Source organism: Pezoporus wallicus, unplaced genomic scaffold, assembly GCF_028554395.1.
Source record: "Pezoporus wallicus isolate ANWC-B61680 ecotype Strahan unplaced genomic scaffold, APGP_CSIRO_Pwel_v1 contig_161, whole genome shotgun sequence".
NCBI classification, from domain to species: Eukaryota; Metazoa; Chordata; class Aves; order Psittaciformes; family Psittacidae; genus Pezoporus; species Pezoporus wallicus.
Window position 1 is genome coordinate 5,284,187 of NW_026642654.1, and position 143,844 is coordinate 5,428,030.

The 143,844-nt window shown below is 41.3% G+C and overlaps 3 protein-coding genes across 3 annotated transcripts; 2 read left to right on the forward strand and 1 right to left on the reverse strand.

Annotated features, from left to right (window-relative positions):
• Positions 1 to 15,374: 15,374 nt before the first annotated feature.
• On the forward strand, positions 15,375 to 30,784 carry PDIA6 (protein disulfide isomerase family A member 6). The gene is made up of 13 exons (XM_057431815.1): positions 15,375 to 15,451; positions 17,910 to 18,051; positions 19,214 to 19,271; positions 20,012 to 20,138; positions 20,577 to 20,683; positions 22,049 to 22,182; positions 22,574 to 22,688; positions 23,620 to 23,760; positions 24,919 to 25,003; positions 25,089 to 25,161; positions 26,218 to 26,376; positions 28,340 to 28,436; positions 29,167 to 30,784. The coding sequence occupies exons 1-13, from the start codon at positions 15,418 to 15,420 to the stop codon at positions 29,233 to 29,235; spliced, it is 1,341 nt and encodes a 446-aa protein (XP_057287798.1). The 5' UTR covers positions 15,375 to 15,417; the 3' UTR covers positions 29,236 to 30,784.
• Positions 30,703 to 48,591, reverse strand: ATP6V1C2 (ATPase H+ transporting V1 subunit C2). The gene is made up of 12 exons (XM_057431816.1): positions 48,261 to 48,591; positions 46,728 to 46,795; positions 42,786 to 42,871; positions 38,016 to 38,110; positions 37,239 to 37,330; positions 34,988 to 35,086; positions 34,299 to 34,367; positions 33,276 to 33,368; positions 32,772 to 32,865; positions 32,367 to 32,464; positions 31,834 to 31,963; positions 30,703 to 31,077 (listed from the first exon to the last, which is right to left on the reverse strand). Exons 1-12 carry the CDS (start codon positions 48,387 to 48,389, stop codon positions 30,982 to 30,984), a joined length of 1,149 nt encoding a protein of 382 aa, XP_057287799.1. The 5' UTR covers positions 48,390 to 48,591; the 3' UTR covers positions 30,703 to 30,981.
• Positions 48,592 to 54,012: 5,421 nt separating this feature from the next.
• Positions 54,013 to 106,237, forward strand: NOL10 (nucleolar protein 10). Its single transcript, XM_057431811.1, has 21 exons — positions 54,013 to 54,151; positions 54,665 to 54,710; positions 55,081 to 55,179; positions 55,944 to 56,021; positions 57,857 to 57,894; positions 60,900 to 61,036; positions 61,748 to 61,813; positions 63,267 to 63,327; positions 63,832 to 63,917; positions 64,285 to 64,363; positions 65,315 to 65,464; positions 67,756 to 67,822; positions 73,300 to 73,352; positions 91,721 to 91,847; positions 93,492 to 93,571; positions 93,774 to 93,872; positions 94,502 to 94,591; positions 96,228 to 96,401; positions 96,776 to 97,023; positions 102,450 to 102,552; positions 105,823 to 106,237. The coding sequence occupies exons 1-21, from the start codon at positions 54,086 to 54,088 to the stop codon at positions 105,940 to 105,942; spliced, it is 2,067 nt and encodes a 688-aa protein (XP_057287794.1). The 5' UTR covers positions 54,013 to 54,085; the 3' UTR covers positions 105,943 to 106,237.
• Positions 106,238 to 143,844: the final 37,607 nt, after the last annotated feature.

Consider the following 143,844-nt stretch of genomic DNA (forward strand, 5'->3'; position numbering starts at 1 on the left):
AGAACCCCACAGCACCCAAGAAAGCTTGCGTTTCTTTCTCATTAGTTGATGGAGACATTGCTGTTATCTTGTTGATCATATCTGTGGGGATCTGTCTACGTCCATCTTGCCATTTTATTCCCAAAAATTGAATCTCCTGTGCAGGTCCCTTGACCTTACTCTGTTTTATGGCAAAACCAGCTTTCAGCAGGATTTGGATTATTTTCCTCCCTTTCTCAAAGACTTCTTCCGCTGTATCGCCCCACACAATAATGTCATCAATGTATTGCAGGTGTTCTGGAGCTTGCCCCTGTTCCAGTGCAGTCTGGATCAGTCCATGGCAGATGGTAGGGTTGTGTTTCCACCCCTGGGGCAGTTGGTTCCAAGTGAACTGGACACCCCTCCAAGTAAAAGCAAACTGTGGCCTGCACTCTGCTGCCAAAGGAATGGAGAAAAATGCATTGGCAATATCAGTTGTGGCATACCACTTGGCTGCCTTTGACTCTAGTTCATACTGAAGTTCTAGCATGTCCGATACGGCAGCACTCAATGGTGGTGTGACTTCATTCAGGCCACGATAGTCTACTCTCAGTCTCCATTCTCCATTAGGCTTTCGCACTGGCCATATGGGGCTATTAAAGGGCGAGGGAGTCCTGCTGATGACTCCCTGACTCTCCAGTCTACGGATCAGCTGATGGATGGGAATCAGGGAGTCTCAGTCGGTGCGATATTGCCGCCGGTGCACTGTTGTGGTCGCAATTGGCACTTGTTGTTCTTCGACTTTCAGCAACCCCACAGCAGAAGGATCTTTTGAGAGACCAGGCAAGGTGGACAGCTGCTCAATTTCCTCAGTCTCCAAAGCAGCAATACCAAAAGCCCACCGGTACCCTTTTGGGTCTTTGAAGTACCCTCTCTTGAGGTAGTCTATGCCGAGGATGCATGGAGCCTCTGGACCAGTCACAATAGGGTGCTTTTGCCATTCCTTCCCAGTCAGGCTGATTTCAGCCTCCAGCACAGTCAACTCTTGGGATCCTCCTGTCACTCCAGAAATATAGATGGGTTCCACCCCTTGACAGCTTGATGGCATCAGGGTACACTGTACACCGGTATCTACTAGAACCTTATACTTCTGTGGGACTGATGTGCCGGGCCATCTGATCCACACGGTCCAGTAAATCCGATTGTCCCCTACCTCCACCTGGCTGGAGGCAGGGCCCCTCTAATGGTCATCACAGCTTTGGACACTTAAGTCGTGGTAAAAGGGATTATTCTTCGTTATCACAAGAGCTGGAGTAAAATCAGCTCTTCCACTCCATCTGGTAAACTCCTCACCAGAGACTGAAGCCGTAGATCTCATGGGATGATCAGTCTTGGCCCTTGCTCCCCTCTTCAGTTCACTCACCTGTTCCTCCAAAGCTGAAGTAGGTTTTCCATCCCACTTTGTCATGTCTTCTCCGTGATCCCGCAGGTAAAACCATAGGGTACCCCGTGGCGTATACCTCCTGTATCTCCTCTCTCGAACAATAGGACGCCTTTGGTTAATAGCTGAGACATGTGTTGGTACACGTGAGGAGCTGGGTAAATCAGATAGATCGTCCCTCAATTGTTTGAGGTCCTGGGACAGTTGTTCCACAGCTGAGATGATGGAAGGGGTGAGATTGTCTTCGAACTCTCGGAGTTTATGAACCATTTCATCCACTGTTAGTGGTACTATGTCATTCCTGGTTACTGTTGCCAATGAATGGGCATACGATGACGGTGCATTCCTTGTAAGTTTTCGCCACATGGGTCGTGTACATTCAACTTCATCTGGATCTATGGGTGCATCCCCGTTATTCGGCTTGATGTGATAGATCATCTCTACAATAGCTGATTCCCTCAGAGACTGGATGCCTTTTTCTATAGTAGTCCACTTGGCCGAACGACTCGTAACATCGTCCTTGTACGGAAACCTTTCTTTCACAGCTGCCAAGAGCCGCCTCCAAAGGCTGAGGGACTTTTTCTCTCTTGCAATTGCTTTGTCAATTCCCCCTTCTCTAGCAAGTGATCCCAGCTGCTTGGCTTCTGTACCTTCTAATTCGTGACCATCGGTCCCATTGTCTCAGCATCGGAGTAACCAGGTGATGATGTGCTCCCCTGGTTGACGGGTAAATTCTTTTCGCATATTCCATAGCTGGGTTGAGGTCCGAGGTCGAGAAGTTACCTCTTCTTCTTCTTCTTCGTCATGTGATGACTCCTGATCAGATTCTGGACCGGGTGGTGAATTCATTGTTTCTTCATCTCGCTTCACCCTTCTTGTCTCTTTTTCGCTTGTTCTCTTGCGTACAGGGGCAACCGATATTGGTACGAATTGGTCCTCTGGTTTGGCTGCAGTGATTATCACTGTGGTTTGAGTAGCAACTGTACTTGTTGCTGGGGGTGGTGTAGCTGCTGTGCTTGGAGCTGGGGTAGCCGGGCTGTCTGTTGCAGTTGAAGTTTGAGCAGCTGCTGTACTTGCCGCTGGGGTAGCTGCGCTGTTCATTGCAGCCAAAGTTTGAGTAGCGACTGTACTTGTTGCTGGGGGTGGTGAAGCTGCTGTGCCTGGAGCTGGAGTAGCTGCGCTGACTGTTGCTTTGCCCTCAGATCCGCAGACATTCTTTTCCTTTTGAAGGTGCTGGATAGTGTTGAACAAGGCCCTGTAAGCATAAGCTAAGCCCCAGCACGTTGCCATGATTTGTCCATCTCTGGTATGGCCAGAATGACCACACACCTCATTTAAGTGTTTTACTAATTATTCTGGATTTTGCAGTTGTTCGGTAGTGGAATTCCAAAGTACTGGAGGGGCCCACTGACCTAGATACTTGCCCATACTATCCCACACACCCTGCCACTCATGGCTGTCCAGACTCAGGGAAAATCTCTTGGTCCTCCTACATCGTCGTTTGACCCCAGACAAGACCCAAACCTGACTCTGCTTAACTCTTGAAATCAGTCGTGGGCAAAACACACTCTGTATGCGTGCCAGCATGGTGATTCCCATCACGATCAGCAAACAAGTCTCAACAGCATTAAAAGGCCATTCAAAAACTTCAAAACTCTCAAATGTAAACGGTCTGGGGGCAGGACTGGGAGGATAAAAGGATGTCTCCTTCACAGGTTGAGCACCTGAGAAGGAGAAAAAAGATGTGTAATTGCTAAGCACTTCTATTATATACCTCCCAAAGTATAAAGGTGGTGACCACACTGGGAACATAAGCCAGATCAGTTTCATGATCAATGATTCTATTGTATTACAAGTCATTACCATAAAGTACAATGAGACAAAAACCTTAGCCCAAGCCCCACACTTGAAAAACGCTAATACAGCAAATACCGGATGGAAGTAAGATACGATATACTGAAACTGTGAGATCAAGAGAAACAACCTTGAGAGCCAATAAATCAGCATTGTGACGAGTGACTATTAATCCAGTCAGATCTGTCGTTATCTCAACCCCTCGTGCCCCACGTTGGGCGCCAAAAAGAACTGTCGTGGTTTAAACCCAGTCAGGCAACTTGTTCACTCACTCCCAGTGAGTGGTGCCAGGCTGAGAGCAGTCGAGGGTGTCGTCCCCCCCGCCCCGGAGCTCTCCCCTTCCCCACTCCCAGAGGAACGGGGAGGAGGATCAAAAGAGTGCAACTCCCACGGGTTGAGACAAGAACAGTCCAGCAACCAATGTACAACACAAATCACCACCGCTACCACCAACGACAACAATGATAAGAGAAAATAACAAGGGAAGAGAATACGATACCACCGGCCAAGAAAGGAGTCCCACCCGGAAGCCCGTGTCCTTCCGGGTAACCCCCAGTTACCCCCCACCCCAGGCATGACGTGCTGTGGTATGGAATACCTCCTTGGCTAGCCTGGGTCAGGCGCCCCGTCTCTGCTTCCTCACGGTTTGCCCAAATTATACCTTGCCCCCTAATAAAACATACTTGGATATTGAACTGTGTTTGGCCAGCTAGAGTGATCATCCTGTTCATTTCCCATGAGACACCTGCAAAGGCTAAGTAGGAGAAGGGGCAATGGCCTTAAACTGATGCAGGGTAGATTTAGATTAGGAAGAAATTCTTCACTATGAGGGTGGTGAGGCACTGGCACAGGTTGCCCAGAGAAGTTGTGGCTGCCCCACCCATGGCTGTGTCCACTCAGGCTGGACGAGGCTTTGAGCAACCTGGTCTAGTGGAAGGTGTCCCTGCCTAGGGACCTTCTAACTCAAACCCAGACCATTCTGTGATTTTATGAACTTTAAGCGGTGTTGCAAGGACATGTTCTTGCATTCCCCCTCATAGTCATCCCCCTAAATTAACCTCCTAATTATTTAAACTAGCCTTCTAAATTATTTCTCTCTCATAGATTGAGCTGTCATGAGAACTTGTGGTTTTTGATTTGAAATATTGCCCTGTTCTCTGAAATTAGGTCTGTTTCTCTAAGTTGGGTCACAAGGAAAACGTCTTACCCTGGTATGTCCATTTCCCTTGTACCTGGTGACTCTGTACTAACATTTGCCTTATTTAAATAGTGTCCCTGTATGACATCAATGATGTTAAGATTTGTAACAGAAACAGTAGGATGGGTTCAAGGTGAGAAACAAAGGAAATGTCTGAATGTGGATGCATCAGAACACATGGAAAAAGTAGAGGTGTAATAACAGCATATGTTGATGGCACCTAGATTAACACGTCATCAAGATCATAGCATATCTACCAACAGCTTCCGCATGATTCACATTCAGGTTGAGTTAAAAAAATGAGAGCCTAAGAACAAAGGACAGCCTACATCAAGACTGAAACAAAGACTCGAGACATTACAAGATGATGGTGATAAGATAAGGAACATTTAACTCCATTTAAAATAAATAAAAGAAAAATGTTTAAACTTTACCATTTAAGGGGTGGCCAATAACGGTAGTTGTAGAGCTTCCACTCTTGGAAATAACCAAACCCCAACTTGACAAGTTCTTAAGCAACCTGATTCAGTTAAACCTGCTTTGAGCAAGGGTATTGGACTAGACAAGCTTCAGAGGTCCCTTCTAACCTCAACCACTCTGGAATTTTAACAGAGCTGAACCCTTAAAATGCCCTCATAAAGAGGCAAAGGACCATAGGTAGATAGATTCTAATGAGTGAGATGCAATGGGATGTTAAGGCAAAGGATCAAAGTCACCATCAGCTTCTATGGCTGCAAAAAAGCTTATCCAAAACTATCAAATGGTCATCAGCCTAAGGAGAACCCAGGAGATACGACAGGTACTCAGTAATCAGAGTCTTCTCTAGAATTCTTCACCAGAAGAAATATAGCCCAGACCACCTTGTCCACCTGATCCACTAGATCACCTTCTAGACACCCAAATGCTGGACAGCCTATTTGAACACATACGTCTTGGTACTTGAGATCAGGAAGGTATGATGATGGGAGAAACTAGCTTTTTTTGTAAATAAAATAACCTTTCCCTCCATATAACATCTGCGTTTGAGCTTTAGAATATTGTTTCTACAACAGTGCAGCATTATTTCTTACAATGATGTTATGTAACATGAGGCAATGTGAGCTTTTTCTTATACAGAAGTACTGTAATATTCAGTGCAAAAAATGTAATGTGTCATTTCCTTAAGTCAGCCTAGACTGGCAGAATGAACCTTTCTTACCCTAAAGTTTATGGCTACATCAACTTATGAGTTAAAAATATGACACCATATGTCTAATTTTGCACATGTGAGTTTCAATTTTAATGTTAGCAAACAACATAAGTTGTCATGTTAGCTCCAGCTAATCTTACTTACATTATTCTTGATCAAAATCTTAAGCACTGTAAGACTGTAAGACTCACTCCTGTTCATTCCTTTTTACTCTCTCCTCCTCCCTTGATTTCCATTCTCAACATACAACACCTGTGTGAACAAACTGTTCTAATAGTACCGAGTACAGTGATAAAATATGAAAGGTAAGCAGCACCATCTGCCAGCTCTTTCAGAGTATTGCAAGGAACAGCAGGTTCAGACTGAACTTGGGCAATCCTGCAGTAGCAGCAGTTGAGAAAAGATCACATTCCCCACACAATCCCCACTTCCCTGTAATGTCCTATAGTAAAGATACCTATTCGTGTGCCATTGACTCAGCTTATGAGTCAAACTAATCAAGAATTTTTGAAATGCATCAAATTACAACATATTTTGATTTGCTGCAATAAAAAAAAGTATTCAAAGGAATATATTAGTTAAATTTAAAGATTTCAAGTTTCTTTTCTATGGTCCAAGATGGGTACCTGGTAAAAAACACCATGCCTCCACCTGACCACAGGCATTCATAATCAATATTCTCTTGGCCCAAATAATTCTCTAACTTCTATCTCAGAGAATACCTAAAATAGGGCACAGGGAGGGGGTCTTGAGTCCATCCATTTGAATAGACAGCTGCCACAGCTCTGATCTCCTAGCAAATACCTTTTCCTCAGCCTGCTGCTCTGTACAGTAGTGAAAATTAGTTTTCTCATGGATGACATGTTTTAATTAGTAACAATAACAGACTGAGTGAGAAAAAAAGAAGATCATTTAGTCTGCAGACTTGTAAACTCTGGCAGGGAAAAACGTGGCACCGCAAAACCTAGAATCCAGCAGGATCCAAACATAATGATGAAAATGCATGCCTTTTCAGATGCTTAATACAGATTTCTCATACTTCTAAATGCCATCAGTTGAGTACCAGCTGGTGTCTGGAGATAAGGTGCTTTGATTTCTTGCTTGTCACTCATTTGTCACTCAAATGAAAAACTGCAGAAAGAAAACTGAACCAATATTTTAAAAATAAAGGGCATCACTCCAGAGAAAGACTGGATTCCACCTGTTAAGAGGAGGAGCACTGAGTTAAGACCACAGCTAGTTCTGGTCATATAGTATACATCGAGTTATTTGAATACTAAATAAAACACAGTAGTAAGAAATATGCATATACATCTAGGATGACCAGCTTCTGGCCATCACAGGACCAGGCCGGTGAACTGCAAAACAAGCTTTCATGGTGGTTCTGAGTTGTCTTGCAACCTCACTTATGCTCAGCCTCTCTTTCCATGAGTCTTCTGCAAATTGCGATGTTATTAACACCCAATTGTCTATATATAAATGGTTTTGTACTGGAAGGAAACAAGTGAAACTGGCTGCTGTTTCATTTTAGCATCTTCCCTCAGAAATTCTGTATCTGTCACATCTTGTCTTTGTCACAGTATGAAACATACATGGAGTTTCCATACAGACATGTGCGTGCACTGTAGCCCTCACTGTCCATACACTCACAAAGATATGCATGGGGCCAGCAAGACTCAAAGCAAAATGGAACACGCAGGAGAGTGACACAAAATCCTTTACAAGATACAAGCCTTTTTTTCTGTTTTCCAATGTATAACGTTTACATTTCTCATCTAAGTATTACCTTGATGAGTAACCTGTACTGTTTGGGTTTGATTTTGTTTTGTTTTGTTTTGTTTTGGGGGGGAGGGGGGTTTGCAAGTTTGCGAAGTTTTGCCAATTCTCCGGAACTCAAAAAATGTGCACACATGCACAAATCTGTTACAAAGTCTTCCTGTCAGAGATCCACGAGCTAACGTGCTGATTTCATCCCCATATCTAAGTGGGTTTTGGCCAAGGGCCCATTCTAGCGCTGGATGCTCAGAGACAGAGACAGTCCAGAGCTGCAACTGGGGTGGAGAAGGAAAGGAGCTGCCAGAGAAAGCTCAGAGCTCCAGAAAGATATCCCCATGGCAGCTGTTTAGCTAGAGAAAAGGCTTGGGTACCTTGTCTAAGGTCCAGCCAAGGCTTGTGATTCAGTTCAGAGCCAAGAGATAATAAAGCTACAGCTATTAAGAGCTTTAAAGTGTCTTTCTAAGTAAACCAAGGGCTGACACCAGATGTCACTTTAGAAGACTGCCATCAGCCCTGCTCCTGCAGCTCTGGGCTTTCTCTTCCTCTCAATTTAACACTGAAGTAAAACACTGGCTTTACTAGAGTTCTTACCTGAGGAATAATTAGTCCCTGGATTGAGCAGGGCCTGTGCTCAATGTGTCTATGGCTCATCTTACTGCTAGGGTCAGGACTAGGTCTGAGAGCAAGACCACAGTTGGAGCAGGGATGGAAGAAGACAGAAAAGGCTGTAGAAAGTATCTTTCCTTGGACATGGTGTAACTAGGAGAAGGTTTGGGCTGCCCTGACAGAGAAACACTCTAGGATTAGGTTTAGGATCAGGCTGAGAGAGAAAGTCAGCACAAAACTACATCTATAGGGCAATTGAAAAGAATATTCCAAAGCAAATTAATGCCCTAAATCTTCTCTAAGGAATATTTAACCCCTAAGCTCTTAGCTTTGGAAGAGTATGGTTTCCCGACCTCTCCCTCCTTCCTGAACTTTCTAAACCGCACTAAAATCTTCTGGTTTGACAGTAATTAAAGAGGTTGCATATAACAGCACCAGTAACATCACAAGGCAGTAATATGTCACAACAGAGGTAACATGAAGCAATGTTAAATAGGAAACAATTCATTGGAACATGGAAGAAAGTGCCATCTATAGGGTGTTTTTTTTTAATAATGCTTAGGTGCATAACAGCTTTTGTGCATTTGTGCCCTCTCTTGGTAGCCCTGACTGAGGATTTTATTGACTGTCCCCAAGCTCACAGACATAGGCATGTGGCAACTCAAACTGAGCACAAAGAAGAATTTACAAGAAAATATTACACACTTCTTATAAATTAACAACCATTGCTGCTTTCTACTGTGTAACAACTAGTCTTGTTAGCATTACCTCAGTAATGAATAACCTATCCTGATTTTTCTGTGACAGTGTTGTCATAAGTCTCTATTGGGTCATATGTACACAAACCCACTCACACACATTTTCAAATGGTCTGCTGAGATCACCATCAGCTAAAAGCATCAGAGCTGCCACTGAAAGGAACATAATTCTGCTCCAGGCTGCAAAGGGCACCTAGTCTTATATAGACTGAGAAATGGCACAGTGGCATCTAGTGGATATTCACTGCATTAGCTGATACCTCGCAAGAAGTCCTAATTCATTAGGGCCATACCCTGCACCAGTGCTGAGATAGAGGAGTATAAAGACAGCTGAAGGGCAGGTGGAATTGGGATTTCTGCCTTTCTGCCTCCCTCTCTACCACAGTGAAAACCTTTGGCATCAGGGGCCAACCCCACGTATGGCCACTCTCAGCTACTCTTCCAACATACAGCTTTCATGAACTGGTCCTTAATTTCTTCCCATCTCTCCTTCTGCTTCAACACACTCCAGCTAAAAACTTCCTTCATCACCTGGCTATATTTACTATACAGATATATTATCTATTTTCACCTACCTATGCAGCATTTACTTGTTACTTAGGAAATTGGTCATTCCAGCTCATCTTTCTAAACCTCTGTCACCTTGAGGCCTTCTCTAAAACAATTCCAGTCTATTGGTTAGGGGTGGGAGTTAGCAAAACAGTTCTTTTTTCTTGTTGTTATAGTCGTGGCACAAATAAATGCAGCTAATGAGGGAATTTCTGTTGCCCAGTAGCAACTCGGGCTAAGAAATTGCAGAAGAGCAAATAAGCCTGGTAGTAGCTGCCCTACACAAGCTTTTTCCAACCCCTTCCCCAAAATAATCAACTTCTTAGTGAAAAATAGGTAATGATTTGACAACATAAAACAGCAATATGAAAGCAGGCCAAAAAGTTATTCAGCACTGTACCTTGGAAGAAGCTAATAACAGCAAAAATAGATACATTTTCCCAGCACAGCCTCAGCCACCACCATTTGGTGGTTACGGGACATTCCAAGACAAGAGTTCATGGCTAACTAGCCATGGGTGGCTTTTCTTTCCAGAATTTGTCCAGTTACGTTTCTAATCCCTTTAAATTTTTACCTTTCAAAAATCCTGCAGCAAGTAGTTCAACAGTTTAACTACCCAGAGGAAAAAGTAGGAACCCATAGGAACCCATCTGTAACCTATCACTCTATCCATGCCACTCATAAATTTACTCCTTCATTTTTACTGTAAGTTAAAATAAAACTTCACAAGGTTACACAGAATGCCTCCTTACCACCACATTAATCTGTAATGTATCAATGCATTGCTAGTGAGGCAGTAAATTACAATTTTTAATCATTATTCTTCATCTGAGTCATGTCTCCTTCTCCTGGAGTCATGTCGGAGCAGAAACCAGCTCAGCTTTTCCAATTCATATAGTGCCTTTATCTTTGCTTTACATTTGCTGTTTACCAGAACTAATTGAACAAAAAAACTTCCTCTGCTGAAGCCAGGGGAAAGTTGTCATGGCTTGTAGTGGGGTCAGGTATTTCTAGGTTTTGATGGCTCAGAGTGCAAGAGGTTTAAGCCAGTCTGCCAGGCAGGCTGGTCAGCAGTTCCCCAGGCTCAATCTCACTGATCTTTCCCATAGGTCTTTGATTTACTTCTTTGTATTTAGCAGCTTCTTCAAGAATAATACTGCCTGTAGATACCACCAATGCACTTTCTTCTGGATACTGGTTCTAGCAGAATACATTTCTGGTTTATTGTGACCTTGTCTGTACTGTTGCCAGCCTGATGGCCAATATTCAGACTATGTATTTAAAATGATGACTCACATTGTTTAGTCCTGATGATAATTTTTTTTAGTCCGAGTTTCCCTTCACTTTCATAATTTTTTATAGTGTCCTGTATGCTATATGTTCCTGCCAGTGCAGTAGATGAGCCATGTGGAAAAGCCCATGCCTTCAGGATAAGGCAAAGCAGGGCAGTCAATCACAACAAATATGCAGCCTTGCTGGCCAGCCAGAAATAGAGCCTGGCATTGTGCAGAAATACTCTGCTGGAGTGCTCTGCCAGCCTGAACTGATCACATTGAAAAGAGAGGAGCAGGACAGTGCCATAGCACCCTGCTCTGTCAGCCAGCACCCTCAGGGATAAAAGGACTGCTGGAGCTGGTTTGGTGTGCAGGCTCCCCTTTCCAGCCAAACTGGGCTTCCACACCCCCATACAAACAAGCTAGTAGAGATCTACTTCTATAAAACATCTGAAATACTCCCCTCCACTGCCACGTTTGGTATTTTTCCCTTTTTACAGTTTCCCTTGGTGTACATACACGGTGGCGTTTTTCAACTCTCTCAATATCTGCTTTCTCTTAGTCTTGTTCCACCTTTTACTCTTCTTAATTAACCTTTAAAATCAACATTTCCAAAAGCTCCAATATAACACAAGCAAAGCCAGGCTGCCCTTATGAGATGTGCTTATCAGGGTTTTAAGGTGAACTCCCCTTCCCAGGGGCAAAAGAGAACCAATATAGCCCAGAGAAGCTAAAGGAAACAGGTTTCTATATTCAGTGACTTACTAAGCAAGACACAAAGAGGGGGAGCTGAGGCAGACTCATAAGCTGCAAATGAGATGCTAAGAACACAGATTTCTGCAGAAATACATGTTTGTAACAAGATTTATGTATCTGCAGCCCTTCAGGGACAACTAGATATCACTTGATTTTCTTTTAACTTATTTACATTCCCTTAAAACAATCTAACAGGAATGTTAACTCAGGTCTGTGGTGCTGGCTCTTAGCTTTTCAGTGGGCTGATGTTTTGACTTTATTGAGCAGAAGATGCTGTGCATACACATGCAGTGCTTGTCTAGCAGAGTTATGGTGATTAGATGTGTAGAACTATGCAGAGCTATAAAGAAAAACCCTTGCATGGTAAAAGCTTACCTCACCAGAAAGCCTTGTACAGAAATACTCTTTGTCATAAAAAAAAAAAAAAAACAACAGCTTTAACTACTCTAGCAATGCTGTGTGCACTGCACAGGGCAGATGCAGGGACAGGCCTTCTGAGAGCTAGTTAGGACCACTGGAGGTGGTCCTCAGAGACAAAGTTTGATTGCTCAGGGTCATATTCAGCTGTGTTTTAATAGCTCCAGGGATGGAGGTTCCAAAATTTCTGTGCTCCAATGCTCAGCCATTCTCAAAATGAAAATTTTTTTACTAGCATCTAACCAGAATTTGTTGCAATCTTCCTTGGTTGCAACGTTTCCCTTGGTTCTTTCTCAGGATAGGCATAGTGGGAATTCAAGCTGCAGGACTGAGGTTCACTGCAAACAAGCTGTGCTCATAGAAATTCACAGTGAGCTCTAAGGCCTTTCTATACAACAGGTCAACCTATATGTGATACATTTAAATCAGACCATTTTTCTTAAAGAAAGACAGCTATGCTTACTTTATTACAATAGCTTTTTCTCCTTGCCACACTGGTCAAATAAAATAAGCCAGCCATTAAACTGAAAAATGACAAGAAGCTTACTGGGCTTCCATAACATTTGGTATGTATTACACTTGTCTTTTACTGATAATCCCAAGGTGACTTGCAAAGTGACAGGCAGTCTGGCCTTCTGTACAACCATACACAACTTAGTCATCCCAGAGATTCATGAAGGCTGAACTTCTAAGTTTAGCACAAAAGAGAAGCAAACTGAAGTAATGTTAATCACCTGGATCCTGTGGTCTGAGGTATGGTCTCCTCCCCACCAGGCATCATGTTGTTTCCCCAAAAACTTACTGGTTTAAATGGTTTTGTGTATTTTGTTCTTTTAATTCAGGATGTTCTAGTGCATCTGTCACAAAGACGCTGAATATTTTATTAGCTGCTCAAAATGCTGTTTCTGTGCTGTCAAGCCGTGTTAGGTACTTCATGTTAGAAGGTTTAAGACTTACTGCATTTGCAAGTAGGCTGGTCAAGCTGAAGAAAACAGAGAAATGGACCCGGGGACACCTCCAAGACAGTTGTTCCTTGTTCCCATCACTTTTTACTAGTTCTAAGGCTTCTCCTGCCGTAAAAGCTGTCTGCAGTAAACGCTTCTGTCTGCTGCCTTCCGGTAATTACAGGCCACTAAGGTTAAATACCTGTTATTAACATAAATGAAAAATGCTACTTCAGGCGAAGCTTGCTTTACTGTAAACTGCATTCCAAGAACACTCAACCATTTCTGAGTTTTGGAGTCAGAAAGTACTTGTAAAGCCAGAATCTATGTGTGTTATGCACCTCCTACTCATCTGACAGGGCAGGAACCAGGCAAGATCCCTGGAATGTGGAATACAAGATTATTCCTCACATTTACATTTATAACATTAATCTTCTCGCAGTCTGTTCTGTACAAGTGTTCTTCAAATACTGTATTACCTTTCTCTGGTAAATATTCGTGGGTTTTGTATCAGCCAGCTTCCCTGCAGGCACCCATGAGGTCTCATGGACTCATGTACGGAACGACCCCTGCTGTACCAGTGTGCTGACCTTGGAAATCTGAAAGTCCCTTCTAATCCTGTCCCTGCAATTACCTGTACGTTTTTAAATATAGACTCAATAACTTGTGTCATTAACCTCTCCAGATAAAGTATCTTCCCATTATTCCCCTTTTTACGTAGCCATGAGTCACGAGAGGGTTTTTTTACCAGTAACACCACAGAAGTTCATGCTGCAATGGCGAAATAGCACCTAAATCTTCTTTCAGAGACTCCATTCAAGTACTGTCTTCACTGAGATAGTAAAGCCCTATGTGAACTTATTAAAACTTTTAATACATTTTGTCTGAAGGCATTTATCAAATACCCTGTATTGTTCTGTTTTCATCATTATTCATCACTCTACTAATATTTATCTTGGTGCAGGTTTTATCAGCACAATCTTACGTGTTTTTCCAGAACACACATAAAAATGTAGAATTGCTTCTGGTGTACAATCATTTCCTGTAGAAACTCACTAGGAATTTACTGAGTCAGTAAAGATCTGCATTAAAAGCTTCTTACTTGGCAATACATACTTTAATACATCCTTCTTGGTGCTATAGAAGTATTAAGCACAGCCATTCAACTTACTGTTGCATGACACTGACGAAAAATAAAACACACTACCTCTATGCTGTTCCTTCTATTAGCCACACATCCCCACTTATTAATTTTCTCTTCCAACTTACATGTCATAAAACTATCATTCTATTATTTCTGGTGTTGAGGATTTTACCTGGAGTTAATGTCATGATAACGACTCAACAGTGTCCCAAGGTGTCATGTTTGCTTTTTTCATCATATTGGTGGAACTTAAGAGCAATTTAAGAAAAATACTTATTCCCGTGGGAAGGCTGATCAGCAAAGCAGCTCCCCTTTGCTTTAGGAGTATCTAGGAACAGACTTGAACCTGCTTGCTCAGCAGTCTGCCTTTTATAGATGGAAATGAGAAGATGTTGGTTACTTTGTAGCTATTCTGATTAAAACTTGTATTCATGTGTCCCTGTTCCTCCACTTCTGAAACAACTTGAGAGTGAAAATGGCTGCCTGTCCTCACTACAGTGCTAGCAATTTCATACTCTTAAAAAGCAGGACTTAATCGTACTGAAAAGTGCTACTTCTGAAGCAATGGGTGTGGATCCAACTGCTGGAAAACTATTTCAGTGGTACATTAAGCTCAGCTACTACCTACACTAAAAAAATTCACAGCTCACTTAACCATTGAATCCTAGCTCTTCAAAGCTTTTGGACAGATCTATGCCCACCAACAACACAGCCCAAGCTCTAGTACCCTCCTGCAATGTGCCATCACTGAAAAGGATGGAAATAACCAGCTTTTTGACCAGCTGTTTCTAAAGCTTTTTAACTAGGTTGCTGATTTTTCATACTAAATAGCCATACATATATTGTGCTGCTGAACCCAAGCTTCCCAAGTCTCTGTCGAGTGCAAGCAGGTTATCCAGGCTTTAACACCGCTTGTATCAGCGTTCACTAGCACTCCCCTCCCCCTATAATTATTTCCTTGGCCTACAGCAGATGCAACCAGGCTGATACCCGCTTTCACATGCACGCTTGTGACTTGCAAACAGTTTATTTTTCAAATCTCGATGCCTGCCTTGGTTTTCACAGCAGTACTGTTTAGGCTGTCAAGTCCTGGAGGCTGATGTCTGCACTTAGAGGCAGCAGAGAAGAAGCTCGGGCACCAAACAGGACCTTCTCCCCGAAGACCTGCGTGGGCTCCAGCCGGCACCCCCAGCACCGGGAGACAGGCAGTGCCTCAGGACCCTGGGAAGCTGCTAGAAGGAAGCTGACCGCGCTCTTCCCGGGGCTGCTCCCACCATGCACACCTCCGCCTCCCTCCTGCCCATGGCACCTTCCGGCCATTCCCGCACCCCAGGCCCGGCCCAGCCCTGCCACCCATCTCCGTCCCTCCGGGGTTGCTTCGACCACCCGCTCCCCGCACCGGCTAACGCGGACCCCTCTCATTGGCTATCTCAGTGAGTGAGCGTCGGGGCCGCCAATGGGCGGCAGCCACGGCGGGAAGACGCGCGGCGCGTGGGCGGTGGGACGGGGCGGGCAGGTTCTGGTGGCGGTGGCCTAAGGAGAGAGAGGCAGCCATGGGGGCGCGTGCAGCGGGCTGCCTGTGGTGGGGTAGGATCCGCGCGCGGCGGGGCCGCTGAGGGGACGGGGCGGGCGGAGGGGCGGTGGGTCGCGGCTTCCCTGTCCGGCTGCTCTGGGCCCGGCGGGGGTGCGGGCCTGTCGCGGCCGGAGGAGGCTGGGCGGCCATTGGGCACGGATGCGGAACCGCCGTGAGTCCCGGTCGTGGAGGAGCGGGGCCTTTGAGCCGTGCGAGGCGGTCCTCGCGGTGGCAGGCAGCGGGGCGGGTGAGGGCCCCTGCCGGTTCCGGCCGCTGCGCCCTCGGGGTTATCAGTGCCTCGGTGGGCTGCTGAAGCTCAGGGAGATGATTTAAAGGTCTCGGCAGCAAAACCAAACAAACGGTGCTTGTCTCTAGCCCTAATAGGACCAGGCAAGCTTTAGTTTCCATTGAGCGGTGATGTTTACTTGCCTGGCTGTCCTGACGCGGGAGCTAGTGCTGTAAGAGCAGCAAGAAAGCAATGAGTGAAGACAAAAGGAGGAGCCCGTAGGGAATTGTGCTGCTTCTTCCCCTGCTGCTGGGTCTTCTGTGCCAAATAAATCGGTAAACCTGTGAAGCAGTCCCACTCGGGCTCCTCTGCTGAGGAAGGAGTGGATATTTTAAGGAGGAAGCTCACAGAATCATCATCCACGTCCCATAGCGAAAGGTTTTTTCTCTCTCCCCTCCCCCATCTGCATTTTCCTAGCTTAGATGCTTGTAGGAAAATTATCCTTTTATTTCCTAAAGATTAATTAAACCTTGAATGTTGCACTGTAGAAAGGAAGATTATGCCACCAGTTCATGAATGGCAAAACAAAGAGCAGTGATATATGACTTGGTGAATTTCACTGTGTGCTTTCTTTTGTGAGTTCTCTTCAGCAGGTATTTTTAGGTAAACTAGGACTTCTCTACTTGAAGTGGCAGAAATGGCTGAGGGAAGTCTGTTCAGCTTCTGAATGGATTTTGCTAGAGGTTTCCTTAGGTGATGCTAAAATATGCTGATTTAAATATAATGGTCTCATTCCACCTAAAGAAGGGTTTCTTGCTTGAGAGTAACTGTAACATTCAAGTAGCTTTTTCCACCCTTCTTACTCTACCCCAGTGGCAGCTGCTACTGTAGGTCACCGTAACATGCTGTGACAGCCACAGATTGCATTGGAAGTCAGTTAATCAGTTCTGATGAAGTGCTCTTTGTACATAGGCATGCTGAATGAAGACAGCCAATCTAGTGTATAAATCTGGTAATGTAAACCGACTAGGATCGCACCAGAAGAAAAAGGTTGGGTCCTAGGGCTAAAAGAAGCATTTAGAAGAGGGAGTATGCAATGGATAGGGTGGTGGGCTGCAGCACGTCAGTTCAGTCCAGATCTGTGGTTGAGTAACCTGGAAGATGTCAGCTTCTCTCATCTGCAGGATAGAAACTGGCTTTTTGTGAGCAGGACTAATAAAGCATAGGTGGTACTATGCAGTCTGTGTACCATGTGCTCTGAAGTTTCTGCATCATTGAATTGCATCTTCCTCCCACATTCAGTCTTGAGAGAGAATATGCAGCTTCCTATACAATTTACTAACCACTCACAGCAAAGCTAACTACTTTATTATGTAGATCTAATTTAGATGTCTGAACTCTTACTCCCACCAGTCTTTGGTGGGTTAAGGAAAGTCTTCTGTGTGGATTTTGTTACAGAGATGGTTGTCATATTTCAATCTCTCTGACTTGGTAGAAGGAAGGATTATGAGGTTTTATATGCCAAGTCTGAAGAGGTAAGATCCAGAAGTATGAAGTCTTTCTTCAGAGAAAGCAATTTCCTTGTACATTTCAATTTTTTAGGATTCTAAGAGTGCTTGAGTTGTTAACCAGAGATTTAGCTGTTCTCCAGTCTGTTGCTAGAGAGATAACTCAGTGGTAGACTAAGATCCTGATGAGCAAGAATGAAGGATCTCCTTACACTAGCATCAAGTCAGTCTTCAAATCAGTGTGACTATACTAAAACTAGTTGGGACAGTCCTGAGTTATATGGTCCTATGAAAGATGTGTTTGCCTGCTGTGCAAGAGGTGTGGGCTTAAGAGGTTCTATGAGAAAGAACTGAAAGAAATTGAAGCTAATTGTGGGGATCCCTGTGGAAGTTCTGCTGGTCTGGTAGGGTTAGAGTAGCAGCTTTGACAAACTGTTCTTTGGAGAGTTATAGTGGGAGTGACATAACCCTAGCTAGCTTTAGGCGCAGTGAATATATTGCATGATCCTGTGGAATCCTGATTTAAGTGAGGAGGAGAGGCATATATCTTGCCTTAAATTCCTTTTTTTTTTTTTTTTTCCTGGTCTTTGAATCCATTGAGTCTGTTGTGTCCCCTCATCTTTTTTTTTTTTCCCCTTCCCTGCTGATTTGCAGGGAGTGGGGAGATGATTTAACTGTGGCAACAGGAAAATCATAAATGTTCTGCAGGAATGCTGATTTCTTTGCTTTTTGTTCTAGGCACAGTGAGCTGCACGTTATTCCTTGTGGTTAACAGTTTATACTCGGCCAGTGATGATGTGATAGAGCTGACACCAACTAACTTCAACAAGGAGGTCATTCAGAGTGAGAACCTGTGGCTCGTGGAGTTCTATGCCCCATGGTAAGAATTACAGCTGCATACTTGCCTGTTCTTATCATGGAGGAGCAGCATAGGAATCTGCTGCTGATCAGCGCAGGGTTTCAGTCAGTTGTTGGCAGTACAGTTATCAGTTCGATGGCCTCATGCCTAGCAAAATAACTCCAGTTATGAGCAGTTCCTCATGAGGAAAAAAGGCAGGAATTGGTTTCAAGTTGGTAAATAGGGTCTAGTAACAAAATCTTATATGCCATTTTGCTACTTCATTTTTTACTGGTCAGTGTTAAAAACGACTAATCAAAGTGCAGTAGGTGAGAAGGCCCCTCACTTCTGTCTCATTCATGCTGATGTAGAAGCACAGAGCTTGAATTCACACTTAAAATTTCCAATTTCCTTTGAAAAATACTGGATTTATGCATCTGAATTTAGCACTTCTATCTCCTGTCCTGCTCATGTCCAAAGCATGGAGTCTCTTCCATGTAAATTCTGATGATGTGTAGTCCACCTGTGCACAAGTCCTCTGTGCTATTGCCATCCAAAACTCCACATTCTGGAGAAAGGGGCCTTTCATTGCACAGCCTGATTGAATCTGGTCTGAGAGGCCTGGGGAAAGCTTGTTGTGACACCTCTAGTGTTGTTGCAGCTTTACAGGCAAAAGAAAGCTTTATTGAACAATAGCAATCAAGTGTGGAACAGGTATAAGTAAAATGGTAGCTCCTCTTTCCCTACAGACTTGTGATACTGTGACTGTACTCTAGTTGCCAGTCAGCTGTTGCTCTTGTCTGCCAGACACCTCCAGGAAATGTGCCACAAATTCTTGCTGGTGAAGAAGTTACCTCTAGAATATTTTTTTTCAGGTCCCATCACATCCGTTTTAGTTTGCAACAAGCACACTAGTGTGCCAATCTGGATTTTGCTGCTCATGTTTGCCTCTGTGCTAGATGTGTGCGCATATGTGTGTTTGCATGCACTTGTATAATACATATGGAGTACATGTGTTTTCGTCAGAAGTCTGATGATGTGATGTTGCGGCATAGCCTTTTCCCCTCTTCGTGAGAAGATCTTAACTCTCCTAAGTTTGCTGTGAGTGATTGTTTGGTAATTGCAAACCTAACAAGACCATTCTGTATTTTGTGAAATAATTATCAGGTCTGAATGACAGTTACTGTGTTTTGTTTCCTAAAAGGTGTGGTCACTGTCAAAGACTAACCCCGGAGTGGAAGAAAGCAGCAACAGCATTAAAAGTAAGTTGTTTAGCCTTTCAAATGTGCTTGTGGTAGTGGATTGAGGAGAGTTTGGCTGTTGGTCATCTGGCTTGGGGCTTGGTCCCCAAAACTGTATCACTTTAGTCACACTTGTCCAGCCAGGAAAGTGGCCAGTCAGAAGCACTTAACAGACAGTATTTTTTGTGGGTGTTTTTCTTTTTTTAAAAGAAGCCATTGAATTATAGAGGAAGCAAGTAAATTCTGTCCCTGTGAATTCCCTTCACTGTTTTCCAGGGCTGCTTTTAACAGCGCCAGAAGGCATTGGAATCTGGTCATCCCCCCAGATAGCATGTTCCTCGTTTCTTCCTCACTGTTCTGTTGCCTGCCTCTAAAGTACAGGAAAAGCATGTAAAAACAGTGTTCTAAGCTGTTGGTGATGAATATTTCTTTAATTACAGAAAACTTGGTCAGGTAGTGATTTGCTGAACTCTTGCCTATGTTAAATATATTCCCCTTCTTCAATCACAAGCTAAAAAATTACAAACAATTTAAAATCTGGTTTGTCGGGATGAAGAAAGAATGGACATATGGTATTCTGTAGGTTAATGCTTCTGGGGGGGATTGCACCTCTCTTCTGGTGACTGTTTTTGTACCCTCCTAATAACACACTCTGCACCCCCCCCCCCCCCCCCCCCCCCCCCCCCCCAGCATTCACAGAGTATAAAATGTGTTAAATCATTGTAGAGGTCTTGTCTTAGTATTTGTTTTTACTTCCACAGGGTGTAGTGAAAGTAGGTGCAGTAGATGCAGACAAACATCAGTCCTTGGGTGGACAGTATGGAGTCAGAGGGTTTCCAACTATCAAGATATTTGGAGCCAACAAAAACAAAGCAGAGGATTATCAGGGTAAATGTGATGCTTATTTGTGTGTTGCATGCCTGAAAACTTTCTGGGTTATAGTAATTATGGTGGCTGCCAATGCTGTCTTCTGTGGTGTTTCCTTCCTGTCTAGTGTTTGTAGCAACTGGTACATGGTTGGGTGGAACTAACTTGACCAAACTGTGCATGTCCTAGTGTGGGCTAACAGTCCCACCTGCAGTTGGTGGAGATTGCTAAGCAGTTCTAAAGAATTATTCCTTTCTTCCTGTTTACTGGGAGCTTGCCACAGTCACCCCACATCAGATAAGGGTGGCAGTTAAAAATTGGAGTGAAGTAATCATATTGTTTGTGTTTGTCAGTGATGTTCTACCAGTAGTACCATATCACTCATAGTCCAGTCCTGCTTTTTGTGCCTACCTTAACCTGGCCTTTGATGCTTCAATAGCTCATTTTGCTGCTTTGCAGGTGGCAGGACAAGTGATGCTATTGTTGACGCTGCTTTAAGCGCTCTTCGGTCCCTGGTGAAAGACCGTCTTAGTGGCAGAAGCGGAGGATATAGTTCTGGGAAACAGGTATTTGAGGGAATGTGTGTGTTTGAATGGAGACAGAAGAGCCTGTGCTCATTTCACAGAATAGTTGAAGTTGGAAGGAACCTCTGGAGGCTCTCTAGTCCAGCCCTCCTGCCCAGTGCAGGGCCAGCTTGAGCAGATTGCTCAGGGCTGTGTCCCACTAAGTTGTTAGTATCTCCAAAGACTGAGACTCCACGTGGATTGCACTTTTGGGGCAACCTGTTCCAGTGTTTGACCACACTCAGAGTAGGAAAGTTTTCTCCTGTATTTAAACTAGATTCTTGTCTTTCAACTTATGCCCTTTTTGTCCTGTTAACTGGGTATTGCAGAGAAGAAGCTGCCTTTCTTTTATTTACTCCCTTTCACTCAGGTATTTATATACATGGATAGGATCTGTGTTAAGTTTTCTTTCTTTCCAGCTGAGCAATCCCATCTTTCTCAACTTCTCATCATATGTCAGATTCTCAAAGCCCTTAACCAGCTTTGACCCCTGGCTGGACTTGCTCCAGTGTGTGTATACTTCTTCTACTGGGTATGCTGGGGAGCCCAGAACTACACCCAGCACCATTGCGTGTCTCACACAGTGCTGAGCAGAGGAAAAGATCTCCTCCCCAGCTCTGCTGGCAACCCCAAGTGTAGCTTGGGGGGCTGTTGGCTGCCTTTGCCACAGGGCTGCAGCGCTGGCTCATATTCAGCTCATCCACCAAGACCCCCAGGTCCCTGTGAAAAGCTACTTTACAGTTAGTCAGACCCAAATATGAGGTGATTCTTCCCCAGGTGTGTCTCCCTTTGAACTTTGAGGTCCCTGTTAGCCTGGTTCTTCAGCTGGTTGAGGTATCATTTGCCTAGTTCTAGGCTAAGCTGAATGGATGAGGCTTTTCTGAATTTGGTTGTGTTCTGAAGTTGGCTTGCTGGATTTCTCCGTGAAGGCAAATTGAAAAGCTTCTGGCTCCTACTACTGTTTCTAAATCATGGAGCAAATACACTCCAGTGTCCTCAGGCTGGGCAGGCAGAAGACTTGGGTGATCTGTGCCCTGTACTGTGTATTGCTCTTACACGTGTTTGTTTTGCCTGGAAACCAGAACACAGTGGTGGGAGAGGGGTTTGGAGAGCACTTTGTTCTTGGGCAGCTCAGAGCATGAAGAACCAGGAAAGTGTTCCCTCCTCTTGTTAGTCAGTTTGACCTGATTTTAAGAGAAGGATCGCTTACTGTTTCTTGAAAGTGCTGTGGGAGCAGGCTGTGTGTATTGTCGGTTCTAAAAATGGAGAAGTTGTGTAACCTATACTGCCTGTTTTGTGTCTCATTCAAATAAAAACCATTTGGTATGACATGATGCACTTATGTGAGGGTCTGTTTATTTCTTACAGAGCCGAGAGAGCGGAGGTGGTGATAAGAGGGATGTGATTGAGCTGACTGATGACAGCTTCGATAAGAACGTCATGAATAGTCATGATGTGTGGATGGTGGAGTTTTATGCTCCATGGTGTGGGCACTGCAAAAAGTAAATGAGCTTTTTCTTCAACAGTTGAGTTCACATTAATGCTTTGTTTTGTGTGATACCCTTAATCCCCTAAAGGAGAACTTGCATCTCTGGTATGTCAGAAGTGGAGGTTTCTGCAAGACGTTTTACCAAGCATGTATGGGCTTTGACTGCTCAGGGCACCTTGATGCTGCTCTGGCTGCAACCCACCTTAGCAGTAAAATGCCCAGTTACCAGTGGAAATAAGATCCAGAAGTTATGTGGGACTTGAGTCTCATTTGGAATAACCCTCCTAGCTGTCACTGCCTGCAGAGGCTTTATTTTTTTTCTGCGTGGTGTATGCTACATGAAATGTGGTATACTTTTGCTAGCCTTCTTAAAGCTCAGAGAACTTGTACCCTTCGTTTTTCAGCCTGGAGCCAGAATGGGCAGCTGCTGCCACTGAGGTGAAGGAACAAACAAAGGGAAAAGTAAAGCTGGCTGCAGTAGATGCAACTGTTAATCAGATGCTGGCAAGCAGATATGGGGTAAGTGTGCTCTGCAGTGGTTACAATTTCTTTTACATCTCTAGTAAGTCAGATTTCCCTGTAACGCATACTGAACTGTTCCTTAATCTGGCACCATTTAAATGGTTGTGCTAAAAATACTGTTGTGTCACACACCATTTTCCCACAATATTCTTTCCTGAGTGTCAGTAACAGTATAAATGAATAGGATGAGATAAATGAATAAATCTGGATGTTGCTGATGAAAATGGCTCTTTATGTCCATGAAATCTTGTATAGCTTCATCATCTGAAGTGAAAGGTCTCTCAGACTATATGCTGGCTGGGTATCACCAGAACTCGCACATCTACCTGTACATCTTGGAGCCACATATTGGAGATCACTGACAATGTTAGCTGCCCCCATCAGCTATGCTGTGAGTCCAAAAGGAACTGATACTTTTTAATTTTTAGTACAGTACAGGATGTTCACAGTATGCTGCTTAGTTTTCCTGTGCACATGACTGGCAGTCAGCGGGAGCACTGAACAAATTTTAGTGGGAATGTAGCAGGGGGAGCTTAAGGTCTACTTGTTGCCATAGAGGCACAGTGCTGTCCCTTCCTACCCAAGAAAAACAGGGGAAACTACTGTCTAATGAAAATTAAGAGTTAAAATAGCCCTCGTGGCACTTAAACCTGCAGTGCTTGGTACATCTGAATTAAGAAGAAACCATTGCTCATTCATCAAACCTAAGACTTGAAACAGCATATCAGTGTATGTTAACCTTGTTTTTAATTATTGCACAAGTAGGAAACAATTGTTCAAGTTCAGTTGTAACAGGCTGGGAGACTTGATTCACATAGGTGTTGAATCTCTTCCCTTTTTCTTCATGTAAAATGTGTTGGAGTATGACATAACTTCCACCATAAATTTTCAGATTTATGTGATCTGATGGTTTCAACTTTTCTTGCAGATTCGTGGATTTCCTACCATTAAAATTTTCCAGAAAGGAGAAGATCCTGTTGATTATGATGGTGGGAGAACCAGATCTGACATCGTTTCTCGTGCTCTGGATCTGTTTTCTGATAATGCACCACCACCTGAGCTCCTGGAGGTACCTCTACATCATTTTCTCAGATTGCTTTTCCATCATATCCTTTGCTGCAGTTTTTACAGGACTATGTTACTGTAAATAGCCTAAACGTGTTGCGTGTGCACTCTTTTGCAGCAGACAGTCAAGGATGATAAGTGTGATCATTCAGCTGTTATTTATTTTTCACTGAATTTCTGAACTGAAAGATTATCAGAATTGATACAGTGAAGACACTAATGGGATGGTATCAGGGTGTCTGAATCCTGTTGAGGAATGAGTGAAAAGGTTGGGTTCTGTGCCCCATCTTTCATCTTACAACAAGAGGGCATGGTTTTGTCATTGGCAAGCCATCCATTTGGAGATGCATAAGAACTGAGCTCGCTTGTTGTCCAAAACACTCCACTAGTTTCAGCTTGATGTTGGTGGATTTGAAATGGTGATCAGTTGTCCCCAAAGTGGGGTGTATCCAACACAATCTGTTGGGGTGCAGGAAGAAAAAAGAAAAGACTTGTACTATTAATATCTTTAACAATGATGTTTGTTTCATTTTTGTTACCCTTTTAAAATGTCAATTTTCTGCATGGCTTATAATGTACATAATGTTAGTACAATAGTACCTGCATGTAATTGATAGACATGTACTGGGGCTGTGTGCTTAGAAATTTTTTTACTGGCAAAGGGGCACAGTCAAAGTTTGGAGGTGTAGATAAATGGGTTGATTCCTTTTTAAGGTAGGGCACACAAAACTGGTAATTGCTGTTAACGTTGATTAAATGTCCTCATCCTCAGCAGATGCTGCACTCTGCTGGCTCTCCTTATACTAGCAGTATTATGAATGAAACCTACAGGCATACGTGTAGGTCTGGACGTGCTGTTCCCAAGGACAGTGTTCCAAGGACAGTGATTTTTAGTATCTGTGATCTTGCTGTTTGCTCTAAGCCTTATTTGGTACTGCTTATTTTTGTGTTATGAAGTCTTGGTGGAGGACTTTGTGAACTTTTTGTAATTAGTCTTGCACTGGGGGACCAGTGAAGTAGAAGAGTCTTGTAAGCATTTCTGGCAAGTTGTTCCAATGCTTATTACCTTGTAGTATGGAGTTGATAGGCAATTGGAGGGAAGTGCAGTCACAGCTGGGTAACCATGTCTTAATCTCATTGACTTTCTGCTGCTTTCTTCTAGATAATCAGTGAAGATGTTCTGAAGAATACCTGTGATGCTCATCAGCTCTGCATCATTTCTGTCTTGCCTCATATTCTTGACACAGGTAGACATACAAGCAAACAGATTTCGTGTGAATTTGTCACTTAGAGCATGTAGTTGTGTTTAACTTGTTCAATCCTGTCTAACAGGAGCTTCAGGGAGGAATTCTTACCTGGATGTCATGTTAAAAATGGCTGAAAAATACAAAAAGAAAATGTGGGGGTAAGTCTCATTGTAGACAAGTTATCTTTGAAAAGATGTGAGCATTTTTTAGACATAACAGAATCTAATTTGTATGATAGCAGTCTGTCCGCAGATAAGAGTTGTTCCTTGTTCAAGATAGTGTATCTTGGTATCTCACAAACTGTGCTGTGGGTGGGGATGAATAAACTCCTGGTTTATTCATACTCCTTGTTGGTTTTCTTTTCATCCTCTCAAATCTACAAATGAGATCTAAGCAATAGTGAGTTCAGATTAAGAATTTTTTACTTTTGTCCTGAATGCTACAATATTTTTAGGACAGCATTTATCCAGTTTCTTTTAGAGTCTTTCGCTGGTGGGTGAGTCTGCCAGTATGACTGAATCCTCAAAAAATAAAAGTAAATTGCAGTTTATTAACAAGTTTCATGCTCTCAATGAAGCAGACCACCAGGCTTCGCCTTTTCTCCTCCTCCTCCTCTCAAGCAGAGGTTAGGATCCCTGGGTCTTCTCTAGGTGAGAGTTCTGACACAGACTGCTGTGAAAGGAGGGCAAAACGGCTTGAAAGCCTGGGGAAAATGCTGAGACTAGTTGATTCCAGAGGTTCCTCAGGGGACTTGCTCTAAGCATTAGAGGAACTGAAACCTGACCAGCAAGGAACTAATACTGAGTGAAATACTGGTCTTGCAGATCTTGGCAAGAAATCCTCTGCAATGGGATTTGGGCTGTGAATTTGTCATATTTGGATCTGTGAACCATTTTAAACCTTATTATATAACAAAGTATAGCAGTTTGTTCAGATTGGTAACATAGTTCTTTCCGTGGACTGTGTTTTGCTGCTGTTCTGGTCCAGTTTCTAGTGGCTGTGAACATGGGGCTGGCCTAGAAGTGCTGTCAGGGAGGGGCTTTCTTCTGTTACATGGTTCAAGACTGAGATCCTGCTGACTTCAGTAACAGCTGACACTGTCAAGGGCAGTTCAGAGCCCAGCTTGAACTCTACAGGGTTGTGGGATATGTATGACTTATATGATTGTAGTGCTCATCCTAATTATTAATTTTCTGTTTTATAATTTCCTTAAGGTGGCTGTGGACAGAAGCGGGTGCTCAGTCAGATCTTGAGAGCTCTTTGGGGATTGGAGGCTTTGGGTATCCAGCAATGGCAGCTATTAATGCTCGGAAAATGAAATTTGCCCTTCTGAAAGGATCATTCAGTGAGCAAGGGATTAATGAGTTTCTCAGGTATGACACCTTAAGTGACTTAAATCTTTCTCTTTTGTGATTCTTTAAAACAAAATCAGGCTCTCCTGGATCAGGTGAGACTTGCACAGTTAAGAGAATTAAGGCAATACGTATTCACTGGAGTCAGGGAGTTATTTCAGTGGGAATTTCAGCTAATAAAGCAGTCACTGTTTTTATGGTGGACAGAATTAAGAAGTTGGCCATTTGGACTTAAATATTTTAGCACAAATATTGAAAACAGTTTGAAAAAAGAAGTGAGCTTTGATCTTGAAAAATTCTGGCTCTCTGGTAATCAGAAACATTGGTGGGAATTGATAATTAGTAATGTCTGATTCAGATGGTGGATTCTGATTTAGTAATTGGGGAAGTTCCAAGTTTGGGTGTCTAAATAGGTGCAGTTGAGGTTCTGTATGTTGCTGTTAAGCTTTCTGGTTTGGTCTAGTCCTGTCTTCTCTCTCCCACCTTCCCCATTCCCCTGGCATGTGATAAACTAATTGAAGGACCTGAAGTAATCCATCCAAAAAGTCAGCTCAAATTCAGTGAAACTGCCTCTAGCTGGGCAAGAGCCAGTGCTGAAAAGAACTGAATGGGGAGAGGAAATGGAAATGACAGAAGGTGGCAGCAGCAATTAAACAGAGCAGCTAAGCTTAAACTGTTACTTAAGCATGGTCAAAGTGAAGTGGGAATTCTGCTTCTGGGTAAAACACCAGCTGCCATAAGCTATGTATGTACATATATAATGTAAGCCTTTGAGAGCTTACATTAGCAGTATCCTTGCTCAGAGAATGGCAGAGGACAGTCAGAATTACAAAAGCAAATACAACAGTCTCTCCTCACCTTGCCATAGGAAGCACATTAATTGAACGTTTTTCCTGCTGGTTTAATAGATACATTGCTATATTCTCTTACCTGTGTAAGTGATCAGACTGTCTTCTTAATGCCAAAAAGGGACCATTCTTGGAACATCAAGTAAAAATTAGGATTCAGGTGCAAGGAAAGTAATACCAATCACTTTGTGCTAATGCATGCGAGAAACATCTGCCTTTCTCAGACATGGCAAATGTCTCTTAGTGTGTAAAATCCATCTTAATGAAGCCTCTCCTGGTGAGGGTGGATGGTGCTATCAGGACACAACAGCCAACTTAACAGCTTGTATTACATTAGGTAATTGGTTTGGTATTGTCTTACTGCAGAGCAGTTCTTGCTAGAATCACCTCTCACTTGACACTTCAGCTCAGCTGTGCTGCCTAGAGAAAGCAGTACAGTCACATTGGGGGCAGCTGGCTGTTAACTCAGCTTCATGCATGCAGCTTCTGTAATCTAATAGGCATTCTCAGCAGTGTTGACCAAATTGAAGAAGTTAGCACTAAGAAGTGCATAAAAATTGTAGGTCCCACCTAGGGAGGAATGCTTGTTCAGTCTTATTTGCCTCTGAAAGAGTGCAAAGGGATTAGCTGTTTGGGATTTTAAGTTTAGGCTTTTTGAGGAAGCCTAATTAGCAAGTGCAAGATGGAGTATCTCGAAGCTGGTTACCTCCACCCCACTGTAACCTGTGGATGTTTAGTCTCTGCTTAAAAACATCACTAAAAAGATGATTATAAAAGATTTCAAGTAACAGTTGCAGGTGACTTCCAACACTAGAAGGCTCTTGGAGTCGCCCTAAGTGATAAACAACACACTGTTAAAGGGGCTGTGTGTGTCCATGGTTGTTAAACTGCTGAAATAATATAATTCATATTGTTTGTCTCTTTGAATCCAGTTGCAAATTTGCAGTGCTGCTTTAAAGGCTCTATAATTTTCTGCTTCTAAGATGGAAAAGTTTTTGCTTCTAGACAGTTTAGATTTGTTTCCAGAGATCAGATCTTGAAGTTTATTTCCTTTTATCTGAAGCAGGCACTGTTCCAGGTGGATGGAACTGAAGAAACTTCTTTAACTTGTTTGTTTTGGTTTTTTTATTTCTCAGGGAACTATCTGTTGGTCGTGGCTCCACAGCACCAGTGGCTGGTGGAGCTTTCCCTAAAATTCATTCAGTTGAACCTTGGGATGGCAAAGATGGTGAGGTAAGGGGTGCTTCATTTCTAAAAGTGCTAATGATTTGCTAGGCTCAGAAGTGATTAGGTAAAATAACTAAGAACTGGCAATGTGAAAATTGTTCTTCAAAGATTGTGGTAAGTTGTATTGATGGTTTCCCATTATCTAAATCCTGCCACTAGACCAAACACCACATTCATTGCCTGACACTGTGGACAGATACTGGTGCCTGGCTGTTGGGATGTGGTCTGAAAGTTGAATCCCTTGAGCCTGAAACATGTTACTACTTGTGCTGAATAAGGGAGGTGGTAGTGTATGCATTCAAAGTAATGAGTGTTTCAGAGCCTTTCATTCTGCAGTATGCTGACCTTATTGTCAGTCTTAATGTCAGACTGTAAGGGAAAGCCCATGTAATAAATAGAATAGGGATTAAGTAGCTTCTTAAGGTTCAACATTGCTGTAAAAACTTAAGTTACTGCAATTCTTTGATCTACTTCAGATGGAATTAAAGTGCAAAATACAGTAGTATTAGTACATCTGTATTTGTCTTTATCTGGAGTATTTTTATTAGTAGAAAACAACCTCCTAGTTTAAACTCTGATCACTTGTCCTGTGCTTCATACACTTTGAGCTTTTATGAATGACAGAGATGACAGGAGGGAGCTTTACTCTCAGTATGAAGTAAGCATCTTTCAGAATCAGTGATGTCCTGTGTTAAGTGCTTCTAAACCCATGCTCAAAACATTCCCTTTTCCACAGCTTCCAGTTGAAGATGATATTGATCTCAGTGATGTGGATCTGGATGACTGGGATAAAGATGAGCTGTGAGATCTTCAGGAAACTTCTTTTCTTGGGCAAGCTTGTGCAGCAGTTTGCAACCTGGTTCACAATCGGATGGATATTCCAGTGGCCTTTTTATGGAGAACTAGCACATGCCACACTGTGCTATGTGATGCACTGCAGCAGTGAACTGTATACATCTCAAGAAAACATTGCAGAAATTCTATGAATTGTCATAACCAGTAAACTTGATTGTATTCTGTGTAACAAATATTTTGAGGACAACATGGATATTTCTTTGGAACATCTTGGGGTTTGTTTTGTTGATAGTGTGCTGTTTGAGTGTTGCTGGAGGCTGTTAGTCTAACCAATTTTAAACGTGATTTTTTTTTTCATGGAGGTGGAATCTGGTCAGCTTCTGTTTCAATTAAAGAATAAAACAAAATATTTTTGACACACAGTGTTAGTCTTATATAGAGTAACAGGTGCGCATGATAAAAGCTATCCTATTTTGGATGACTCTTGAAAAATGAGCTGTAGACTATAGAGGCTGGGGCAGAGGGGAGTCCTTAAACCACTCCTTACTGTGAATGATCTTGACAGTTTGGCCAAAAGCCTGCTTAGATGGACAATCCTAGTTTAAATGCTCTTTAGTCTTCCTCTTCTTTCTCAGGGGCTTTCTCTTTGTGCCAGACTTGGTGAGATCTTTAACACAATGGAAGCAGGGTGGCTGCTGCAGTGGGAGATGCAGGGAGCTGTTGGCCTTTCCTCAGGATTGGAGGTGAAGCTAATCTCCATTTTAGGACATAAGATAACATTTTAGGGCAAGGTGCTAACAAAAACACCATAGTGCTCTCTCCAGCAAGTTGGGTAATGGTAGTACTCTTCATTTCCCCTCTGACATTGCTCTGATTTGAAATCCCTATTTCCTTGGAAGGCGAATCGGGACTGAGCATGGCAATGGTTGCTGCTGCTTTTTAAATACAAATACTATTTTATTTTGTTGCTCTCCATGTCTTGTGTCTAGTGAAGTGACCCTCATATGATCAGTTTAGAATTATGGAATTGTTTCTGAGTAAGGAATGAAAGAGCTGAAAGTTTACCCTCCTTTCAAGGAAATAATTTAATGTGGATATTTATTGTGTAGTGTCTGTAAGAGATGGCCCTGAAAGGAGAGCTCCCTCCTGATGAAAGGCAGTGTAAGACTCACCGGTGGCCAACAGTAATTTTCTGGATTCAGTGCAGGAAATGTGCTCATCCCAGCACATGAGTTCTAACTAAAAGGTCCTGGCAAAAACTAAACTGAGGAGTACTTGGGACTAGAAGTCATTCTACAGTAAGTTCCACAGCAATTCTGAGGCTCTCTTTTCTTAAGCTTTTATTTTTGAAAAAATTAAACTTTGAGGTTTGCTCTGATGCTTTTTAGGTTTTCTGGTTTTTTTTGTTGTGTTTTTTTTAAGTTTGCTTTCTTAGAAGATAAGGACTGTATACACCTGGTAGATCCATTAGCCACCACACTTTTTAAATTGCTTTATTTCAAGTCCAGTAGATATACCATCTTTGTAACTTACCAAAAATAATAAATACTACTATAGTACCTCCTGCCTCTGAAATACGTTTTTGTAAAACTACGAGATGTTCATATTTAAGTCACCGTAGAAGTTACTGCAAAAGGTGGGAAGATCTTATGCAATTATCCTGTTACAGCATCTGCATTTGAATTTCAGTAGCTAAGGATTGTTTTACAGCAACATTAGGGTTGAAAATTAATAGATGAAGCTTGAGCCAATTTCTTTAGCTGCTGTCAAGAAGACTGAGGTCCACTTTAAAGTAGACATAAGGATAGTATTCTTGGTTACTCAGTTGTAAACCAGGGATGTCCATGCCAGGCTGCAAAAGGAAGCAATGTGATTTAGCTGCAGAAACAAGCTTGCACAGTTCCAAGCTACAATGATTTGCTTTTATGCCCTTTTCCACAGGTGGAATGGAGTTTTACATTTGCTGTGCTAAAAGTGGGGAATTTGCCACTGAGAATCTGGGGGTTGTTTGGTGGTTTTGGGCTGCCTAATGAAGGTTAGCATTGAGAAGTCAGGCTTGGTTGCAGCTTTATGAGCATGTGTAGTAGCACTGTTGCGTGCTTCAGCTCTAGAGCAACCCAGTTCTTTCTCCTCCCTTCCTGCACTGCGAATCCTGCACTTGCTGGTTTTAGGCTGTTCTAATGCCTAGTGGTGTATCCTGAATTGACTGTACAGTCAAGTTATGGAAAGGGAGAAAGTGAGTGCTGCTGAAGGTTTAAACAGGTATTTGATCAATGACAGCCTTTTTCAGGGGATAGAGGTGTCACAGCCCCAGTATTTGGTTCTGGATTAATTTTCTTGCTTTGTGTTGATCTGAACATAATTAAGCAGATCTATTTCAGTCCAGTGGCTATAAACATCAGATGCTTCAACAGAAAATGTAAGCAATCTATGCATTTCTGTTGTAATCTGAGCCTGTTACTCTAATCTAATCTGTAACCATCTGTATCCAGCAGCACTGCAGGGTGCGCGGAGATGTGTTCCCTAGCACCTGGGCAACGGAAGTATTCATCTGGCTAAACTGGCGCAAGCTACAGCATGTGCACTTGAAGTCCAAATACATACATACATCCATTATACTTGCTGCTGCAACTTCATCCAGGTGTTTGAAGACCACATTCAGGACATCTCTCAGCCGTTTTACAGACTTCCTGTTTGGCTGCAGCAGCATTGCTTGGAAATTCACAGGGAGGCCATACCTTGGAACATATCAACATATGTGATCATCTCTTGGGCAGAGGCACACCTTTCTGCTCCTTCCCTTCTCCCCCCTCGGCCTCCTGGCATGCTAGCTGATGTTGCACTGCAGAAACAACCTCAGTGGTGGTGTTTTGCCTCTACCTGAAAGCATTTCCTTTTTGATGCCAAAACTCAACTAAACGGTGTCTTTCTGGTTTCCACTTCCTTGAAAGTGCCCCCGCAGAACTGTTTTTTATCAACTTTGAACGTCACCTTTTTTGTGGTCATCTGTCGTCTCCTGTGAACCCCTGGCACAAGGTGTGTAAGGGATGTTCCCTCCCACAAAGACCTACCCCAGGAAGAGAGCTGTATGTTTTGACTTCTACAGGAATCTCTGCCAGCACTGCGTGTTTTCCTACTTACCTCAGGACAGATTCAACGAAAACCCTCAAGGCTTTCACATGGATCCAGGCTACAAATGCTTCGCTGAAGTTCACTTTCAGCCAGCGCAACAATGGGCCCTATGAGAACAGATACAACAGCGTTGTGATCCCCTTGCTCTGTGAAGCAACTCCATAGCTAATCCCACTTCAGCCATCATGGGCTGCTGAGATAATTGTCAGGTGGCTTGTTAGTGGTTTCCAGTTTATCAGAACCTTGGGTGACCTCAGGAAAAGCATGCTATCTGTCCTGTGCCTCAGTCATATGGACTAAATGGAGCTCCCAGGAGTCTGCTGGAACCATAAAGCCATTTCTGAGTGAGGTGCTTAGGCATGCCAGTAGCAAAGGATGTCGTTACGTGGGCCACCAAGTTGATGTGCTACTTACATATTGTTGTTTCTTATCAGAAGCTAATTTCATCAGCTCTTCCTTTTCACATTTCAGTTCCTTCTCATCAAAATAAAATTCTCGAACCATGAACCTATAATCAAATGACATTCGCTCTCACAAGCCATAGCCCAAGCAATATGCACACTCACCTAGAGAAGCAAGTACAGGGTGTTTCAAAGTTGCTAGCCATTTAACGAGTTAAAGTGGGTGGAGGGTAGGAGTTGAAGTCACTCCAAGAAAGCAAGCTTCCTGCTGTCTTAGCATGAGAGCAGGAAGGACAATTCCAGGATCTGTAGTTTGGTACTTAAAGAACAGGGTCAGTGATTCTGCTGCCACAGCCCCTTCCCACCCTGCCTTCTCAGAGGCTTTAGGGCCGGAGCAGCCCGACCAGTGAAGAAGTCCCAAACCCAGTGGTGATTTCGGTAAACTGCACACAGAGCAATCTTACCCTTACCACCTGTCTGCTGCAGCCTGCCCTGCCTAGCAATCAGTGCTTCTTACCTGTTTTCCCTGGCTTTGGCCTTGAAGTCATCCATCACTTTTTTAAATAGGGTCACCGTGAAGAGTCCTCCCTCTGCATCCTCAGCAATCATTCTGCAGGAGGGAAATCACTGTTGTGGTTTGATACAGCAAATCCCCTGCGCCTCTTTACCTTCCTATTTCACAGTTTTTTTCATTTATGCTGCTGAACACCACCCTGCTTTTCAAGAACTGATCTGAACAAAATAGGAAACAAAAACTTCATTAGCACTGGCCACGCCACCTCCAATGTAAAACTCCCATGAGTTAAGTTCGTGAACCCATTGCAGAACACACACATTCTGCCTGCCTGATTTTTTTGTGCTTCCTGGTAACATTCGCCATTTCCCATGTATTTGCGTTTTTGAGACAGGCAGTAACAAACACCTTTCTTCTTTCTCTGTGCTTTGTGCCTCTTCTATTTCAGATAACAGCACTGTCACCTCTTGTTTCCCTGGATTGGACCTCATGGTCTGTGTGAGCTGAGCAGTGGAATATTTAATTCCTAGGAAGGATTTTTTTACTCCAGGTGAAAGGAAAAGTTTATGCAAATGACAGTACACTGAATTATCCTGTTCTACAGCAGGAAGCAATTAAAGATGCAAAGATAGTGTTTGATCTTTGTGAAAAGTACTTTCCGTAAGGTTGTATGTGATTGCATATGTCTGAATTATGCCTGGATTACTGTAACAAATTGTTTGGCAATTCTACACAAAAAACAAAAGGCCCTGGTCGAAAGTAGAAAGAACAAGATAATGGGAAAAGGGAACAATAAACTAATTGTAAACAAAACATGGATGATTTTTTTTTTTTCTTTCATCTGCACTTCACTTCAACAGAGTAATTTCAGATTCCAACTGAGAATGAGATTGGGTAAATCTCTATGTTCAAATGGAGCCCATGCATTAGACAAATGATTCCTTCCAGGATCCAGCAATGTGAGGGGCTGAAATATGGCAGAGATTTCTGAAACCAACAGGGACTGTAACTTGGAATTTCACTTACTTGGTGGAGCGAGGTACTACCATATCGGAGAGGGATTCATAGGTCTTCTGCCACTGTACGTAGCTTGACCTTTGAGCAACACAAAACAAAGCATGGAAAACACATACCATATTATGGCAAGCAAAGGTATTGATAAATATAGTTAATTAAGCTAATGTTTTAGAATAGAAATGTTGGAGCTCTTCATGCTGGGTTATGTGATTAAGATACATTAAGCCTCTCCTATCCTTTCCTCTCCTAGTCATGAACTAGAGAGATATTTCCTTCTGCGCTGCACCCCAGTTGTCACTTTGGCTCTTGGCATGAGGAAGGGCCTGAAGCAAGAAGCTGATGGTGGGAAGAACGTAGCTTTTGGCACATACTTCCAGGCTGCCACACAACGTCCTTTGCTCCAGGACACCCCTACAAGCCTCCTACCAGGAGGCTGTTTGGGAACCCACTGTGTAACCATTAAAAACCTACATCCCGATTCTGTCCTGCTGTGAGTTTGGAGACATCTTTGCCTCTTTCTTTTGTGCCAGCACTACGCTTAGCAGAAACCATTCTTTCCCCTTTGCTAACAGCTCTACCTCTGCCCCAGCCAGAGTGCTGATGACCTGCCTCAACCTGATCCAGTATCGCCTGGATCCGGTGCTTTGGCCTGAAACTCAACACCACATCGAGCACATACGAGCGCACTATTGCCTTACTTTGGCACCACGACGAGCAGCGTGATAAGATACTCGGAGTTCAGAACAAAGTCTTCTTTATGCACAATGTCTGCTAGGGTCCGAGTCAGCAGATTTCCCCTATGGCGAAGAAGACAAATAAAAAATAACACTAGCAGGAGCCCAGCAGCAGCATACTGGAGGCACTGAGCTGTGGGTGTAGTTGATAATACCATATATCAGGGTTGTTGCAGTAGTAATCCTGCTCAGTACAAGAGGAACCGCAGGTTCAGACCCCTGGTGCGTGTGCTTGGCTGAGGAGCCACTGGCGCGAGGCTACCATCTGCGGGTTTATGACTGAACGCCTCTAAGACAGAATCCCACCTAGACGCTTGATGTTGTGCTGTTGTGTCATCAGTCATTCGAGATTGACCCAGGAGATGACAGTCTTGTTCAGAATGTGTGTGTGTTAAAGCCCTTCCTGAATCTTCATTAGCGAAGACAGGCCTTCCTCATAGGAGAAGAAAAACTCCTATCTTCAAACCCGGTCTGATGGAGCTCGTCTAGCCTCGTAAGGTCTTCCATCGAAGAGAAGGACACTCTAACCAAACCTACGACCTGTGGACTTTGCTGTCACCATCCTAGCTAGCTAGGCCATGGCAGTTAAACCTCAGGTGTAAAGGGTGGGGCCAGTTCTGCGCACGCTGCCCTCACCCAAAAAATCCACTGCGCAGGCTGGAAGGGCTCACTCTCACTTGTCTGTATGGGCGGGCGAGGGTCTAAACGGCAGGTGACAGCTTCCCATCTAAACAGCATGGGAAGCTGCAGATCCAACCTTGCATGTGAACAGACCAGCGCATGGGTCCCTCGAGATTGCTCAAGAGTTGACAGTCTTGGTCAGACACTTCCTGATTGCCTAAGCAGCCTTTTTTCCAACCAGATTTGCATATCCCACATGCCCTTGGTCATTGTGCTTGTAGTAAGCGTGGGTAAAGCCTGTCCCGAATCTTCGCTCGCGAAGCCAAGCCATCAATCAACCATATCAAGGTTGAAGAAGGCCAGGAAGAAAGTGTCTACACTTCTAAAATGGCCATTTAGTTATTTTTACTGCAACTAGAAAGAATAAAAAGGCAACTAATACTAATGACAGAATATTGGTGACTAGCACTAAGATAGTTTATGCCCTTTAGGTGAAATGACACCATTCTGCTACTATTGTTTCTACAGTAAGGGTGCAGCTGCTTGGGAAGTGCACATCTGAAGTTACCAGTCTGCTCCCAGTCACTGCTGCGTCTTACAGGAGGCACCTTCTTTCCCTCTGTGACCACACTTCAGTCAGGGTAAGCAATGGACCTAAGCCATCAAACCCTGGCAAACCTGCATTGCTGTGGACAAGCATGCAGAGATACCTCCCTCCAGGTGAAGGACAGAGGGAGCAGCAGTCTCATGCAAGGTGGGACCTGCAGGAGGGGGTCTCTTCAGAGTCTAAGCCCACCTGATCACATGAAGTCCTACCAGTGCTGCACACCTAGGATGTGTCAGTGGCTGGGGCTGGCTAAGCATGGCTGGCAGGCACTCCTTCCAAGTGCCAGGGAGGGAAGCCATGAGGAGTGAAGAAGGACCAAACCCACTAGGTTTGGGTTTGAGGTTTTCTGTGCCAGTCTAAATATTAATTAATTAATTAATTATACCAAGCTGGAAGCACAGGCCAGTGGTGCGTGCTGGTGGTGGTGAGGCATGCACACAGGAACTCAGCAGAGAGAGAAGACGCAACTGTGATACAGTTCTGTTGACCCTCATGGGCACTGCAGTCCTATGTTGAGCAGGTCTCCCTGAAGGACAGCAGTTCCTGCAGTGCCAGGAAGGTGAGGACCTGTGTCCAAGGAGCCTGAGTAGAAAGCAGTGGCAGATACGAGCATGTGTTGAGCGAGGGCTTGCTCAGCATCATCTAAATTGCTTTAAATTTACTACTTCCTGGAATTTACTATTCTCCCTAGTGATACCCTGAAAAAAAAAAACTCCAGGTATCAGCACTGCCATAGGTAAAGACCATAAACATTTGAAGACAGGAGAGAGAGCATTTGGAAAGCTCTGATAGGGCATTACCTGGACCAACAGAATGAAACTAAAATATAAGTGTGTGTGCTGCTGGTGAGGGATAGGAACAAGCAAGACAGAGAACGGCTCTCAGCAGCACACACATGGTCCATTGCACAGAAGTGGGTGTGAGCAGGCACTGTTCTCAGTTCAGACATGCAGTGTTCCATATGCAAACACCATGTGCTGTACTTACACAGTTTTTTTCTCCAGGCTCTGCAAATTTCCTTTAATGTTGTTGTATGCGGCTGATCGGGTCTTTAGGTCTGCTTCTATCTGTGTCACTTGCTAAAACAAAGTAAAGAGAGAGTCAACTCAGTGCTCAAGGCATTGTCCTTGCCCACTCCTGCTCCCTCTGCGCTTCAACACAAGGACATGGCTGTCAGCCCCACATAAACGCGCCTCATTGTGGCCAGGGGGGAGCTGGTGTCAGAGGTCCCCTGTGGCAAAGCCCTCTGCAGAAAGCCGGGTTCAGTTAGCTGTTGCCCTGTGTGCTACAGCTGTACCTAAGGAGCAAGTTCACGGTTTTGTTTCTTACCTATATTGAACAACACATCGCTCCTTTGTGAACGGACTGATAGTGTAAATCATTCAACCAGCCTGCAGCACGTCTCTAATGCCAGGCCAACAATCTCACAAAAGAACTCCAAAATGGAGAATAACATGGCAGAAGATAAAAACAATAAAATGTTATAACGGAGGGGATTAAAGTGCAGAAAGTGTGTCAATGTACTCTAGTAAATCTGATAAAGTGCCATATGCTTATAGATGAGATAGGTGTAAATATACATACCATTATAATTACAGTATAAATTACAATAATATCAACTGCTTCAGTGCAGGCTTCTGAGCCTGTTCCTGCCCAAACCAAAGGCAAAGCTCTCACTGACTGCCCTGAGAGAAGGGACCAGAAACTGCCAAAAGACATGCTTACCCATGCTGATATCTTCTTAAAAACTGGAGTACAATTTACCTTTGCTAATGCTTCTGATATATTCTTCAGCGGCTGCTTTATGGGGTATTTGGCCATGTCCCACTCAAACCGTGTCAGGTAGCTAATTAGGTCAACTGAAAATGCAAAGAGATGCATGAAAGCAGATCACTTACCAGATGGCAGATCAAAGTTTGGGTAGAAGTCCCCAGCTATAGCCTAAGCACAGCTTTGATTAACATTAGAGATGGGAGTGAACCAGAAGCCCACCTCTGAGTCCTCACATAAATTTGACCCAGATCAAATCTTCACAGATCATACATCAGATCTAATAATCTTTCCAAACATCCCTGAACTTAGAAGTTGAACCAGAAATCTTTTCTTCATCACACCTAACAGTAGAGAACAAGTGTTACTGTAAAATTGGCTGTATCAGCAGGACACAGCAATGTGCAGCCATTCTTCTTCACAGGAGAAACAGCCTCATGTAACCTCAATCTAGATTATTGCAATATGCCTGAATTTAATCCTGGCAAGGGCTATCAGAAAAATATTTTGTGCCCAAGACCAGCAGTAATACTCCAGGTTGGTGAGAGTTCGATCAAAGGTATTAAGAGCGTAGCTGCTGCCACTTCTCTGTGATTCAGTCAAGCACTCCCTAGAAATCAAATTCAGGTGTGACAAGAAATTCCTCATTAGTTTTGCACACAGAGCTCACCATCTCACACAAAGCTGTATAGTATTTCTCTAAATGGATAAATCCAGTCACAACATCCAACTCAGAAACTCACAGCAAGGCCCTGTGCATGCAGTCCCCCAAAACAAGGCACCCTCAGACCCTGGGAGCCATGGCTTCTTCCCAGAATTGAGGGGAAATGACACATCATGACACCCAGCTCTCAGAAGAGGATCATGGTGTTTCACTTTGAACACCAAGCTTCCTTAACGTGAAAAAATATTAAGGCTTGGTACATTATGGTACCAAATAAGGAATTCTTCTCTAGCAGCTCATGAAATCAGAGAGCTCTTTACCTGAGTCCTGAGAGTCTTTGGGATGCCAAACACACCCCTACATAGTGTTCTTGGTCCGCTTTATGGGATGGGAAAAAGCCACACATCCTGCCACAACAAGCACAGGGGCAGGTTACAGAGTCCAGAGTAAGGCAGTAGGCAAAGAGGCCAGAGGAAATGTCACCTAGAGGGTGGGCTTCCTTCCACACCAGGAGGGCAAACATGGAGAATGCTCTGGGGAAATGGGGAACAAAACAAGCTTAAGGCACCAAGTAAAAGGAGGGGCATACTGATGCTCATTGCTCTTTGCTGCCTTGTCCGGAGTTAATTTAGTCCCACATCAAGGTTTGAGCAGTTTCTTGTGGGATGGATTTTGAGGGTGTGGGGAAAACTTTATGAACCAAGATGCATGAGGAATGTGAAAAGTTGTGTAACTGCCACACTGAAAGGCTGAGGTTACTACCCTGTCTCATGTGATACTGAATACCTTTGGCAGGAGAGCACTATCCTTTCCATGGGCTTCTCTCACCCCACAACAGAGTCAGTTTACCCTATTAGATTTCCAAAGCACGGAAAGTCTTATGCTAGGAGGAAATAGGCTTCTTAGGAGGGGATAAACTGCCTGGGAGGCAGAGACTACTGGTACAATAGTGCTCTCCCCCTCCTTCTAAAACTACAGCTGTGTAAACCTCAGCTACATCAAGGGGTAGGGAGGTGACAGGAGACATAAGGCAAAGATCTAGCCCTTCCTGTTAATGTGGGATTGGGAATAAGCAATTTCTCCTGCACAGGGAGGGTGTGGGAAGGGGGCATGACTGCAGCAGGCAGGAAGAGCTATCACGAAGCCCCTGTGCATGTGGTTCTCTGGCAGAGCTTACTCATGGTCTCTGGGCAAAAGGCAGGGAGGTAAAAAAAATACTTGAGCCACAAAGTTCACAGAACATTTCCAGCACAGGGTATGTGACACAAGGATTTCATCCTGCTGCCTCTCTTCTAGGCTTTCTTGCTTAGGCTTTGCTGAATTGGATAAGAATGAAAACTGCAAAGAACATGGTATTACAGGGCTGAGTGGAGGAACAGTGTATTCACAGGTTCTTTAAAGACAGACACTGACCTATTTATAGCTGAGGAGATATGAAAGTTCCGTGAAGACCTACACATGCCCTTTCTATCCTTGCATTCCTTGAATCTCAGCAGAATTTAAATGTTAGACAGTTAAACACGAGTTCTCAGCCTGCTTTACAAGTTTACTCCTGAGCAGTGTGCTGGGTCTGGTGAAGTTCAGTTCAGCAGGCTCATCTTGGGGATGGCACAAACCTCTGTGAACACACTGGCAGAGCTGAGCTTAAAATGCCACACAGTCCAAGCACTCTGATGCTCCTGGAATGACACCAGTCACATACGGAACCTGTCAAGTCACACCTAGAAGACTTCACATAGTTACCCATACAGGGGAGATGCTTCCTAGCTGCCCCAGTGCCTCCACAGCTTCCCAGAAACCCCACAGCATGAATCTCTGATAAGTCTAATTTACTCATCCAGCTCTAAGAGGCAATGTTAAACACATTCCCTTCAAAACAATTACTCAAAATTGTTATGCTTCCCATTTTGCTTTGTTTTGAGCTCATTGTAAAGAATGGAGTTATTTCACCACTTACCAAGTCTTAAAAATCCTTTGGGTTTAACATTACTATAAATGGAAGATAATTTGATGCAAATCTTTGAAGAAAATCTTTACCTACATTTCACAATTTTTATTGTCATGAGCAAGAAAGCATTTCCTGCTGTGGTGATATACTAAAATTCCCTTTATTACACAAACACACATAAGAGAGACATCTCCACACAGCTGCTTCTGACCATTGCCCACTGGAAAGTAGGGGGGGTGTTCACTTAAAGTGCTGTATTTTCTCGTACTTCGAATTTTTCTTCACACAAATCTAACCAAACCATTGTTAGACACACGGCCACCATCTTCATCAGGCCCTGGACCAAACTGTTGTCAGGATTACATACAACTGAGCTAAAATCAGAAAACTTGTATAGGGTGACTTAAACCAAAGTTTGAGTTGGAACAGTGTAATAGTCTGAACCAGGACTATGCAGCATGAAGTCATGTCTTATAGTTCTGTTTCTGATTTCATGACCTTGAGGAAGTCTTCAACTTTAGGGTCCTTTTGCTGACCAGAAAGGGGAGGAGGAAGAATTCATACAGCAAAGTTGCTGTTGTTGATAAAGAATGACACTGGAGTATTTTAGAGGAGTCCCCATATAATAAAGTTGACTCAATTTTTTAAGATAATAGTAATAATAGATAACCTTGGAAAAGTTAATGGCTCAGTTTAGTATGAGTTGTTTGAATGACCAAATCCAGATAGAATACAGAAATTAGTAACATACAAATAATTTTCATATCCTTCTATGCAGAGTTAATAGGGAAAGAAACTGGTGTAAAAAGAGGAAACAAAGGAAATAAGCGAAACCTGTTGTTTCTCAAGTCATAGGGATATCGTGATCAAGCTACGAGGTTGTTACTTGAGAAATCCATCGTAACCTGATCACTGTATCTCTACAACCAGACCAAGACTTTTCTCTAGCACTAGTACACACAGATGCATGCTTGTAACAACACAGCAATCATCAATCCTCAACATACTTTTGAGGCATTTCATTTTATCCTTTAGTCCTGAAACACAGTAAGTGAGATTATCATATTTGGCAAAGAGTTGCACTCATCAAATGTCAGTCTTATGTCATACGAGGAGGAGATTTCTAACAGAACTTCCTCCCCATCATTTACTCATATGGGTCTGAAGTACAACACTGGAGACAGTCAAAGGGAGATGGAGTGTGCATTCTTAGCTCATGTAAAAGCATCACTCTACAGGCCTGTTATTAGCACCTGTAACAAATCCAATTTTGTACTTTTCCAGGATAGCTGGGGTGGAATTTGCTCTGAAACATACTCGTTGTCTAATTGAGTGTGGTGAGGTCTAGCAACTGTCAATTTCTCAATGTTAATTTTGTCCATGACACAGGTTCTCTTTATGGCCTTGAGTACCATACTAGATAACAAGCAGGGAAAATTACTTCATGGAGGTTATAAAAACACTGCACTGACTACTTAGAGATGATGTAGGGGGGCATACTGGAAGGTAATAGGCTCCCACAGCCCTTTGGCATGTCAGAAGTGCCCCTGCTGTCACTGCCTGCTCTTCTCTGCCACACTACCGCAGGCAGCAAGGACAGGACTACACTGAAGGACATTTCCTCCTAAGAGGAGTAGCACCTGTATGTCCTGCCAGCCTCTAGCACAACCTTGTGAGTGCAGCCCCAGCTCCATCTTTTGGATCTGTTGCCCCACAGCCAGCTGTGATGTCAGAAATCCACGGTCAACAACATGACCTATCCCAGCACTGCAGGAGGGAAGGCAAATCGCTGCCAGACCACTGACAGATGTCGTGCAGCCATACAAAATGAGATTTAGCTGCCTGTAAGAGATCAAGCCCATACAGGGCACAGGAAGCTGCTAGGTCATTTTAGAAGTGCAGAAAGATGTCTCCTGCTTTCCTCTTCACTCCTCAGCTCTGGTGTTAGGAATCGGTTCAGTACCAGTGCTGAACACTGCCCTGGAAGCAAAGTTGGTGCCGGATAGAGCTTCTGCTACCTTTGAGAAAAATAGGAGGGCGAGATGTATTCTTTAAAAATGTAGCAGTGGTTGTCCTTTCTAAGGTGTGTGTGTTTGAATGCCACATGTTCATTTTCTGAAGCAAACAAAAAAACCATATTCACAGAACCTACCTCCATTGGCCAGAAGATTTTCCTGCACTTTATCTTTTGAGTCCTCCATAACTTCTCCTATGTACTGGACTATTTTCTTTATTACGCTGACGTGTAAAAAGAGAAGATTTGTTAGTGAAGAAATGATTATAAAAAAGGTTGCCACAATGATCTGATAAACATGGAGATGTCCAAACAAAACACTTCTAAAGCAAGGCAGGTTAATTTGAAATTCAAATTAAGATAAACCATCTATAGCATATTGCAGAACTAAATGCTTTATTTCTAAATACACTGATCTCTGCAAACAAACAGGCAGTATCATTTCCACTATGCTCTAAATTTCCAGAAGATCAAGATTCAGTCTTCTGTACACTCATGATATTCAGCAGAAACCAGAAAGGAAGAAACCCACCTTTAAAGTGCCAAAGGTGATGGAGGAACAAGAGGCAACATACAGGCAACATACAGGCTGAATATCTGTTCTGTGGGACGCTAAATAAACCCCTAGGACTTGCTGAGATAAGGTTCTTACAAAGTACTCTGGAAAATTACAGTGTTCCCTTGATGGACAGCGAGAAGTTCCTTCTTACTCCTCTTCTTTAGGGGACTCTTCCTCTCTTTATCATGGTAGACAAGACACTCCTTTAAGGTGTGGGAGAATTAGATTCAAAACCTCCTTCTGCCTGATTCAGAGCAGTGATTTGAACAGAGTCCCTCGCTGTGAGCAGTCTGCAGGGACAGTGAAGGGTCCACATCAAGCTTCCCCATCAGCTGTGGTCTTGCCAAGCACTTCTGCAATATTCAGCTTGCAGACACAGCTGGTTTTTGGCTCCTTCACAATGTTCAGGAAGCCAAAGGAACTTGGAACAAGACAGGACTCCAGCCCAGTTGGTAAAATCAGTATAGCAGGAGGATAAAGACATTACAGAGAAAGTAGCCAAAAAAATGGGTACAACCCAGCAGCTTTTCCCAGGGAGCTGAACTGCTTTCATTACTGTGGAGTGCAGCTGGTGGCTAACCTGATAGCTGGGAGACAGTTAGCTCTGGTCTCTCTCCACAAGTATAAATAGTGGGACAGGTATGTGCTCTCATGCACCTGACAGTCACAGCTGCCCAGGCTAGGTCCCTGCAGCAGGGCACAGCCAGAATGTATGTATACACTGGGACAGAGAAACATTCTCCAGTCCTGGCTTAATTTCTGTGCCTTGCATGCCATGAAATGTAAGTGGGATTCACTCATCCAATACATTCCTCACACAAAGACAGAACACACACACTGTGCACCACTGATGTCTGAGGCAAGTGAGAGGAATCAGATCTCTGTAGAAGCCCCATCACCTACTGTGACATCCACCAGCAAGCAGCTTTCGCATCCAGCCCTTAAACCTCTGCCCTTAAATGAGACCTTGAGCAAATATCATCCTCAAATAATGCATTATAAAGGGAAAGGGTTTCAGCTAAACTGCCTTGAGAAGTAGTAATAAAAACCTGTAAAGAGAATAACTCCATTTAGCCTATTATTATGGCTTGGAAGACTCTCATATTTTGCTTTTGGAATTGCTGCAATCCCATTACTTTAAAAAATGAAAAATAAAAAAGGAAAAAAGAAAAAGGTCTAACACTCTTTAAATGTTAACTGTGGGTTAAAAGTTGCCACCAGCTAGGCTTTCAAAATACTGCAGGGAGCAGAAGCCCTGCAATCTGATGCTGCTGCAGAATGTTCCACCAACCAAGCATCCAGGAGAACCCCCGGGCTAAGGGTGACTGAGGGGACTGTCAGCTTCAGAGAGCTCCACATTGCCACAGGGAGACATGGAAAAACACTCTGCCTCCCTGCGTAAATAAATAATAAAAGTATGTGGAAACAATAGATCCTGCAAACTCCTGCCCCTTCTCTGCTGTCCTGGCAGGAGGCAGCGCTGACAGGTTTGCACTGCCTGGCTTTATGGGCAGCTGTGTTTATCCAGCAACAGTTTAGCAGGTAGCTCTTTCAGAGGAACAGGAACATAAATGCTACAGTCATTTGAATAGGCTTGTAGCCCTCTGGATGCCATTCAAGCGCTTGGCATTTTAACCCCTGAATCACTGTTTAGGCTCATAGCCCTGGGCATTTATTTAGCACAAAATGCTTTTTATGTCCTTGTGGGACATGGCAGAGTAGTGTTGGTTATTCTCTGTTATTACTCTAATGAATTTTTCTTATTTTCCTACACATTCTTCTTATTTCTAAAACCTTTTGATTCTTCTTGGTTACCCAGCTTAACAGGCAAACAAGACAAATAGGAAAGGTCCTCAAATCAGCAGGTTAAGGGCAGGGGCCTCACTGACCCCTTTACTTGTGGCTATAGTAGGAGTTGTTACTGGCATTAAAAGGACAACTTGTGGAGTAAAGTGGCATTGAGCTGTACCATGTTGTCAAGACATAGGTAACTAAAGGAGCCAGACAGCCTAGGGAGCTCATACTGACATTTCACTTAAAACTACTCCCTGTGATCTTACACAGATACTACAGTCAGCCTTTCAGAAGTCCTAATTCTTCAGAAAGCTGGGGATTAGTTAAGTCCTTCTGAAAATCAGTTCTGTGTGATTTTTGGCAGTCCTCAAACCCAGATCCTACAGTTGCTTGCCCATCTGTTGCCCTGAGTAGAGACATGTTCTGTCAGAACAGATAGCAGGGTGCACTCTGGCGTTGTCTCTCCCCAAATTTGCCCCCATTCCTGCTTCATGAAGAATCTCTGCAGTATGAACCAGAGGCCTGAACATGCTTATAAATAATTTGTGGCAGGTTTTTTGCAGGATCACAATGGAAAAGGGGTTTGGGGTTGGTATTTTTGATGAATTAAATTGCTCTGTCCTGCTACAAATCCTGAAAAATGGTTTAGTTTTAGGTAGCCCTCTGAGGAGCAGGGAGTTGAACTCGATGATCCTTATGAGTCCCTTCTAATTCAAGATATGAGTCGTATTCTTAAAAGTTCAATGTTGTATACAACCCAGAAGGATTAAATGTGATCATCCTAATACTAGTAAAGTAAAAAATCCTTTGGAGAAATGTATTCTAGCAGACTTACTTTTACCCAAACTGCCTAGCACAGATGTAAGCAGTTTCTATCAGTGTGTGTTTGCAACTGCCAGAGAAAAGCTATGAAAGTATCTAGCATACATAGACAAGCAAATCCTTATCGCTCATGGCTGGGGGAAAAAGGCAAAAAGCCCCAGAACTAACATGCCTGTTATCAAGACCCAGAACTCCCAGCAGCTTATACTTTCATTGCCTGAACAACAAGTCTACTTTGTGCCAGGTCTTACAACCTGATATTTTCTCAGCCTGATGTACTATACTATTCTTTGAACACCCAGGTCAGTTTGGCCCAAAAGGCAAATTGGGCAATGAGCCACAATGAGATCATGTGAGTCTTTGCATAAATAAGTTTGATATAATGAGAGTCAACATTCTGGTTTTCAAGAAGTTTAAAAGCCTAAGAGGGAAGAGGTCCAGATTTCATTTAGAACAACTTACTCTTCAGAACGCCTGTATTTGGTTGAAAAGGGCAGAAGGCTCAACAGAGCTAGTCTTGTGAAGTAAGGTCAGGGAAGGCTTCATATTCTCTAAATGCTGTTTTATTAATTTAAGTTTATGGATGGGGTGTTCTTAAAAATGTTCTTAAAAAATAAATAAAGAACCCTCATAAGAAGTTTCCTTTTGAGAAACACCTTCCCTCACACTGCCACTCAAACAGATTGCTGTGCAGACAAAACTATCACAGACTTAATTCAGCTAAATTTTAAGGAATTATCATTCTTTCTGATATGACAACCAACAAAAGGGTTAAAGTCGATCCACTTTAGTCCAGGTGTAGTTCAGATTGAACTGAGTCAGACTGAGGTGAACACAAGGACATACTGTCCCATAAAAACAATGTCTGTTTCTCATTTGTAGGTAGTAAATAAGATCTATTTTACCTTTCAGCAAAGCTATCAAGTTTTCCCAACTCATCTGACAGACCAACAAGTGCATCCAGTGTCCCCACCTGTGCAAAAGATAAGAAGTAGGTGAAAGATGCACAAGTCTGCCTAAGGCTTGTTAGCAGTCTTAGGGACACCGACTTGTGTGAATTCAACAGTTGGGCAGAACCTTATTTACTTGGTGGAAAATAGTAGCAATTCCTTTACCGAGACCTAGGGCATAAAAAACCTTTTCCAGTAAAGGAAAAAAAGTATGTGTAGTCTCTGGAGCATACATCAGTGTCTTCCTTCCTGTTTTCATTTCTGTATCATTGAATTGCATACTCTACTCTTCAACCTGATAAAATAGTGACTAGAAATGCACACCATATACATACAAACAAATCAGACGTACTAAGAGAAATGAGGAAAGGAGCACTTATTCAAAAGGGGGTCTCTGCATTCTTTGCTACTACCAAATAGCAAGACTCTCATAAAGCCTTTTCCTCCAATATCAACATCTGCTTTTTGTATGACTCTGTTACAGTCATAGTCCCATGCTTATGGTATTGTAGTATATTGCTAAACCTTTCTCTTACAATGTTGCCAGCTCAACACCATGAAGGGTCAAGCTGAAGAAGAGACAAATTTTACATAGAAAAATTAGCAGAATATTAATGTGCTTTAACATTAACAGACTCACATCAATCTGAGTAAGGCCCATAGGTGGTAAAAATCACATGAACCTCAGGGGCACATGCAAAAAGCAACATTCCCAGACTGAAACATTCATGTGACAATTCAGTCAGTAATTACTTAAGCACAGGCTCCCCTTTTACTTGCATCCTTATGTAATTGGAATAGCTCAAGTTATAACTGTTAACAATCTTTTTGGATTAAAGCCAGATTTTGGATGCAGTAAGTGTAGCTTTGTTAAGTGATTGGTGATGATAAATCCCCAAGGAACCAAGTTCCTGTGTAGCTCCATTGACTTTAATGCAGTATATTTAGATTTTTTCATAGCCAAAAGTGAAATAAAAATAAGGTTCAGATCGTATAAAATAGGATTAAATAATGCAAAGATATTAATAATGCATTAATAGTCTTCCTATTTATATGCTGATATGAAGCTGGATAATGTAGCTGAACAAACACACACATCCATTTCCCAAGGAGTAATGTGCATTATAGCACTGTTTTCTGTCAGTAGTCTTACTAGCATGGTTCTAGGTACTTGGCTACTCCCTTTGCAGTAGCGATTCAAGATGTACAATGCTGTATGACTTGCACAACCAGGAGCAAATGGCACCTCCAATACAGAAGTTTAGTTATTTGACTCATCTCACTTTCGCTCCTCATATGTACGTATATCTTTCCAACGTGAAGGTCACAAGGACACTGACTTCTTTTCTTTCTGATCAATTCTCAGTTGACTGACCACAACTCATTCCCCAAATGCAATCTTCTACTCTCAGCATATTAACCCAACTGATAAATCCCACATTTAACCCAAATTTATTTAGCCATGGTTAAAACCGCTTCCTCATTTACCTTTAAGTCCGGAATATGGAATTTGCTGTTGCTGGACAGGTTGGATTTAGACGTCACCGTGTTCATCCTCTCCCATGCCTGCAGATTTGTTTTATCTCCCGGGGCAGAAATTAGCCAGAACTCCGACATGATCTAGTATTTTCCCTTCAGTCCCAGTTGCTGTAAAAACACAAAACAGGTAAGTGGTTAAAAAGAGCCCCACACTAAACAGGCTCTTCCCTAAGAACAGAAAGGGTTAGGATGGATCTCTGATTATTTTTCCAGAAACAGCAGGAGAGTGAGTCAGTCCTGTGCCTCAGGCTGACATGGAACATGAACTTCTCCAGAATGTCACAGAGTGTGGTTCCTCCTTTCTCAGGGTTGTTACATCCAGTTTCTGAATGAAAAAACAAACTTTTCTCCTCCCCTTTTCCTTCCCAGGCTGTTCCATTCTCCTCGCCCTGTTATGTGCAGTCCCCCTGTGGAGTTCAGAGACTTCACTAAACACCCCAAACATGATTGTTTCTGCTTGATAAATATTCTTTCAAATTTTTGGACACTGCTACGCAAAAGTGAAAGCAAGGTGTGCAAAGACCTCTGCCGAACACATAGGCTGCAAAAGATCCTGCTAGCAAGATGAAATACTGCTTTCCCATGTGTTTTAATTCCCAGACTGGATAGCAAGGAGCGGCAGGAAGGCAGGTCGCAGTGTACAGAGGCGGTATCAGCACAAGGTAGGCAATACAGAGAATCCTCGGAGGACAACTAAACCGGTGTTAACAGAGGAGATCAGGACAGGACAGCGAGGCGCAGAGCCACACTGGAATCTCCCGCTGCTCTGGGACGCTCTGCCGCGACTTGGCACCCTCTGCTCTCAGGTGCGACGGACAGAAGCGAAGATGCGGCACCGGCCTCCCGCGCACCCGGCTATGCCCGGGACCGGAGCAGCGCCGAGGGGCGCGGTGCGAGGCTGCCCCCCTCCCCGAGCCCTGCCGGCGGTGGGGGGAATGCTGCCGGGGGGGGGGGGGGGGGGGGGGGGCTCTGCCCGCTGCCTCACCTGCGCGGCACCCGGCGCCGTCCCGCTGCTGCCAGCCCGGTGGTGGCGGCTCCCGGCGGAGCGGCACGGACATGCTCGGTGAGGCGGGATGGGGCGGGGCGGAGCGGAGCGGAGAGCGAGGTGGGCAGCCGCTGGATCGACGCTGAAGTGAGGTGAGGGTGTGCAAGCTCCGTTTCCGCGCGGAGAGGGCAGGGGCACCAGGTGAGACCAGCCCCCAGCAGCCGGGAACGGCTCCAAATCCCGCTGCTTCTCATCTCTTGCAGCTTCGCACCTTTTTGCTTCTAAACTCGCATAAAAAAAAACAAACAAAAAAACCAAACAAACAAAAAAAAAAACAAAAAAAAAAACAAACCAACAAAAGGCAGAGTCCATTGGTTTTATTTAACGCTGATCTCCTTTAGCAAGTCTGAAGGTTTTGGAGTAAAGAAACTTTTAGGAGATCCTCCATTTTGGGACTTACCTACTTTATTTAACAAACACTCAAGCTGTGCAGGAGTCTGTCTGCAAGGTAGTGATTCTTCCTCCCCCGTGGATGCTTATTCCGTGGTAGAATATAGCTGTGGATTTTAGTCCTTACTAAGTCGTGAGTTTGCCTTCTGTCGCAGGTCAGGTGGAGTAAGTAACGTTCTCCAGAACGTGCAGGCAGTTCTCATTTTCCACCTGATTTAGTCACTATGCTGTCATACAGCAGTAGGGCAATCTCTTCACTACTGCTGTTTTATTTTTGTCCATGTTTCTGCATATCAAGTGGAAATGAAGCCCCACAGGAAATTAAACAGAAGGATGCTTTTGCGTTTCCAAAGGATCTGTCCTAAACTGAGAGGGTTTGGGAGTGCTGGTGCCAGGCAGATCTGGTCATGCACAGAAGCAAAGCCCTTGACACTTCCAAGAACATTAAATGAATACCCCTAATGGGTTTAAGCTTCTCCAGCACTAGAAAGAAGCAGCTGATGGAAGACATCCTGAATCATAGTCTTGGACTTGAACTGTTCCATTTAAATCATGCTTTAGGTAGCTAATGTGCAGGTCACGGTCTTAGACTCTAGATTTATGAACTCTTCAGATTAGCCAAGGCTTCATTTTCCTTTGCTTTAACATTTTTAGTGAGATATAAAAAAAGCAATACATGTGTGGAGGAGGAGAGTCTCTATTGAAAGCTCTCCAGAAAAAGATTTGTAGCTGAAATAACAATTCTATGGGGAGTTTTTTCCTGCCTTGTTTGTTTGTTTGTTTGTTCTTCTTCCTTTCTAGGCTAGCATTCAATGCTCATAAGTGTGATTATTATAGTTCTTTTCAATCATAGTGTCCCCTAGGACACAAAAAAGGACTTTCCAAAAGTTATGCAAAATAACTAATACATAGATGTGTGTGACGGCATTCATATAAATAGCGATTATTGCCAAATCTTCCTTTTTTCTTGTTCCCTTAGACTATATGTTTTAATAATGAAAACAGAATTAGCTGATATTTGGGTATGCACATGATATATTTCTACCCACAGACTAGTGATCTGAAAGGTATAGTAAACCTCATCCCCTAACAAGGAAGTTCTTTCCCATCTCAAGTGCAGTTCTCACTGGATCCTTGCTCCAGTCTCAAGCCATGGAAATGCTTAGCATGATTAATTTTTAATTAATCATAAGCATCTTATATATAGAATTGTGTTAGCTGACGCTAGTGTTAACACATGAGAAATGTTACTTGCTGCAGTGGCGCTGGCTGTTGGAGATGCTCCTGTACACATGGATATTATAGTGAATAAGGTAAAGTCCAAGCTGAAGAATTGTTGGATTTCTAGATTCTACAATATACACTATTTCCTTCCTAAACATTTTTATTGAGCAATGTCACTTATTTTTTCATATGGACTCATTTGCTTTGATTACTCATATTAAAATGGAAAATATTATGCTACTTAATGTTTTAGTAGAAAATTATCAAGGAAGTATGATGTTAATGCTTAAACAATGCCCTATTGAATGTTTTCTATTATCACATTTTCTGGTTCTACTGTGACTTTTTAATCTTTCTTTCCCCCATGACACATTTTTTTTCAGGCTGGATGAAACAGTAATGGAGGTGGAGGAGGGAAGCAGCATGCGGAACCACTTGCCATGGGATATGGAGAGTGTGCTGCATGCTCTGGTGGTAACACAGCTACAGCCGTTTGTGTCTCCCCTGCCATTCCCCTTCCTGGTCCTGTGTGCAGTGCCATGTGATCTCAAAGTTGTCTAATTCCCTCGTGATCATCATGTGTTTTTCTGCCTCCTTTGATCAGTCAAGGAAATGAACCTTAAGTGACTTTGCCTCTCTTAGTGTGACATCTCTCAGATGCCACACTAAGGAGGAAAACTCTGCCTCCAAACAGCCATTAAGAGTACTGAAATATCCTGCTTGAAGTTATCTCCCAAGGGAAATTTCTCAAACAGATAACCAAAATTAATTACCTAGAAAATTATGACATTGATACTAATGGGAAATCTTGTTTTAAGCTTGCAAAACAGCAGCCACAGAGCTGTAATTCTCTATAAAACAATTTATACATCTATCACGTGCATTACCTGTTTAGTCTTCTAGTAATGTGTGGGTTGTTTTTTTTTTTCTGCCTGCTTAGAATCTTTTAAGTCCTATTTCCCACTCATGTGTTTTATTATTATTATAGCAAGGTATTTAAAATTATAGTCTAAAATATTTTAATGAAGGAACTCTTAAATAACTTGATAATGGATAATAAAATATTATTTAAATGAAAACATTCTTTCCATGTAGTTTTAAGATTAGTGCATAAACTGCTTCTTTATCATAATTCCTTAGCTGTGTATCTACTTCTTAGTTATGTTAAAGAATACTGGAATATTGGTTCTTTGCTCTCTCTGTACTGTGAAGGGCAGCAGAGCCTTTCTGATGAATTCCTTACTGAATGTGAAATGCTGTTTAATGTGAATGTACCTGACAACTAGTACTCATATGTATGTATGGAGCACTGCCTAGCTGTCATTAAAATCAGTAAAGGCAACATTTGATTTGCTTATCACCACGTTATTTCAGAATATTGCACTACATTATCTGTCACCAGGTAATGCACACAGCAAATTCTGACACTAGAAACAGAAAGAATAAGCAAGCAAAATGATCTGCTCGTGGCTGAAAGAGCCCTCTGTCATGCTCATTGTAGTCAGTATGCCTATCTGCTCCATGTATGTTAATTTGAATGGAAAATCTAAATGTATATCGTTATACATGCAAGAAGGATTCATGGTTTAGTGTGACCCTGCCCACGACACGGGGGTTGGAACTTGATCTTAAGGTCCTTTCCAACCCTAACTATTCTATGATTCTGTGATTATATACAGGAAGCAATATGCCTTTTCAAAGCTTCCCCTGCACAGTTCAGGTCCCAGTGGTTGTCTAAGTAATGAGACAGTAGAACTCGGTAATCATCGATCTCCTCCCGGAGAAGACACCTAGTGGCTACCGCGCTACATTGCTCCTCAGGGTTCCTTCGCTGCGTTTACTAGGGATGAGATTGAGCTGCCTGAGCTTCTAGTGCCACTTGAGATGTCCTTGCACACCTTGACTGGCCTTCAGTTCCTGCTGCAGAAGGGCACGGGTTGTCCATAGGTCTTGGTCAGCCCCATCTAGGTGTCCTGATGCCTTATAGCATCTCAAATGCCACTAGACAATTTACATTTAGGCAAGTGAAGCTTCAGCTCTGAACCGAGAGTTTAGACATAAATCTACTATCCGCACAGGCAACTATATTTAGGTGTGTTGATCTCTCACGAATCTCAGCTACAATGCCCTCTAATACAACCTAGAATAGTCTTCTTTCGATTTATGATATTGGCATCATCATTGTTGCAATATATCACCCAGGGAATACTATAGTTAAGACCTACTTGAAACAGCTTCAGCTTGCATCTTGTACCAGTTACCAAAGAATCACAGGATGGTTTGGGTTGGAAGGTACCTTAAAGCTCATGCAGTTCCAACCCCCCTGCCATGGGCAGGACCATCTTCCACTAGACCAGGTTGTTCAAGGCCCGTCCAACCTGGCCTTGAACACTGCCACAAATGGGGCAGCCACAGCTTCTCTGGGCAACCTGTTCCATAGTCTCACAGTAAAATTCATTTTCCTAATATATAATCTAAATCTACCTTCTTTCAGCATGAGACTTTAGTTGCTTTCATTGTTTCTTGAGTTAATTTGATATACATTATTCCAATACTTGCTGTTGCTCTTGTAAGTTACACTAGGAACAGTCAGAATTTTGGATGCCTATTCTTTAAACGGTGATGCTACAAAGCAATATAGAAGGGTCTTTTATGTTTGCCGGTGAGATTTAGATCAACCAAACCCTGGATTCATCACTTTCCTTAGGCAACGGGCATGGTTTGCTGTAGGGTGAGAAAATTAACCTCCTTCACCTCTTCCACCAACCCTGCAGAAGCACCTTCTGCCTTGGTGATTTAATCACCCGTAGTGGCACCACAGCCTGCCTCACGGACAGACAGCGCTCTTCATCTTCAGGTGTTACAGGATGGAGAACAATAGGAGAGCCACAGGCACCTCCGGATCGCTAGAAATGAACGCTCAGGAAACTGGCGGCAGATAAGTCTCCATGGATTTGCTTCATTCCCGTGAGAGAGTGGCAGCCGGAGAACCCAGACTACCGCCGTCCCCGAGCACGGATGCTCTGCCCTCCCGCCGGCGGAAGCAGCAGTGGGACGGAAGCGAGCCGCCTTCCGCTTCCCCTCCGCCCCGGAAGAGGTGGGCAAAGCTGCGGCCATGCAGGTCTCCAGCCTCAACGAGGTGAAGGTCTATAGCCTCAGCGCCGGCAGGAGCCTCCCGGAGGTGAGGGGCGGCGGGGCGAGGGTGGGCCGGGGGACGCGCTGCCGGCCCGGGCCAGGAGCTCCCTCAGCCGTCTGCCAGGGTGGGAGCGGTTAGAAGCGCGTTGCACGCTTTGGGCCTGAGCTGCAGCCTGGGCCCGAGCTGCAGCCTGGGCCCGAGAGGCTCATGGAGCTGCCCCTGCTCCGTGTGCGCTTGTGGTGAGGGTGAAGGGTCGGTAACTGAAACCAGCTGCAGGTATTTTTAAGCTACGAATGCAGACTGAGTGCGTGCATCTGTAACTGTAGGTGTGTTATTCTGTAGATCTCTAAAACCCACGAGTTCCTAAGTTTTTGGAATTTTTTTTTTAATGTGGAATGATTAAAAATACCAGTGGCAATTTTAAAATAATCAAGGAGAAAAAAAAAAGATCATTAATGGCCTGAATGTCTTGTACTTACAAATCAGATAAACCTTAAGTGATTCTCTGTTTTGTTTATGAATAATGAGCTCAAGACTGATTTATGTATTTTCTTGCAGTGGCTCTCAGACAGGAAGAAAAGAGCTTTACAGAAGAAAGATGTGGGTGAGTTTTCCCATCATATGATCCCCTGTAATACTCAGTTACATATATAGTGTGCAAGTCCAGAGGGAGACACTTCATTGATACAGGGAAGTTATGCACAGCTTATATTTTAGAAACTACAAAATTAAAACTATAAATAATTACTCCAACTTCTTGTATAGCTTTATGTGAACAGCACATTATCTGTACTGTTTTAAATTTCAGATGTTAAGTGTAGATTCTACAGAAACATGATGGATGAATTATGTGACTACTTGACTGTATAGAAGAATGATTGATGAATTACACATATAGCTTATAAACCATATACTCCATATATATATGGTACAACCATGCTACCTAAACAACAACTTACTTTTTTTTTTAATAGATATCCGTAGAAGAATTGAGCTTATTCAAGACTTTGAAATGCCCACGGTTAGCACAAAGATTAAGGTATCAAGAGATGGACAGTATATTATGGCAGTTGGTGAGTTAACAGTGTCTCTCTGTAGCAAAGCTAGAAAACCTTGTTGCAGAGTGACTTAGTATTTTAGGTAGAATTGGTAAGAGTTCATTTTTGAAAGTAACATTGAACTGTTTTGGAAGCTTACTCTTCAGATGTGATAGACTGCTGTCTTGGTAGTGGTATTGTGAAACTGCTTTTTAGAATACAGATGTTGTTAGGAAGGGACATTTGAAGTCATCTAGTTCCAACCCCCCTGCCACTGGGCGTTTATAATACAATTAAAACCTAAACTGTTTATATGACAGTTAAAAACTAAATTCTTCATTATTTTTGTTGTCTGTAAATTTGCTTTAAATAACTTCTGAACGTCATTGTCAAGTATTGTTTTAAAGAATGGGGGATAATGCTACATTTTATAACTTTGTCAAAGCAGGATCCAAACATCAGTACTTCAGTAGGTAGTAATAACATAAGGAAATTTGGTCTTTCAGACTTAATGGAAGGTATTATTCAGTTCTGTATGATGTATCTATTAATCAGAAGAACTGACATACAAGAAGGGTGCTTTCAGGTACCAAAGACAAAAAACAAGGCTGTAGAGTTGTGTTACTAAGAGAGATGTTTTTCCAGTCGCAGAGGCTTTGGTAAGATTGGAATACGTACAGTTGAAGTGCAGTAAAGTAATATAAAACATTACAGTAGAGAGAAAAAAAAGGAAAGAAAAATAAGCTTTAATGTTATGTTTTTGTTAAAATTTTTAATTAAAGATCAGATTATTCTTCCAGGAACTTACAAGCCAAGAATCCGCTGTTTTGATGCCTATCAGTTGTCCCAGAAATTTGAAAGATGCTTAGATTCTGAAGGTTAGTATAAGCTATAGCTGTTAGCACAAGATGTCTTAAATGTGTAATTCAGATGGTACTCAAATAGAAACTTCCATCTCTGTGCTGAGGGCAAAATGTACATTGGGGGAATACAAGAATCTAGAGTAAAACATCACCTTGTCATTACCTCTGTATCTTTCCCTTTTCCTCCTCCTTCAAAATTCTTTCCTCCCTTGGGGTGGTGTGAAGAATGTAAGATTTACCTTCAGCTAGTAAGCATGGTGCCCAGAGTGTGAGTGAGGCTGAAGTCTTGTTCTCTGTTTGGGGTGGGGAATGTGACATGGGTACGATGGCTGGATGATGGCCAGGTCTACCTTCTTTCCCCTTTGAAGCAGTAAGGTAGAATGCACTATGGTTGCACCATTGCTCCTGAAATGAGCTCCCACGGCTTGCTTTCTGGAGCCCAAGCTCAGTTACAGGGTAAAGAGCATTTCCTGGGAGTGGGTTGGTTGGTTGGTTGGTTTGTTTGTTTTCTTGGAAGCAAGGTACTTGAGGATAGATGGTAGCATGGCCAAGAATCTAATTACACCTTGTTTGCTCCTAATTTGAACAGAGAACAACTGTGGTGAGGAAAGCCAGGAGCCACCTAGACAATGGGAAAAGGGGAATCTGCTGGCAGTTAGACTAGGGGAGGAGATCAGAGCTGCTGGGGCTCTTGAGTTTTAGGGTGCACAGATTTGAGGAATGGTGTTTGGGTTTTTTTGTTTTGTTTTGTTTGGGGGCTGGGATGTTAGAAGACAGATGGTTGAAAACTGGGATAGGGGGGTGACCAAAGCAATGAAAGGGTGAGCATAGAGTGGCAGAAGTCCTAAATCATTATGGAAAAATGAAACTGGTCTGTGTTGTGTGTGAAAGTAGTGTAAAAATAAAAATTGAGAACCACTGAGTTAGGTAAGAAAAAGGGGAGTGTTTTTTTACCCCTGTGCCTCAGGGCTACAAGGAGTCAGGTAGGGTGAAGGCATGGTGCTACAACATAGGGGAGGAGTAGTGGTGGAGCAGGGGTTCAGAGAGGTTGGGGAGAGGAAGGTATGGCAAGAGTGAGACCCACTTCGAAAGAGTAGGAGTCATAATAGTAAATGATTGCTGGTAATTAGAGCTTAAAGTATTTTTTTTTTGAACTGGCATCTTACTACACTGTGAAAGTATGTTTAATTTGTAAGGTAGCATAGAGTCACTTCAGGTAACTTTAAATGAGCTACCTCATTTAAATGGAACTAGTTTAGCTGAGGGAGCTACTCCCTAATGTTCCCAACCCAGCTCATTTGAAACTAGGCAAAGCTCAATAAATTGCAGTTTTCAGCAGTGTAGCTTTCAAATTTGTGATTTTTTTTTTTTTTTTTTTTTTTTTAATATTGAAACTCTTTGGAAGTACTAACCCTGTAGAAGGATTGCATGTGCAAGTTTGTGCATAGTATGTCCAAGCTTATGTCATTTTTTTTTATCATCTTTGACGAGTTACTAAAGGTCCATGGACCACACACTTACTGAAAACCATTTGATTAGACCTTCCCTGAGCCAATAAATACGCAGGTGAGCATTGTGTTGAGGAACGTGTCAGGTATAAAAGAACGATAAAGAGATTACAAGATGCTTCATATGTTTCAAAAGTTTTAGAAAACTACTTGTTATTTTGCAAATAGAGTTATATAATTAAAGATTTTATCACAGTGCCAGAGTTATGCATTGACACCTGTGGGGAATACTTATATGACTAAAAGTTAGCATGAGTGTAAATATTTTGAGGATTTATGCCAATGTTTGCAAGAAAGTTTGCTTACTTAGTTGACTTAAATTTCTCTTGCTCTCTCCTCTAGTGGTTACATTTGAGATTTTATCAGATGATTACTCAAAGGTATGTTGAATGCTTTCAATGTATAAATGAAAAAATGGTTTAATATGTATATTAAAATGCATTTTCATATATAGTAAATGCAGTCAATCAACACAACTTTTGGAACAGAAAGGGTTTTTTTTTTTAAAAGCAAACAGAACATTTTTTTGTACATACAAAATGTTGTTTTCTTTGTCTCTTTGTATTACAATTTGTCTTACCACTCTTAAGGTCTTTTGTCTGCAGTAGAGAAAAACATCAAATAATGTTTTTTTTACAAACAAAATAATGAGGAAAATGGAATTAGTTATTCTTTCTAGGATGACATTTAGTCACAATCCATTATGACAAGTGATACACCAGTACACCATTTTTGAGAGGTGAGATAGCTGCAGGTTAGTTAATAGCCTAATTTCTCAGTGTTGTTGTAGCCAGCATGATTGTAAGCATATGAATTAGGCAAAAATTGTGGAGAGAAGTAAAGTTGTTTTGTTTGTGTTTTTTTAAGTGTTTATTTTGATTTTTTGTTTGTGGTTTTTTGTTTGTTTTTGTTTTTTTGTTTTTTTTTTTTAGAAGAGACCTTAGCACTTCTGGTCCAGGTTTGTTTTAGCAAATACTTCTTATTTGATCAGAGACAGTGTCATCTAGCCTTCTAGCTTTAGTCTTTTCAAAATTTTCCCCATATTTCAAAGATGTGCATGAATTCAAGTAGCAGAAGGCAGTGACTGACACAGTACAGTAGCCTCTTGCTTGTTTGTAGAGGAGTGTGTCTGGTTGTACAAACCAGTTATTTGGGAGACTGAGGAATACACTGTGTTTGCAAATATGATTGAGTAGTTATGAACAGTAGCTGTTATGTGTGTTTTCAGCTGAAATTGGTACTGTATTTCAGACTGAAGCCCTACTTTCACAACTTAATACAACCCAATTTTCAATTTCATTTTTCTAAAACTTACCAATTATTAGAAAGAAAATAATTTCAGGTAGCTGTCATCATGTTTTGAACATGCCAGGAAGAAGGAATATTATTTGAGAAATTACACTTGAAGTACTTAGAATCATGAAAATGCTGATATGAGGGGGACCTTCAGACATCTGAGCAGGACTGTCAAAACCTGCAAGCATGGCAGTTCCACAGTTTACTGAATAAATTGTTAAAATACTGCACTACATCTTAGTAAATAATTTTTTCTTCCTGTTCAACCTGCCCAGGAAAATCTGAAATTTTTTACTGTTGCTACTGCAAAGAGTTTGACTCTTGTCATTTTTGTAACTGTGCTTCTGTTCTAGCTGCTGTTAGGTTGCCCTGCAGGGTGCTCTTTGCCTGGCTAAACAAGCTGAGATTCTTCCGACCTTTCTGTATGTTTGCATTTTGCCCCTTGTCTGTCTTGGTAGCGTTCTTGATGCTCTCGACATCCATCTTGAGTTAGGGTCCCAGCATTAGACACACTGCCTCGTTCTTTAGTAGCCCAGGGAACTTAGCTTCTCTCCAGTCTACTCCCCCTATCCTCATAAGATTGCCACTTGAGGCTTATTTTCATTTTCACTGTGAGAGCGCATTGTTGGCTTTCATTCATGCTGGTATCCATAAGGCCAGTTGAACTTCTGTGAAGAGCTTTGCTTGTGGTAAATTTCCAGTTAAAAGCATAAATCATTAGGCAGATAAAAGCGTAAAGGCATTAGGCACACACAGGATTGATTAGGATGTATATGAAAAACATTATGTAACACTGACTGTGCAGCTGCATCTGTAATCTCATACAAAATTGTAGTTACAGTTTTGAAAAATGATATTCCACTTGGTCTTGGACCAGGATGAGCGAGTCTACAAATATGGGTTGAAACATTAGGGGTTTCAACATTTCCGATATCAGTATTTTGATAAACATTTTCTGATATCAATATCAGAAAAAGCAGGGGGACTTGATAAATAAGCATGAAGTTCTAGCCCAGATCAGTACTTTTTCTGTGTCTTGTAAGGGAAGAATGTACAAATACATCAGTAAAGATGACATTCAGAATAACTTTTGTACTTCTCCTTTCCTGAGCTTCTCATCCTTATTTTTAGTTAGTGTTGCTAGCAATATACTCCAGCGGGAGGGAACTTAAAATCTTCATTATCTGCTACTTTTAGAAGATTCATGGACTATACATATCCTAAACTATATTACAGCTTTTCTAAATCTAAGCTAAATAGGGATGAGGCTCAGAGTCAAGAGTTAGCCTGTAATTATCCATATAATTTGTTTGCATGTTTTGTGGCATGAATTTGGGCCAGGCCAACTGTTCCTCTGTCACATAGTGCCTGAGCATGTTTTGAGATACAGCATGAATGTAACGGAGGTTGTGGGCGATGTTGTCTCTGGAGTAGGAAGAGCTCTTTCATATGGATATAAGTTGTGCTATGTTAACTTGCCATCAGGACTATAGAGCCAAGTTCTGGCCTATTTTATTTACTAGCATAGATCTAGCCTTCTAAAAATAACTTTCCTGTGGGGTTTTCCAGGACTGAGGTGTTTGCCTATGTTTCAGAAAGAAAATATATGCTTATTCAGATGGCAGACAAAAAAAAATATACAAAGGTCTTTGGTTTCATTTATTGGAACGCTCCTGTGCATCAGGATGTACGTACAGTTTTTGTTCTTAATATCTGTGAGCAGACTGATGTCTGCATGATATTATACTTGAAAGAAATCAGTAAATCTGGTGCCTGAAGGAAGTACAGATGTTAATTTTGGTGCAGCACAGCACCAAGATAACTAATACTGCTCTGGTTCCAGAGTTGCTTTTAGGGTGTCTGTCACATATAATCTTGTGGATATTCATTTAGTATTTATTAGTAAAGCTCTTTGCTGTACCTGGTGAGAATGATGAAGGACTAGTTGATTATAATTTTAATAGAAGTGCTTTAAAGAAGTTGTGATTATCCTGTTTGAGCTTGAAAAAAATCACTGAAGTCTGTGCTGTAAAATGAGGAGATTGTAATCTGCTTCTGTATGCTTCAGTGTTTTCTATTTTATTTTCAGGTTGTCTTCCTGCAGTGTGGAAGATTTGTGGAGTTTCATTCACAGCATGGCCATTACTACAAGACAAGAATACCAAAATTTGGTAGAGATTTCTCTTACCACTATCCATCATGTGACCTGTATTTTGTAGGAGCAAGGTATTGATTAAATGAATTCTTTTATTTCACTACTGTTAGCAGTATTTTCCAAGAATAAAATGAGCATTAAAAGACCAGAAAAGTTAAAAATTTGAAGTGGCATTTCCCTCCAAATTAATAATGGAGACTGTTTGTGAAGAGTGGTTAATGTGGGAAGACTAAGATTAATTTGATTTCCTGTACTGTTTTAAGACTTTCTGATTCTTAAACCAGGTACATCATATATTTGCAAATTTGTTATAGAAACTGCAATTCATTGTACTGTTTTAAAAAGTGATTGGCATCTAAGCAAGGAAAATTACATATGTTTTCTATCCTGGTTGATGTTTTGTGAGTCAAATCACATGAAATGATTAATTGACTTTGTGAGAAGACAGTAATAAAATGAGGTCTGTAGGGTTTCAAGCAAGGTAGCAATTCAAGATGTAACAAATCATAGGAAAAGATCTTAAAGGAATTCATGCATCTTTTCCCTGCAAAAGGAATAATTGGTAAGATATTGCAGTGTAATAAATATTTGGTAAACATGCACATTTTTCTCTGTTTTTAACACTTGAGGATAGATTTGTCTTATGTTTTTATGTTGTGAAGTCTGTAAATTATGTATTTGGTAAAATTAGGCTGTTAGAACTTTATAACTATTCCTAACTTATGACCGTATTTTTCAATATTCATAAGAGAAAGGAGTAATTCTAGATTTTTCCTTTGTAGTTCTGAAGTATACAGGCTAAACCTGGAACAAGGAAGGTTTCTGAACTCCCTGCAAACTGATGCTTCGTAAGTTATCTGGGCTGCGTGACACCTATCTGTCATTTCCACCAGGTGGAAGCAAACTACTAGCATGCTTGCCATCAGTGCTGTATCTGAATACTGCCCAAATGCATTGAAGAGTTGAAAAGGAACATATGCGGAGCCTGAGCCTTATTTTATGTTCTGTAATTATTTGTTCTAGTTTTTATGTTTTAATTGAGTTTTCTTTTGTGGATATTTTAAAATTGCTTAATATAGACTTGTAATAGGTATTATATAACTTGATCTTAAGAGCGTTTCATTAAAACTGTGCCATTATTGCTCAATTTAGCCATCTTATAGAGATCTACCCACAGGGTATGTACTTTCCCAGACATGTCTTTGTCCTTCTGCTCTTGGAGTAGCCCAAAGAGAATTTTTATATCTCCGGCATTTGTTTCATTCTTTTGAAAACACTACTAGAGCAGAAGCTTGGCTTCTTTCATGTTGGGAGAGGCAGATGAGAACAACAGACTTGATGAGATAAAGTGGCTCGTTGGTGGGCAGCAGCTGGTGTTCAGTGGGTGGGGTAGCTTAATGGAAGAAGCAATATTTGGGAAGGCACGTTAGAGAAACTGAGCAGCAGAGACAAAAAGGGGAATCCTGCAGTGAGAGAGCCAAGTGTGTAGTGTAAAATCTGAATTGAGAGAGGTGAGACTTGGAAGTTGTGAAAAGGTTGTGAAGTGAGGAAGTTGGATGGGTAATAGAATTGGAGGTGGAGGCCTTTGAATGGAAGAAGCTGGAAAGCACCGTGATGAGTGGTGTAAAGAGAAATATTTGTACTTTGGAAGAGTTGCTGGAAAAATACAGGGCTCTTGGGTGCCCTGTTGAGAAATAGGATGCTTGGGTGAGGGAAAGGAAGACAGGCCATTCATCAGAATGCGGTGGAGGTGTAAGCTTCCAAACGTGAGTAATTGGGAAGACCTTTTGACATAACTGGGTTGTTTAAGAATGTATTGGAGCAGAGCAATATGGCAAGGCTTGTTGGTGGGTATGGGAAGAGAAATGCAGAGTCATTCACGTTGGAGAGAACTGTAGAGCTCAGTCTCCTGCTCAAGGCATGGTCATGCTGAATTCAGGTGAATATTTCCCAGGGGATATGAAAACGCCAAGGATGGAAGTTCCACAGCCTCTGTGGGCAACCTGTTCCAGTGCTTATTTATCCATATAGCAAAAAACCATTATCCTTACATCCAGTCGGAGCTTTATCTATTTCAAGTAATCAGCAGTGTCTTTGATGGCTCCAAATTCTTGGTAAGCTCCTCCTAGTGTAAGAAACTGCTATTAGGTGGCCATCTGTCTGTCCCTGCCTCTCTCTCTCTCCCTCCAGCTTTTACTTTTCCAGGCTGAGCAATTGTGTACCTGATTACAGAAACCTTTTTGGTTGTTCATGTGTTAAATTAGCATGAGGTCATTAAACTTGCTCCTTTTTCTGTTTCAGAGAAAGTAATGTCTGTGACATAAATCCTGTGCATTTCCTGTTTGCTATGGGGACAGCTGAGGTAAATATTAGCATTCCTTTTAATGAAAGGGCAATAATGTTTGCTTTTTTTATATTGGTTTGCGTGAGGATAAGAAGTCATGACAGGAACCTAATTAATTAATGTGATCTCATTGCTGTGTTAAGCATAGATCTGTTAAACAAGGTGACTTTTTAGAGCATAGGGCAGATACAGTTTCTAAGCTGCTTTGGTTGCTGAGATGCTCAAGAATTTTGCCGATGGGAGTGAAAATATTATCTTGCTTTACAGTGTAGCCATCTGTAGAAATTAGCTAGCATGTGTACCCTGTTAATCATCAGAGATTTAGTGTTAATTATACTGATTCAGATCACATTTTTGAAAATCAAAAGTGAAATGTGTGGAGCTTGTATGCTACTATTAGAACAACTCATGTTAACCTAGGAAATTCGATTAATCATGGATTAAATAATACATATTGTAAACATTTTCAGGATACCAGACATCAGTTGCATAAGCTTAAAATGTATTTTCTAAACTCCTTAGGGTAAAGTGGAATGCTGGGACCCTAGAACTAGAAATCGAGTTGGGCTGTTGGACTGTGCTTTAAGCAGTGTGACAGCAGATACTGAGTGAGTAAAGGCCACCTTTTCAAAGTGTCATCTTTTGGGTTGGTTTTTTTTCCAGAAGTTTTGCTTTTAGAAACAAATCCCACTTTGTGTTAAAATGGCATGCCCATGGTCCTCTCTTCTCACTGCTAGTGTGAATAAAGGGTTTTCTTAGTCATAAAGGAGTCTCTTAGTCATTGACCTTAGTAGTGGCTATTATTATATACAACCACAAGTTGTAAATGTAAAGAATGCAGCTTTTTGAAGTAGTGTTTCTGAGTGATACCTGTAAATTAATTTGCATTAAGTGTCTCAGTTGTTTTTAACATTTAAAAATTATTTGCAGCTTTTATTAAAAGAATGTCTAACTTTTAAGCATTGTGCTTTGCAGGATAGAAGGTTTACCATCCATTTCAGCACTGAAATTTGATGGAGCTTTGAATATCGCTGTTGGAACATCTACTGGACAGGTAGACTTAACTTTATCTACAACAGTGCTAAAGAGATCCTGGTTTTGCAATTGCCAGCCCAGGTCTATCACATGTTGAGTGCATTTATTGTAATGGAAATACCTATGACAATACAAATAAGTACAAGTATTTGCAAAAGCATATATCACATAGAGTAGCAATAGCCATTCTTAAACTACAGATTAATTTTGTCAGATGATCTTGCCCTTCAGAAGTAGGGACCATATAATATAATCACAACCTACATACTACACAACTTCAAATTCTGTAGTTTTTTTATGAAGTATGTGGGGAATTTCCTACTTTTTGAGACTCTTAATCAGTATCATCTCAATTCAGCAGATCTGCTTTCCCTTACCTTGATGGTGGCTAAAAAGGTAGAAGTCTTTCAACTACTATTTTTACTGTCTTTTCTGTAAGGGATCATTTAGATTCATTTATTCATTGTTGCCATGGTATTTTTAAAGTGAAGTATGGGGATTTTTTCTACTTTGGTCAGTCTTTTCATGGGTTTAGAAAACTGTAGCTTGTTCAAGAGCAGATATATATGGTGTTTCACTGAGTGAAAGTGATAGTCGCTGAATGTGGAAGGGGGTAAGAAAATTCAAACCTTGTAAGAGCAGCACAAGAATCTGAAAGTGAAATATTAATAATTAAGGAATACATAGAGCCTTGAAAACTATTATTTTTTAGAATAGATACTTAAAATACCTTCGAAAGATGGTGAGCTCTTAATTTTTCTAGACTGAAGCACATTGAGGTTAAGATATATTGCCAGAATAAACAAGGCACTCTTAATAAGTAAATTCTGTTTTCAAAATTTAAAACTACTTATGTAAGTCCTGTCCTTGCTTTTAAGTAAAAAACCCTCAAGTTTAGTTAAATCTTTAGTGTATGTGACTTTCTCTTGATCTTACAATATTCTAAGTTTAATCTGTCTCATTCTTCAAGGTTTTATTATATGATCTCCGGTCTAGTAATCCGTTAATAGTCAAAGATCACCACTATGGCCTGCCTATTAAGTCAGTTCTGTTTCAGCGTCAGTTGGATTTAATTATCTCTGCAGATTCTCGAATCATAAAAATGTGGAACAAAGATACGGTGAGTGTTTTTATGTTGGTGCATTCAGTTTTCTCAATCTTTACTTGTTGGTTGGTTTTTTGTTGTTGGGCTTTTTTTTTTTCATGCAGCTTAAATAATAAAGCTGAAATTGAGTGTAGGAAGTCGTGTTTTTAACATGTCCTAATTTCCATAGTATTTTGTCCAGTCTGAATGAATAAAGCAACATCTGGGAAATTATTCAACAGCCTGTCAGGGATAGAGTCAGGTTTTTTTTTTAGCTGTTTGTACATGTCTGCCTAAGATGCTTCTTTCAGTAGAAGGATTTAAACAGAAAAAGTAGTATCTTAGCAATTGCCCTGGTTTGCGTATTTCTCAGTCTGCTTGAACACATCCAGTTACAATTTTCGTCAGAGAGAAACATGGTTATTCAAGTTCCCTTGTGCAAAGAAGGGCCAACTTCAAAGGTAGATTAGTTAGTTTATGACCCATTAAAATCAGGTGCTGCTTATTTGCACAGAAGCCTATTTGGATATTGAAGCCTGGATCCAAATAACACATATTAGGCTGTATTGATGTATTATATTGCAGCAATGTCTCTATCCCTGCTTTTCTCACCTTTAAGTGAAACTGAAATTTTTAGCTTTCATAACACTATTTCATTGTATTATGCTGTTATTTTCCTTATCTTACTCTTCCAATGAAGCCTGCACAAAATATGTTACCCCATAGATTCATTGTGATACTACTGTAACTTGATTTGTTCGGCTTGAGGGGCTATGTTTAGTCATGTATTTCTTCTCAAAAATGTGCTCCATCTATGCTTTTCTGGCTTTACAGTGAAACATATCAAGAGCAGTTATAGTTTAGGGACACTTTTTTCTTAGTATTTCAGGCAGTCATTTCTCTATTGTGCTTCTTCATGAACTTTCAGCAGCCTCTTTTATTTTTCTGTGATCACAAGCAGTTTTTTGTAAGCTCCTCTGCAGTTATTTTTTTTATTGTTTAAAAGAGCAAATAAATTCTTGGTTATTATTTAAAACATCTGCAGTGGCCTCTCTCCACTTTTCCTAGGTATATATACATCTCCCTCATTGAGAATGAAACACTGTAGGGTTTGTCAGGTGGCCTCTGCAGTGGGAAAAGGGAGGTTTTCTTACTGCTGGAAGGCAAAGATAGCTTTGGACTCTTTCCTAGAGTATGTTCCAGCTGGCTCCACCTCTCCCAGATGTTGGTTCCTGACTATCTCTGGCTGGGAACCAACTGCAGAGGCAGACTGTGGGGTGGAGAGCGTATGGCTTTGATACCAGAATAGCCCCATGCTGAGACGTGCCTTGGGGTGGGGAGCATGAGGCTTTTGTCTGCTAAGACCGGGGTGGAGGAGGACTCTTATTAATCATCCAAGAGAGACCAGAGGTGGGTGGGGTAACTGCACGTAACTGGGAGGGAAAGGATGGGCCCAGAAAGGTAGGTGGGATTGCTGCAGGGAAGAAAAAAAGAGAATTAGGATCAAAATTTGCTCTGTTCCTGTCCCTCATTTAGAACTGTGTAGGCATGTACTCTCATGCTTCAGATTCTGTGGCCCAGTTCTTAGAGACTCTTCCTTTACTGGCTGTCTTGTGTGTTGGCTTATAAGAGCACCTGTATTATGTCTGGGTTTTTCAGACTGTTCCAATTCTTTTTCTTTTTTTTGGGGGGGGGGGGGGGAGATGTTTCCTGCTTGTACCTCTTTCTTAAATAACCTTTATAACTTCAATTCTGGTCTAAGCTAAATGCCACTGGGTGCTTTTACTACTTTTATATTTAGACTGCTTTAATACTGAGTTTATAAAGTGCTGAGCTATATTTCATGTAACATGAGCAAGGTGGAAGAACCAAGCTCCAGACTCAAATTCCACTCCCAGTCCATAATTTCAAAAAATAAAATGATTTAAAGATACCACATTGAGTTGAACAAGATGGGAGTTACACTGACAATGTGCCAGGAGCTTATGGACTTCACCCCCCTTTTGCACAAAATAAAGTAAATCTGACACATATATTTTCAACACAAAAGTGTGAGCTGGGAAAACAGAGGTGCCGCTGTATGTTGCTGTGTCTTCAGCAACTAGTAGGCTAGGCTTCCTTGTAAGAGATCGGATCAGAGATAAAATTTAATGTTGAGTTCCTTGTGTTATATTCAGATACTTTAATATCCTAGTGTTCTGCAAAATCTGTTCCATCTTTATTCCATTTTATTTCTTAGCTTCTATAATGGCCATTCTTAATGTTAAGGTTTACTAAATCATGTTGTTTGGAGTGCTTCATAATACAATTTCTTCCTACAATTTCAGGGGAAGATATTTACTTCAATGGAGCCAGAATACGATATCAATGATGTCTGCCTTTATCCAAATTCAGGTACGTTAGCTGTATTAATGTCTTTATTAAGTTCAAAAGGGAAAGCCTGTGTTAATCCAAGCTGTGGTCTTTTTTTCTGTTTAGGTGATACGAATTAGTTCTACTTTCCTCCTAGAGCTAGGAATAAATGGTTACTTGTCAGTTAGTGTCATTTCTTCTGCATCTGTAGAAGATTGGAGCCTCTTCACAGTTAGAAGCTGCTGTGCTGTCAATTAAGTGGTTGACCTCTTTTGCTCTTTCAAATATCTGAAGTGTTTCATTTCATAAGAATAGGAATTTTGGCTTTTTGTCTTGGCTAAGTCCCAAATGAGTTAGAGCTTGCTTTCTAGAGCTAGGAAAAACCTCTTTACAGCAAGTTTACAATTTTTTACAAGTGTTTACAGCTGTTTGGTCTTCCCTTGTTTTAGATACAGCCCTTGCTGTGCCCTCCCTTAGATTGAATACTTTGGTTTTAAGTGTAGATTCCTAAGTGCACAGATTTATATGCTTTTCATGATTGTTTTCAAATTTATGTTGTCTCAACATTATGTTTAGAGGTCAAAACTGAGGGTCACTTTTAACTTTTCCAGATCCCACCACATGAGTAAAAATATTTTACAAAATGGTGTTTGTATGTGCAGGTGTGCTTTGGTTGTAGCTCAGATTGCACCTGACCTTAATTTTCGTTGCTTGATCTGAGTTGCTTAGCTCTTAACTACTGTGTGACACCTGCTTCCTTTTTAGAAGGAGTATTGGAAAAGTTTAAATAAAAATTAGTGCCACAAGGATGGCATTAGGGTAAAAAGCTCTTGATCCAGAGAATGCATGTGTTGCAAACTGCTGTTATCCTGATTTTAGAGGTAGCAGTGAAGACAATGTGACTTGGACTTTGATTCATGCTAGCAGCTCAAATTCAAGATTGCAGATAAGCGAATTTGAGATTTCTAACAAGTTAAAACTTGTCTTTTCTGCCAACTTCAGTTAAGAATGTGTTCTTTTTTCTCTATTTCTGTAAGATGAGCACTTAAATCTTGATCCCTGCTGAGGTAGTGGGCATTTTTGACCTTATGCAGCCACAAAACCGTAGCAGGACCTTGCTGCTGAAAGTGCAAAGTCATTTCCATGGTGCTCAGGTTTAGCCCCCTCTGATGATGTTCCACTACTTATGAATTGGGCTAGGTTTTTCTGAGCCCTCAAAAAGACATTGCTACCGTTTTTGTGTGCCATGTATTTGTTTTTCTCAGATCAAAATGCCAGAAATAATGTAAGCAAAGAATTGGAGCCTGCCAAAACTGGGACTTTATGGCATGGGCTGAGCATGCATCTTGTGTGCCTTGTTTCTGTGTCTGAGTTGGTCGGGGTATATTTGAGAATAAATGTGTAGTAACACTGTGGACTGTGCAACATGGGTGTAGACAAACCTGATCTTCTCCCATCCATAATTGCTACAGAGAGAGAGGTCATTGAAGCCTTTCATCCAGGTATCACCTTTGAGTTTATTGATCTGATCCAAAAGAGAGCCCAGGTGTGAATTAACATCCATGCAGCATTGATAACAAAGAGCTCATGACAGGGAGTGAAACAGAAGTAAGGTATTTGACAGTGTTGAATCTTCGTATAATTTAGTTTGGAAGGGACCTCTGGGCGTCATATATTTCCTGCTTAAAGCAGGGCCAAAGTTGAAGTTGTATATAACTTCAAAGTCTAATCAGGTTGCTTTGGTCATAACCAGCCAAATTTGAATATGTATGAGGATGGATGTTACTCAGCTATGGATGCTCTGTAACCTCCCTGATACGTAGGCATTCCTCAAGTGCTGTTGCAGAAGTCATTTTCATGAGATTGTGGGGGAAGAATCTTGTAGCACAAAGAATTTGATGCACTCCCTAAGAATTGCATATCTCCCTAATGTTGCTTATTGGACATAGTTTTTCATGTGTCGGTGATCTAGATTGTTCCAGTCTTGGGTCTCCTCCTTAAGTCAGTTCTGCTTTTTTTACTCTTTTGTTCTTTGAGCGTGTCTGTAGGGCAGCAGGTTGATATCTTTTGGTAAGAACTGTTAGGTTGTATTTCATAATCATACAGAGACAGAAGGGAAAAACTAGGGCATGTTGCAATGGAAATGAAGAGATTTAAGGTAATAGGTGGTGCATTGCATGTTTGTCATAAATACTATTGCTCCAGAATTTAGGATGCTTAGGTCCACCACTTGCTTATTCAGAATTTAAAGAATAATAACAATTGAATATCTGAAAATAAGGAAATACTTCCAGTTATATGAGGTTGTAGTTATGGAAAACTGGATGAATAATATCTGTGTGCTAGTATAGCTATGGCTCAGTGCTCTTATTAGTGCCCCAGCATTGTCAGAGCAGTGCTGAATGTTTGTGAAGCCAGCATGGCACAGGAAACCCAAAAGATGTTTGCCTAGCTTGTGTTCTAACACTTGGTGTGAAACTGCTGCTTAGAAAGTCCATGCTCTAATCTCACCCTTATAGAATGGTTTTAACACTGCATTGCCACAGTCAAAAAAACCAATGGAAAGGTGAAGTTACATTGTAATGTACAATGCTCTGAAATAGTGACTATGTCAGTGGACAAGGGAAAAACTACAGATGTTATCTGTTTCTCTAAATTGGGGGGTTGGACTGAATTTGAGGGATGGACTGTTTGCTGGATGAGGACTTGGTTGGATGATTGCATCCAGAGGGTTATGGCAACAGCTCGATGTCCAGATGGAAATGAATGACAGGTAGTGTCCCCTGAGTCATCCATACGGGGACCAGTACTGTTTAATATCTTTATCAGTGACATAGACAGTGGGATTGAGTGTACCCTTGGCAAGTTTGCAAGTAACAGCAAGCTGATGGTGTGGTTGACACACCTGAGGGATAGGAAACCACCCAGTGGACAGGCTCAAGAGGTGAGCCCATGCAAACCTCATGAGGTTCAACAAGGCCAAGTGCAGGGTCTTGCGCCTGGGTCAGAGCAATGCCTGGTATCAATACAGGGTGGGGAATGAAGGGATTGATAGTACCCTTGAGGAGAGGGACTTGGGAGTGCTGGTGGATGACAAGCTGGGCATGACCCAGCAGTATGTACTTACAGCCCAGAAACCCAGTATGCTGGGCTGCATCAAATTGTTCTTTTTCAGTAGCTTTGTGTGAGTTTTGTTGTAGTTGTTTGTTTTGGTTTTTTTTTTAATTTAGTTATTTTACCAACCAGCTTGAGTATTGCTGTCTTTCATGGGAAGCAACCCCTTGTGTGTCTTTGACCAAACTGCATGATGACAGACTTAAGTGTGGATGTCTTAAACTGGTTGTGGATCTCTTTTCTCTGATCACACATGCACAGAATGGGGCTACAGGAAAAAAGGTTTACACTTAGGAGTAATGTTGCCTCAGCTTCAGTAAAGTTTTAGACTATAAATGAAATTCAGCAACATCTTCAGGGTATAGAAATCTGTGCCTCATTTGTTTTAATTACTGGAAAACAAGTTCTTAAGTTAAAACTGCGTTTTCTAAAACTGCTTCTCCCCTTTACTGTCGCTTCATATTCTTGTTTTGGTTCCTTTAAATTGAAGATACTGTATTACAGAGAACTTTCCAAAGATGGTCTTACTAAAACATCTCCTCTAAAAAAAAGAGTTCTCATTTATTTCCCTTTTAAAGTGATCAAACTAGGCTGCTGTGTAGTTTGTTAGGGTGTGGTCTCTCTTCCCATAAAAATTGCTTAAAACTAATGAGCTGAAACAATGAGAATGTGTGGAGTAGACTTCTCTGTTCCCAGAGTTGTTCCTTATTTTTTTTATTCTTTCATTTTGCCTGTAGTATACACCCATATACTGTTATAAAGACTGGTTTTGCCTCCTTTAATTATTAGTGGAAGACTCAAAGAGGAGGTTTTCCCTTTACTGTCATCTTTGAAGCACCTGCAGAATTAATTTCTGTCCTTTTATTTCTAGTGATTCATATTAAGTCAGTGGAGAAATGTTTTGTCTCCTGAAACAGTAGTGAGCATGCTGATATGTTATGGGAGCCTGTAACCTATATACAGTACGTCGTGTGTGTGTCTGTATATATATGTATATACTATAAATTCTTGCTTTTCCCTTAAATTGCCTGCAGACCTTTCCATGTATGGTTTTTAGCCTCAGTGTGCTGACTAAGCTTTCACAAATGCCCTGCTTTGCCAGGAAAGCAAGCCCCCTTTTTTCTGACATTTTGAGTCCAGCTGCATTGTGTATTTTTAATAAAAGGATTAGGTAGGAAGGATTACTCCACCCATGTTAATTGCGTTCCTCTACTTGGGTGTAAATTATATTTCTACCCTCTGGGTGTGTAGTAATTGACCCAGTTATTCATAGTCTCAGTGGCATATGTTAGAGTACTTTTAGATCAGAATGTTATCTAACTTGACTGTTCTTTTCTTCTTCGTATTCCATTTGTTGCATTACCTGGTGATCAGCTATGTTCGAAATAAAAAGTTGAGATAAATGTAAAAGTATAAGCCAGATGTCCTTATTATTCCCTTATGTGAAAGGAAATTGAGGGTATTTCTCATTTTGAGCTCATAAGAAGTCTTGTGGTAGTTGGAGATTTTCCATGGGTTTCAACATTTCTTCAGTAGTATTTTGTATTTAGAGTATTTACAGCCCTTGTTTGCGGTGTTTCTTAGATATATTTATAGATATTTCAGATTTCACTTTTGCCCCTGTTGGCTAATATCACTGCATTTGAAGCCACAATATCCTTTCTCTCATTTCGTGCTGAGAAGCTACTCTTGTGTTGGTTTCCCAAGATAAAATAGCAACAGAGGTATTATAAACCATGTTGAGATTTATGAATTTGTTTAGACTGTAGGTGTGTGTTTAACAACAAAACAAACCCAAACCCCCTTGTATTCATAATACAAGTTTATGCCTAAGGTAGGGTTTTGAGTGCAGTACTAACTGGATTTGTTCTAAACAGTATTATGGGATGAACTGTTTAAATTTGGTGTGAAAATTCACAGCCCACAGTTGTCAGGACTTAGCGTTGCTTGAAGTGGTGCTGAGCAGTTAAGATAAAGCACAAAAGGGAATAAATGTAGGAAAGGAAGCTTGTTAATTGTGTTGCTTTCAGATATTTTTTACCTTAGCATTTAATACAACGTAGACTGATGATAGAACCGAATTAGCTGTTCCATTGCAGGGCAAGAATGTTCCCTCTATGAGCTACAGGTAACATGATTTCACCCTACTTCCCTAACCTAGGAAGAGTTTTTTCCTTACAAATACTTACGTTGCCATTCTGATATTTTTACTATTTTGGTTTTGGTGCCATCAATTTTTCCATTTTCCCCATTTCTTTTCCTGGAAAAATATTTTAAGTCTGATGTACAAATCTACAGAAAACTGTGAATTAAAAGCCTCAAGTTTTATATATATATATATTTATTTAAAAAGTAGTTTTATTCTTTTGTGACCAGTTTTTTTAAATGTGGAAATCTCTTTTTAGGAATGCTAATGACTGCCAATGAAGCCCCTAAAATGAATATCTATTATATACCAGTAAGTAAGACAAATTGTTGTTGATACTGCTTTTTTAAAACTTAGTAGTTTGGTGCCATTGAAGTATTCATGTTGGAAAATTACTTATGCAAATTCCTATCTACATTCTCTGACTTTTCCTGATAAAGTAAATTTAAGCCTACCATATTTTATTAATGTAGCATATGTAATTACTAAAAACCCAACCTGTAAGTTGCCCTATGCTACCAGTTCCAAAACTGGCTAGTAACAGAAGGAGATTCAAACGGAGCTTTGCCAGGAAAAGCAGGTTTTTGATAGCTGATCAGAAAAAATTCCTGAGCTGGGACCATGTAGCTTACTTGCAAGACAATTTTGCTTTGGTGTGAAGTATTTCGTTACTGCCTTTTAATATGCAATGTATAGTGACATAGTCATGGCAGTAGATACTCTGTTCTGACAAAGAAATGTTACTGTGTGGCTTCAAGTACAGCTCTTGTCTGTAGCTTCTGCTCAATGCCCTACTTGAATTGCAGCTTTTCCCTTGAGAAACTCTTCACTTGAAAGGCTTAACTGTAGGTTAGCTATGTTGTATTTCTGCGGGTTGGTTTCAGGAGACTTAAGAGCAAGTTGCCTGGGGTTAGGGAATGTTACAGAAAATTACGTGTGCGTTTCACACTTGCTTTGCTTCCAGTTCTGCAGTGCATTCACTGGGGGTTTTATTTTTGGCCTGGTAGGAGATAAATAATAGGATATATATGTGAATATGTACACAGAGTATCTGACCAGACTTTAAAAATATGTACACTTGAGTCATTTTGTTCACATTCTAGATAAATGATAAAATTTGTTGATTTTAAAATATATATTTTAATTAGTTTTTAAATCAGCTGAGAAGTCTTCCTTCAAATTGTAAATTTGAAATTAATTTTAATTCATTTCTTTAGTTTACTTCTGAGTTATCCCTGTGTGCCTTGTATGATCTTGATTACATTTTAATATGGAGATTCATCAGTTTATATCTTTCTTTGTGGAGTAGACACTATATACCTGTTGTATGTACGTGTCTAAACACAACAGTATATCCCTTTAAACAATTCTATGGTCTGGTTATACCTTCTTGTATTACTAGATTTTTGCACTTAAAGGTAAAAATTTGTACATGAGTTCTTTGTGTGTCATTTATGTCAGGTTGTTCTTTGGATGTAAATTGTTTATGTCTCTAATTCAGCTCTAACCAACTTAAATTTTATTAACTGGAGTTATTTGATGCTTTGGATAACAAGGGGTGGGGGGACAACAAAGGTTTTTTGTATTAAGACAAAGTTTTAGTTGTAGTTAGAAGCTGAACACTTTGTTTCTGTTCACTTTGTCCTTTGTAAGGTTTTGAAGAGTATCTCTACAACCATCCTTTTATCTGTCTTTTTAACTAATGGATTGAGGAAGATAAACTCCCTTATTTTCAAAGTCTGTTTATTTTTTTACACTTGAATGGACTAGTTACTCAAGTAATTCAGATGGAAAAAACATTCCTTCTGTCACTAAGGGTAAGGTTCAGCTTCTCTCTGAAAATTGTGCATTGAGATTTTTTTATGCAGGTGTGTATGATGTATGGACTTTACACCTATAGTACATTGCAGGCGCATATGCAGTGTTGCTGCTTAGCCAAAAAATTATTTAGTTGTCTTGACTGTCACCAGCAATGAATGTTAGAACTTGTTCTAGCCAGTATTATTCTGAGTATTCTTCCACATACTGTAAATCAAAATGAAGAATGCTTTTTTTTCACTCTTTCAAAAATCTTGCTCTCATAAAATCCTCTGTGAATACTGAATTCACGTTCCTGAAGTCAGATAAGTAATTTTACTCAAGAAAAATAAACAATGTATGTTAAATCTTAAATCATACTTAACAGATATTGTTTCAAAAATAAATACTGACTAATACTGTCTAGTATTTTTGCAGCATGCAGGCTATTCCAATGAGAAATAACACAAATCTTTCCTTAAACCTTCTTCCTTTTTCTCTGTTCTCTGATTATTGGTATCTCGGTCTCCCTTTTTATGGGTTTTGCATTCACAGTAACACGAGTGTACAAATGGACTCAAATTATGAATGTTAAAGCATAAAACCAATTAAGAGTTCTATTTTTAAGTTAGTATTGTGTATAAGAAAACTTACAACCTGATTCTAAGGCTACTACCCAGATGAAATTTGCTTTTTGCATAAGCTAAACTTTTCCAGTTCATGTCAATGGCTTTGAGATTGAAGGATGCTGAAGATACCTTAAATACAATAAGTATTCAACAATCTGTAGTTAATTTCAAAACATGGGATGCTTATTATAGACAACAGAAAAGTTAAAGGTATTGAAGTTACTCTAAAATAGGACAGAAGTCTCAGTCTCATAACTGGCTTTTTTTACCCTGTCTTCGTTTTCATGGCCAAAACAGAATGGGCTGGGATAGTGTTGTGTTCAGTTGTGTTCAAGAAACCCTTCAATTAAGGGTTTCTTACTGCATTTCCTAAAAATCAAATCTGTAGCTCACTAAATCTGTCTTGGGTTTTTTAATCTCCGTTTTAAATGAAGGCAGTATAAAATGGCGGAGTCGTGTCAGCCTTAAGCTGCTCCAGGGCATTTGTTATTAAGGAAGACTTGATGTTATTAATGTGTTCATGTTACAGTTCTGTACCTTGATCTTTTGGGCTAGTTATTTGAGCTCAGAGATGCACACCTGTCCTTTGGTTTCTGTGTCAGTAGATTACTAAGACAAAGGTTTTTTCCATCCTTGGAACACTGAGTAAATTTCCTTGCATGGGCAAAGATGAGTTTAGTTGCATGTGTCTTTGGAGCAAAACATTAAAGAACTAGTGGCTTGTTTTATTATCTGATCTCTTTTTATAATTTCATTTTCTGTCATTTTGTAACAACTAGGACTCATTGTTTTTCAATGAATAGCTTAATTTTCTATTTGTTTGTTTACTTTGAGATAGATGTGAATACTACTTATAATGTATTCTCCATTTTTGAGATGTTGACAAGAACTTAGTTATAGTTCTTGAATTCCACAACAGAATAAATGCCTTGGGGAAATGGTACTACCAGGAAGGACAGTTACGTTTCAGAGCTCTTGGAAGTACTTTTGTGTAAATAGAATCCATTCGATTGCCCTAGCCCTTCATTGCCCTATAGTGCTAGTAATTACTCTCTTTTTGTAAGTCTTCACTGGAACAGCTACAGGGAATTATCATGATTATGGTCAAGGAAGATACTTAAAACCTAAATGCATAGTGATGTGCGCTAGCCCTCTAATTTACAGCATAAGAAGTAAAATCTTCACAAGAAGATACGCACAGAAGTCGGAGTCCTGCAGAGCAGGCATGCATATGTACACGATGGGTGCAGGCATACCCATCATCCTCTGTCCTTGACTGAAGTTGGCCAGACAGTGTAGGACTGTGCCCAGTCTAATATACCCTGCTTCTCAGCAGGTTTTATTAGTGTGGGCACAGTGCTGTGCTAACACAGCTACATGGCTTGTGAACGAGAGCTGGCTCGTGTCCGGCCAGCTTGGAGTATGGTCTGACTGAGCTCATGTCTGACTGAATTATCTGTGTACATGTGCCCATTCTCTCCATTGTTAATGCCAAAGCTAATTTCCATTGTAAAACCAAAAAATGACTCTGTCTTGAACGTCAGGATTATAAAAGAATTGACAGCAGGTATCATAATACTGTCTGCAAATGAAATGGCATGCATCAGCTTTTCCTGCAGAATTTTCAGTAAAATAGGTATGACAGTGGAGACTAGGAATGTCTGAGAGAACTATGTGTTTCTTAAAAAAAAAAAGTACAAAAACCCCCAATCGGTTATTTCTTTTGCAAAGCTATTAGTAGAGGGAAAAGGTGGTGATTTTTGGTTTGCTAGAAAGGACAGGCAGGTTTGCTTTTAAATGGCAAGATGCCTTATGCAGGTACACAGTTCAGAGAGCGAGTATAGCCAAATTGAATCTGACCATAAAAATGAGATATTTGTTTTACATAGGTAACATCTTCAGTGGCTTAGCTTAGAGACTTTGTTTTTGTTTTATTTTGTTGGGCTTTAATGAGGGCAAGTGCCTCTGGCTGTTTGCCAATAGCTTAATAGTTAACTTGCAGTTTATGCAAAAATTTGGAACCAATTTCTTGCCAGCTGGCTCCCTGGTATATTGCTTTGATGTGTGCCTCAGGAAGGTTGAAATGAAAGTTGTGTGTGCCTTGGGATACTTTTCAGACTACTGACTCAGAAACATAAGTTGAGTCAATAGTGCAACCAGGTCCTGGCCAAAGAAGTGAAGAAAGGAAGAAGATTCACTGACAGACACATGATGGTCCACTGGCCTGGGATCTAAGATGAGCCAGGTTCTCTTAAGTTTAATTGAGGCTGTCAGCTTCCCTGACACATAATGTTCTCTTTTCAGGTTGTACAGAAAACAACCTGCATGTTAGCTCAGGGTGGAAAGCAAGGGTTATTTATTCTGAGTGTTTACTTCTGCTTACACGAACATGTCTGATCTTAGCACAGACATTTCAAATCAGTCCTGTCTCCTTTATTGGGCTTGAAACTTTGGGCTACATATACATACTGAAACTGAAACTTGTTCTGTTCATTAGGCTGTTAAAAGAAGAGAGCAATTAAGTGTGTAATTAATTGAGTGTAATATTCTGTGTCCTGGGTTTTTTTTTTTTTTACTTTCCTGCAGCCTTGGCAAAAATTTCCTTGTTAAGGCTAGAAGCAATGTACTTTTGGTTTAGAGAAGATATTAAGCTCTTTAAGAAAAAATAAATCCTGGAGCGTCTCTGGCTTTTTTTCAGGTGGTTTTGGAAAATCATTTGATATCCTAGCACACTCCTAGTGCAGGATTGTTGGAGTTCTAAACTGGAAATTTTTCAAGGACAAGTATTTCTTGCCTACTCAATGATTCAGTTTCTCCAAGAATATCTTTGAAATGGGTCTGGTTTCTAATACAATACCCGCTTTGGATGCGTGGATCTCTTTATTGCAAGAAATATTTATGAATTTTGCCCTCTTCAAATTGGGTGACTTTTCAACTAAACCCTGGTATTATTTTCCTTTCATACATGACATCTTAAATTATTTCATTTCTCCATTTTTTAGGTCCTCTACTCTCCTAATTTAATTATTCTTTATCACCATCTTCTTGCTATTAATATGCTTCAAAAATGCTCATTATTTAAAAAAAAAAACCTTAGATTTAGAAAAAAAAATAGAAAAATTTAGAAGCTAGTTTTTCCTTTGTAGCTAATGCTGAAATAGCATGATCACAGATTGAGACACAAGATTCTACTAGCTTTTATGTCTTCATTTAATGCACTGGATATTTGCTAAAACAAGTCCGGAGAGGGAACTTGCACTGAAGGAAATGGCAATGAAGGCAGTTTTTAAGACCTTAGTTCATCCCCTTGTTTGTTTGTTGTCGTTTTTTTTCTTGATACTAGTTTTGAACAGTCCTGGACTGCAAATTAAGGATGAACATGCTTTGGTTCAATTGTAGGCCTCTGGGTTAGCTGCCTCTAACCTACTTGTGACTGAATTGACCGAAGAGTTGCATTCAGTTCACTCACAGACAGATAAAACATTTATCTGCAATCAGCTGGTAATTTCTGTCAGTCTGGTGACAGTGTTTTCACAAGGGTTTATGATCATCGGACATCTGTCCTTACAGACTATCATTTTTTCACTTTAAAAGATGTGGGATATTTCTCACATGTGGCACACTCGACACATACCTCTATGGTCATAGATAGCCTTTCAGAATAATTTAATTGCTCTAAGACTTACCTTCTCATAGTCCAATTATTTTGGGATCTACTAATTGTCTTCTCTCTTGGGTCTTTATATGGAGGGGATGCAATTAGAGAAAAACACCTACTCACAGTTGTACTTCATGCCCTTAAGACTGATTTTCCGTACAGTCAGGTGTCTTTCAAATAGTTTATGGGTGCTGTTAGAGTTAGAGCAAGATCTTCTGAACTGATTTTTGGCTTCTGCATGGTAAAAGGTGTGAAGCAAATGATGCAATTTTTTTAAGATTTGTGCCTGGGATTTTGGCATTAATAGATCATTGTAGGCTAGAGTGTGAAAATTTTGATTTATTTTAGGATATTTTCATGTTTTCTGATTGGCAGAATTAGGTCATTCTGGGTTGAGTTCTTGTCTTGGAGATCCTATGGTGAGGCTGTATTTAATATTTAGAGTTCATCTCCTTCAATGCAGCCATGGAACTGAATTAATTGAATTGTGCTAAGAGATTCTTTGATATTAATTTTTTTTTAAATTTTTTTCCCTTTCCTGAAAAAACATGTGGTGTAGAAAAATGTTTCATTCCCTGGGAAAAAATTTTGTAAAATAAAAATACAGTAGCTGTGAGGTAGAATAGGGAGTGTTGGTCTTAACAGTCATTCGTGCATTTTAAGAACTGTGAAATGAGTGGAAAGCAGGATTGTTATGAAGTAGCATATTACAGTTGTGCTTCGAGGCTGCCAAGTATTAAGAGAAAAAAGCTTTCCGTTAATAGAAGGAAATTTGAGTGCATCTTTGGCCTTTAAACTAATTCTGATTTTTGTTATAGCAATCTTCTAGAGCTGTGTTTTCCATCCAGAACAGTCTAATCGTTTACTCAGAATATTGTGCAAACAATATAAAAAGAATGTCTGGTGAAGGGTACATTACCTATCTCACAGTATTTACAAGCATAGGAAAAAAGTTGTTTATCTTCACAAGCAGAAATGTGAGCTTCCTACTTTTGACCTAAACACTTTCAAACTGAAAAATAACATGCTGGGCTTACTCCCAACAAAGGATATCCTCCATTTCCCATGCACTGGCTGCAGGACACTGCACCATTTATCACACATATATAGAAAGAAAATACCAACATTTGATAATCAGGAAACAATTTCTGATCTTCCTGTAAAACTTGTTTTAGATGTTTTTTGTTGCTGGTGATGTAGTAGTTCAGTATAATGTTTAGATTATTGAAGGTGTGTGATCCCTGCTTACTACTGTAGATGATAGTATGATAGGCAGCACTTAATTAATATTTTTTTTAATAGATACAGCAACATGCTGACTGATATGTCAATACTTCCTTAGAGTTTACATCATGTTCTTCATAGGGCAAAGGAGAAAACTCTTAAAAGCTGAAGTTTTATTGAATTCTTAACAGGTCATTGTTCTGCTATGCTACTTGATAGATGTCTTTTAGTGCTGTGACTTTCTTAAGTAATTGGTAGTATGGGACCCTCTGCTCATGAGTTTGTATTTTGAGGGAGGATTATTTTCACCTTTTTAACTTGAAGAAAATGTAATCATTGAGTATCTGAAAGATTTTTTTTTTTTTTTTTAATTACCTAAGTTGCATTTGTTCCTTCCTTTGGGCCATTTATTCTTCACTTTGTTTCTGAAAATTTAAATGCAGTTGCTCAGCATCTGTCAGTGAAGAGAGAAGCAGTCACAGATAATGAAGGATGTAATTACTGAAAAGAAGTTTTTTGCTATGCTGTGGTATATTAGCATGTAATAACAATTGGTGTCTCTTTTAGCTTTTGTATTAGAAAAGATACAAAGTACATGAGAATTTTCTCTGATAATTTCAGGTAAGTATTTCATTATATTTGAAAGCAGAGGGAAGTGACCTGGGGCCTAACTGTATTGTCATCTTCTGAACTGCATTCAGTAGCAAACCAAATCTGCTGTGAGTTATGACTGTTTCATACAAAACAAGTAACAAACCTGTGAGGATTTAAGATCTGTATCACACAAATCTGAGAGGTAAATAAAACCATCAAATATATGGAAGGTTTCAAATACATGTTTGAAAGATGTTATTTCATAAATTCTGTAAAGTTTCTTCTCTCTAGCACTATGCTCTGAGTTTATACTGAGGTTATCTTCATTATCTGACTGAAGGAGTTGCAGGTTCCCAACAAGTAGTTGCCTTTCCTTCTCTTTGTGTTGTCTGGCAGTAGTTGTATAAACTCACAAAGCAATCTTCCTCTCAGCTTCGCAAAGAGAAATAAAGCTGCTATGGTAGAAATGGTATGGTAGAAATTTGTGACAAAGCTCACACTTTCCTAGATTTCCAGTACAGCTGGATTTGCTGTTGCCTTTTTATCTGTCGCATCCCCCATATTTCCCTAAAATGCAGGACATGCTATGAACTCCACAACAGTAAGTTGTTTTTTTTTAATGACTGTAAAGATATTTATGCTGTAATGTTCCTTGGCATCTGGCTTGTACTGGGAGAGTTGTTCCCTGTTGATCCCAGACACTTAAAAGCACAAGAGGCAAGGCATCGCACAATGCGACAGTTGGAATTCTCCTGTCCCATCAGAGAAATGGAGGAGGGAACATGCCAGAATTTTGCATTTCTTTCTTATTCTTGGTGGTTCATACTTGTTAATTTAGATTGCAGTTTGAGGCTGTTACTATAATCTAGGCTACCCTGGATTTGGAGAAGGCTGAGGTTCTGAATGACTTCTTTGCCTCAGCCGTCATTTACGAAGGCTCTGACCACACCACCCAAGTCTTGGAAAGCAGGCACAGGGACTGTAAGAATGAAGACCCCAGACCCATTGTAGGAGAGGGTCTGGTTCGAGACCATCTTAAGAACCCGAACGTGCACAAGTCCGTGGGACCTGATGAAATCTATCCACAGGTCCTGAAGGAGCTGGCAAATGAAGTTGCTAAGCCACTGGCCATCATACTTGAAAAATCATGGCAGTCAGGTGAAGTTCCTGATGACTGGGAAAAGGGAAATATAACCCCCATTTTCAAGAAGGGGAAAGTGGATGACCTGGGGAATTACAGACCAGTCAGTCTCACCTCTGTGCCTGGCAAAATCATGGAGCAGATTCTCCTGGAAGGCATGCTAAGGCACATGAAAAACAGCAAGGTGTTTGGTGACAGCCAGAATGGCTTCACTAAGGGGAAATCCTGCCTGACCAATTTGGAGGCCTTCTATGATGGGGCTACAGAACTGATGGACAGGGGTAGAGCAGTTGATGTCATCTACCTGGACTTGTGCAAAGCATTCAATACTGTCCCTCATGACATCCTTGTTTCTAAATTGGGGAGACATCAGTTTGATAGGTGGACCACTCGGTGGATAAAGAACTGGCTGGATGGCCGCATGCTAAGAGTTGTGGTCGATGGTTCAATGTCCGGCTGGAGACCAGTAACGAGTGGTGTCCCTCAGGGATTGGTGTTGGGACTGGTCTTGTTCAATATCTTTTGTTGGTGACATGGACAGTGGGATTGAGTGCGCCCTCAGCAAGTTTGCCGATGACACCAAGCTGTGTGGTTCGGTTGACAGGCTGGTGAGAAGGAATGCCATCCAGAGGGACCTTGTGAAGTGGGCTGATGCCAACCTCATGAAGTTTAACCATGCCAAGTGCAAGGTCCTACACCTGGGTTGGAGCAATCCCAGGCACAGCTACAGGTTGGGCAGAGAAGAGATTCAGAGCAGCCCTGCGGAGAAGGACTTGGGGATGTTGGTCGATGAGAAACTGAACTTGAGCCGGCTTCAGCATGTGCTCGCATCCCAGAAGGCCAACTGTATCCTGCCGCATTAAAAGGAGTGTGACCAGCAGATCGAAGAAGGTGATCCTGCCCCTCTACTCTGCTCTCGTGAGACCTCACTTGGAGTATTGTGTGCAGTTCTGGTGTCCTCAACATAAAAAGGACATGGAACTGTTGGAACAAGTCCAGAGGAGGGCAACGAGGATGATCAGGGGACTGGAGCACCTCCCGTAGGAAGACAGGCTGAGGAAGTTGGGGCTGTTCAGCCTGGAGAAGAGAGGCTGCGTGGAGACCTCCTAGCAGCCTTCCAGTATCTGAAGGGGGCCTATAGGGATGCTGGGGAAGGACTCTTCATTAGGGACTGTAGTGACAGGACAAGGTGTAACAGGTTAAAATTTAAACAGGGGAAGTTTAGATTGGATATAAGGAAGAAGTTCTTACTGTGAGGGTGGCGAGGCACTGGAATGGGTTGCCCAAGGAAGTTGTGAACACTGGCAGTGTTCAAGGCTAGGTTGGACAAAGCCAACCATGGGTGGCATGATTTAGCGTGAGGTGTCCCTGCCCATGGCAGTTGGGTTGGAACTAGATGATCTTAAGGTCCTTTCCATCCCTAACTATTCTGTGATTCTATGTACACACTAAAATCCGTGTACATGTTGCATCTATATTAGTAGTGGAATTTTTGTCCATTGGTGGCTTACGGTCTTAGTATTGCAAGAAATGCTGTTGCATTTTAAGAAACAGATTTCTGAGCGTGTTGGAACAGGTAGAAGCTGTGTAGAGGTTCTCTGCTTCTACAGAGTAGAAAAAGGCTAAGGCATTTATGAAGTCTCCCACTTTCCATTGCAGTCACAGATGTTAAGGGCGGGGGGTGAACTTCATGAGAGATATGTATTCTTTAGAAAGTATTGTGATAGGGAAAGGTTAGGGTTTTTTTGTCAAACTTCATATAAAACGTGGAGGTTGTGTTTGTCAGGGGATTGTGCTGGTTCAGTGACATTGAGTCACTGAACAGTAAATTGGCTTTGTTAAAGGCCTAATGAATACCAGAACCTATGCAAGCAAATTTGTAAGAACATGTAGTCAGATGTGATATGGGGTGGGACGGGTGGATGGCCAAAGTGTGGTTGCTGCCTTTTATTGTTAGCAAGGCATTAGATCAGCAGATCATACCTGATCTGCACCTTTTATTTTCATGGATAAATATCTATCGGCAGATGTTCACAGGTAAATACATCACGTGAAGTGAGTCTCAATTTATTGCATGGTATTCAAGTAACTTACCTACATGCCTCTGTTATTACAGCAGATATGTTATAGAATCTGCTGTCAGAATAGGCTTTCAGGAACTTCTAATTCATGTCCAGCCTATATTTACAGGAAAGTGCTTGAAGCAGATTATGATTGAAACATGCTTTGAGAAGCCACTCTCTTACCTCTTGAGCTTAATTTTGATGAGTTGACTTAATGTGAAAATAGTGGCTCCTACTTCCAGTTTCTGTCTATTTTTCTGAGCTCAAATTGTCTCAGCTCCAGTTATCTGAGGATCTGAAATGTGTAGGGAGTCTGATAAATTAAAAGATAAATAGCAATAGCGACAAGTGTTTATCTTTTATGTATGTTAGCATGTCAGAACATTATAGGGACAATAGCGTAAGCATCAGACTCTGTACTCTTAATGCTACGACTGGTAAGTTACAGATGACATGAAAAGTGTCCCATTTTTTTCCTGTCTTTGTGAGGAAGAGAACTATTCTGATAACCTTATTTACAATTCTAAGGAGTAACTTTCATTGCTAGACAGTTATTTGCTGTTCCTGTCTTGGAGGGCATTTTTCCCCAACATGATGAGCAGTAGCAACAGCACCATTTCCTTCTTTGAAAGATGATGGTTTTATCAAGATGAAATAGTGAGAACAGACCTGTGACTAGTTAACTGACAATAATACCTGTCAGACCAGAGTATGAGATTAAAAAAATCCCAAAGCACACTATAAAGCCAAATTGTTTAGGGTTTGAAAAAGAAGTACTATCTGATAACTACCAGGGCTGAAAGATTTAGTATCTCATTCCTAGAAGATGTGTGCAAGTTCTTGCAGCAGTTTTTGTTTAACACTGGGAAGATCTTAAAAGCAACATTTCCTTCAACATGCTTCCTGAAGAGTAAAACCTCTGCATTGTTGATTTGGCACCTATCATAGCATAGTGAAAGGTAGGAAAACCAACCTCTCTGATTAATGAATCTGCCAAAAATGTCTAGATGTGCTGGAGTTAGGATGAGAGAGCCAATTCATTGTATAGTTCAGTAAAATTTATGAGTATGTGGACTTAAAACCAGATGCAATGCTGTTGTCAGTAGTATGCTGAAAAGGAAAAATGTGCTATTCAGTCTCTCCTGGCCATAAAAGCATGAAATGTACACCATATCATGTAGAGTGAACGAAAGCCTGAAATTATAAAAAATGAAAATGAGGGATGTACTTGGAGTTTATTCCCAAAACCCATTTAATTTAGGGAATTAAAGAATTGCTTTCAGTACGTTAAATGGAATTACTCATGAGATTAACAGGGTGCAATTGGAGTTGATTGTAGATAGAGTGTTCATGGGAAAAATGTAGATTAAAAAAGAATGGCAGAATAAAATTCAAAATCACAGATTGTTGGGAGTGTGTTGGTTGCTGAGGGAAACGCTGTATGTGGAAACATGGTGGATAAAAACATAACAAGGTAATGTGATCCCAAGGCTCCTTTCCGACACAGGCTGATCTCCTGGGCTCTCTGAAGCTCTTGGGCTGGGTATGACTGAAGCCCAAAAGCATAGAAACGGGAATGGAGACCTGCAGCTTTTCATGTCTGTAAGTTAGAAATAATCCATCTGTTTTTTTTGAGAGTTACCAATTGCAGTTGAAATAATTCTTGACTGTTAACAAGGTGCTCTTTCTTCTCTTGCTTTTTCAATGCATATAGATGGAAACTTCTCAAAGTTACTACATTTTAAGAGTTAGACAGAGCTCAGTATTAGAGAACAAAACATTGAAAACAGTACTCTTAAAAATGAATAGTAATTAATTACTCATGTAATTGCATTAATTAAACTTGGCTATGCAATTAGGGAGCTAATTACCTTTAAAACGCAATTGCACATTTCAATCACTGCCCACACCCCAGGGATCACCTGGTTTTTTGTCTTCTCCCTCATTAGACCTTCTGTAATCTCCTTTCTCCTGTGCTGATTGAAGCTGAGAACCTGCATGTGTAGATGTGGGTTTGCTTTCTTCAGCAAATGTGTCCTGTTAAAACTTAAAAATGCTTTATTGTTGTACCGTTTGATTAAAAAGCAGATAAGCAAAAACCCACAAACAAAATGTACACGCTACAGTCTGCATTCATGTTATTGCATGGAGTTGTACAAGATGTCTCCATTGAGTCATTATTCCTATTCTATATTAATATAATGGCCTTCTATGACTGTTTCATAACTATATTATATATACTGTGTACAGTTAGTATCTTTTTCTCCTCTTTTTTACAGCTAATAGATACTGGCTATACATTTCATCCAATTTCCAGAATCTTTGTTTTCAAGGTAGCTTTTTTTCCCCTGAGAGATTTTGACCCTTCTTGTGTGACAGTTTGTCATCAGCAGATTTTATAGGTGTTTTGCTACTATTTATGGCAGTCCTTACTGTAAATATTTAATAGGATAGTCCTTGGAGCTTCACTTGTAACTTGCTTTCTGTGCAGCAACACAGCTTTTGACATAAAGTCTTTCTCATTAGCTAGTTTCTGTCTTGCCTTACAATTGTTAAAGTTCTTATCTTAGTAATTTTACACAATATACTGTATCCAGAACTCTGTTGAAGGCCTTGAAATGTGCTATTTTTGTTGTAATCAACGTTACCCAAATAGTATAGCAGGGAATGATTTAGCTAGTACATTTCTGCTACCTGGTAATGGTCTTAGAGTCTAAATCCATAGAAGGTACCACAACAAACAATTTGAATTTTTTTTTGAAAGAAGGTTTCACTTCTAAAATGCATTTTGAAAGAGCAATGATGCAGTCTGTGTTTTCATACTTACTTGTTATTAGCTGTGTTACTGTGCTATGGCATGATGTGGCATCACAGTACTAATTTTTGTGAATCTGAAGTTTCTGTGAAACTGCTCATTACTCTCTTGTACAACCATGGCAGTTAATGCTTCTGCTTTCCAAAGCCTCTGGAAGTGTTCTGTTGAATGATGTCCATGGACATTAAGTTAGTCTTCTAGAGGCAATTCAGGCAGTGTAAACTTAACAAATTCTAGTTAATTGTTTTCAAATCTGATTTATGCTGTGAGCATTTTGTTTATTTTTTATTGCTAAAATGCATCAGTGAAGGTTGGGAGGAGTTTCTGCTAGTTGAGTCTTCATATGTTTTGACACCTTATTTACAGCTGAAAAGTTAAACTTATTTAAACTGAAGAGTTAATCACTGCCTTGTATGAAATCTTCCAGGGACTTACTATTTGACATCCTGGAAAATAGATTTTGGAACCTGTTTTGACTCCCTGACAAGAAAAGGTCAGCTCTTCAGTTCACTCATGTAGGACTGGCTGCCGAAACCTTCAAAAAGATACTAATACTCACCTGTAGGTGTATTCGAAGTTGCTTAATTTAAATCTCATGATGCCTGACTCTGGAAGTCTCTGCACACCTTGGGCATCTTTCGAATTGTTGAGTATGTTTAATACTCATTGGGATTGGGCCAGTTTTTCTGTGGCTCTAAGGGCTCTGTGGAGCTGGCTGTCATGTTGAGTGTATTTAAAAGCATACAAGTGCTCTCTGCTGTTCCAGATCGAAGATAAGGAACATCTGTTGTGGGTTGGGAATAATACCTACTCTTTCCTAGTGTTGATTAATTTCAGGGGAATTACAGACTGATGACAGCATGGTATTTTCTACAGAAGTGCTCAGGAATTAGGCAGAGGTGTACCATGTAAGAATTGTGGTTCTACAAGACTGTTAAGTTAAACATCTTGTAAAATAGAATACAAGGGCCTGTGGTTTTTGAACTTACAATATTAAAAAAATATTTTTCTGTCAATATTTTTATCTTTTCTTGAACAGTTTGGCATTGCATTTTTCTCTGCTTGGCTCCGTGCTAGATACTCATCATATTTTGTTTGCTGTGTCTGAAGTTAAAAGAAAACATTCTAATATGTACTAAAAAAACCCTGGCGTTAGATGGCACAATACTAATAATTATGAAGTCCGCATCTTCTTGTGGTTGGTATAAGACACGAAAGGCAAGGCGAGGTACCTGTGTGAAGGAGAGGGCTGTGCTCCCTGGCTGCTGCTTGTCTGCTGCCTGGCATCACCCAGCCATTGCTGATTCTTGCAGGGTGGTGGTGGAATAACTGCATTTCGGTCACCTCGTGGGTGCTATTTCCGGTGAGTTAAGGAGGAGAGTGCTTGTGGGAGGCGCAACTGCAAGCCGCCCTGCTCGCTGCCAGCAGAGCCCAGCCTGTAGGTGAGGCTCCTCTCTAGATAAGGCAAAAATATTTTCAAATTATCATCTTAGCTTTCACCAGCAGTTGGCAGAAATTGTCTCCAAGAGTGGGTTTTCCTACTGAAAATAGAAAAATAATGAAAATAGCAAAAGTAGTTCTTCAGTCACTGGTGATGATGATGTCTGGTTTTCCTGTCCTAAGAAATATTTGAATAAAAACCAAGTGTAGTTGTGCACTCATTTCATAATGATTTTCCCATTCGCTGTGTGCAGCTTTTCTAAAGCTTGCAGAGAAACTTATTTGGTATATCATAAATATTGAGAAAATGAGGTCTGTCAGTTTAGTTGCATGTGATTACCTACCTTGGTAACATTTCCTTATCCTTGCTGTGAATTCCAGTGCATTTTTGTCCCCTAGGTGTGGTGGGAGTTGTACATTCCCAGTCTAAATTGACAGCTATGTTAATTAGCCTACATAAGATCCACAGTTTGGTGGCTTTTTTGGTGGGGGCTGCATACCAGGCCGAGGCAGTGGCAAGATCTCTGGGGAGTCCCAGTCGTGCTGCATGGAAACCCATATGGACCGCAGGGGGACAGGCTGGCATCACCGAACTGCTTCGTTGTTGGTGACACAATGCAGAGCAGCCCTCTGAACTGTTCCACATGTGTCTGGGTACAGGAGTGGCAGAGCCTGACATTTCAGAGTGGTGCCATCCTGGCATGTCTGTTGGTTGACAGGGGATAAGAGAGGAACATTAGCTTTTGCAGTTAAAATGTAGTAGCAATCAAATTCTTTGAAGAATTACTATTGATGATCTTAAAGGTCTTTCCAACCTAGATGATTCTATGATTGCAACAGAAGGATGGGTTTTGTTTGGTTTTTGTCATGGTTGGTATTATTTGCCTTTTCTATTCTTAAATTTCTTTCTAAACTTTGTTAAAAATGTTCCATTTTAATATTTGAAGCAAAACTCCTAGAATAGGTAGGCAGGTGTTTTCAGTAGGGTGGGAGAGAGGGAAATAAGGCAATAAAGCATACACAGGCATCTTGGTGGGTTTTTCTTTTTGTCAGTTTGCAGTTCCCTCTCCTTCTTTTCTATGTTCTGATCATCCTACTCACTCGGCAGATTATAATGAATAATTGGGTCTTTTGGCTTTGTGCCACGAAAAGTTTTACTCTTGATACCAGTTTTGAGTACAGTGAGTGGTGCTACAGCTGAAGAGCATATAAACTGTTTTCCTTTTTTTGTGAGACTTCTGCTTTAGTTACTTGTTCAAAGATTTATACCAGTCAAGATCCCATTGGGGGTTACCCTAACTGGTTGGAGAGGCCTGAGTTCTAATGAATAATGTGAGCTTTGTAAGGTTTGAGCAGATGTTGTAGACATGGAAGTGATGAAAAAGGTTCATTGAAGTGATAGAGATCTTTACATAATGTGTCAGCAGGGTGGAATGAAGGGGAACTTTGTATTTAATGGGAATGGATGTGAGTCAAGGATTCTTTAATCTCATTTCTAATAATCTTCAGCTTAAATTTGATTGCAAGAGAAGTTGTTTTGGGTTGTTTTTTGTTTTTTGTTTTTTTTCTTCCTAGTTAATAAGCAACTTGTTTCATTGAAAACAAAACTATAGGTAAATTTTAGAGAAGATTTTTCCCCCCCCACTCATGCTTTGATGATGTGGTAATGAAGCCCAGATAACGGGTTTCTTGAATGGCATAAAACCCAGTGGTTTATATATTGTACATATACTATATGTGTGTATATATATACACATATACGTAATATAAAAATATAGAGATAATATATATACATATGTTATATGTGTATACCTAAATTGCTTTCTTATATTAATATAAAAATATGGCATTCAGATTTAAAGAAGTCAGTTTTGAGGAATAACTGAAAAAAATTAAAATCTGGGTGGAGACAAAAGCTTCTGCAATGTTGGCAAGAAATCAGTGTTATATAGTGTTTAAGCTGAGTATTACTGGAGCAGACATGGGGATTTGGTTAATCATTGAGTAGGCAAAAGCTTTCCTCTTAGTGACATCTCAGGTCTTTCCTTGGAAGCTCTTCCTAATTGGAGTAAAATATGCAGCACTGTTTAAAAAAGTATTATTTTTTTTTCATTTGGCATATTACAGTTCTCAGCTGGAGCTGAAATCTTAAAGATAAATCATATTTGATACAGAGACTGTAGTGGTCTGGAATACAATCTGCTCGTGGAGTTTTACTGTCTAGAATATTAGTAGAATATTGTGGTTTAGAAATTTATAACTTTCTGTGTATAGTTGCCTTACAAATAAGAATTTTTTTTCGTTTGTTAATCAACAGCATTATCTCATACTGTTACCACACTGTCATGTTAAAAAAAACTATATGTATTTTATATATATAAAATTACTTCAACTTTTTTCCATAATCAAATAGGATCTTAAAATGGTTTTGTTGAATCACAACAGTTCTTATGGTCCTGTTGACTGCAGAGTTTTTAATGTGAATATTTAGCAAACAAATCAGAAGCCTCTTTAAAAGTGTAGCTCTAGGAGTTTGCCACTTGATGATCTAAAATGTCAGCTGATTTGCTAGAGAGAGAAAAAAGGTGGTGTTGGATTTTTCCATTTAGCTAACCCACCTACTAAAAAAATAGTACTGGAACAGTTGAGTATGGATGCATGCAGCAGGATAGAGAGGAATTTCAATCAGAACAGCAGGAGGGAAAAGTGGAGGGAGCTAATTTGTTAACTTGGGAAGTTGGAGGAAACTTGTATGGAAAAGTAGATTGATAGTGCAATATAATATTGTTTGAATAAATCCTTTGCCTCATGGTGGAAATATGCAAGTTTTAAAATACTTCCTGTTATCTGTTCATGCAGTCTGGGTTTATCCTTGAGTAAAAATACATTAAGTATATCTGTAGTGTTTTAATTAAAATCAATAGGGCAGAATAGGTTTTAACATGAACTCGTTAGGTTCACTGTGCAATCAAGATCCAACAGTGCTGTATAGATTAGTTGCTGTCTAGTGCCATTAGCTCATAATGTCTGGCTCTGAGCTTCTAATAAATTAATCAGTTAGGCTGGGACAACTTGAAACTCTAGATAGTTGGTCTGAAATAAATGACCAAAATGAAAATAACAGTTACATAATCTATAGTACTCATTACTGGTACTGCAAGCAATGGGTTTAATTGTTCTCTAACTGCTGTTGCTCCTCAGGTCTGCTTGATTTCAGAGGTGTTCCTTTGTTATTCCATTATAGCACAGTAGTTGGGACCCTAAATGTAGGGTGTTTTTGGTAAGAATATACAGCTCTAACTTTCCATAATGTCCACAGGTTTTAGGACCTGCCCCAAAATGGTGTTCCTTCTTGGACAACTTGACTGAAGAACTGGAAGAGAATCCAGAGAGCACAGTTTATGATGATTACAAATTCGTCACCAGAAAAGACCTTGAAAACTTAGGTAAAGCAGTTGAACATCCTCTTTAGGTGGCTTCTTTGTTCAGTTTTTAATTACTTTCACACGCAAGTTTTGTAATTCTGATGTGATGTACGAGGACTGTTAGAAGTTCACTGGCAGAAGTTTCCTCTAGTCTTCTTGGTTAGTCATATCCCAGACTGATGGATTTGTGTTCTTTGGTTCTGAACCACTGCATCATTAGATACGTGTTGCAAATATCTAGATGATAATTGGCTGATTTAATATATTTTGGAATCTGTTGTGTATGCTTTCAGACACTAAATGAAAGGCATAGGAAGAGAAGTGGGTTTAGTTTTCAATGTGTTTTCAAGGTGCTCAAATAGGATGTTGGAACTCGCAGTAAAGTCTGCCAAAGGCTACCCTATTTGTATGTAGTAATTTCCAGGAAATACAGATAATTCTGGGACTAATAGAAGCACAAGTTCATGGAATTGGAATGCTGAGAATTACATAGCAGACAAGGCAAGCATGCTTCTCCCAAGCCAGTTAGACCTTTTTCTGTCCATTACATACTTTAATTGCAGTGTTTTGATACAGTTTAATTAATTTGCCTTTGGATATGGGAGTTGGGTTTGGCCTTGCAGAAGCTATAAAAGGAGGAGGTCATACAAAGGACCTGCATCTTCAGTGTTACAATCCTAGAGTAGGTGGTCTGAATGTAGCCCTCAGACCCCTATCCAAATTGTAACAGAATAAAGCAATGTAGTGTCATCTACAGAGACCTGACTTGGAATACTTATTCTGCTTTAAATTCACTATAAGTTAGTCAAATTTATTTTGCCATAAATTTAAGCTTTCAAATGAAGAACCAGCCTGAGGGATATTTTATATTTCATATGTCAGGGTTTCTTTGTATAGTAATACTCCCATGAGCGGGAGTACTCATATTTTGGAATATGGGGAAAGATTGTTTCCTGGAAACAATTAAAATTTTAGCAAAAACTTTGCTTTCTGAGGCATACAGTGGTTTCTTCCAATTTTTTTTGTTAGTTCTGGAAGAAGTTTGTTAATTCTTAATTTCTGAAGATTTGGGGTCGTGGAGGATATTTTGCTGTTAAAACTTTTTCTCAGTCTTGAAATTTGGTGATGATACAGGGAAAGAAAATGAGAGAACTCTTAAGTATTCATTCTTACGTAGGTTAGGGCTTAGGGTGACACTTTTATGACTTTTTTTCAAGATGTTGTTTCTTCAAGGAAAGTTACACAAGGCAAAATGCTTTAATTAAAAACATCTCTATACCACACTAGAAGAGTGATTGAAAGCTCATAGATGTTTGACAAAAAAAAAATCCTCTTGGATTTTCCTTTCTAAACTGTTACAGAATGGAGAGCATGTGACCATTTTAAGAAGTGCACAGTAATATATGTTATGGCAAGAAAAATGGATTTTTGTGGCCCTGAAGCAACTCAAATTTCTTGCCGATCAAACTGTGGGGTGCTATTTTTTTTCTGTTTTGGTTGTCTTTTTGCGGTTTTACTTAGTTTGTATGTAATGGATGTGACTGCTAGATTGATGTGTTGGCACTTCTCATTTGTCTTGAGTCAGGTAAGTGAAGTGCCTGGCTTGGAACAGGAATTCTCTAAATATGGAAGCTCTTTGAAATCCTCTAACTTTTTTTTCCCTAGGCCTTGCTCATCTCATTGGATCATCATTGCTCAGAGCCTATATGCATGGCTTTTTCATGGACATAAGACTTTATCATAAGGTAAAGAAGGCTGATCCTTCTCAGTTTTTAATCTTAGCAATAAAATCTGCGTGTTGGGGTTTTGTTTGGTTTGATTTTCTGTTTGGGGTTTTTTGTAGGTTTTGTGGTTGTTGGTTGGTTGGTGTTTTTTTTTTTCTCCAAATAATGGACTCTGTCCTGTATTAAAGGTATTTTCTTTTTGCTTTCTCCTGCTTGTTTAAAGGCCAAAATGATGGCCAATCCTTTTGCCTATGAAGAATACAGAAGAGAGAAAATAAGGCAGAAGATAGAAGAAACACGTGCACAGAGAGTTCAACTAAAGGTAAATACTGTAAACAGTGACTGTACTTCTGGGAAAACTACTTATAAAAAGCAATATACTCTTAAGACTATCTCAGATGTAGTGATGTAGGGTTTGATTCTGTGTATCATCACAGACAGAAAATAATTTATAGAACCTTTTGAATGGAGCTGTGTAGTTCCCGTGTGATCTCCACAAATGAAAAATATAGATACCAAGTGTAAAAGAGTAGCTCTCATCACATTTGCCATTTAAGCAGATAACCCACTGGTGAAATTTGCAGTTTCTACTTCTGTCATTAAACTAAATGACTTAAGTCATTAAAGCATTATACTCTGGAAAGAGGTACATAAAAATAGTATTGTTTTTACAACTAGTAGCTTTCTAGATTGAATTTGCTCAACATATAAGAAGAAATAATTCCTTTTAAGGTACTTTAAGCTCTTGATGCATTACAGGGAAAAAATTATAAAGTAGTTCTGCTTAAATTTTCCCCAAGTACTATTGCTTTAATAGTACCTAGAAATATCTGGAACCAGTCATGGAGCTTTCCTGAAAGAGTTATAAAAATGAGTAAGAATTCTCTCCTCGACGCACTTAGGAATGTAAAGCATGTGTAAAAGAGTAATTTACTGATTAATTGCTTTTAGAAACTTCCGAAAGTCAATAAAGAGCTTGCACTCAAACTCATTGAAGAAGAAGGAGAAGAGCAACAGGTTACTAGAAAAAGGAAACAGAAGGTGAGCATTTGTTCTGGGGACTTGTGTAACTGGGGGCACAGAAATAGTAATGCTTACAGTATTGAGGTTTTTTATTGTTGGGTTTGTGTTTTTTTTTTTCTGCGCTTATCTGGCCAAACAGATTCAAAATTCTGTTGTCTCTGTTTCTCATATACAACTTATTCTAGTGGGTGGCTTCAAGGTGGATTTTGCAGTAGCTGCAGCACCAAAAAGGCCATGTAGTAACTTAAAGCTTAAAATTATGAAATACTCACTGTGAAGGTAAGGGCCTTGTAGGACTCTGCTAAATGCAGAGTCAATACCAAAGTTGACTGAAAAAGGCCTGTTTGCATTTGGTGGTATTTTGGTGCTGACCATGACAAAACAGATGTTATTGGAAGATAAAATTGCCTTTGTGTACCTGGTTAACAAATATAGCCAAAATTATTTGCTCTTGTGCACTAGGAATTCTTCCTGATATTGAAAATAATCCATTTTTATCCTAACTGAAGTTTGAAGTCAAAAAATGAGTTAATGTTTCGTATCTAGTCAGGGGGTGGAGCTTTCTATAGGTAGCACTTCATAGGTGTTCATTCCCACAGGAATATAGCATACATGTAAGGCAGGCATTAGCTTCACGTGGCATCTAATGAAATCCTGTGTGTTATAGCTCTTAGGAAGCATTAATTATTGAAGAAGCAGGTGGTGGTAAAACCTTAAATGCAGACTGTCTAAGCCAGTTTTACAATGGAAATAGGAGTTCAATAACTGGGGGCTGATGTGTCTAGGAGTACATACAGATTGTGTTACGAAGCAGACTAACAAAGTATATTTAAAAATGAACATTCTGGTTATTTTTCTGAAATGCCATTCAAGTCTTACGAAGAAAATTTTATTTTTGTCTGTATCTTCTCTCCCCACCGCCCCCCCTTCTTAGGTAACACTGAAAGTTTAATGCTGGGGTGGAATGAATGTGCTGGTATAAGTTTGGCAATGTTGAAAGATCAGCTTTTTATAGTAAAAAGCTATGTATTCAGTGATATTAAAATAACGACAGGAGGTATTTACATAAGCTGAAAGCATAACTTGAACTGCTTCTGATTCAACAGTAGCATAATTTATACTGAGTTCATTTTACTTTGACGTGAATAAAACTGCCTTTTCCATTCTGTGTGCGTGGGCAGTGAAGAAAAAATATTCTAAGATGTATAGAAACATTCTTATTTTCAGTAAAACATTAGTAGCATTGCATAAAGACATGTTTACCCTGATAAGTTGTTGCACACGTTGTAGAATCATCCCTGTCAGACAGAGTATTTGCCTTGGAGGTACTTCTGATTAGTCAATAGATAAAAACATGTCTCCAGACTAGCTGGCTGAATGTATGAGAAACGTTAATTCAGAAATATTAGTAATTGTGTACTTAAGATGTCTGTAGTGTGCATTTAAAAAGACTTGCTTACAGGTAGCTTTCAATGATATTTATGTAATAAAATATAAGAAACATAAATCTTGATTTTTGTATGACCTGGAAGCGTAAAGAAACTGGCATTTCAAATAGTGGTTTTGAGTTATGTTTAATTAAAAAGGTGTTACTTATTTTACCAATGTGTGTTTCAGAATTTTGTAACTCATTCATGCTTTGCTGCTTTTCTAGAATCTGCCTAGTCTTCTGAAAGATGATCGTTTTAAAGTCATGTTTGAGAATCCAGATTTCCAGGTGGATGAGCAGAGTGAAGAATTTAGGCTACTTAACCCACTTGTTTCTAAAATAAGTGAGAAAAGAAAGAGGAAGCTAAAGATGTTGGAGGAACTGGAAGCACAAGAACAGGTAAAATATTTTCCATTTGGATGGAAATGGAATCCCTTTGTTTCAGGTATTCAGATCTTTCACCTTAGAAAGAAGACAAAGACAATGCAAGAATATCTTAACAGCTGTGGTAATTAAGTGTAATTTATAATGTCATCCAAGCTTTTAGACGTGAACAGTATTGTGTCTACATGAGTGTAGGTCTGAAAAACATAAAATATGTATGTGGAAACAAATTTATAATCTACCTTCTACTTAGTTTGCTGTTCTTCACTTCAAATGTTAGTTCTCTTCAGCTGTATCTATGTAAAAGCTGTCACGTACTCTAATTGCAGGAATCGTTTGAAAAGAAAATTAGTTGATGATTTGTTATTTTACACTATTTTTGTCTGCAGGAAGAGGAGGAAGAACCAGAAGGAAAAGCAAGTGATGCAGAAAGTTCTGAGAGTTCAGATGATGAAAAAGGCTGGGTTGAAGAGGTCAGGAAACAGCGCAAGCTTCTACGCCAAGAGGAAAAAGTAAAGAGGCAGGAAAGGCTCAAGGAGGATCAGCAAACATTACTGAAACCTCAGTTTTTTGAGATTAAAGAAGGAGAGGAATTCAGAAGCTTCAAAGACTCTGCCAAAAAACAAAAATTAATGAAGTAAGACTAACGTTCCTATTTTAATAGCTGGGGGTGGAAGATACTCAAGTATTTCTCTGCAGTGCAGGCCAGTGGCATTTTGGCTTGGAAGCAGTAGCTAGTAATGCCGCATCTGGCCACTCAAGGGTATATTTTAAAGCATCATAGTTGTTGAAAGCTTTGTTTTGTAGTTAAGCAAACACAATGTTTGAAATATGGCAGAGACACAGATGAGTAAGAGATTAATATTCTGAGCCAGATTTGGGGATCCATTACTCAGTGTTGGTAAACTGCTGCTCTCAAATAACACTGTGAGACTTGGTTGTATTTCTCCACCATGTCAGAATGAGGTTGACAGTGTGGATGTTTCTCATCTGACCCTCCAAAAAGAGGTAGAATACTGCATCATTAGTCACTATTTTTGAGGGTAAGATCAGGGTGGTAAAACAATTAAAATGTTTTATCTGAGTATTTTTATGACATCCAGAAACTTCCAAAAAATTATGCTGGCCTTATATTGTCAGGCCTTACTATTTCCGGTTTCCTTTTTGCGATACAAAAAATCAGATTTGGTTTTGTTGGGGTTCCTTGAGTTGATGATCAACTAAAGTAACTGGGTGCTGTATAAAGTACATGATACTAAAGGACTTGGCTTTGAGTATGTCAAACTAAAGCACTTTGAAGTGTTTAATGCCTGAAAATTTCACTGATATTTTTTTTGTAGCCCTTTGGAAGATGAGATTTAATAACCTTTTATTATTTGGAGTGTAGACGCTAATACTGAAAATTTGAAACACAACAGCTTCAAAGATCTTGCAGTGTTCTGGATGCAGAGCAGAACTAACGTTGGAAACAAGTGCTGGGCTAGATGGATCTCGTAATAGCCATTACATTTTTGCTTACAGTAAATTATACAGTCAAAGGAAGTGAATAATATATATATATAATGGGGTTGTTTCTTCATGTCACTAATGACTGACTCTAAAACCTAGTTGTTTTGTGATGGAAGTTTTCTGGAGTTACATCAAGAAACATTTGATAAAAATTCAGCCTGTCCCTTAAATGTGCAAGATTTTAACTGGAATTATAATGTAAAATGGTCTTTAAGGATTACTGAGACAATGTTTCTACAGTAATCTAGTAGTCTGTTTTCCATGTTGTAGCTATAAGACCTCTTTAAATAGAAGTAGTAGTTTTTATAAATTGGGGTTTGTAGCAGTTCTGCAGAACTCATTCCCCCTTTTCCTTGGCTGTTTTTTATCATCAGGTGTTTTAGCACAGAGGTTTTTCTTTGTTCTTCATATTGAATATATCCATTCACTCTGAACTTTTTCTTAGATTTCTCCATCAACTTCCTTGTGATTATTTTTCTTTTCCAGGAGATGAAGCAAATTTTTACTTTTGTCAGGTTTTGTTCTTTGTCAGGAGAAAATCCACACTGGACACTCTGTCAGAGTATTGTGGGTTAAGGATGTTTTTTCATGGTACTTAGATCTATTACACATTAGCAAGTGACTTGAAAGGAGCAAGATACTGGTCAAATGACACTGTATTCTCATTGCCATTGAAATACTTCACTAAAAGGCAGTATGGCTGCAGCCTACTCACATGCTGAGTTTTTTACACATATTCAGCTGCTGACCTCAAAAGAAAATTCTCGAAGACACTCGATTTGAAATACTAGGATTTCATTTTGTTCAAAACATGGAAGGCTTAAATGTGAATAGGGATACTGAAAGTTAAGTAAATAAGCCAAGACAAATGTAAGGAAGAGAAACATCTGGAAAAAAAAATAGTACAGTGTAACACAGGACAAAGTAAATTCTTTCATCTGGTGTACTGAGGGGGAAAAATCATTGCTTCAGCTTGTAAAAAATGAAAGCAAATACCACATACCTGTCCAGTGGAAGGAGGAATATCGATGTAAACCACAGAAAGACTTCTAGAAGACTGCATTTAGGAAAAAGAGAATGTGTCATAAGATTTGATGCTAATTCTTTGCAGAATATTTTGCAAGGTGTGATAGAATCATAGAATAGTTTGGGTTGGAAGGGACCTCTGAAAGTCATCTAGTTCCAACCCCCTGCCATGGGCAGGGACATCTTCAACTAGATCAGGTTGTTCAGAACATTCAGCCTGGCCTTGAATGTCTCCAGGGATGGGGCATCCACCACCTCTGAGCAACCTGTGCCAGCATTTTTCCACCGTCATTGTAAAAAATATCTTCCTCATGTCTGGAATCATAGAATCATAATTAGGAGGCTCAGGTTATATACCCTCTCTGTGGCAGATGCACAGATGTAGTGTGCTCAAAAAGGAAAAAAAATGGGAAAGGAGAGAAAATTGAGAGTGGAATAGGATGACCAAAAAATGGATATGACAGCATCACATCCTTTGATTTTCTGAATTGCTGTCATTGAATTGTCTTTTCATTGTTTTTTGTTTATGTCTAAGTAGTTAGCTCTCTAGTCACTGATGCCCTTTGTGTTCGTCCAGAAACTCCAGTATGGAGTTTGATATTTGTCAAATTCTTAGACAAAATATAGAAATTAACAGCTGGTATCTATTTCTTGTATACTATTCTGTAATCACAATGACCTAGTTTGCATGGTGAGCTAACTTGTTTGGTTAAAAAGCATATTCACGTATTAGAATTTTATGAAGAAAATACTGAAATATGTTTTCAGCTGGCCTTATTCACTGGTAAGTAGTCAGCATAAAAATAATTAATTCAAGTAACGTACTGAAAATTGGACAGACTGTAGTGGCATGTACAATCTGGTGAGGCTGGCATGTTTGTCTTTGATTTGATTTATCCAAGTTACGGAATGATGGTCTGTGACCAGTATAATTAAGTACCTTAATACCTTCACTATGCATTTAATGGCTAGGTGTTCTTTTTTTCTCTAATCGTATAATGTTCTACCTGAGGAAACAGTTTATGACTTATATAAAACTGGGTGTTTCTTTCGACATGTTCCTGACTCAGCACGGCTCTAAGCCCAACTTCTAAAGCACTGGTGCGTACTATAAATTTCTTCATAGGCCAACAGTCTATGCATTTCTTTGCACAGGAAAGCTGCAAAATTTACTCATGGTTGTAAAAACTTCCTTGTCTCAAATCCATCTGCATTTCGTTTTCCCTTTTTGCACTCCAGTGCTTGCACATAAAAACCTGCAGAACTTTGCTTTATGTACTTACTGTGTAAGTTCTTTGCAAAGTGACTTAAAAGGAATCCAGAAAAGGAAAAGGCGTTTGTCAGCGTGCTGAGAGCTCTTTTGATTTTCTTGATGTCCCATTAAAAGGTTTGTTATTGAAGTTAGAGCATGTCAAAATGAAAAAATACAGTAGTCATGCTTTATAAAGTATGACAGTCACTGTATATGTGTTCAGAGGTGGGCAAGAAAGCCAACAAAAGCATAGTTGACATTCCTAGGTACTGGTGAAGTAAAACAGCAAGAAAAGTCTTGAAAAGCTGCCCTCTTTATAATGAGGGAAAAAAAAGAAGTGCCTGGGCAACTTTGTTGTTTGTTTTTTACTGCAGGGCAGGGAAAGTTGCTTTTAATAACGGTGTTACTGCATCCCTTGAATCAGTTTGTTGAGAATGATTTAAACTAACAACTGACCTAGCTGTTGTGTTTGTGTATCGGTGTGTGCAATTCACTATCATTTAAGGTCTGCACATTTTCAGATAAATACAGCCATACCTGCATTTGTCCAGTAAAATAGGAACCCCACAAGTGTTTTGCTAATATCAACTCATTTTAGTTTTTCTCCTGACTGAAGCATTATCTAGGCAGTCATGCTGAATAATTGCTGGGTAGTAGCCATATTTCTCCAGTTCACTTTCAAAGGGGAGGAAAATAGGACTTCACTTGAATGTAGAAATCCCACCACAATGTCAGTGACTGATCTTCTGCCATAGTTAGCTCTAAGGCTTAGCTTGTCTTCCTGATTCACACAGAGGAAACAAGTTTTTACATGTACTGAATGAAAAATGTACTACAGAAAAATACAATCAAAGTACCTAGTCATGAGAAATAAAGTAATTCTTGACATTAATTTTTTATTGTTAATCTGAAAAGTCTTTGTTACATAAAATGGCTCATTAACTAAAATTCAGTGGACTTCAGAGGCTTCGTGCATAGGCCACAGTCCATGAGCCCTTCATCGATAGTAAATGTCATCAACTTTGATGGCTGCTAATCATCTGTATTTTCATGATGACTTATTTTCCACTTTAAAACTTGTACAAAAAATGTGGCTTAGCCCTTTCCAGAGAGATGTAATAGAACATCAATAGCAACTTCTCAAATTGCAGAAACTAATTTCATTTACAGTTAAGTGAATGTTTTCTAAGCGTATTGCAGAGTGAGTTTGTCTGATCCTACAGGCCATGTCATATTCTCAGGTGGTACTACGTACTCATAAGCACCCACATTATAGAAGGGAGGACAAGCTATGTCAGGACTCACAGGTGCCTTTTGGGAGGCTGGCTGAAGCGACCACCATCCCTGCCTTCCTGCCTGCCTCACCCTGTGCTGGAGGCTGTGTGGGAGGAAGGTGCATTTCCACTCTTCAGCTGTTCCAGTTTGCAACCCAATGTAACTGAACTCAGCAATGGTAATACTAAATATCAGCCTGCAACCTAGAGCAGCTGGGGCACGTCCATGAGTCTTCTCTTTGTAGGGCATCCTCCAGTGGAGGAGAGCTGAAGGCAGTATCTGTTTAGGCCACAACAGCTACTACCTCCTCCTCTGTAGAAATGCCACACTTCAGTGGCCAAGAGAGAGGTTCTGTACGAGGTTGCTTACAGAAACTAATAGACAAGCACAGTGTGCTTGAAGGCATATGCTAATGTCTGTCTACTCTCTTGTCTTATCACATTTGTTAGCAGTGTTCTTTTATTTAGAAAACTCTTTGTATTATTGCAAGCACAGTGTCCGAGCAGTCATTTGTATTTGGACTCGTTTGTCTCCATCACTGAATTGATTTATTTGGTGATGATGTATTCGAGATTATTTCCTTCCCTCAAAAGTGTTTCCAATTGAGAAATAATAATATTTCAAGAAAATTGTATATATCTACCCTTTTTTGGAGGGTGTGTGTGTGCAGATCTTACTCTGCAGCTGAATATTCCTGACTTTTTCTGACATTTCATAGAAAACTACAGTGATGGAAGGGTGTGGTTTCTTTCTCAACTAGAGTCCTGTTGCTTTTTTAGCAGAAAAAAACAATGAGTTTTACATAAATTTTGGAAATGTTTCTACTAAAAGCAGTATCTGGAGGGAATGATTAGAACTTGTCTGTTTTCTGTTTACCGAATGTTTATTTTTTAGAGTTCAGGCGTTTCAGAGAAATTGAGATTAGTTTTGACTGTATTATCAGTCTTTATTATAATAAAAAGATGGCAAGAATAGGGACTAATGTTAATTATTCTCTGCAGGAAAACTCTTGGAGATCGTTTAAAGCTTGAAGAAAAACTTGGCACGCTGAATGTGTCTGATACCACGGTAGGCAGCAAACAGGCAACATTCAAATTAAAGAAGGTAAGCTATATATGTAATTTTTTTAAGATAATACACAAGTAACTTTAGTTTTTGCATGAAAGAACAGGAACTTTAAAACCGTCAAACAAATGTCCCTCTTTGTTTCTTTATAAGCTGCCAACTCTTCTGCTAGTTGCCAGGAGAATGAAAGCCTCCGGTAGTACTCTGTGTGTTTATATCCTTATAACTTAAGCAGCACTCATAAAATCTTATGTTCTGGTGGAAAATAATGGCTCCCATCTTTTAATAGTTTATGTGCAGACATACCATCAGAAGCTTGTGACCTTACCTGACTTCTGTGCCAGGACTGATCAGATCTTGATCGCGGGTCCAAATGCTGTGGATAACAGACTTTCTCTTGGTTGATAATGTTGCTAGGCCTCACCATGATAAAAAGTTCCTAACTACCTTTGTCATTGAACTTGTGAAACAGATCACAAGAATGAGCTCTGGTCCTGTTCTACTTGCCAAATTCCATTGGAAGTGTGTAGATGACTGCTGCCTATCTGCCTTTCCTAAATGGTTTTGATTTCCCATCCTAAGGAATTTTGTAAGGCGATTAATTTATAGTGTGGGCAGAGTTAACTGCGTGTAGAACACATAAAGATTTTTTGGTAGAAAATTGCCTTAGAACTGAGGAAGGGACACAGTATAAAACCAGAAGACTCATATTAATTGATGTTAAGCTGATAAAATATGCTTGAGTTAAAACTGGTTTTCTTCAGGTAAACCTCTGTGCTGTAGTATGTTTCTCCTTATCATTGGTCAGATGTTATTCTCATCAGTAAAACTGCTGTCAAAGAATGGCTAAAAGTAGTTACTTGATTTTACATTGGGTATGCCTGAAAAAAAATAAATAACCTGGATGTATTGGACTATTTTTATTATTTTATGTTTATGGACTATTTTACGTTTTATGGACTTTTTGATGTTTGGAGACATTATTTTTCATATTCTTTTGATTCCTTTATTGCTGGAATTTAAAACATGTTGACTGTGGAATTCCTCAGCAGTGCTGTGTAGGATAACAGTTCAGGGGATCTTACTAACTGCTGTAACTGAGATGTTAGTGTCTTGCAGCTAATTAAATGGGCATTGCAGGCTTCAAAAGCACAGCCTTTTTTATAGTAGCTTTAACTTAGAAAGCACAAAGCCACAAGGTTTCTTGCAGTCAGTGATGAACAATGAGCTGCCACCTTCATACTAACAGTTTGAAGATTTGGGAGTAAGGTGGGAGAAGACAGATAGAGCGGTGCTTCAGAATGCCATTTTTACTTGATACCATCAAGCTTTGAAGTCCTAAATTATTTTGCTGCTAATGTATATGGATTTTTTTCTTTTAACTGATGTTGCTTTATTGAAATATGTACATTGTGCTCATTTGCATTAAAACGCCTTTTAAAGTCTAATTAAAAGAAAAATAATGTGTCTACAGTGGAGATCTTTTCTCCTATCAACAGAATAGCAAAATAAGACTTACAAGTCTTCTCTCAAATAAACAGACTCTGTGTATATATTCTTAAATCTCAGGGAATGAAGCAGGGAGAGCTAGGAAGAGATAATGTTATGCAGTATGCTCTGATCTTGCACTCCTTTTTAGAGGATGAAGAGATGAAGTTGGCAAACCAAAAAAGGGGTTTTAGTGTTACTCTCATCATCAACTTCCAGTTTGTGGTGCCATTTCCTTAAAGCACAGGTGTGTTTAGAAGTAGGTAGGAAAATTTAATAGGGGAGAGAATTGTGCTTCAATAGGATTGGTATCACTCAACCTTGCAAGTCAGTGGAATTGAGACTGAACTTGGCTGCTGAGCTGTAGTGTGTTACCAGCCTCCTGAATGCCCACCAGCCACTGACAGACTCAACAATGAAAATGTCATTGGTATTTCTCAGTTTAGTTCTCAGGGGGTTTTGGTATGGTGTGGTATCCTGTTTTTGCATTTTCAGCATGCTTTATGAGAGCAAATATATACTTTAGAAATCCTGCTATTTTCTTATACCTAAGCACTTATGCTACTAAGGAGGTATAGAGGACATTAAAAAAACCCAACAAAGTACACAAAAACAAACCACAAAGCTTCAGATAAAACCACGATCATTTCATTTCAGTACACTAGCGGTAGAAGTCAACATTTAAATTCAGATTTCCCAAGACTGTTGCAAGTGAATTCTGGAGGGAGAAACTAGTTACATATTGAAATCTTGCAGTGAAACAGGAGTCAATAAAGTCTCTAAAGTCTAGAGACCACTAGCTTTTATTACCAAGATACCATTATGGGCTTACTGCTTCAGATGATAAACTGGTTCATGTCTTGCCTCAGCCAAAATGCTGCCTCTGCATGCAAATCTCTAGCTCAAGTTTAAATGGTGCTTTAATGGGAGATTCAGGGAGAGATGGGCTGGTGCATGAATGCTGCTGCTGATAGAATTAGGTACAGTGGGGATGCAGCTACATATTCAGTAGTTCTTCTGTCACACTATGTTAACCTGTGCTGCTAATGAAATTGCTCTAATTGCTGCCTGAGTTTGGCTAGTCAAGTCTGCTGGTTCCAGTTTATGCTTGGTTTGAAGACAAGCCTTTGTCTTCCAAAGAAAATAGTTTATAGGTGGAAGAGCCACTTCATCTATGTGGTCTGTAAATGAAACCCTTTCAGTGTGTTTTTGATGAAGAGGAAAAACTTTAGTAGAACATGTGCCACAGGAGCAGAGATTTACAATTATTTTCATGTGGCAGGTCATTCTAGAATTGCATACAGCATTTCATTCTAAGAACGCTTTTTAGAAAAGGTTTCAGCAAATTGAAGTAACTGGTCTGTCTTTTTAAAATCCATTTGTGCAAATATTAAATGTGGGAATGCTGGTTAACCAAAGGGGGTACCGAATAGCCTCAAATTGTGCTCTGCTTTCTTAAAGACATCAAACGATAAATTCTGAATAGCTCAAATTGTGTTTTACTTTCTTAAGGGCACTAAATGTTAAAATCTGGACTGTAATTTTTACAGTCTACTGTTAAACACTGGTTTTCATCTGAAATGCATTATTTTATTCGTGGGTTTTTGCTGTCTTTGTCTTAAATATTTGCTCTGAGTTAATTGGAATGATAATGCCTAGGGACACCCAGAATTAAGTTTAAGGCAAGATAGCATGGGACCATTTACAGTAACATATCCAAATTTCCCTAATGGAATTCTGACTTGGTATCTAGATACTTGAACAATGAGGTGATATGTAGGTTTATAAGAATCTGAGTCTATTTTTCTTTTAATATTCCAGTCAGAGCAGCAAAGGAAACAGCAGGAAGCTGAGAAACGACATCGTCAAGAGAGGAAAACCCTTAGGCGCCCCGCTAGTCATCTCAAGAGCAAACGAGGAAGAGGACGACTGTTTCATTGATTTATGTTATCTTTTTAAGAAACTTAGGTTTTTATTTGAAATGGGGACTTTTTCAAACTGAGGCACTGTATGAATGTATTTGTATTTTGTTTCATGGACGAGCATAAAAGCCAGAACTTGTGAAACCCTGTGTTAATTATTGGAGAGTTTATAAAGGTAAAAGCATTGACAGAGGACGCTACAGGTATGGTTTGTTATAAACTCCAGTGTGAACTGTATTTGTGCAGAAATCACCAGCAACTGTTTATTTTGTAACCCTGGATGTTTTCTATGTAAGAATTTATGTTTACAACAAGGCTGCCTGGTTTTTATTTAACTTAAGAGCTGTGGGGTTTTGTTTTCTGAAATCTTTGTGTGTGATCAAGGGTAAGTTGCTTTGTTTAAAAACTTACCTTTACAAGGGCACAACACTTCTCTTTTATGGTTCTAAAAGGATGGCACACAATTGTGTTTTTCAAAAACTGACTTTGGCTTTATTTTCTTGGGTTGCCTTAGTAGCCAGGAAGAGGTACAAATGGTTGTCAAGAGAGCAATTGGGAAGGCCTGATTCACATTTTTCTAAGGCACTCTATAAGGAAGCCTATTTTGACACACCAATGTACAAAGGGAAATCTTGAAAACATAGTTTTGTTAAGTTAAACTTCATAAATATTGCCTTTACTCAGAATCCTTAGGACCAGGTTTAATACATTTTGATAAGCCAGCCATGTTTCAACATAGACCAAGTGATGTATGTTCACATAATAAACATATTAAGGCCACACCAGTAGCCTCCTGTCCTTCAAAAAGTTAAATAACTTGAGAAGCTAGAAACTATATTAAGGAAATGGTGGATCTTTTCTGTGTCTTCTTCTGATTCCCCAAATCATACTTGTTGCTAACCAGGGTACAGCATCTCTTCTTGACTTTTACCTTGCAAAACCATCATTTATGTAAGTAGTTCACTAGTTAAGAAGATAAATGATTTTTTACCTTTGATCCTAAAGGAGTTTTGTTTATTGCTGTTTAAAAGGCTTTATAAATTGTCTTTTTTGCTAAATCCAAGAAACTGTGAACTTTGGATCTAGCAATAATCAGTGAATCTCTGCATTGCTCCAAGTCTTTTTTAAGAGATTTGGAGGTTGTTAAGTGTTTTGCTTTATAAACCAGAGAGGCTGTTAATGTGATCAGGTCTTCTGGACAGTATTTGCCATGAAATTTTTGCAATTACTTCAGTAAAAAACCTTATTTTCTGATAGCCAGATGCTTTCTTTTTTTTTTGGTGTGTGTTAGAGAACAGAATAATCAGTCATATGGTTAACTTTTTTTCCTCTCGTCCCTTATTTAATTTTACCTGCTTTAGTTCCTTGCTTCTGTTTTTAATTATATGGTTTCGTTCACATTAAAAATGCCTTTTGCACCTGGTATTTTCATCTTTAAAACATAAATTGTAACCAACACCTCTCTGTCCTTGCATTCAACTAAATGATGAGTCTCATTACCTGTTTTTTACCTCTAGCTGTCAAATTCCTGCAGTGACCATAAGCTTCTCATGCTTTCAGTTTAGCACAGGACTGTCCAGTATTCCTGTGTCAGTCTCACCCATACTGTGTATGAAGTACCATAATTACTTCTCTGTAGCCACTGAGAAAATGTAATGCAGTTGTGAGTGCTCTAGGGCATGTCCCTTTTCTTGGAATCTCGTCTTTTGATAACATTCAAGCCTTTTAAAATCCATGCACAGTGACAAGTTAAAATTTTTACTGGTGCAACATCTTTCCCCTGGAGCATTGTGTTATCTCTTAAAAATTATGAGCATGGAATGCAGGTGTGTTTACTTCATATGCGTGGCTATATTGAGTGTGGAAAGATTAATGGTGGAAACTTGACACCATTCTGGTTGATACAGGGAGAACTGAGGATGAGGTGGACAGAATTGGCACTAGAAGAACAGGAATTGGGAGGAGTTTGTTCTTTCTCAGGGTGGGCCTAAATCCCGTTATGTTTGATCAAGAATTAGAGATGCATTTATGGTGTAAGGCATCCTTATTTCAGCAGTGATTCTCTTGGCTGTCAAGTACAAAAAGACACAGTTGATCTGCAGGGTAGCAGTGAACTAAGTTTAAAATGGTTAACTTTCAGTTTAGGAGTGTACTTCTGTTTTGAGATTCTTCTTACTGACACTGGCTTAGGTCAGTGTTTTGCTTTTCATGCACTTACGGAGTACCTCATTATGATAATACTGGTCATGTATTTGGGTTGGAGCCTGTATAGTTAAAGGAATATACATGGTCCTGTTTGAGAGAAGGCACATGCAAACTGTCTTTAGCCCACCATTTATTTCACATAAAAGAATTCGAGATACACTTTAAACAGTGTTTAAATAGGCATCATTTGTGAGATGCCTGGAAAGGTAGGGCTGTGACTGTGATTTGCATATTATAGGCAGCAAATGTGGAAACTGGAAGACAGGTTTGATGTATTTTTCACAGCTTATGTTGTTTGAAGTTAGACCGTACTGCATTGGGTTTCCAAAGCACTGCAGGGTTTGCCTGTGAGTTTGTTGTATTTTTATGTGCAACATATATAAATATATATATATATATATGTATAAAATCTTGCTAGAATCAGTCTAATTAGAGATAGAAATACAAGTCGAAGGTACTTGGTCATTATGCAGAAGAATCCTGGAAAACTGGAAGTTGCAGGTAGTATTCGTGAATGAGAGCGTTAAGAGTTGGCCCAAGAATCTGAATATCTATGAATGGTAAACATAACTTGACTGGCCTGGGTTGTAAATTTGCCTGCTTGTCTTTGCCCAGGAACACCTACCTGCCTGACGGACAGTTCTTTGTTCAACAATTTCTTCGCTCTGGATTGCTGAGGGTTTGTGTGAGACTGCGGTGGAGTAGGGCATGTGTGTAAGGTGGAAAAGAGGCAAAGCTGTCTCCGTCATAGCTGTAGCTGAATTCATGCTCTACTAGATAACCAGTGAGTGATGCAGAATTGAAGAACCAGGGAGAATTAACTAGGAGCAGGTCTGCAGTGCCAAAAGTGTTTTCCTGCTGTGGATACATTCCTGAAGGAGGCATACATTAATACAGGCAGATTGGATACCCAGCATGTCTCTAGGACAGAAAGCTAGTCTGTAATTTTAAAACTCATAAATTAATTGAACTAATTTTTTATCTCATGCTCCTTTTTCCCATGAGCCACCAACTGATTAGAATCAGTTGCATGCAGAAAATCAATTTCCTAGCCTTGATCTGGCTATTAAATGTCTGGAAGGGGGTGGTGGTGTTTGTATATTGCTCGTTTTGGGCAGGAGAAGTGATCAGTGTTTGTATTTTGCTAGCAGTGAGGCATGGCTCTCCAGGGTGTCCAGCACTAGAACTCTGGAATACAGGTGAGCTATACTTGGTGGCCTGTGCCCGGCTGCCTGACACACATTCAAGCCCAAGAGCTTTCTGCTGAAATAGAGATGAAAATTCCGTGCAAGCCTTGCTTCTGAGGTATCAGGGAGCAGCAGGGTTGGGCAGCTCTGGGGGAAAAGGTAGGGAGCTCAGGATGGCAGGGCTGGCAGGGGCAGTGACATCCCTGACAGAAGGTGCAGTTCTGTAGTTAACAAACAAGAGCAGCAGTGGGGTGACAGCAATGAGGTTCAGCCAGTAGACCAGACAGACAAATTCATAGTGATGAGGCACATCCAAAGTCAAGAGAGAAGATCAGGATCATGAGGTACTTGGGCAGGCATGGACAGACCTGCATCATAGTTCAGACGAGGACCAAAGGTGATGGGCTCTCTGGCAAAATAGGGGCAAGGATCTGATGGGGCTGTTGAGAGCTCCTTCTCACACAGCTCCTCTCATAGCAGTCTGGTCCCCAGTTGTTTGGCCTTGCTGTTACCAGAGCTGGCCTTCTGCACAGCCAGCCAAAGCCTTAGCAAGGTGGGGGAGAGGTAGCAGAGCCCAACAGCCCACATAAGGACCTTGCATGAAGCATGTTTGGATTCTTGAGATCAGTAAAGCAAGGTAATGTCCTTGAACAGCTACCTGGGGGGAAGATTAGAAATTTCAGACAAGCTGACATACTAATGCAATGTCACTGCAACTGATTAACTTTGTAATGCAACCAAAGCAGGTGTTTGTTAGCTCTTAGCCTGATTACATCAACCTTTTTTCTCTCAGCAGTGCTTCATTTTCTGGACTGCAGGAATTGGTATTGACCCAGTATTGCCATTCCTAGAAGCTGAACAACTGCTGGGATCCTGTTTGAAGTTTAAGGTTCATACTCTTATTTTAGAGTGATCAGATGCTGTCACCTCGTGAAACCCTGCTCATACATAGGAGAATTTAGTGGTGAGAATCAGTTTTAAAAAACTCCCTGTAAATAAACGTACAGACAGTTAAATGTGAGTGCAGAGATAAAGACCTGGATCTGATGCATCACCTATATATACTTCAGCACTTTTCTCACTCCACAAGTAAGAGGGTTTACTTCAGATAGGCTGTTAATCACTGAACAAACATCAAACCAAAACTATTTGTGAAATGTTCTTTCCAAAGTGCTATTGCCAAGCCAAGAAGCATGCTGTGTTCCTGTGGCCAGTATAATTGTCTGAAATGGAAAACATCCATTAGTTACACAAAACAAAGAAAGAATATACTGTACCACACTACTGGTTTTTAATATCTGAGCTAAATGGTGAAATAGGATTTAAAATATTGCCCTGCATAAATAGCAAGTGTGTGTAAAATGTATATACACATTTTTATACTCATGGGGTTCGTTTATGTGTTTAGCTTAAGGTAGGTATGATCGAGATTACCAGCTGCAGGAAGGGTTGTGAGGGAAGGTGTAACAGTTCTCACATTACTCCATCTTGCACTATAACATCCTTGTATATTTGTGTTCTCTGTGTTTCCAGATGAGAAAACGAGTAGTAGAACGGAATCCCAAGAAGAGAGGACGGGCTGCCTTTCAGATGCAGAAGCAACAACTTACCTGGGGAGGTTGTGCAATGTCCACTGAAAGACTTGCGATGTCAGACTAAACATCTGCAGGAACCCCCCGGCTACAGTGGAGCCTGCCGTAAGGACGATGAGGAGGAATGGATTAATGAACTTCAGAGGATCTCTCCATCCCAAAGACTGCAAATGTTGTAAGGCATAGGGAAGATGCAGTCAGCTTTAATTGACCAGAGTAATTTTCTCCCTTTGTTCCATCCTTTCACTGAATCACTCACTAGTTTTATCTTTTTATCTCTTTCATGAAGATTAAATACTTTCATTGGCTTGTTTCCATAGCTAATATATTTTGTCTGATCTTGGGAAGTATGGGGTTTTTAAGCTGAATGAAAGCACATAAATCTATTAATAAACTTTAGCTCTTGATCATTATCTCTGTGTTTCAAAGCCCATTTTGCTCAACAACTAAACTCTTTGTGAAGAACATGAAGTAATTCTGTCACCAAAATGAACATTTTATAGTACAGCCTGCAGAAAATAATCAGATTTAGCAGAGCTTGTAGTTTACACAACTGGAGGAAAAAGAATTCCTGCATTTAAAGGCTGTAGATGGATAATTGTAAACCTTCCAACATGGTCCATAAGTTATTCTGCCTGTAAAACTGCGTATTGCTAATTTCCACACCCATTCTTCCACTCTCTCTGCCCTGCATTCTCTCTCTGCCCCATTCCTCTCTCTGACTCTGCTTGTGTTAACTGCGTTTTAGTATCACTTCCTTCTTCCTCTGTTTTTTGACTTGGCCTGTGTCCTTGATCCACATGTTGCCTCTTGGCAAATTTCTATTTATAATGTCACCTTATCCTCTGTTTGTACTGTAAGTGCTATTTCTGCATGAAATACTTGTGAGCATCCTGTGGACCAGACTAGTTTGAACACTCGCACATGAGCAGAGGTAAAATAAGTTGATTTCTGTACAAGTGCGTGAAGACTGCAATGACAAAGTCATCCACACTAGTGTAAATTCAGAAATGTATCTGGCTGTAGTTGACAGTGTTTTTCAGTATCTCACTGTTCTTCGTTTAGTGTGTTAAACAGTGGTGCCTGTGCAAGGAGTGAAGTTCAACCCTGAGCATGTTCAGGAAGGAGTCATTTTTCTCTTTCTATTTGAAAGAAATAATTGCAGAGATAAGTGCTTGTCCTGGGTTGGACTGGAATAGTTAGTTTTCTGATTAGTAGCTGGTGCAGTGCTGTGTTTTGGATTTAGTCTGATAACAATGCTGATAACACACCGATGTTTTAGTTGCTGCTCAGTAGCACTTACCCTGAGCAAGGACTTTTCAGTCTCATGCTCTGCCAGTGAGGAGGAGGAGCACAAGAAGGCAGGAGGAATCAGAGACAGGACACCTGACCCAAAGTAACCAGAGGGGTATTCTGTACCACAGCGTGTCATGCCCAGTATATAGACTGGGAGAGTTTACCCAGAAGGGACCAATCGCTGCTGGGGTCAGGCTGGTATTGGTCAGTGGGTGGTGAGCAATTGTATTTGACATCACTTGACTGTCTTGGGGTTGTGTTCTTCTCTCTTTCAACTATTATTAATATAATTTATTTCAATTATTAAACTCTTCTTTCCTCAACCCACAGGTTTTACCTTCTTTTTTTTTTCCCCCCAATTCTCCTTTCCATCCCACCAGAGTTGTGGAGAAGTGAGTGAGTGGCTGCATGGTACTTAGTTGCCAGCTGGGTTTAAACCACAACAGTGCTGCATTTCCTGTGACAGTTACATTCAATTACATCTTAAGTAAAATAGTTCTACAGCAAGATAAGGTATGAGTTTAAAACGCTGTTGTAAAGTATGATGACGCTAGCAACAAGTGGCATTTGGGTCAGCTTACCTATGAAGGCAAGCCTTTGTGCATTTAATTTACATTGAGTGGAGCAAAAGTGAAAATCCCATTTCCTTGTTAAAGAGAAAACTAGGCAGTTGAAGTGGGAAATACCAGCCCAGCCCTAATCAAAATTTATGCTCCTAATTCCTGGAACCACCCTTCCCTTCCCTACAGCAGTATCTGCCAAAGCTACTTTGCTTATATCTTGTTTTAACATCTGGCTATTTCTTGTGAGGTGTCTATCTCTACAGTTTTTTTTCTATTAATATCAGGATCTATAGTAAAATCGGTACAGATACAGCACAGATTTGAGCACTAAAATGGTAATAGTAGATAGGTTGTGTATAGGCATATCTTGAGCAGAATGGATTTGTTTGAACTTGGAGGTATGGAGAGCTGTGACATCAAAGTGCACGGTGGGGTTCGGAGAGCTGGCACATGCTCCTGTGCATGTCATTGGTGATGGGGGGGGGGATGTTTTAAAAAAATTCCACTCATACTGCTTTGTGTGCATCTGTACCACTGTGCTAGCTCTGCTTCAGTGAGGGTCTGGGTGGTTTGGGTGGGGTGGTTGTGGTTTTATAGTTTTTCTAGATTTTTGCTACTGCATTAGTACAATTGCAATGTACAGTTACATTATGTACAATTACACAAAAGGTTCAATATTAAGCAACCTGGTCCAGTGGAAGGTGTCCCTGCCCATGGCAGGGGGGTTGGAACTAGATGATCTTATGGTCGTTTCCATCACAAACAATTCTATGATTCAAATTATCTAGCATCCGATTTCAGTGATGAATATTATATCCATTCCATTTACCAACATTTCTGTAAATATATTTTCTCATGTATTTCAACCTTTAGACTACTGCAAGTAGATATCTTAAGTGATGTGCATACAGTGGGGGTCATAAAAGCCTACATGCTTACCTTAAGGATTTAATCATCTTGTGCAAATGAGAACTTAGTGAAAAGTAATTATCTTGTCTATTAGGGTTTTGCTGATTTCCTTGTAAACTGAATCAAAAAGGAAGTTTGCAACACTCCCTAGCTACTGTGTTTTAATCCTTTCCCAGATGTAAACAGGAGATTGCTCAACAGGACTGTGACACTCTTACACTGAAAATATGAGGCAATGTTTTAAACGGGTCTGCACAGCCAATAACTATCCTCTATCTGAGATATTATAGACAGGTTACAACAAATCACTTTTGCACAATGCCATGGTAACTACTTTGCTTCAATTTAAGTATTACTAGGAGCAGAGCACAGATGATCATGCTCCAGTGCTTGGGATGGGACCTGATGCTCTTCAGTTTATGAGTATAGACACTGGTAAGAACATGTTGTGTAACAATATCTTGTGTGTAGCTGGGGACTAGTATCACTAACTTAACTGTAGTTTAGCCAGTTAAGGGAAGAAAGACATTTAGAAGTATTGATAAAGTTTTGGGAGAATTCAAAGCCAATGATCCTTTATTTCTGTTGTCAGCCTCAAACCATGAGAAGTTCAAGGCCAGGTTGGACAGACCCTTGGGCGACATGGTCTAGCGTGAGGCGTCCCTTCCTGTGGCAGGGGGGTTGGTGCTAGATGATCTTAAGGTCCTTTCCAACCCTAAACATTCTATGATTCTATGAATCCTAAGTTCCAGTCAAAACTGGAAGAAGATGGAAGCTTCTCCAGAGCAGGCATGAGGTACAAAGCTATTTCAGTGTTCAGGAAATGTTTAACCTCCCTGGTATAGTGGCAATGAAGGCTGATTTCAGTGGTGGCATTTTGGATAGATGTGAGTGCAGGGCTGATAGCATGTGGTGGATATTGAATGTGACCAAAGCAAGTGAGGTTTTACACCCAAGTGGAGAGAACACTGTGCCTCAGGATACTGGTGGATGAAATAACCAAGCAGTCAAGGTAGGCAGCTCCTCCTCTCCACTGTTCTGCCAGAGAACCTCTTGTTAATTTCCCTTGTTATATGATGTGTACATGATGTCTACTGAAGCAATTTCTAGAGAATAATGCCCACAGTGGATATCCTTCTTGGGCACCAGTGATACCTCCAGAAAAGTAATTGACCTTTTGTGTCAGTTAAGACTTACTATTTCCTCTTATCTCTGGGGAAGCAGAGCTCTTTTCTTCAGAGGCTCCATATGAAATTAGAGGAATTTCTCATGGAAAAAGATAATTTGGAAGAAGATAAGTGTCTAGTAAGGCAGTCAGTAAAGCAGCTGGGAAAGAAGGGAGAAAAGTGAGGTGGAAAATCGTTTGAGATCTGGCCAAATGTTTCTTTTAAAACACTTTTCAAGAGAGAAAATAGCTTATCAATGTAGATGTCAGATTTTCAAGAGCTGAAACACAGCTGAAACGACTGTGTTCTGGTTTGGGGTTTTATGGTTTTTAATTTTACCATGCCCAAAGGAGGTTGTGAGTCCATGGGAAGCCCACACTGGAGCAGCCTTCTGGCAGGATCCATAGCTCCATGGGGAAACGAGCCCACACTGGAGCAGGCAAAGAGTGTGAGAAGTCCTCCCCTGAGAAGGAAGGAGCGACAGAGGTAACGTGATGAACTGACCACAACCCCCATTGCCCATCCCCCTGTGCCATTGAAGGGGAGGAGATAGGGAATTCTGGAGTAAAGCATTTAAGACCACAGCTCAAAAATCTTCAGCACAAGGGTGTCCTAAAAGCTTGGCAATAGCCGTGCTTCCAGCCTTCCCTCTGCAGTCCATTCTCTGAGCAACCTTCTTGCTCTTTCTTGAAAGCCTTCAGTATGTCAGTGTGTTTTGAGGCCAGTGCATCTAAAAATATCTCTGGTGCTTCAGAAAGGTACCACACACTCCCTAGCAGGGCCTCCTCACCAAGCTGAAGAGCAATAGAACCAAAACTATGCTTAAGTAGATTTTATTTTTTTCCATAAATATTAAGGGTCTCTGGAAGTAAGGAAAAGCTGGCCACTGGGTTCAGAGAAAGGAAGAATAAGGCAGAAGGACCTTAATAAACAAGGGACAGTAATGATTCTGAGGCATTTCAGTGTTGGTCTCTCAGAGCATCTGATGAAAATGCTTCAAAATAAAACAAGAAATCTGAAAGCTATTCTGTTTTCTTTGAGCACCCTTTTGCATGTGGATTTCAGGCATTAAAAGAAGGAAATGCTGCCATATCAATGGGTGTTTTAACCAGAGAAGCAATGATACTGTCAGAGCTAACTGTGGTGACTATGCTCCAAATCCCTCAACAACAGATCTGTAGCTCAGGTTGGCTAGCATGTGATTGTTGAGAAAGACTTACTTTTCTCTCAATTAAAAGTTCTTACTTTGGTACACAACTGCAGCAGCCCAAAGGCAGAGAGTTAATCTGAACAACTGGTACTTAATTTGTATTGGCTCTCATGGATGCTGCTTACATTAATTATAGAGAACCCATTGCACAGGATGAACTATTACTGAATCATTTCTTAGATTTATGGAGCATAAGCCAGCTTTCATCCCACATGTAAGGCTTTGAACTGTTTCTGAATAATTTCTCAATTTCTCTTTGGGCTTTTATTCCACCTGCAGGTCTCGTCTTTTCCACCTACACAGCCTCCAAAACAACAGGGTCAATCCTGCTGCTTTGACGCAAGCCACACTTTCACTGACATCAACAGAGTTTTGCCTGCGTTGAGATGACGACTAGTGTTTACTGTGACAAATGCAAGGTACTGTCAGGCTTACGGGCTGCACGTTGGTCTGGGTTGTTCTGGTGGATGGAGTTGAGGGGAAGGTTTATATTGGATTGGGGTAAGGGAAATTAGCTGTTTAGGAGTGGGGAATTTAGTAGCTCTAACATTTGTTGCCCTAATACCTAAAGATGGCCATGCAGAGCAGCTCATGATGCCCATGATCATGCACAAGTCTGTCAGGGTGCCCTCCTCAGGGTGCCTCATCTGCTGTATGCTATGCTTAGACCTGGCTCCTGGGTGCCAAATGATTTCCCAAAGTGGAAGGCGCATACAGGAAAACAATGGAAACTCTGTAAAATTTCTGCTGTTCCCTTGTTTCGCAGCCATTCCCAATGTATGTGCTACGCTGGATCTCAAAATTGGAAGGGATGAGACAAGGATTATGTCTCAGAGAAGCAAGGTGAAAGTTTCTGAATCTGCCAGGTGGTTCTGTCAGAGCACTGTCTTAACTGGCATGGGAAGGAGCTGAAGTGTTGTTCTGCTCTGACTGACATGACCTTTTACATCTTTGCTTTGATTTTCTGACAGTATGGTACATAACACACCCAGAAGGTGGTTAAATGCAAATAGGTTCTGCCTTACACAGAAGGCAGGGGAAAAAAGGTACATTCCCTTCACCTTAAAAAGTGACTTAATTAGAGACAGTGTTTGTCACAGCATCTCTGTCCCCAGTTGTGTTGCTAACGATTTAAACCAGACACTTTTCTCTGAGAAGATACAATCTCAAATGAAAAATTAGAGAATCTTTAAAAAATATTCATAATTAAACAAAACAATTTGCTGATTTTTGCTTTTCTTCTTCCATTTTGCTTCTGATGAGCTAACGGAGAGCAGTGGAGTTGACTTTTGTTGTTTTGTGCCCTTGAAAGTCTGTGGATCTGGCTTACAAAGATGTATGCCACCACAATCAGGAGCAGGTCTTAAATGCCATGTTTGTTTGAGTGTTGTATGTAGAAAGGACTTGAAGTTTCCCCTGGAGAATGAGTATCTGTAGATGACTGCACATTTTCTTATGTGGTTAAAGGATTAGAAAATGGCAATGGGATTGCAAACAGAGTGCATGGGGAGAGACAAAACCCCTATGAACATGTGCAGCTTCAGGTGAGTTGGTACTTCTCTTGTGAATCTTTGAGCAGTGCATAGTTACGGTATAGCTCATACCTACTTGGAGATGTGACGCTTGTTTCTGCTGCAGTGGTGTCTACCTAATAGTCACCCAGCAATCAGCACTGTAAACAGCTAAAGCTTGGGGACAGGCTTAGCTGATAAAGCTTCCATGTCCTTGGTACCTCAGCTTCTTTGCATTTCTTCAGCTTCCCCTTGAAGCCTGCAAATTTTAGCATCCACAAAATGTACTGCCACTGCATGGGGAGACACTTGCAGTGCTGTGCCTGGCTTCATGGCTTCACTTAAGTTTCATTCCAGTTGCTGGCTTTGAGGAAACAGTGAGACAGCTGTTCCCTTTTTATCCTCTTTGTGACAATATTCTTGATTTTGTAGAACTTCCTTCGTGACCATTTAAGGTTGATTCTTTTCCAGACTAAATTCCTAAACTATTCAGTCACTCCTCATACAGAAGCTGCTCAATGTTTGGGATATCCATAAACATGCAAACAGTTCAGAGCACTTGCCTTTCTGAAATGCTGTTAATAATATAGTTTGCCTTTTACTTGAAAGCTAGGCTTGGTTTCTGTCAGCTGGAGAGGTCGTCCTGTGTGTAATAATTTGTTAGGAAAGAAAGGGTGACAATAAATGAGTAGTTTCTCTGCCAGGAGGAGGGTAGTGGTGGGGTTTTCCAGGGACCTATGTGGTGCCCTGTGCTGTTTCATGTATTTACAACTGATTTGAAAAGATGACTCATCACCCAGGAAGTAAATAATAAGGAAGGCTGCAAAGGGCTGCAGGAGAATTTGGTAAACCTAGGTAGAAAACAAAGTGACAGCTGTCACTTTGTCACATGCTGTGACATGGCAGTGGCTTGTCAGCTGTGCAAACTCATGGAGGCAAGGCAGGAAAATCCAGTCAACTGCAGGGACACAACAGTGAGCCCTCAGCTGCTAACTGGTATTCAGGAAAGGTGTTGTCGCAGGAGAATGTTCTCTGAGAACACTGATTCAGTGTTCAGCAGTAGTCAAATGCCCCTGGAAATGAGACGAAAGGAAGAGAAAACAAAACAAACTGTCGGTGCTACACATAAACCCCGAGAGCTCCTGTACCTTGGGTGTTCTATTTCTGATCACCTTGCTTTAAGAAAGGGTGTGGTATAACCATGCACTGAAGAGAAACAGCATTTTTGTAAGTGATATGAAGAAGTTCCTTGCAAATAAAGGTTAAATAGTGTGGGACTTTTCAGCTTAAAAAAAAAGACACCTAAGCAGCCATATGATAGAAGCCCATATAATAGTTGGAATGGTATGTGGAGGAATGTTACAAAACTACTACTAAATATTCTTCAGAATGTCAGATCCAGGTGTCATCAAGTGAAATTATCAGGTAGCAGGTTTAAGACAAACATATGGAGTATTTATGTATATGATGTATTTATGTGTATGATGTATAGGTACATTATGAAGCTAGTTATCTTAGGCTATTATGGAGGCCAAATGCAGGTACTAGTCCAAGAAGGATGCAATAACGTTCACAAATGATGAACCTGCTGAGATTTACTGTACCGGAGAACCTGGATGCCATTTCAGCTCAAGAAATCAGCGATTGCCTGAAGCTGGAAGCGCATATTGAGAAAAAGATCGTTCCGTACTTGTCCTGTTTGTTATCCCTTCCTGATGTATCTGCAATGGAGCAGGTAACTTTGGTCTGCCTGTATTTGTATGTTGTTGTGAGCATGCTGAAGGCTGTGAGATTTCCATCACAGGAGCTTAAGAGCAGATTAACTAAAGGTCTCTCTGACAAGGGGTAGGTAAAGCTTATCCTGCTTCAGGAGGGAAGGGACCCTCTGAACATCGTTTTGATCCCATTTCCTGCAATTCTATGGAGTCAGTGAATGAAAATGCCTACTTTTCCACTTCCCACCTCTGGGCTTTCATCAGGACACGACAGAAAGTGGTCCTGGGTGCTAAAAGGAGAGGAAATCTGAAATAAGGGCAGAGCTTCCAGCCGTCATATAATCTTCCCACCGCTGCAATCACTGTGGAGGCTGAGGGTGAGTTACACCAGAGCAGACATGCCAGGATGTGACTCAAAGGCCAGGCTAAGCCATAAGCCAGGTCTGTAGGCGCTGGAGCCAACATCATGTCAGTCTGCTGTGTTACTGGCAGCCTGCCCATGGAGGAGTGCAAGTGGCAGAACAAGGTTGTTTCCAGCCCTGGGAGAAAGGAATTGCAACCACTGAGCCTGTAGGTATGAGCGGTTGTTGTAAGATCCCAGCAGAAGCGGTGAACATCCAGATGAAGCAGTTTCACAACACATCTGGCCCTTGAGGTTTCCATGGAAAAAAGGACCGACCCGGAATGAGCTTACAGGACAGATAGCAATCTCATCCTTACATACTGCTCTTAGCTTCTCATTTTGGTATGATTGTGGTTTTTGACTGTAAGCTAACCTGAAGGACTCTGTTGCCAGATGCAGGCTAATCTTCATGGTAGGGAGGGCAATTGCAGCAGATGCTGATTCTCATGCATTTCAGAATGCACATTCGAGGCAATGCCATAGGGAAGTTACCACTGACTGTCTGCCTCCTGCTCTCTCTCGCCCAACAAAATGAATCCTTGTAGATAGCACTGAAAATGGACAGTGATAGACTTGAAGAGCTAACAGACTGGGGAAAAAAAAAACATGAAAAAGATTAAGAGTTCTATACTTGCAGTTACAGGGATGAATTGAGCTCCCAAAGAACATAGCAAAAACTTGCATTTGAAAATCACTGCATACAAGAAAAGGTACAAGCAGACAGTGAATTAGTACATATTCCCATATGTCCTCTTTTAAAATGATTGAAGATTTATGTGAGCTACAGCCTTTTTTTTAACACCAACTTACTTTGAGGTCTTCTGTTACTAACAGACAAGTGGGACTGCCAGGAAGATAGCTGAACTTGTAACTTTCAGTCCAGCTCGTCAGCCCTCAGTCCAGGAGACTGGAACTGTGTCTAACCACAAACACCCAAATATGCCTCTGGATATTTTCCAGAGGCAAATATCCAAATTTTCCTCTGGTAATCCCTCCTCAGAGGCAAAACAGCTTCCAAGCTCTGACTAGCTATTGTGAAGAGACCTGAAGATGCCTTCCATGGCCATATCATGCATGCTATGAGGTTGAGCAGTCAGAAGTGTTTGATGGCTCCTGTCCAAGTCAGCCTCATAGTGTCTACTACATGTGAAGTATGAGTAACATCAAGTCTTTGAACCACAGGAAAACCATTTCAAGTGTAGTTCTATTAAGGTATATTCTCCAAATAATACTCGCAACAGAAACATGCAGTCCATAAATGCGTTCCACCTCCACAAGCCCTCTCCTTTTCATATGGGGCAAGACCTTTTGAAACCAGAGCAACAAATGAAAATACTTCTAGCTTGTTTTTAACTGTTGCTGACAACCTCTGACAACAATGCATTTTGCTCAGCAAGCAGAACAAATATCCTTTACTCTATAGCCTAGGGTTTAAACATTCCATTGTGGGGATTTTCTGCACTCAAATCCCAGGACAGTTTCATCAGGTAAGGCTGGGATAACTCCACTCAGAATGGTGTATGACACCATGCAGAGGGAGGTCTCCGTCCACATACCTGCTTTCATATAACAGAAGCCTCCAAAGCCAGTTCTCTGCCATGTCTGTTCTTCCTCTCTGTGCTGTCAAAAACTTTCATGATAGGTTTGCCACCTGCAGCTGGGAACTCAGCCATTGGCTTTCACTGCAGATAGAGCAGGCCAAATCTGAGATTTCCATTTTCTTGAAATTAATTAAAATCAAACATTTTCAATTTATAGCCTACCTGAAATAATTTTTATTCAGTTTTCTGTTCAACACTGCAAGTCCCCCTCTGTTCCCTTCCCCAGTTAAATTTGCCTGTTCCTAATACTAGGATTTACTTGAGCAACTACAGAGGATCCTGAAATGGCTTCTCTTCCAACTGCTTTGTCTCCAGCTGGAGACAATTACCGATTTGTCCAATTCTCACCACATACATCATTAAGATCAAAGGCAGACCTCAAAACATTGGCAACTAATTTCAGTGTTGTAGTTATAAAATAAAAGTGGGCCACTATTAGGCAACATCTCTTTTGTATGTGGTAACTTCATTGAATTCTGAGGTTTTCTTCATTCACAGATAGAATTAATCATAATTGCAATGATCTGTGGATTACTGCTGCTTTTAAATTTGCAGCAGGGTGGCAGATGGGAGTAATTTGGGTATGTCCCTGGCAGGAACATGGAGAGAGGCAGAATAGTGTTAATAATTTGTTTTTTTCTTATTCTAATAAAATTCTGCATTCAGTGCTAGAGACTTTTTATGCAAGGGTCTCCTTTTACCACAAGGCTTGGTAGTGGATGTTGATTTGTTCTGTATCAGTGCAAACAAGAGGAAAAGAAAGTGTCAGAGTTCAGTCTTCCGGACAGTAGACTTGGATGAGCCCAGGGATGCCAGATTTCAGAATTTGAGGAGTGATGAACATGGAAGGTGGAAAGAATAAAGGGGATGGGGAATAACACATCAATATAGGAGATAAAGGCAGCTGTAAGTCACTTGCCCTCACTGAACTGGAAGATAAGAATAACTGCTTTCTAAAAAAGTATCTCAATGTTTAGGCCCTGCTTCCCAGAGGATACATCTCCCCTTTCAGCTCCCAGCTCTGGCAAAGAAACTCAATGGCCTTTGAATCTGGACTGAGCAACTGTCTATAAGGCACAATCCTGTGATCAGCCCTGAGACCTCTACCCTGACCCTCTGCTAGGTTAGGGCTCTGATGAAGATGAAGGTCTGAAACAGGGGCTGCACCCTAGCCCTGCCTCTGCCCACTCCAGGAGCTCAGCCGGGGCAGGGGCACAGGAGATGCCAGCACATGGCCGATCCCTAACCCTGGTCCTGCCAGCCTGTCTTAGGACACTCCACCTCCTGCTCATACCCCTTGTAACTGAAAACAAGCGTGAAAGGAGGCAGAGACTGGCTTTACTGCGAGGCTGTGCTGTGGGGATACAGAAGTCCACAGTATAGGCTGCAGAAAGGATCTGGAAAGCAAAAGAGCATTAATTCACTTTATGGTGCAGGTCATTTAAGCTTGAAATATACCACCAGTTAGGAAAGCAGACAGGCAAATCACAAAATCACAAACTGGTTTGGGTTGGAAGGGACCTTAAAGATCATCTATTTCCAAAATCAGTGATGATGAGAGGACTATATTTGGAACCACCTCGTTTGACTTGTATCCCAGTGTTCAGGTCAAGGCTGGAGTAGGACCACTCTTGCCAGCAGGATTCATAGTCTAAGAGGCTATCCCTGGGGTGCTGGATAGGGCTACCCAGGAGTGATAGGTGTTAAAGATGAAAGATGCAAGCATGGGAGCCTAGGATACATCTTCCCATCTCTTCTGAGGTGTGGACTGGACTGCAGCACAGAAGATGCTTATTGGCTCTGAATTATTCTCCTCTTTTGCAATGAATGTGGCTCCTGCTTTTTGGGCTGTCGGTGACCTCTGTTGCAGGTACCCCTCCTGAGTGGGACTTTCCAGGAGCTGTGTGCTGGAAGTCTTGGCTTGGCAGGGTGATTTTGTCACTGAATTGCTTTACAGCACCATCCTCCCCGTCATCACCCTCCTCATGCTGGTCCAAGCAATGGAAGAGGCGATGTGGTGGCAGAGCAGTACAGGTGTCTCCAACTGGGCTTGATGCCTGTGTGCTGAACAAGCTAATTCCCTGTGCCATGAGCTGGATAGCTGCGGTGCAGTTGCAAACTCCATCTGTCTGGATGCACTGCACGATAAAAGGGGGTGTCTTAAACCACTGCAGCAAAATTTGTTAGAGCTGCTCTGCTAGAGCCTGAAGTTAAAAGGGGCCTTTTCCCATGTCATGCCAGAAGAGATGATCACAAGCAACAGGCTGTCACTGATCTGCTCTGAAGTCTTGGCTTTTGCAACACCCTGATTTAAGCAGTTCCATCCCCCAGTGACTCCAAGGATACCAGTCAATCAGGCAAAGCATCCTGCTTACAGGGAAAGCTTTGCAGGAGGCACTTGAGTCTCAGAGCTGTAGCTGCTTCATCAGGGCTGTGCAGAACTCAGCTGCTGCTAAAGTCTAGGCTCTGGCTCCCTGTGTCCACATCCCCTGGGGTGGCCCTTCTATCGCCACATGGTCAGCAAATGGTGCAAGTTGATCTCTTTTGAGAGATCCCCTGTGTGACCTTGAACCTTCAAACGTTTTTTTAAAGGTGAAATAATCTCTAATTTAGAGACTAATGCTCTAAAAAGTATGGGCCTGGATTTCTCCCCTGCTTCATGCCCGCAACATTATACTGCAACCATGTTGTGTATGGTGCAGGGTGCATCATTGCAACTCCAGAGGGCCTCTCAAAGGCTAATCTGAAAGCTGATTTATGGCAACCTACCTCAGTCTGTCACTTCTGACACTTTGCTAGGTTTCCTGACTTTCTGCCTCGTTTATTTTGGAAGCAGAAGGGGAAGACAGGATCTGTTGGATAGGTCAGCTCTTCAGGCGATCGCTGGAGCTTTGCCAGTTCTTGCCATATGGGGATTGGGCACTCTGTTTGTCAGATGAAATCATACCTATCTGCATTTTAGTGACATCTGGCTAGACATTCTTTGCTTTCTAAGAGATTTCCTGTTACTCATCCCAAATATTTTGGTCTTGGATCTGATATTATCAGACTATAGCTTTTCCTCTAGCTACAGTGTGGTATTTACATGCACACAATCACAGTGGATAAATCTCTTTTAAAGAGATAATCGTAACCTCTTTTATCAGCACACTGTAGTAATCCGCTGTAAACAGGCTGCAGCAAACCTTTTACTAGGTCAGTGTCACCAATGATATTTTCTCTCTTTTGTCCAGTGTCAGCCATGGTAGCAGGAGGTGTTTCAGAGACATCAGGAAATTGAATGATCCTGTGTACATACAGGAGCTGATAATATACATCTTGCATGCCTGCGTTATTTGGTGACAACAAATCTGAGAATAGCATGCAAAGACAAGTAGGAAGAGTGCAAAGACATTTTCACTGTGATTTGGCACACGGCAAATTCCAGTGACTCCTGTCTTGGGGCATTCCCTACTAAACCAGCATTTGCAATGTGCATTTGTTTGCCCTTCATTCTTGTCACACGTGCTACACATACATTATTGTAAATGTACTTGTATGAATGAATTACTGGAATAGGAGGGAATGTGAGCTGCACACTCACCTCCAGCAACCTCCTTGTCTGGGTTTGTGCAGTTGCTGTAGGAGCAGTAAAAACATTTCAAAAGGAAAAATGATTCATCCAAGGAGCTCTAGCAAGAGGTCAGCTCTGTTCAGGTCCACCCCAGAAAATGGAGGGGATGTCTGACCAGAGGAAAGCCAGTGGTGTTATCTGCCTGTAGCCCCTGCTCCAGCCATTCTCGCCATGCAGGCATTAACACTTCTGCATGCATTTTTTAAAGCAGGTTGTTTCTAAGTACATGCTATGGGGGTTCAGCATGTTAAGTACTTCACTGGAGGGACTCCAGGTAAAGCAAAGAGAACCAACGAGGTTTGGGAAATTGGTGGGGCTCATCTAAGTTCATAGAATCACAGAATCAGATAGGTTGGAAAAGACCTTTAAGATCATAAAGTCCAACCATTACCCCAGGACTGCCAAGTCCACCCCTAAACCATGTCACTGAGGGCCTCATCCACACGGTTTCTGAACACTTCTAGGGATGGTGATTCCACCCCTGCTTTGGGCAGCCTGTTCCAATGCCTGACCATCTGTGTGAAGAAATTGTTCCCAAAATCCAATCTAAACCTCCTCTGGAGCAGCTTGAGGCTGTGACCTCTTGTCCTATGGCTTGTTACTTGGGAGAAGAGACCAACCCCCCACCTCACTGTAACCTCCTTTCAGGTAGTTGTAGAGAGCAGTAAGGTCCCCCATGAACCTTCTTTTCTTCAGGATAAACAGCCCCAGTTCCCTCAGCCATTCTCCATCACACCTGTGCTCCAGACCCTTCACCAGCTTTGTTGCCCTTCTCTGGACCTGCTCCGGCACCTCAATGTCTCTCTTATAGTGAGGGGCCCAGAACAGAACACAGTGTTCAAAATACTCACCAGTGCCAAGTACAGGGGGATTATTACCTCCCTAGTCCTGCTGGCCACACTACTTCTCATTTCAAGCAAGGGTGCTGTAACCCAAGTTTGGGGCTGTCTGGAGAGACCAAGGAAGTACGATTGCAACAAAGAGTGCTTCAGGCACCTGGGCATTTGCCTTTGAAGAGAGGACCGTGTATCCTCTGCTGTTTGCTCTCTTCCCCGATTTGCAGGTCAGCTTTTGCAGGCCTGCACGCACTTGAGAAAAACCAGCAAGCCGCGTCCAGTCCCATGGGTCTTACTCATGGGACTAGTCCTTACTCATCGGATCAGCCCCCGCAAGGCCGATGAGACTGCTTGTATGATTGAGCCTTTTGGCAGAAGGGCCTGTTCATTCAGATGGGAGCTGTTTGTTTTGCACACTGTAAAACTGCAGCCGTCACTGGAAGGCGGCAGTTGTACCCGTGCAAGCTCAAATGCGCAATGGTGACAGGCTCACCCAGGACAGTGCAGGAGTCCAGGACGGTCCGGGCAACCCAGCAGCAGCCTCCAGGAAGCCACCATGAATGTGTATACAGGCACAGGACTGGCTCATCATCTCATCCTGGGACCCCCAGAACTTCCCCCTTCCCAAGGCTGTGACAGCAGGTAGGGCCCTCATGTCTTTTTAGCTGCTGTAGGATTTATGCCCTTTAAATCAATCGAAGAAGGATGGAGTGGATGCAGAATCTTCCCATTCACGCGATATGTTGCAAAGGACATTCCTTTGTGTCCGTATTTTTCCCCACACAAGCAAAAATGTTGTCACACTCAACTACAGAGCAGCAGGGAGCCAGGAAAGGAGCAAGCTCTGATCTGGGCAGCTGAAAGTTGTAAAGCTCTGTGTTGGAACTGGTCCAGGTGCAGAGACCCCCTCCCTGCCCAACTCTGATGATCACAAGCATCCTGCATGTCTGTTTCAACATGACATCTTCAGCTGTGGCTGCTGATACTGGCTGTATTTTCACTGCAGAGGTGGATGTATGGAGTTTGCCCAGCTCAGAATAACAATGGCGCTTCCTGCTCTGTGGAGCAGGCAGTGGTGAGGCACAGCAGCACTGCAAACCTCCTTTTTTATCTCAGCTTCCTGCTAAAGCTGAGAGCCTGTAAGGAAGGATGGTCTTACAATTAGGACACTGGACTGGTAGGGCTGAACTGCAGTTGTAGTTTCTACCTACGCTTTCCCATGTGATTTTGAAAGTCATTTAAACTCTGCTTCATTTTGTTGCATTTTAGGAACAGGAGCAATTCACTATTTCAGAGGAAAAAAGGTCATGAAAATTTGTGGCTTAATGTGAGAACATGGTCATGAGAACCTAACAAGTACGAGAGGAAAAGGCCATAGGCTGTGGTACTCAGGGATGCTGTTTGATGGTGGTAAAAGTATCACAGTGGCAGGAGTCTTGTCTCCTACAGACAAAACGTTCAGCTTTTTGTAGCTAGAGAAATCTTTGAAGTGTGCAGCCTAGAACCAAGGAGAAACTTTACCCTGCTGTGTATAACTTTTAATGATCTGTGTGTAGGTAAATTTGCCCATGAAGAAAAGTCCTTCCGCATGGTTAGCACAAGGCTTCCATGACAGTGCATTCCTACATTGCCATCACCAACAGATGGTCTCAGCACTCATGAGTCTGTTTAAAATTACTAATTTTGTCCACTTCTGAAATGGCTCCTCCTGTTTCTAAAGGTAACACATGCCGTTGCAGTTAACAGTTAACATTAGATAGCTGTGCTGTTTTAGCTGTTGGCAGTTCTGCTTTGGCTTTGCTTAAATCCATGTTTTCAAAGGCTCTTCTGCATCTACAAACAGCAACAGTCTGGTGATCAACCAGAGAATTTTTTTGCATGAGCTCTGAACCACCTCCCACAGGCAGTTTAGCACTGGTTTAACTAGCACGTTTTATAGCCTGTTAATTAATATTGGCAAATTGGTCAGGTTGCTGAAATCAATTTGAATATAGTTTTCCTTAAGCCATTTTCTAAACCAGTCTTCAAAGCACATCACTACCTTGGTACAGAACAGTGAGCATTTGTTTTTTTTTGCACTGTGTTAGACCAGCCTGGATTTGTACAACAATGACAGTTCAAATCAGAAGACAATATATTTCTTTGCTACTTCAAAAAGGACTTTGGTAGACTATCAGAACTTGTCCTTGCTACTTAAGAGTGTGCCAAATATAACTGGAGAAGATGGGCTTTTAAAAAGACAGGAAGTAAAACAAAAAATATCCACCCTTCTTCATATGCTATAAAGCAGCAGAAATACCACCTAAGTTAAAATACTTTCACAACACCATTAAATCTATTTATCTATTAAAGACCTCATTTTGGTCAGCTCACTTTGGTTATTCTTCTTTATGATCTCTTTTTCACTTCCAGCTCACAGGACTAAGCTTGCTTTATTTTTTTCATGGTACATTTCCCTTTTCCTGTTCTTGCCTCCTCATACTCACCCAAGAGATCTGTGATGGTCTGAAGACAAGACAGCTCCTTCTGTGTCTGAAGATAGCTTCTGGGCTACATGGGTAATGTGATAAGGACCCTTTCACTCTCTGGGTTGCTAATTTGGCTATGAATTGGATGGGTCGTGACTGAGATAGGTTGTTCTTTGGAAGCTTTCTAGTGTCTGTTTGACATGATTTATTCATGTTGATAGCAATCCAATCTCATTTGTCATAAATCACCACCACAACTGAGCTTAACGTGCTCTCAGCTTGATCCCCACCAAGATGCTGTGAGCCTTTGGATACATCTGTCCTGTCTGGAGTTTCTCCTCGTGGTGTGTTGCATGTGCTCTTTTTACAGAAAAATTAATACGGTGCTTTTCATCAGCTGGAAAAGACAAGTCAGTGCCCCAGCAGTAAGGGCAGAAGCAAACTTCCCCTTTGCTGTCAGCTGTGCCATTTGAAGATGTTATTGCCTCTTCAGGATGCAGGTGACTGTCCCTTTGCTGGAGGTGAGCATTTCCAGAGCTCTGGTGCTGTACAAGCCCATATAGGCAACTTCTGGTCAGCTTCAGTCAGCTGTATGTGTTTGAACAGTCCACACTGGTACCTTAAAATCACCTAGCTGACCTACAGCAGGTTGGGGACTCCTGCCGTAGAGGGTCCCTCCTGCTAGTAGAGCCCAGGTGTAGCCACTGTGAGTAAGAAGGTGCCATTGTTCCCCTGGAAATGAAAATGCTTTTTGCTGTCAGAATAACCCTGAAAGTCTGTTCACAGCCTGTGTGTGAACACTCAGAGCTGGACTTGGCATCCTTTCCAAAGATGGAGGAGGTTCACATCTTGTGGTGGTGTCTGTGGAGTCCTGTTGACCTGCTGCTGCTGGGCCCGGCATGATTTGGACCTGAACCAACTTGGACCTTGAGGCAATGTTCAGTCCATGGTCTTGGACCCAGTCTCACTAAGTGGTTCAGTTGTGGTCACCCTGCTGCAGAAATCTAAGCTGGACAGATGTGGTCTGGTGGGCCACTCATCTCTAGATTAAAGGGTGAGTGTGGTATTACTCTGCACCTCACTGTTTGTCCAGTGTCTGCACCCCAGTTTTTTTAAATCCTTCAGATGTCATTGTTATACAAATGTACGATCTGAAATTAAAGTGGTCATTTAATACCCAGGGAGATATCTCTAAGGGTTTTCAGCACCCCAGAGGTCACCCTGTCATTCCATTGCACTTAAGGGACACAGGAGATCTACTTGATTAGGAGCGGTGTGGTCTCTAGTCATACTTACAAGTAGCTTCACTGGAGTCCCTGCTCTTGGTGCACCAAAAGGCAGCAAGACCAGGGGAGCTGAAACATGAACAGGAGCTGGAAGCTTGGAGCTCTTTTCTGGCATGGCAGGTTTACTCTGTGGCTTCCGCCAAATTTCTCTAAGCTTCAGTCTCTTGGCATTGAAAATGGAGAAAATGCTCCCATGGTGCCTGTAAAACTCATTGAGGAGCCATCAGCAGAGTTCTTTAGATCAGCAGATGGGAGGATTTGTGTGGTATTCATTATTTGCATTGTAGACCTCCCTTTTTGTCCAATCAAATTTGTTTTTTCACCTGGGTATCTTGTTGGAACTGCCACTGGCGTCCTAGTTCTGGGCATGTACTACACATTTTACCTGCTCTCTGAACACTGATCAAAGCTTCTGGGAGGAGAAGCCAGCAACATACTAAATACATGTCAGTTCAGTTGTTTTCACATGCAGAGCTTTGCTTTTCCTGCTAAAGCTCATTGTCTCCAAGCCAAGTAATTGAAGGAGTCAAGGCCCTATTTAACCTCTCAGGAAGAGCTGATGCTTCGACATCCACAAAGAAGTTCTTTGTTTGAGGAGCTAAAGGATCTTTGCAAGGTTAGGCTCCGGTGTTACAGCCCAGCACATGTTCACTAGCTGTAATGAGCAAGGTAGGTGGTTGGGGCTGGGATGTGAGACCTAGGGCTTCACTGATTCCTCTGCCCAAGGGAATCTGGAACTGCACCTCTTACCTCTGAGGACTTTGCCCTGGCCACCAGATGTGAAGTAGTGTACTCCTGAGGGAGGTGGAGAAAGGCACTGCAAGCAGTCTGAGAAGTGTGTGATCCTTGTGTCAGATCTTCTCCTTTCTCTAAGGTAACTCAGATAATCACTGATCCACAGGAGAGAAAACAGTCTTCTAACCCTTGAATAAGTGATTTCAGGCACTGGTACCTGCTCCTGTGAACAGGAGGGACTGCAGGTTACCCACACCAGGGTACATTAGAGTTTGTTTTGTGATGGCAGACCCTCAGTTTGGAGCCTTTTGCTGAATGAGACAAGGAGTGGATTTGAACCAGGAATGTCCTAAACCCTGGGTTAAAGAGAATAGTGGCCTTCCCTAGTTTTGGACCTTGGCTGCCTGTTTAATGTGGTTAAATTCAGGGTAGAACAAATCATCTTTTCCCAGGAAATAGTCTTCCTGAGATCCCGGTCACGACCACAGGCAGTCTGCCTGAGTAAGGTGGGCTCTGTCACAGGAGTCAGGCAATAAGAATTTTACTCCACAACTGTCCAGCATTCAGTATGGCTGTTGATTTATATGTTGTGTTGCATTCTGCTGTGAAAATGCCTATAATGAGTAAACCTGTAATGCCTTCATTATTCATTCTATATTCATACAGTAGTCATTTTATCTCTTTTCTGATTTCTTTTTTTCCTCTCAGTTGTCACTGGTGCTATTGTGCTTCTGCCTGTGTTGGAAGTGAATTTGGACTAACACACTAAAATACTGTTGTTCTTTATCTATTAACAATCCTATTCAGCAAATTTGTGTTCAAAATGATGTAGTTAATAGGAGGGAATTTTAATTTCACCATTTTTCTTTAATTTTCTTTATTTCCTTTGTCTCCCTTGGAATTCTTACTTTGTCATGTGCAGTTGCAGACTTGCCCTCTTTCAACTCGAGTCACCCTCCAACTGATCACTATCATTCCGCAACCTGGAAAACCATGGATCTGCCTTGCTGTGAGCTGAAGCAGGAATCATATGAGGAGTTTCTTCAGTGTTCTGCCTGGTATTAGCAAGGTACTCTACAAGCTATTTTGAGATCTTCACCCCTATAAGTCATAGAATCATAGAATCATAGATTAGTTACGGTTGGAAAGGACCTTAAGATCATCTAGTTCCAGTCCCCCAGCCATGGGCAGGGACACCTCACCCTGAACCATGTCACCCAAGGCTCTGTCCAACCTGGCCTTGAACACCGCCAGGGATGGAGCATTCACAACCTCCCTGGGCAACCCATTCCAGTGGCTCACCACCCTAACAGGAAAGAATTTCCTCCTTATATCCAATCTAAACTTCCCCTGTTTAAGTTTTAACCCATTACCCCTTGTCTGATCACAACAGTCCCTAATGAAGAGTCCCTCCCCAGCATCCCTATAGGCCCCCTTCAGATACTGGAAGGCTGCTACGAGGTCTCCACTCAACTAGCTCTTCTCCAGGCTGAAGAGCCCCAACTTCCTCAGCCTGTCTTCATACGGGAGGTGCTCCAGTCCCCTGATCATCCTCGTGGCCCTCCTCTGGACTTGCTCCAACAGTTCCATGTCCTTTTTATGTTGAGGACACCAGAACTGCACACAATACTCCAGGTAAGGTCTCATGAGAGCAGAGTAGAGGGGCAGGATCACCTCCTTTGACCTGCTGGTCATGCTTGTTTTGATGCAGCCCAGTGATGCAGTCTGTCTAGTATAATGAGGATCATGGGTTATTTAAGGTGGAGGGCTATCAGCTAGAGTACTGAAGACCTGTCTTTCATCCACACCCTTCTGTAAGCAATTCCACATGATTGCTGTCCATATGGACATTGGAAAAACAGAGGAATCTTGCAAAAGCACTTAATTACCTTATGTTACATAAGAAAACCTTTGACTTGCTAAATTCTTCAATAATCACATTTTGTAGTCAATTTAAAATTGACAACAGCAGCATCCAGGTCTCACAGAGTGTAACGAATACATTGATTGTAGTTAATTGATAACATGCTCCTTTTTATTCCAGAACATGGCCGGAAAGCCAAGTGTATCCTTAGCACCTACTGAGGGAGTAACGATTAATTGGGTTAACTATTTGTATTATGTTTGGCATGCTTGTGCTGTGGAGAGGCACTAATATATATCCTCCCACTTTTAGGGGGAGTTTAGTTTATGTTGCACACAGAGGGGTGATTCTTGCTGTCCAAACCCTGGCATAAGCCATACAACCCTATGAACAGCTGGGCTAGTGCTTTGCAGTTCCACTTAACTCATCCCCGATGATGCCTTGGCAATGAGCCCAGTGTAATGTGAGGCACCACCTCATGACCCTGAACCTATAAACTCAGAATGCTTAAAGGACTCTGGACCACAACTGCATAAATGTTTTTCAAGGACAGGCTTCCTTGAATATCGATTACTGGAAGTGAAATGATTCAATGAGCTGAAATGAGTGCAGGATGGAGGCTGCTGTATTGCTGCATTTCTTGAGGCAGTTCCCCTCTGCCTCATGCTCTGCGTGTGGCTGGTGCTACCAGCACGCAGGCAGCTCTGGACACTCTCCAAGTCCCCTCAGCCTGGCTCACCGTTTTCCAGCAGGTTCTTGAAGCTGGGTATGGAGTCTTTTGCAGTTCTTTTTTTTTTGTGGCCCTAAGTCTGTTTCTTATCTGCTCTTTATCAGAAGGTCTTTATGCAGCTTATGATCATGAAATTCAGGTGGTTCTGCCCAAGGAACAGTACACAGCCAGCCATATGCCTGGAGTATACTTACTTACCCATAGAGACACTGGACAGATCTTCTAGTGTCCCAGTCTGGGAGCAGGCACACAAATGTTTCTTCTTGGGGAACACGTGTATTTTGGCCACATGGTGGTTGTGCATCCAACTGTGTGAAGAAGATGGAGCTAAGCAACTGTCTTTTTTATCTCTACAGGCAGTTACAGAAATCTTCTTAGCTAAAATAAAATTTTGGTCAAAGAGAAGAAAAAATGTCCTCCTCCTACCTCCTCCAAAAAGGTGCTGGAATGTGAGGCAAAAGCATACTTTTGCCTTCCAGGTACTAAGCAGGGCTTTGTGGTTGACCACTGCCAATTGCTGGTGCACAAAGCCAGGACTCCTGAGGCTTGAGAGTATATGATGCTGGGAAATCTCTGCTCCACCAACCACCTACTGTTTGGCCTTGGGGTAGTCATGTCATCTCTCTCTGCATCTCTGCTTCCTTCTCAGAATATGCCTTGTCTATGTACACTGGATTTTCTGGGGTAAGGTCCAGCCCATGACATTTATTAATACAGTGCTTGGCATGCTGGAGCATGACTCCACTGAGGTCTTCAGATGCTACTGAAGTGCAAAATAATTGAAAAAGTATGTTAAGGCTTCTTTTACATAATGCTGTCATCTAGACAGTTGACGCTTGTTGGCTTCTAGGTAGAGTTTGGCTTAGACCTCAACATTGTGCGTCTTGCTTAGAAGAGTATTTGCTTGCTGTATGCTATACTGTCATAGTTACAACCACTGCAGAACCCCTCTGTATGTGGAAGAGTAACCAAGCATTTGTTCTGCAGGGCCCTTAGACTGGAACTTGTCCTTGCTTGTCCCAGAAGAGCACTCAGTGGAAAATACCTTCACAAGCATTTTAGAAAGTGATCTCTGATTTTGGGGACCCACAGAGAGACACCTTGGTGTGGCCCAAAGATCTGAGCAGCCACAAACCAAAGTGCTTGGTAGATCAGAAAAGCCTCCACTAGGCACATGAGCCTGGAATCTGAGTGTGAGTGAGTATCAGCACTCCCTATGAGACTATTGAACAACCCATTGACAAGTTCTGGGACGTCTACAGTGTGGCACAAGAGCTGAAAACTTGCACTTTATTTGTGGAACTTTTACCCTCTTCAGCAAGTTGTAGTCTTTTGCATGGTGCCATTTGGCTGTGGAGTCCGCATGTGTGTCCCAGAAGAGGGGATGCAGGACAGCTGTGGCTCAAGGCAGCACTAAACTTGCAAACTATCAATAAGCTCAACTTCGAACTTCCACCTTCACTCTGCCTGGCAGCTTGCCCCTTTCATGCAGATGATGTAGCCCTGAAAAACATGCTCTGCCACACCACACACACAGGTAAACAATGCAAACTGTGTCAATGAGATGATAATCCCCTATGAAAGAGCACAAATTAGAGAGGAAATGCTCATTTTCAGTAACTAGCTTTCAAATAAAACAGCCATGACAGGACAGCTTAAAAAGTCTTTTAATTAGTCAAATTTACTTTCTCTGTTTAGTGCCTTATGATTGCTAAGCTTTTTATTGCTTTACATTTCTGTGCCAGCTTGTATGGTAACCCACTAGCCTACATCAGGCTCTAGTAGCAGCAAAATCTGTTGTACCAAAAGCAGCTGACAGCTTCCTGAAATTCACCTTAGGTTTTATGAAACACAAGTGCAGTAACTTCTGGCAAAGGGATGGTCAGGTATGGTGTCATTTCTTCTTCTGTACTTCAGTTTTAACAAGGGGCAAAGCTTCGTTTGAGGAAGACGACATTGGAAGAACATTATGTTAAAGCCCAGGCCTACACAACTGCTGATATTACTGCAAGCACCTGTCAGAAATACAATGAATTAGGGAGATTTATGCCTTAGGTTTGGGTGGTATTGGAGTAACCACCCAATCAGTATTAGGCAAGCAAATTGCTTAAGGGTAGGAAGCAGTGCCCTGGAGATCATGTATCTTGAAACAACGGAGTTCCCTGAGACCAGGTAAAACAATGGAGAAAGGGTTGATTCTAACTTGCCTGATAAATTACTCCACTGAGCTGATCCTGTGTTGCTAAGGGGAATGACTAATTCGTTCTGCATTATGCAAGTTAAGAAGAGATCACTTCCCATGCTGTGCTGTTTCTGTGACTCGCAGGGCTGGAGTACAGTGGCTGCTGCTGCCGTGGCTGAGAGCCTGCATTGGCTCTGCACAGTTCAGATTTCACTGAGGTGAGGTAAACTCCTCGCAGCTTACTCCTGCTGAGCATTTTTGATTAGATTATTTCCTCCTGCTGTCACAAAGCTGGAGCAAATCCAAAAAAGGTGTGGGATGGATTAGACATGGACAGAGAGTACAGGTCAGGTGTCTGGACACCAGGCTCACCACAGAGCTATGAAGGCAGCCTGGTGCAGATACCCAGCCCCACATGTGGTCCATAGTGAGAGGTCAATACCACTGCAGAGAGATGCAGAAAGCCATTAGGCTATGCTGGAGGCTTTCGAAAGCCAGTCAAAATGAAATGCTGTGCATGAGGCTGTCTGAGCAACTGCATCTCTCCTGAGGATGGGCATCTACCCAAGCTCCACTGCCCAGGGCTTGGTGCCAGCACTTTATCTCCAGCATTGCCATAAGACAGGAGTGGAAAAGCCCTTTTAGGTAGACGTTTTTGGGGCCCTTGTCTTTGGAGTTGCTGTGCTGGACCTTTCTTCTCTGCTGTTTCCCTTGTTCTCAGGAGGCTGGAAGAAAAGTTTTTTCTTCACCCACTTTAGCGCTGGGACTAAGCATTGGATTTCCTACTCACCACAACCTTTTCTTGGAAAAGGGCCAAACTGCCTCAGGCTAGTAAAAGCTCCAGCCCTGGGTTTGGATTTCACATGTTCAGGAATGCGTGGAAGAGCCATAATGGGCATTGTAAAGACTGTAGGCAGAGAAATGGTGCATACAGAGGTACCACGAAAAATGCACAGTTACACAGGACGTATATATATGGGGGGGTGTATATGCATGTCCATGTATGGTTCCATGTCCAGTTTCCCTTTGGGTAGTCACTGACCTACGGTAGTGTTCCCTGACCTATGAAGTGTTTCTTCTTGGAAAGACTGCAGTGATGTGGCTGGTCCTCTGCTATGATATCATGCCTTTCCCCTGCTGAGACTTGAGGCTTCTTCTGAGGTCTCCCAAAGCTGCTTGAGAACTAGTTTTCAAGAAGCAGAACTAATCCTGTTGCTTTGTTCTTCTGTCTTGGAATTACTTGCTAATCCCTGTTCTTCTGTAGCAACAACAGAGAAATAAAACATTTGATTTAGTGTGGAGATAATGTTTCAGTCCAAAGGACTGAAGGGCAGGGTTTAACTTTCGAAGATATCTTTGGTCTAGGAGACATGGGTGACACAGCCTTGGCAGTGCCAGGGATGCTAAGTCACTGAGATTGGATCCAATCACTGAGTTCATGAGCTACACATGGAGAGATCCCCTAGGCAATCACAGGAAGTCCATTAGGTCACAACATAGAGCGTTGGACCCATTTATAGGTACCACCCTCAGGCATGAATGTTCTGTTGTTTTGTCCAAAGCCCGTTTTCTGTTCAGTGGTCTCATAAAAAAAGTACAGTAGACAAGGTATTCTGGACAGAAATCTGCTGAGCAGGAGAAATCTTTGGTTGGAAAGTACCCTTTCTGCAGTCTCACCCAACCCAAAACACTGGCTTACAAGTTTGAAATTGTATCACTTTTTAATTAACTACTGACTGATGTTACCTTCCGAATCATGGGCTGGAGACACAGGATGCTAATGATTAACTATCTTGATCCCTATCCCATAATCCTAATGTTCTGCCAGTAGGTTATCAAACTATGTCCGGAGCAGAGCAAGCACTTGGCAACATTGCAGCATTCAGTGATTTAAGAAAAACCCCAAATGAGTCTTTAGTTTATGTTCCCATTTTAATCTATAAACAGTATCTACAGCTGCTGAAGAAAGGTGTTCAGCATTTCCTGGGTTTCACAAGCTGTGAGGAACAGTCATGATGAACTCTTTTTCTGAACTACAAGTGTTTGGTAGTTTAATAATAGGCTTTGGACACGAAGATCAAATGCTTCTCCGGGGAGTGACAGTAGGAGTCAGTGCAATAAAAAGACGTTAGTCACAGTCATGTACGGACAGTTGCAAAGGCACACTCCTGGCTGCAAAGACATAATCTTTGGGGAATTTTGTGTGGAGGACACAACTGGAAAATCCTTTGCCATAGTCTATCACCTTCAATGATGGATTGCTTATTATTTTGTGTAGAACTGTGTCAAGCTTCTTGAGCTTGTTTTTTTGTGTTGTATTTGAACCCATTCTATAGAGTCTATAGAAGTCTATAGAGTATTTTAATGAAAAACTGAGCTGTATCTCTCAAACCTGCATTTCTCACAGTACTGTCACTGTGCCACGTCTGGCCAGAGGGCAGTCAGGAGCCAGCAAGTGACCTAAAGACAGCCCCTCCTCTGACAGACAGGTTTTAGTGGTATCATATTGAGCAAAACAAAACCAGACAGGGGTAAGTAGTCCTTCCTAGCAGGAGCTCTGACACCTATAGCCAGACATGCTGGGAGCTGGAGCAAACTGGACATGGAAATCTGTCTGCAGGACAAGAAAAATGAATCGGTTGCCTGAATTTAGCTCATTTTATCATCAAATGTGAACCCAGGTCTTTCTGAAAAGGGAGCCTCTTTGAGATGCCACAAATGGTAATCAAGAAAAAGAGACTGCTCCAGCAGCTAGTAGTCTGTTGGAGGACTTGTGCTAATCCCATTACCTTGTATGTGTATTTCGTTCCTACCCACTCCATGCACTTCCCTGGCGCTATTTCCTCCTGGAGATTTCTGACCTGAGGGCAAAGTCAAAGAGTGGGATCTCTCTGCCATGGCAGTTTTCATTTGGTGGTTAAAGGGATGGTCCTGCAATGATGCCACATCCTTCCTCTTCCTTCCTGGTTTTCAGGGCCCTTCGGGCTCTCCCCACATCTCTTGGGAGGGTTGGGAAAGTTAAACAACACTGAGGAGTGCAACTCAGTGATTTTCACCATGCTGAAAACCAAAAACTCTTCATGCTGAAAGCAGTGTGAAAGGTTTTTGCACTATGTCATTGCATTTGCTCTCCAAAATATAAAAAACAGCGAGAAAATACCTATTTCTCCTTGGAGCTCCATGTGTTTTATTGCCATTAACACACTGAGACTGGCACTAGGAATCACACCCCAGCACTTAATGAGGTATTTAAGGATATTTAACATGCATTTCATTACTAAAGCAAAATTTCTGCTGTTGCTGCTCTGGTGTTTCCCAGGCACCATTATCTGATCTTCTAATTATCAGTTTCGTTCTTGTGTGGGTAATTAACAGGATATATAAGGGTTTTCTGTGTGAAATGCTGTATCCAGTTTTTATCTTCAGAGCTTATTTAAGACCAGTTAAACAAAGTGCTGTAGCAGTAACTGCAAGTCCCGGTTTTGGTGGTGGCTGAGGCAATGACAGGCAGGATCCTTGGGATATTTTAGGAGGTGTAAATTTGCCACATCACTGTCCAGCTTTGCACTGGGAGAGAATATGACTCTGCAGAAGCAGAAAATGCATCAGAAATGTAATATTAGGGAAGAGGGTGTCTGCTTACAGTGCAAGACAGACTTTGAGAAGGATAGCAAAGTGCTTTGATAGCATCATGCCAAATGGGAGCAAGTGCAGGAGGGACCAAATGGGATCATACAGAGAAAACTGCATACCGAAGCAAAAATGCCAAGTCCTTGTGCAGCCTGTGCTCTGCCTGATGTGTGATATGGGCCTGAACTGTGCTACTTGGTACAGAGTGTCCCTTGTACAGCAATTGCAGGAACATCAAGAGCAAGGAGCTTTGCTCTTCATCACCGTCCCGTGTTTTTCCTGCCCTCCTTCATTTGCTCACTGCCTCCTCAAAGGAGTCACCAGTGTAGGGTGATGGTTTCAGTGGCGTTTTGCCTGCTCCCCACAAAACAGCCTTGGGAAACTTGGTTTTCTGTATGGAGAACAAGGCAGTTACAGAGGGGAAGACAGGCTGGCAGCACAGCAATGCCCTGCTTCCTGCCACTTCTCTCCCTGCAGTTTTGGAGTCTCATCACCAGCCATCTACCACCAAGCTTAGCAAACCTTCATCAGTGATTCTTTTTCTCATCCCTTGTCCTTGATTGGCTTGACTGAGATTTATTCACCTGAGGAAGATGATGTCAAGATTGATAAAGGAATAGTTAGAAGAGGTAGGACTAATTCTCCTGAAAGAGGATGCACATTGAGCTGTCAGCCTCATGGGAAAAGCAGGTAAGACCTTCCCTTTCCCAAAAGCCAGCCTTAAAAAAGCCTTCCCTAGATGGTTCTGTATCCATGTCTCCCCCTTCCCAGTTACATTAATAGGAAAAATTATATCCTTGTCCACTGAGTTACTGCTATCATGTTTTTCAGCACTCTGGGTGGTGAGCAGGTCCTGATGATTATTTTTCCCCTCAATGCTGTTGACATGCACCCCCTCTTTTTCCATTTGCAAACCCTGGGTTTTGCTGTCTCTGGTCCCAGAGCCACTGCCTCCTGATTTCTCCTCTCCGTCCTCCCATGTGCTTTGTCCTTGTGCTTCTCATTTCTCATAGGAGAGAGGTGCAAAGCCTCTTCCAAACACAGAGCTGGGCTACAGCAGTGCCTTGTGAGCAGGGGGAAACTACCAAATGTGCCTACTCGCTCATCAGATATCTTCCAGAGGAGTTTTCCAAGCCTAATTCCCCAACTGCATGGAATGGGAAGTGTGCTAAGGAATGGTGAGCTTGCAAACCGTGCTCACAGAGCATGAGCTCAACATGGAGCTGTGTCCACCCAGCCTGTGTCAGGTTGTGACACTCCTCTGCCAAGTGCTTCCCCACACAGGCTGTGTGGCAGTGAAATTGGAAAGCAGATGTTTCTCTCCTGAAAAAGCTGTAGCTGAATCCTGGATTGTGTTTACGTTCCCAGCAGATATGCAATGTGGAAATGTCTTGAAATAGGAAATAGTGTCCCGGCTGAATGAGTAAAAGGCATGAGACTTAAAAAAAAGGTCGCTATCATCATTTCCGAGAGACTTGCCAGATTCCTCGTTTCTGTGCTTGATTTGCACATCCTGCAGATGTGTCTGCTCAAATTTCCCTTCTGGTATTTTCCTCTTACACAGTGTGTCAAGCACAGATGCACATTCACCTGAAAGGAGAGCTAGTTCAGATAAGTGAAATACCTACTGTCGGTGTGAGAGTGTGAGGAACGGATGTGACCAGGTGTACGCACACATGCCCACAGACAGCATGGTGGTAGATAAGCACACCATGAGTTGTTCATATTTTTCTAGGCAACAACAAATGGTTCTCTGCTGGGGACAGCAGAGGTTTAGCAAGTGAGAAACAATATAAGACTAGTCCTGATGAGTGCTGCTATGTGCTCCCTGTGGGAGGTTTAAGAGCCAAGTGGCCTTGTGAGATGTGGGGACTGTCCTGCAGAAGATTTCCAAGTTGATTTCCAAATCTTGTTTAAATGTAAAATATCCTTCCTCCTTGTCTCTCAGAGGTTATCAGCTGCACGTTTAGTTACAGGTACTGTTGGGAAACATTGCAAGGAAACTGAGAAAGGCTAGGAAAGCAAGGGCTTTGCATAAATATAGACTGAATTTAAGAGTATGGTTCAGAGAATTACTTCTTTGTAATAGCCTAGACCCAGAAGATCTGGTCATGAGACACTATGACAGCAGATTCTATAAACTGCAACTTCTACCTCCCACCAGGCCAGACTTTGATCCCAGCCAGATGCTGATTCCCATTTGCTGTCTCTTCTGGTTTAATCTGTGTTGAGATCAGAGCAGGGGAGAGCTAGGTGGCACCTCTAACAGACCGTGACCTCATTTTGATACAGTCAGAGTCATCTGCTCAAGCAGAAGGGACTTGTCAACAGGCTTGGGAGTATAGAACTTTGAATCAAAGCAACTAAATACCATCTTCTTCTTGCAGAAGTAGCATCCTCCAATCAGGCAGATGACACCAGAAGATCAATGCTCCCAAACCAGTGCTTCCAGACTCCTGTTTCTTGCAGAGTTTGTTATTTTCTTATTTCCCTTCATCCTGTTTTACTTGGAGGGCCAGCAGTGCTGTGAGGAGCTGCAGAGGTACCAGGTGAACTCTGCGTTGGAGTGGGAGCTCCCTACTTTGCAGGGGACAGCGAGGACCTGGCTGGAGTGATGAAAAAGGGGAAACTAACATAGCTCTTGCTTGGCACGGCACAATATCGTGTGCATAAGCACAATAATGAGATTATCATGAAAGACAGAGCTGCCCAGTGTGGCAGATCCAGGTGGGAGCATCAGTGACTCTGTTATGGACCTGGTGGTAGGATGGGATTCCCCACATTTCTCTAAAAATGTTGCTGCAGGGCCTGTCTAAGGCAGGAGGTGCGATCTGACAGACCCATGGAGTGATGTGATGTACTGAACCCCATCATGCCTACTACTGCTGGGAAAGGGGGAACTTTGTCAAAACCTCCGTGGTTGTCATGACAAAGAAATCACCAAGAAGCACTGGGAAGATAGTATCAAAGGAAGGAGATAAATTAAGGAGACGCATTTAAATCTGACTCTTATGGACTGGAAACATCAAAACTAATATCGCCCCAGGGAGCTGGAGTGCAAGTCCAATGCCAGCCACAAGTGGAAATGAACTTTCAGGGTAGTTCTCTGCTCGTCCTCAGGAAGCCATGCACCTCACTGCCATTAGTGCTCTGGGCTGCCAAGGAGCCTGGGCTGGGAGGAGCAATAGCACAAAGAGATTAAATGAAGAGATTACAGTCTTGTCTATACAAGAAAAGTTGTATCAGTTTATCTAGGTGGATTTAGTGATGTAGTAAAACTGAGGAAAACCCCAAGTGTAGGGGAGCTTCAGATCCAGCTGCAGTAGGCTTAACTAGCTGCAATGCAGAACTGCCTTGGCCCCTTTGAAGATGTGGGGCCAGATGTTTATCTGGACATCTGAATACTCCTGAAAATGCCTTACCCTCAATGCTGTGAAATGGGGCAATAACCCACAGAGGTGGGGTGAGGACAGACACACTGGGGACTGCAAGACACCGAGGTGCTGCAGTGGCTGAGGCATGCCAAGACAGGGCTTGGCACCAGCGTCCCCCTCTCCCCATTGTGCTGGGGTCAAGGACCCTGGGGTGCTCCAGGACATCTCCCTGCTCTCCCATCCAGGCACAAGGACTGTGTCTATGGGCAGCTGTGATGGTGCACAGGGAATTTCCATGGCAAGTACTTTCATGCCTTCTGCCTCGGGTGCTAGAGAGTGTTTTTTTCTGCTGTGCCTGCAGAAGAAAATGCAATCAGAGCAACAGAGTATTGGGCCTTCCTTGGGATGTGGTCTGAGCTGACATTCAGTGAAGTTTCCTCACATCTTTGCTGTCCGTGTTTCTCTCCCTGTGTGGCTAACCCACTGAAGGTGCTGAGGTTTTTATTTTGCTTTTCAAGCTACCTAAGTAATGAGTTAACCTCTCTCTGCCAAAAAGGGCAGTAATTTTTCCTGTAGAATCATATACCAGCCACTACTTTCCACCAGCTGAGCCCTGTCCTACTGTCACAATTACGTTATCTAAATGCAGTGTGAAATCTACAGCAGACAAAGGGGACAGCACAATTTGCCGAGGCCCACTGGCATCTGCACATCACTCTGGGGAAACAAATCACGGATTTTCTCAGCCTGTTGCAAAAATTAAAAAAAAAAAAAAGATATATTCATAGGGGTTGATCCTGTCAGATGCTGAACACACATTTGCATGTATGGTGCTGAGTGCGTGCACCTCGACTGACATTAGTATGAAACTAATATTGGTGAGAATGTCCGTTCGTTGGTAAACCACCGAGTGGCACTTGGCTCTCTACAGAGGCCAGCACCCTCTCCGCTTGCATGCACATACAGAACTTGCATAACTCCACAGTGAAAGCAAACGCTATTATTAGTTTATAAAGCAAGTTTTGTTGAATTTGGCAGAAAACGTGCATGTGTAAGTTCCCCCAAATTAATTAAAGCGTTTAGAGCGATCGTGGAGATAGCAGCACTGCTCATCTAATAGATAGTTTTAACAGGTTCATAAATGCTTTTATGTAATTAATTAATGCTTGGCTACCTCAGGTGAAATAATCTGGGCATGCATGTTCCCTTAAATCAGAGCAAAGGTAGAGGGGCAAATTCATGCTCTGTTTAAGCAGCTTCCATGAACGTTGGTCTGAAGCCCATTGCGGGCTCTAATTTATCTCTGGAGGACAAAATGTGATCTGAACTGACTGTGTGAGCAGAAGAAAGAAAATGCATGAAATAATAAATAAGGCCATTGTTCTTGCCAGGACCAAGTGCCAGAATTTTCTTCTCACCCAGTTTAACTCCTCTTCTCTTGTAGTCCCAGAGCAAAATCAGGCTCAGAGCTGGTCAACAGGCACTTGTGCCAACCCCATCACCGGTGTGGTGGCACTGCAGTGGTGCTCAGCAGTGTGGATGAGAAGCTACAGTGAGACATGAGCTGCGTAGTGTTGGTGGTTTCCTGCAAGTGTACACATGGGAAGTTTTGGTGCATGAGCCATCACATCAGTTTCGTGAATTAATTTAACGGAATATATCAGACATGCTCCAGCCATATAAGGACAGCTGGTAACATGAATGTGAATGTGCTCAGGAACACTGCAAGAAGATGGCTAGATATAGATGCCATGGTTCAAATGTAGCTCCTTTGCCTCCTATCCAAATTCCTGAGCTTGGGATTTTAGATCTGGACTCAGTCCTCCGTCTGCCTTATGCATGGGG

What these genes read in the sequence shown, in the direction of transcription:
- PDIA6 (XM_057431815.1), top strand. Translation starts at nt 15,418, where the DNA reads ATGGGGGCGCGTGCAGCGGGCTGCCTGTGGTGGG. An exon ending in TGGTGTGGGCACTGCAAAAA is followed by an intron (nt 22,183 to 22,573) that starts GTAAATGAGCTT and finishes TTCGTTTTTCAG; the next exon opens with CCTGGAGCCAGAATGGGCAG. An exon ending in TACAAAAAGAAAATGTGGGG is followed by an intron (nt 25,162 to 26,217) that starts GTAAGTCTCATT and finishes AATTTCCTTAAG; the next exon opens with GTGGCTGTGGACAGAAGCGG.
- ATP6V1C2 (XM_057431816.1), bottom strand. Translation starts at nt 48,389, where the DNA reads ATGTCGGAGTTCTGGCTAATTTCTGCCCCGGGAGATAAAACAAATCTG. An exon ending in CTGATAAGAAACAACAATAT is followed by an intron (nt 32,465 to 32,771) that starts GTAAGTAGCACA and finishes CTGTTCTCATAG; the next exon opens with GGCCCATTGTTGCGCTGGCT. An exon ending in CAGCAGCAAGTATAATGGAT is followed by an intron (nt 31,078 to 31,833) that starts GTATGTATGTAT and finishes TTCCTTTTGCAG; the next exon opens with CCTGGCATGGACATCCCTGG.
- NOL10 (XM_057431811.1), top strand. Translation starts at nt 54,086, where the DNA reads ATGCAGGTCTCCAGCCTCAACGAGGTGAAGGTCTATAGCCTCAGCGCC. An exon ending in AAGATGCTTAGATTCTGAAG is followed by an intron (nt 56,022 to 57,856) that starts GTTAGTATAAGC and finishes TCTCTCCTCTAG; the next exon opens with TGGTTACATTTGAGATTTTA. An exon ending in ACATAAGACTTTATCATAAG is followed by an intron (nt 93,572 to 93,773) that starts GTAAAGAAGGCT and finishes GCTTGTTTAAAG; the next exon opens with GCCAAAATGATGGCCAATCC.